Source organism: Anopheles nili, chromosome 2, assembly GCF_943737925.1.
Source record: "Anopheles nili chromosome 2, idAnoNiliSN_F5_01, whole genome shotgun sequence".
In the NCBI taxonomy this organism is placed as follows: Eukaryota; Metazoa; Arthropoda; class Insecta; order Diptera; family Culicidae; genus Anopheles; species Anopheles nili.
In genome coordinates this window covers 65486285-65614061 of record NC_071291.1, presented here as the reverse complement: position 1 = coordinate 65614061, position 127777 = coordinate 65486285, and the positions used below count along the sequence as shown (strand labels likewise).

Sequence of the window (127777 nt, the reverse complement as noted above, 5' to 3'; positions counted from 1 at the left end):
CGCCCTTCATCCTGGCTCGCCGGGGTTTCGTCCTGATTGCATCCATTAATGGCAGATTTCTTTTCACACTCCGAACCGAACGGTCCTGATGGACGGATTTGAAATTTTGTCGATAACGCTCGAAGATGGCCACGTTTTGGTTTTGCTTTTCGGTCGGAGCAGTGTCTCTTTTTTTTTTTTTTAGCTGCTGCGAGGAATGAAACGGAGATAAAACGCCCGAAAAATCCAAACGATCGGTTCCCGTGGAGTGTGCTGTGAGAAAATGTGCTTTTTGATTATTATTATGTGATGTTTTTTCCTCTCGGTTATGATGCATGATGATTCGCTCTAATCCTCCGATCTCGTTCGTCGCTGGTGGTCCGCTCGGGACGGTGAGAGGAATCAGTTGGTCAGTTGGTTTTCTCATCTGCTTCCCATGAACCGTGTGACAATGAAATTTGGATGTTTTTATTTCACCAAAAAAATGGTGCGTGTTCGAAAAAAGCTTAATAATGTTCGTAATTCATTTTAGGAAGATTGCCAAGATTTTGGTGCGAAAATTTTGTTCGAATGTTTGATCATTTTTTTATCAGTGTTTTTGTTAGATTGTTACAACAAATAAGGGTTTTCTTACCAAAATAATTTATTAAATGAATATCCAACATAGTTTATATCTCATATATCTTAGAATGAATGTTTTTTTTTAATTCCTTGTTATCCTTATCAGATCAAATGAATTCTATTGTTTGTTGGAGACCTTGATTTCAAATAACTTCTTCCAATATATACTCTAACATATTTTTATGATTTTAGGACTATAGACATTTTTTTAAATGAAATACCCTAACGCTTTTATATTCCCCCTTCATAAAGCTATATTACGCAACATGCGTGTGAATTTCCTTTGAACACCGTTCGATGGTCAAACATTTGTCCATCCTCCCACTCATGTTTCTCCGCCCCCAAACCATCATTTTCAACACCGGTAGCTGGTGCTAACACTCGCCATGATGTTCGATGAAATCACGCTGCCCAAAAGTGGCGAATTTTTGATTGCCCCTGCCCCGAACTCGGTGGACTTTTATTATCGGGCCTGATTATACGCTTCCCGGCCAGATCGGTTGGAGCTGTGTTTCACACTTCGAAGCTTGGCCCTTCCACTGGGCCTGTTTTTTCTTCCCCCACGCGTGGAAGAATGTAAATAATAATAAGCAAACGGTCACAACAAATCGGCAAGCAAAAAAAAAGTACCTTCCCGAAAATGGAAAATGATTGGCAATTGCGATCGAGCGTGCCGAGCTTCTGTCGTCCGCTAAGGTCCACGCCAAAAAGGACGGCCACCAAGGCATAAAAACGCACACACACACACACGGACCCCGGTCGTCTGAAAGAAGATGGCCGTTTTGGGGAAAACGTAAACCGACGGGGGATAAAAACATACATTCGACACCAGCCGTGACCAGCCGCGATGCCGCCGCCGTGATGATGCTGATGCGATTGTCGCGGTTGATGGATTGCTTGGCCGAGTGCCTGCTTCGCGCCATGGTTCGCAGCCGCCAGTAACGGCCATTTTGTAATGATAACGCTTTGATGTTCGCCGCTCACGCTCGGCGCTCGGTCCTGGGTGGTTTTCGCTTGGGGCGCTCCGGTGTGGCGTAAGAGCGCCACACGCACGTTGGTTTTTGAGCTTCTGCGACCGGAAACGATTGGACAAAAAAGGGGGCGCGAGGATTGATGAGTGGATCGATTTTTTTTTTTTCGTGGAAAAGTTTTGGTCTGCGCTCGTCGGCGATGGTGATCTTTAATGGATGGTGGAAGAAATTGCATGATTTCTTTTTGTTGTTGCAGTTGTTTTACCCTGACAAGTGTCGAAAAATAATTTTTCAATTCTCAGGTTCAACTTTACCGCCTTGGAATGATGAATTATGTTTGATTTGGGTGTCTGATTTAATTTATTTTTTGGGTTAGATGAAATTGATGATCGTGATCAGAACTTCTTGCTCCCGTAAGGCGGCATATGGAGGCTTTCATATGTTTGAATCCGTTTAACGAACCAGCAATGCTGCCTAATTCCACCAAGAAATTGATCAAGAAGCTTTTGTAAAAAACTTTGCACAATTAGTGGGTAAAACATTTAGCTCAGTGAACGCTTTAAGACACAAAAAGAGGGGGAAAAATACAACCCAAAAGGGAAAATAAAACCCACCGTATCATAAATGAGTAGGAATGCAGTGCGTTGTAAAACTGTTCGACCAAATCCCCTTCGAATCAGCTGGTGGTCCCGGCTGGGTGCATTTCTGGCGAAACAATAAACTCTTCTCCCCGTGGTAATGAAACACGATTCAACGGCCGGTTCCCGATATAAAGGGACCATAAAATGCCACACCGAGGTGTCGAATGGTTGCCTGTGATCGATCCTGTGGCCACACGGTGAGGCTAATCGTTAAGCAGCAGCCGTCTCCGATGCGTCCAATTTTGCATCCACAAATCGATGGAACGTTCCGAAGCACGCTCGCAAAAAAAGGTTGTAAAACAAAAAACCCCAAGACGGTGCATCGCCATGGACGGGGATGTCGAGATCGCGGTATCGACATAAAATGCGCATGTTTTCGCAAAAGGTCGACTCGCTCCGTTTCGTCCTCCCGGGCTGATTGAGCCGTTTTTGATGAAATAGCAGCAGGATGTTTATGGCCGATTGCCGATCTCGCGTGCGTTTCTCCACTGGGGTTTTCGCATTTGGGCGAAGATTTGCATTCTCAGAACGGGCCCGTTCGCGCCCGTCAGGAAATGCGTACCTCGAAAAGGTGTACCATTTGGTCGCTCCCACTCGAACCCGGGAAGGCTCGACATAATAAGAAATTAATTTATTCAAATTAACTTTTAATTGCAAACAACCGAGAAGCTTCAGCTGCTTGTGGTCAACAAACTCCTACTCCCGGAGGCTCCTGACGTTCCGCTTGCTCCGCACAAACAGTGGAAAACAAACCGAGTAAAAAGCCAAACAAGCATCTTTCCCCACCGGTAGATACAGCATTGGTTGCCATTAGGCTCCAACGATGCGTTACCCGGGAGTTGTGTTTGCTCCAACTCGGGGGCAAATATTTACAACCGGGTGAATGTGAACGAGAGAAAAAAAAAAGCACGCACACAAAGTCTGAGAAAGCATCAACGCGATGACTTCGAGAGGTTGACCTCCACGCGACAATGTTCTTACTGGAGGACTGCGAGCTCTCAGGTTCCTACATCCAGACCCACTCCTTAGCCTCCCAATCGAGTCACAACCCACAAAAGATCAATCACTTGTTCCGTATCCACCCAGACGGTGACCTTCCATGGCTCCGACCTTCAGACTCCACCCCGGAGGAGCCAGGATTTCGCACCAGACGCCCGGACTCATCTGCATACCATCATAATTTCCGCACCAACCGAGCCAACCGTCTTCACCGTCTAGACGAGCGAGCGGCCGAGCGAGCGAGCCCTAATGGATGTAAGGGTCGTGTCTCAACCCGGACCAGGGCACTCGCGCATATTACTCTATCATCGGCGCCGTTTGCCAGCTGAAATTAGCTTCCTGCGAGCGCCCTCTGGCGGTGGGACGTGAATTACGGCTTGCATGAACGAATCGTGGGGGAACTCCCGCAGGTTCGCGGTGGCAACGTGCCTGACAGTTCGATCGATCTCGCCCCCCCCCCCCTCCCCACCCACGGGAAAATGCATCCCACCCCCCGGGGGGGTGGCTCGCGGATGGGCATCTTTTTTATTAGTCGCTGTCAGCACGCCCGGAGTCGAGACACCCGGCTGTGGCATGTTGCGGTTGATTGGTGCGCGGCCCAGTTCGCGCAGGATGCCGCTTGTGCCGACCTGTCTGCGACCGGTTTGCCACCGCCGGGCAAATTGTGCATATTAATTAACGTAAACTAATTAATTGCGTATCCGAACGATAAATAAAGGGATTATTATTGTCTGGCCGCCTGGTCTGGGTTTGCTTCGTCTCGTGCGCGGCGTGTGTTTGTGTGTCCCCACCGTAAACCGGACGTGTGGGGTCCGTCCACCCCCCAGGTGGTCTTCCACCTTCTCCCTCCCCCCCCTCTCACCCCCTCCCACCATCCTTCCCGGTGGGTGGCGTATCTGTCTCCCCATTCCCGGGAGCCGGAGGCCGAAAATCAAACAAAAAATAAGCTCTTACATAAACATCCGATGAAAATGGGGATCGGCAAAACCCGGTCGGCGGTGGGACGGTGCAAAGCGCGGAAAAGGAAAACACTGGAACGAAAACAATCATAATACCGAACGCGTAATCCCGCCCCTGGGGATTGGAGCCGGTCAGTACCCGCCTGCGACGGCGTAAATCCGGTAGGCTTTGGGCGCTGTCAGCGCTACGTTCGATTCGAAAACGGGTGATCTTTTTTTTTCTGCTGGTCCCCGGTGGGGACGAGGTTGAATTGACCTGGGGTGGACGCGCAAGGGGTTGTCAACGCGTGCTGGGGAGCGACCTGGCCCCCGGAACGTTCGCGATTTCGCTTCGACTTCCTTTTGTTGCATCCTTGCTTTGCGCCTTTCCGGAGCGCCCGTGGATCGCTGGAGTCTGCTGGAGGCTTACAATTTTTCCGCCCGGGGAGAACATCCAGCAAAATGGGGCCGCTTAGGCGCGTTTGCACGCGGATGACAAGTTTATTACGCTTCGTGCCGACGCGCCCCGAGGGACGCAACATCATCTGGTTGGTTTCTGCACTTCGCGTCTCCCTGGGTTTTTGTTATAGCATTTACTCACGAGCCTTTTTAGCGGGTGAAATTTATGGTAATGGCGTTGGATATGGATTTACCTTTTAAGCGGACGTATTTTGTGCAACGCTCGAACGAGCTTTACTTGCCGATGCAGTGCGTTGGGAGTGAGACGCACTGTAGGGGCAGAATATGATTAAAAGAACTGCATTAAAGGGTGCATTAGGCTCTGGAAGGGTTTTTGTTTATTTTAGGAAATGGAGCAGGATTATGAAACTCATGGGAAAAAGTCATTTTCATCGATCTCTATCGATTATGATATAAAGGTAGATAAGAGTCTTTTTTTAATCACCCTTAAAATTCGTCCAAATAGTTGCTAATTGTTGCTAAATTACGCTAAATTAAGTTCAAAACATTAAACGTGTCGTAACCATATCAAAAAAGAATCCAAATTATATTTTTATCGAAAAATGTTTGTTTATTTCAATGATCTGTATATTGCACTAGAATGTTTTCAACCAATACAATATTTATTTTATTTTGTTCTGCTTTTTTACATTGCTTTTCCTTTCATATCGTATTCCGTGTGATTTGTTCGACTAAATGCTATCGTTGCTTTATTTTACATGCCATCAAAATCAAAAGTGCAGCTGTAAATCTTCATCCTCAGAGCTAGATCGTGCATAGTTACGTCCCAAGAACAGCTCGCTAGTTAACCTTGAAACACATTAACCTTCCCGATCACAAAAATGTTGCCTCTAAGTAACGAAACCCGCACGACTTGAACTCGTTACGCGTTTGCATAAATTCCTCCAGCACCATTTGATTTATGCCTCCTGCCCGGTCGAAGGCTCTCTCTCTCTCTCTCTCTCTGTGTCTCTCGGCAACAAGCATGGCATGCGCGCACGTGAGCCCACCACAGAAACATGGCTGCCGATCGTTAGACAATCAGGTGTTTCAATATACGTCGCACTCGACACTAATCTTATCTCGCCCCGATAGCCCATTGATTGGGTCGTAAATTTTCGCTCCACTCGCGCGGCAAATCAATAACCGTCAGATTATCGTTAGCGCTGGCTGCAGCGATTCGCTTTCGTTGCGGTCGCTGGCAACAGCTCGCGCTCGAACGGGCCGCCTTTTTCGCACGGGAAGTTAGTATTCCGACGCATGCAAGTGCCTAGGCGTGCCGTGGTGGCGTGCATTATTCGTTTTGCCACTCTTTTCCCGTGTCGGTTTGGCGATGTTACGGAATGAATTGATCGTGCCCGCCAAGTGCCGCCGAGAGTGCGCCGTAGAAGTAGACCTAGAAGGGTGCTTTGGGACCCTTCACCGTGGTGGCCGCAGGTGCAATAAAATAAACACTCGTAAGCGGGGTAAAAAAGGAACGAAAATCCTGCCACCGTCTGCAACTGGCCGGACGATATGGTTGGGGAAGCGCGAATGCAGCCACTGGAAATGGCCGGCTGGAAGTGTTTGCTTAGGTTGCTTTTCCACGCTACCGGGTTTTCGTGTGGCCGCAATCAGGCCGCACAAGCGGCAGACATAGCTACTGGATGTTTTTTTTTCCTTCTTCTTCGATTTTTTATTACATTTCGTGTGTGTGTGTGTGTATTTTTTTTTCTCTTCTTCGTTCGCTGCCTCCGAGCACCGTAATGAACGTGCTAATGTCCTGCAAACCGGACCACTCGATTTACCGGTTCCTTACAGCTTCGAAAACATTAGCTACTGGTCTTACCTCGTCGCCGGTGAAGCCTTTTCTTCTTTTGGTGTGCCATTTTTAACCCTTCGGTGCACTGAAGGAGAGATGGTTCGGTGAAAAAAATATTTTAAGTTTTCTGCATTCGGGGCAAGACCTACAATTACATATAATTTGATGAAAAAGGTATGTTTTATTTTTATAAAATGTGAACAATGCAAGAATACTAATCATATCGGAAAAATTTTCACTCATTTCCGAAAATGTCTGTTATCCTTAAAGGTTAAAGAAATGGAGATATTTCAACTCCTACCCAGGATGTTCTTGACGCTCATTTTCAAACGAAAAGGATCCTCACCTTTTCGGTTGATCACCGCTGTAATGAAAGCGCTGTAACATCTGCTTCACAGTTGGGTTGAATTAGGTAATATTTACTTTGCTTCTAGCTGGGTCTAAAAAAAACCCCTGCTCGAATGCATCCCACGTGGTGGCTCTTTTTTCTCGAGAAACGCTAACAAAAAGTGACTGCACTTGTTCAAATCATCCGTGACCATAGACAAACACGACCGAAAATCCTCGAGCCCACATGCCACAGGACTCGGGCGATCGTGCTAACTGGCACAGCAGCAGCAGTTTGAGCTGCAGAAGCAAGCGAGAGAGCTCGCGCGAAAGGCTCCGAGCGAGCGGAAACAAAATACATTAATTAATTCCCATAATCTTTCAACCATTACGACCCCGACCGAATCTTGACCGAAAGGCTCCTTGGTGGGTTGGAATAATAAAAAAAAATCCACCCTCCTCCCTATACCGCCTTGAACCCCGTTTGTAAGATCGTTTTAATGCGGGAGTGTGTGTGTGTGTGTGAATGTGTTTTTTTGGGTTCTTTCTTTCCCGCCGCAACTCAGCCACGGCTCCATAATTCCTGCGGTCACTTTATGCTCGCGGCCAAATCATTCCCGTTTGTTTTATGATGATAACGACGGCGACTACGACCCATCGTACGTAAGGGGAAAGAAAAGGCCGGCAACGATCGGCGATGATGATGTTGTTCTTCTTGTTGATGATGACGATTATCGAACATCGGGCGAGCAGCGGGCATCGGGAGATAATTTGGTTGGAATATATTAATTAAAACCAACAAATACCGGGAGCTCGCTGGAGAGCCTTCTCGTCGCTAAGAGCCACCAAAGAAAGAAAAAAAAAGGAAACAGGCTTCCAAATAAAAGAGCCGAAAGTCGGGATTCGAAGGAGAGAGAAAAAAACGTGTAGCCTCCTTAGCCTCGGCCGAGGGCTTTCCTTGCGCGGTTACTCTCGCAATGTCTCGTGCACTGGCGGCCCCCGGGATGGTCAAATGATTTGCGGTCGGGTTTGGCAAAGGTTTTTGCTTAATTTTACTGGCTTTTATGTACCTTTTATGCTTTCTTTTTTTACTTTTATTTGCATGCGAAGTGCGCTTCGCGGCCCGATACCGCTCGATTCACCTCCTTATTGGATTTGGCGCGTTGATTTGGCGCGTTTCCTTTCATGCCCCGGTTCTTCTCGTCCCTTTTTCACGGTGAGCTGGTACGAAAATTGATACGACAAACCCGTGCTTCTCTCGCCTAACAAGTGAAATCGGGAGGAAGAAAAAAATCGGCCAAACTCCCCCCCTCTTAACGACGATTTTTACGACGAGACGGGTTTAATTTTCAGACCATCAGCGATCGCGAACCGCGTCACAAATAAAAGTCTCATTAAATCGAGATTACATTTATAAGAACGTGTTGGCTGGTTGTTGTTGTTTTTTTTTTCGCAACCTTCCTTTAGCCTGCCGTGTTGCGCTGGAGGTCCTTCGCGATCGCTCTCGCAACCCGGGTGAACTTTATGCAAACATTTTTATGGCACCCTCGTAAAACGGAGGAGGTCATAGTGATTGTCGAACACTCGTCCGCTGGGTCCGTGAAGATCATGTAACTGGGGTGAAATTGTGTAATAAATAATTTGCATTTAATTTTAACACTCGCTGGGCGTTTTTTTTTCGCTATTTGGCTCTCATGGGTTGATGGGCGGTTTTGGTCGCCCGCAGTTGTTGCTGCTACTGCTAGGTTTAACGCCAATTCCTCGGTTTGAATTCGTAAGCAACATCAAGGTGGCAAACCAACAACAGGCTAGACTTGAAATTCCATTGCCGGCCGATTCTGGACAACCATTACGAAACGGCCACCAGCGTAGAATTCTAATGTACAGCCCATCACCCATCGGGTCCCCCCGATCCAAATCGAATCAGGTGATTAACGTCACTTCGTGATCACATCATCAAGACACGAATGGAGCGATCGAAGGATATCGGTTCGGTGTACGTTTCGAACCAAAAGTCGCGATTCATTGATGGATCTATCGTAGCCATGGGTGGGTGTTTAATTGTGCTCCACGATCGCCGGGTGTTAGAAGGTGTTTTGTGACTATGACTTGTTTCATGCGATCTTAGTGTGATGAATAGGATATGCGATATAGGGATAGGTTGATATCTTCATATTAAATCGATGCTAGGCGTACCTTCTTAGCGCACATATGAAAAAGCAGTTTAATATCAAACCTATAGCTGGTATAAATTGATCGTTTTGTTGCTAAATAGTGGGCACAATTCTTTATGACATGTTTTATCAAAAATATCATACTATTATCATTTATTTTGTTCTCAGAATACGCTGAAATAGTATACGCTCTATTTTTGTACATAAGACACTATCAATTATAGGAATATAGCTTGTATTGTTTTTTTTCTGAAGATGAAAAATACGATACAAAAAATCATAGCACCTATGGATTCAACGTCAATATTGACTTGGCTGTAAAAATGAGTCCTTGCTGAAAATGGCTCTGATTTTACATTATTTTATTATCTAATATTTTCTGTTAATCTCTAGACTGAATCTCTAGAAAGAATGAACATTTATAAGTAATGTTATAGTTCAAGATTAAGCCTCTTTTTTTTACTGTTTCTTAAAATAAATTTATTTCTGATTTCGTTTGGCAAGTAGCATAAAACTTTGAAAGCATCAACATTTTTATTACAATAAAAGGATTGCAATGTATTAGCTCAATCCGGAAAAGAGCCCAAGGGCTCCCTATAGTAGACGAACGTGTAGGAAACCCGTAAATCGACCGTCGCACATTGGACAGCTCCTTTCATTTACATTGTATAAACACAGCTCTCGCCTTATATGCGGGAATAGATGCGATGCGGGAAGGCGGACCTCCCTGCACCACTCCAAGTCAATCTTTCCACGCTTTGGATTCGTCCAAATCCATTCGTTTTATGCTTCCCTGATCCTCGCACCGCCCCCGTTCCCTCCTTCTCTCCTACCCTCCACGCCCTGAAGCCGCCTTGTACCGCTCCCATTCTTCGGTCGTGGTTTCTTGCCCCTTTTCCTTCCAGATGTTGTTGTTTTTTTTTTCGGCCTCTTCTCTCCAACAGTTTTACATCACATTAACTTCCTCGACGTGTGTGGTCCCGCCGGACGGTGCCGTCCTGCGCCGAGCGAGGCAATATAAATACATGCCCACACGCATGTCTTGAATCGCCCGACACGACCTTATCTAACGCACGTTCATAAAACGTGCTTAAGGACGAGCTCGGCGGCCGGGACCGGCACGGGAAAACAATCATATATTTTCGTGCAAATTTATTCAAACTGCGCGATCACGTATCCTGCGTGCTGGAGAGGCATCCTTTAGCGCAAATGCCAAGCGAAGCGATTTCGGCGCTGGCCGAGATAAAGGCAGCAGCATCCCTTCAGCGTCCCGTGACGGAACGATTTATTCCGCTCCATTTTGTGCCGTCGCGGGTCGGCTGGGAATCTGATTCGGCAAATATGAATATTTTACGGGGAGCTTAATAAAAATGAAACGATTTTTAACATTCGATAATTTTAGCTATATATATATGTGATGAGACTCAATTTTTATTGTTATTTAATCAACAATCACGAACAAATGTGGTGTGTCGTATAATTTGTCAATTAAAATGTCTATGTTGATGTTCAAATGAATGTTTATCATTTCCATCCATTTAGTGAAAATGTTTATCAAAAAATGATAATAAACCAATCAATCATCCATTAATATTATCAGCAGCAATTATTTTAAATGCGTAGTCAAAACAATGCGATGGTTTTAGCACTGATTCCTTGAAACGAATGCGTAATTGTAATTTAAATTTCGATGAGTATAATTTCCGTTAATAAATAAAAATAGTCAATTAAAAGGCTGTGGATATCTGGCCGTTTGCTTTGCGTGCATTTCAGCATAATAGCTTGAAAGCCTCCAGCGGCCGTCGCCGCCGCCATCGCTGCCACCTCGACAATCTCAGCCTAATTTCTTGCCTATTACCCCACCATTTTCTTGTGCCTTCGCTTCGCCCAGCCGTGAAACATTGCTTGCGAATGATTGATGATAGACAAATTAATTGCGGCTCTTTGCTCGGCGATGGCTTCAGCAGCGCAAATTAATTGATATAAATAACAATCATCCGGAGCTCCCTCGTCCTCGTCCACCTGGCCATGGTTTTCAATCCTTTAATATCGCCGGTTTTTCTTCTGCATTTATTTTTCTTACCTACGCGCGGATACACACGGATTCTAGTAGGCTCCCCGGTGGAGCCTTTTTTGCTGTGATCTGCATGGTGCCGCTGCGGGAGCCCATCCACGCCGCGTGTCCTTCAACAGTTTTTCTGCTCCGACATCCTTGTGGATGTCTTCTGCAGTAGATGGTGGAGTTTTAGCGTAAGGATAATTAAGTTCCACATAGTTTTTTGTCAACATTTTAACCATATTTCACTTGCTTGTTTACTTTTCTTTGTTACATACAACGGATGCTCTTTTTGTGTCTAGGAACAGATGAAGATCGTTCATGAGATGAAAACATTAATAATTCTATGCCTTGCGATGTTGAAACGCCTATCTTGCTACCGACTGTATTTTCGCATCGCCAAAAAAAACCTCCCATGCCGTTTGGCACTGGTGTGGCGCTTCGGCATGATCATTTTGTTTGTTTTGCCCGTCCTTTTCTAGCAATTTGTGAGATTTCGGTCCCCCCAACCCGTTCGGGTGCTTTGGTTTTTTTTTCTGTTCGGTCACCCCGGTGCAGTTTCGTCCGTGCACTCAAGCTTTGCTCCCGATTCGATCCCTTCTCTTTCCCGCTCTGTTATCTCGTTTCGTTTTCTTGTTCACTTGCGCTGTCGGAACGTTTTCGGTTTTATTTTTGTGTATTTTTTTTTCTCTTTTATTTGTATTATATATGTGTATTTATATTTTTCCTCCCGCGTTTTCTCCCGTTTCTCGCCGCGCCGCGTAATTTTCTTCATCTTCGCCAAGGTGAGACGTGGCGCGATTGGGGTAGGAAAAGCTTCAACCTGGCACGCTGCCGCCGTACCACGCCGCGTTCCACGGCCGGGTTCCGCAGGCAGGAGGTTTGTGTATGTGTGTGTGTGCCTCGACCGTACAAACACGCGGTCGGCGAATTTCCTTTGATCTTTGCCGAGAAAGTGAGTGAGCTGTGCCAGCAACAGCAGCAGCAGCAGCACCCGAGCGGCCAGTAGTAGCTGCCCTAGCTGCCGACGTTGCCGCCTGGCTGCCGGTTTTATAGGATGATACGGAGTTGCTAAGCGTTGCGCCAAGATTGGATGAAGTTTTCAGACGCCGCCCGGTCCAAATAACCGTTTCGAAACTGTCGAACGGTTGGACGCACGTCCCAGGAGGACGGAATGGGCGGCTTCAACAACGGCTGTGTTTATTTTCGCCTCCACTGGCAACCTCGTGGTCGGTCAGGTCGCCACGCAACATCATCAGTTTTTTTTTAAATGTTTTCGACTGTGCGTGCCTTTGACATCTTCTCGCTCGATGATGGTGCGTTTCACATTTGAAAGCAATAATACGTGATGTAATTAACACACAAAAGCCAAGTTTTGATTCTTCTAAAAGCTACGATTCTATCATCTTTTTCGTTATCATATTGCTGATGTAGCAAATGATATGATGAAATATTTTATTCTGTGTTTCCTTGCCATTGTTTAAGATTATTTTATAACTGTTATATAATTTATGTTTTCTTTAAGTTTTCTGTGCGCAAAAAAACATACAATACGCAGAAATCATAGTTGGCTTGGATCTTTTTGAAATGATTTGAATATTTTTTTTTCAAAGGAATTGTTTAGTTCCTTTTTCAACATGGGAAAAGAATCGTGAACGGTTGAAACTGATAAAAAAATCTCTTAATCGAAACCCTAATGAAATATGACCATTTAGGTTATGGTGCGGTCAATTTTCTGTCACCTAATGGTGGCCCATAAATCAATATTCGATTTTACTGAGTAAAAAAATCCGTGTGGTCGAGAATTCCAAGGAAACTGAACGGTTTTTTCCCTGTTGCATCCCACGGCAGTAGGTCAATGGAAAAGGTGTGAAAAAAAGGAATGGAGGTATCGTTTTGTTACGATAAATGAAATTAATTGAGTCCGAATAAATGAAAAGATATTTTTTCCAGAAGAAACGTTATTGCCATTGTCTTCAAAAATTTAAACATGCTTCGATCATGGCGAAATATTATATAACTAAAATCAAACATAAAGTGTTGCATAGTTGGGAGCTAGACCAAATCCCAACGGAAACCAATTCAAACTCGTGAAAGGCACGACGGAACGAACGGGACAAACGATCAGTCCGGTGAAAATAATTAAGTTGTTACTGCACCATTACCGGTGGGCAATCGAATAAAATGTAATAATTACGACCCTCTGGAGCGAAGGGCTACCCGACAGAGAGAAAAAAGAGGCACACCCCGCCCGAATCCAATGCCAACCGTGGCGGATCGGGGCAAGCTTAACGAAAGAGAAATAAAACCTCGACGAAGATGAAGCAAAAAAAAAACTGACGCAGAAACAAATTGTGAAAACCCGAAGGAGCGCCCTTTGCCGTCGTCGTTCCCTTTGATTCTCCGCCCGGGGGAGATGTAAGTTGTGGACCGTGTCCAATCGGAATTATGGCATGCGAGAGCCATCGGTCCGCTTGGTTCCGCCGGGCCGTCAAAAAACTGTCCTCCCAAATGGACGGATAGTTCGGAATCTCGGCCAGCTTGAAGGGCCGCACCCGGAATGGTTCGAATTTCGGTGGAAAAAAAAAGTCTTCATTTACTGGAACTCGATGGGGATAAGGCTACAGGGCGATGATCATTTCATCGCGGTTACGATCATGGCTCAGAAGGCGGCTCTATTCTTTTTTGAGAACTTAATTTATCGCGGTGGAAACGCAGATGAAAGGGATAAATTAGTAGTGATTGTGGTCTGCACGCTAGGTTAAGTACGTTTTGCGGTAGATTAGCGTCAATTTTTATGATCATCTGCCGATGAAGTAATACGTCTGAATCAATAAAAAAAAATTTCAACTTTTTTTACGGCTTTGGAAATCTTTTATTCAAATAAATTATTTTTTCAATTTTATATTATTTCATAAATGCTATGCTTTCACTGACATTAGAAATAAGATCGAAATAAGTACGGGCTTATGTAAAATATGCATAACGCATTGCAGTGGTGATCTGCAATTTTTCATTCCAATGTAAAACCACACGATTTATGCCAGGTCATAAATAATTGCGCAGAGCACCTCCAAAGCGTAGCCGGATACTGTATACATATTTTTTATTATGTTCTCACGAAAAAGCATTAAAAATAACGATTAATGGTGCGCCAACGGGAACGGGAATGAAGACGGCGTTCCATCTGGAATGGCATTGGGCCATTGGAAATTTGCGCACGTCATTAAACGGCGGCACTATCCGAGGCGCAGAGTGCATGTGCATGTGCAACCGAAATGCGCCTGGCGACAATCGGGGAGTCGATCAATGAAATATTTGCCGGTAAAAAAAAACAATGCTCCTACAGGAAGGGTGTGGCTGGCTTAAGGAACCCGTGCGTGGAAGTGGTGTAAAGGGGTACGTGCTGAGGATGCACAGGAACACGCGACCAGCACGCATCCCTTCTCGATCGGATACACGCTAAACAATCGCACGTTTGCGCTTCCGTTTGCCAGTGCTTACGCACGGAAGCAATTACAGTGCGTAACCGTTTGAAGCCTACGTGGCGGCAGTGGTCGTGCTTAGGATGGAGTTATAATTGAAAATTATAATAAGCTTTTTTATGGTGTTTAGTTTTTCATATTAAATAGATTACTGTAAATATTTTCATAATAGTTTAATATGAAATGATTTGGGAGCAATGCTTATGTTTTTTTTTAAATAACATATACTAGCATATAAATAACATCACAATATTTAAAATTATGCTTTTAATTATTGAGCATTCATTAAAATTGTGTGGAAAAATTTAAAGTGGGTATTTTCTGCTACAATTTCAAGCTAACCTCAAAATTCATTTAAAAATGCAAAATTTAAACTCGAATTTGAAAAAAAAAATGGCCGTTTCAACAACTGTTACTAAGTACAGATTAAAACATAAAAATTGGGCAAAACGATTAAAAAAATCATAGCAAAAAAAAACTTCTCTACTTATTATGCTAACCGAATGTGCGCATGGTGGTTGCATGTGCTTGTGCCCCGCCTGGCCCGCCGTGTGTGTGTGTGCGTGTGTGTCCGTACGTTCATCATCATCGATCAATGACAGTGATCTTGGCGGAAGCATGCGGGTGGTCCCATAACGTAGCCACTCTCTTTCCTTCGTCGGTGTGTTCCTTCTCGCTCACGACGCTTTTTCCCTCCCGCCGGGCGGTGGCCACCGGTCTCTTCGCACTCTCGTCCACCGTTCTCTTTCTCGCCCTTTTCTTTGTTTTTTTTTCATCGCTCCCTCAATTTCCTCATGCATCTTAATCTCGTCGCTCCCTTCCAGCGCGGCGGCTTCAACCCCCCGCTTGCATCGCTTTCCACCGCACGGTGCCGCACCGAAGAGAGCACCCCGCTGATGAGATCGCACACGACGTGTCTTGGATTATGGAAAGGGGAAACACGATCACGGAGGGGTGAGGATCGAGAAACGCGATCGCGTCACAACTACAACTGTAAGCGGATGCTGGGCATGGTTGTGTATGTTACATTCACTCTATCTGTCATTATTATATTTTTTGTTGCTGAGATAGATTTATCCGATGGATCGCTGAAGCTGGCTTCAATTCCACTGTGAGAAAGCCGTCTGCATTAAAGCAAATAAACTATTTACTTTTTTTTATTGCAAATGATACTTAAACGAAGCTTGAATGTCTCACCCACTAAGAATAGTTATATATTTCTCTCATAAAACTTGAGCGAATATTCGATCAAGAGATGCTCAATCTGATGTTGATCGTCAAGCACTATAATATAGACGTCATTTGATCAGCAGGGAATTGTGAGATGTGTACTATGGGATTGTGCAAATAAAATTTATTGATTTTTTATAGACAATGTAATAACGTTGATTTTAAAACACATTAAAAATTAATTTTTACTATAGCATGTGGTTGAAATGAGATGATAAATAGTCAAATATTTCTCTTTAAAAGCAGTATTTATTTTTAAGTTTTCTATGAACAATTTACGACTTTAATAGAAAAAGCAACTGAAACTTAAAGTATACTAATAGACTAATAATTTTTCGTAGATGCTGGATAAATTTTGGCCTACCGATGGAACGCGTCGAACCTGCTGGATCGCGCTGCTCAAGGCACGTGCTCTATCCCGCTCGTGAGTTTGATCGTCATCTCGCTCCAGCCGCCTCGATCGCAGCGCCACGCCGCGCTTACTCACACCAGCTCAAAGGATCGCGTACGCACACCACACGGGTCGGAGAGGGCCGGGTTAATGTTATGCTCTCGCGTGGTTTCCAACGAACAGGTCGGTGCGTTTATTTCTTCTCTCTTCCATTTCATTCGATCCGTCCGTCAAGGGTGCGAGACGGTAGGTAAGATGGCCGACTTTTATTTGATCGAAAACAATCGCGCAGTGCGGATGCAAACTTCGGCGCTCCGGTGCTGAGACAGTGGAGTGCCTTCTCGTACGATCGCCCTGCACAGCATCAAACGGTCTCTGTGTCCTTCCGGGAAGCGAGCCCAGGTTCGTGCAGGAAAGTGAAAAGCTAGCGTAGCTCGTGTTGCCGCGCTCTTGACACCAAGTGCGTGATCGCGTGAGCTCGAAAAAGTGGTCGCTGCAAAACAAAACACAAAGTTACGACCGTGAGCGGGAGATTTGTGTTTTTTTTTTTGACAGCACCCCGTCAAAAGGCGGGTCATCGCGCGCGCGTGTTGTTTTGCAAGCAAGAAGCTGCCCGTGGTGTCAGCTAGTGTCAGCGAAGTGCGGTATCTTTGGTATGCGTTTGGCCGCTCTTATCGGTTGTGTCGTGCACGATAACGCACGGAACGTCCTTAAAACGTCACCCGGTGTTAGGAAAATTGTGCGTCGGTGTGAAACGGAGTGCCTTTCGCCCGCAGGCGTCGGTAGATGAAACGAAAACACCGATCTTCACCGTCAGACAGCGAGTGAAAGGGAGGATCGTGTTGGTGCGCGGTTCCCCGTAATCAACTGTCGGCAGCTGTCAAAGCGGCGTTGCAAAAGATAAACAAATCCCGCGTGCGAATCAAGTGCACGTCACACAACGTTGTAGTGGCCGGGAGAAGTTCGTTTGTTTGCCGGCGGAATTCTTTGTCGCACGAGAAAACGCGTGTTAACGGGAACTGCACTCTGAACCAACCGGAGGTGGATGTAAATAATCGTCCCATCAGGCGTTCAAGCAGCATCCAGCGAAAGGTGTAACAAACCACACACAGCAGCTTGATTGCTCAATCGCTCGCTCCTGATCAGCGAATTAAGCACGCTTGAACCGAATAGAAGATCCGGCCTGGAAAGTGTCACAGAAAAAGGCCATACGTACGGTACGCGCACACGTGTGAACCTCTCGGAAGGTATACTTGCGTGAGGGCAGCCTCCGGCGAGTCCGTGTCCTTCCGATCGCTTATGTTTATATGCTCCACAGGTTCACTCTCCCGTGGGAGCAAAAGAGCAACGAAAAGTAAGACATAAATAACATAACTACCGGAGCGAGCGTCGTGAAAGGGCGCGCGCGTGTGCGAGAGCGAGAGCGAGCTATCAACTTCGACCTTACGGCAGACGACGGAAAAGCAATCAGCGAAAGGGAAGGCATAGGGAAGAAATAAGTTCGAAGCGAACAGAGGGACCAAAATGTCGAACACAACAAGCCGCTAGCCGCAGGAAAAGGGCGAAGATCGTCGAGCAACGGACGGGCGGGTGGGTGCGCGCGCGCGCGTTCGCAGCATACACCCCCTTTGAAGAAGGGTAAAATCGTAGAAGAGAACCCCGCACAGAACGCAACGGAGCCGGGGTTGGGTTGGTTGGGCGAAGGTGGATGGAAAGCGAGACTAAGCGAGAAGCGAAGCGGAGGCTCAAAAAAAGAAAGGAGGAACAAAAACTCACAAGCGAAAGCGGAAGAGCAGCAAACCGACGGATCTTCGTTCGAAGAAAACAAAGTCAAAACGTGGGTCCCGCGCTGGAAAACGCCAACCCTGCCGGAAAGGGACGTGAGCGCGTAGCGGGAAAATTCCCCCCCCCCCCCCAAAGGGTGCGAACGAGCGAGCGAGAGCTGGGCGAGCGTAAAGTGAACATTTTTGGGCTTGTCACGGCGTGGTGCGAGTGTGTGAGTGGTTGCTTTTTTTGGTGTTAGTCGTCCGCGGCGCGTCCAGACTCCCGAACATACGCACCCGCCAGAAAGGGCTCGTCATCGGCATCGGTCGATCGACGGAGGATCGAGGAAAAATCGCTCCATTTTCCGGAAGCACACCCACACGCCGTGTGAAGGTGGCAGCTGTTTGCGGGCGTTGTTTGTGCGAGTGTATTGTGTGTGTGTGTGTGTGCGCGCGTGTACGGGTGAGGCGCGAAAGGGCTTTGTTTCGGGTGGGGTGGCAAGTGTTCGAAAAGGAAAATACACCCTCGTCCCCACAAGTGCACCCGCGAGTGTGATGATCGGTCAACATCCGGTGGTTGCGTTGAGTTGGCCTTGAAAGTAGTCGCGCTTAGCAACGACCACAAGTCCTTAGCAACGCGCTCGGGCTGGCCATCTGGAATTTTGACCACGGATGGAAAATGAGCCCCCAGGTCGCATCCCGTTGCCGCGTGGTGTTCTTCGCTTTCGGTTCGATGATCCGCGCATCCTCGATCGTGCTGTGAAATAAGGGCCTCGTGGTTCCGGAAGTGCGCGAAAGTGCGCTTCGTGCTGGTGAAAATCGTGAAACGCGCAGTGGTGCTGCGAGTGTAAAGCGTTGTTGAATCAAAAGCACCAAGCGTCGAAAGCAAAAAGAAAAAAGTGAACGAAATTCCTCCCCGAGGAACATAGAATCCCGGCTTGCGTGCGTAAAACGATAGTGCGACGGAGGCAAAGTGCCACTTGCGTCTGGAAACAAAATGGTGGTACCAACGATGGATAGCCTGCCGCGGGTTCCGGACACCCACGGGGACACCGTGGATGAGAAGGTGTTCTCCGACCTCTACATCCGGACCAGCTGGTTCGATGCGTCGATAGCACTCGACCAAATAGAAAAGGTACGTGGATCTTAAATTCGGGGGGTTTTTTTTTCGAACATCAACTAGTGGTAGAGGGTTGTCATTTTCCGATAGATTATGATCTAGTTGGCTTAGTTGATTACGTTTCCTAAAATTATGTTGACATTTTCGAGAGTGCAGCTGCAAATGTGCATCTCGTTTCTGTACCTATTTCTGTCGTGTTTTTTAATCCAGCATCACCGCATAAAGGGAGAGCGCTGGGTGAGGCCATGTAAGGACATGTACGCTAAAAAAAAAGAAAAAGGAAACAGGACAGCTCGAGTGGACAGCACTGTCCCTCTCGAACGACATTATTCCATTAACCATTACAACTCAATCTACTACGAACGAACGAGCGGCAACCAAAGGGACGCATGGGATGGACCACCAAAGGGGTGGAATGTAGAAGGGCTTGGGTGAGCCTTGGCGGGAGAGGAAACGCACCCAAACACATGCAGAAGGCTGCAGCATAGGAGGTCCCAGTCCCAACAGCGGAGCCATATTACCCAGCGTCGAATATGGTCTTTCGGTCGTGTTCAGGGCTGGGCTTTTCCTCTCTCTCCTAGCTGCCTTCTCTCTCTCTCTCTCTTTCTCCCTCTCTGCCCCTTCCCTTAGCCCCTGCGATTGATTTGCCGTTGTCGGCCCTCTAGCGTTCGGTTGTCGAAATTCGGTCGCAGCCGTTGTGTGGTACGCGGTGAAACAGAGAGAAGGAGAGAGAGAGAGAAAAAAAACAGACAGCAAAACCGAACGACACAACGGTCTGGCGGTCCCAACCGACACCCGCCGCGGGTCAGGCTTTACGGACATGGGATGAAGGGAAAATAAGACATTAAAAGAAATAATCTATCCCAGCTTCTCTCTCCTGCCCTTCGCACCGCCCCGTGGTGCGATCACACACATATGGCGTGTGTGTGTGTGTATGTCTGAATTCCCTACGGAGAGAAGGGCCTCAGTAGGGTCTTTTTTAGGGTTCAATCTCGGGGACCGAGATTGAGCTTCGACTTCTTAGGCCGTCTGGACCTCTGAAATTCGATGAGATCGATCCGAGGATAGAAGGACAGTATGGTGATTTCCTCCCCAAGTTCTAGCCCTTTGGAGGCCGGCTCCGGAAGACCGTATCTCAGGATTAGACAATTTATGACCTCCAAAAACTCCTCCAAAAAGGAGCGCAACCCAACCGAACGATCCAGCTTTTGTTGGAGTCTATCACGAGCTCCAACTATGTCACGGCACTATTGCCTAGGCGCTGGAATTCCGGACCCTGACATACGCACGCAACTCGTTGTCGTCTATACGTGCGTGGATTTGAATCAGACGCTAAACGCTTGACAATCCGTGAATGAACATCGCAATTGAATGAAACGTACGCCACACCCCCCCAAACGTACGCCCACCACTCCGTAATAGGTTCCTTGACTGTTTGGCTTGTCTCTCGGGCACGCTTTTGCTCCGGCGACTGATAAGCCTGATCGCGGGACACCACAACAAAAGCGCACTGAATTTACAAACAATTCCGATCGCGCTTCCCGACGCACGGAATACGTGCCTAGAGTTGCCGATGACTGCAAAGTCACAGCCTGAGCCGCCCCCCCTTTGGGGACTGACGATCGTCGATCATCGGTGCTAGACAAAACCGCAAAACCCGGTGCCCTTTTGGTGTGGGACGTGTGAAACGTGCCGCCAGCCATCGATCCAGATCCATTGGGTGTTTTACGGGCGGGTCTTTCTTGTGCAAAGGCCTGTGTGGCGGCAAGATGCCCTCGTTATAAATCATTGCCCATTGGCGGCTGGGTGAGCAGAACAACCGTTCTGGTAGATTGCGGGTGATCTACAAAACGATCTTCAGCCATCAAGAGTGGTAACGAGAGTTACTCGCGTTGCTGGAGCTATCAGAGTGATCCATTCTCGTTGGTTTCACGCCGGTTGATTGAACGCAGACGACGCTGTTAATCAATGTCATATTGGGCCCGAAAAAGTCAAGAGTTCAGAATCAACCTCTCAATTGCGAGGTCTCGAGTTGTTCTAGCCGAGGTACGTGTCCATTGAACTAGCCCGTGATCGGCTGCAAGCCCCGGAACACCTCGTTCATGTTACATTTCTCAAACCCAAGTCTCGTTATTTTTTTGGTGCGTCAAAAGTAAAACGCGATCAGTCGGGACATGATACCATAACGAGACTCTCTAGGCGTTCGCTGGTGAAGTGACACCAGTTTTGCATTAGGGAACGATTTTTTTTCCCAACTTCTCGCACCATGCCAGTGATTTGTGTCTCGATCCTGCGTGTGTTTTTCTTTTCCCCTTGCTTGGGGTGGAGTTGGGTTTTTTCTTCTTCGTTCAACCCCCATTTGGAGTGGCCGCGTCGTGTGCCAAGCGAGACCCCGTCGATGTCGCGTTAAATGTGCCTTTAAAGCTAGACGAAAGTGTCCCTATTAGCTTCAAAAGGGGATTATTAATCGTTTTTCGTATGCGCAGTGTCAGCTGGGGGCGATGTCGCGGTCCTAACAAAAAGTATTTCACAGCTCCGTCTAGTTCGTTTCGAAATCGAAAGCTACGATTCGCTAACTTTAGTGGGTAGCACAGAAAAATAATTAAAAAAAATCCCAACATAATAAGTTCATCCTTTTTTTAGCATTTGTTTAATTCCCCTTATATGCCGTGAGTTTCCTCAAAAGCTCCCATGACTCATGCCATTGGATCGTGCCTGTACGGAACTGTATCGTTCCTAACCTTTAAACCCTTCTTTTCGTGGTTCTGCTTTAGGTTCGATAACTCCGGCAACCAGTTTCAAACCGGTGGAGGTCAAAGATGGAGGTCAGTTACTAATGAACTTGTTTCGGTAGGCTTTGGATTGCTCGTTCGAGCGATGGAGCTTTAAAAGAATTAGAAGTGTCTTTTACCAGTTTGCTTTATTTGTTTCCTATTGAATTGTTACGATACCTTTAAAGGTATAAGAAATAATTGGAGTCTTGTAATTGTATAACAGAGAGAACCAACTAAATTTATTTAAGAGCTCTCTGCTCTAAGCGAGGATGTCTTTTTTCCGACATAATTTTGAAATTGCATGGACCTTAAACGATGCTTCGAACTGCATCGATACTGCTTCATAAGCAATTCTTTCTGAATGAAAGTACGGTCACATGCAAATGGCCGCTGATCGTAAATATCCTGCCAGTAAAACATGCCACTCACGGGCAACGATCACTTTTAATCTTTGAGGAATGCTTTGTTTTGTTGTATGTCTCTCGCTTAAATGCTTTGTAAGAAGAAATAAAGAAGCAAATCACAAGCCGTTGTATTCTGTATGGGATTTGCAGAAATAAACACCGGGAAGTAGGATATTTATGTTTACTTTACCCAACCGCTGGTGATGTTTTGATTTCCTTGCCGACTACCATCTTCTCGGGGCGGCTTCCATTCGGTGGCATTTTGCGCAACGGGTTGACTTTTCTGTTGACTAATTATTTAAAATGTTTAGTGCGGTCGAAAACGATCGCTGGCCGGGAAAATCGAGCCAAAGGGTGCTACTGTTTAAAAGGAGGGCACAATTTGTGTGTGTCTCCTCTTGGTGGGCAATTTTCCTTTCGCTGTTTGTTTATTTGCCTTCATTTTGAGAGTATAATTTAATGTTGCATCTTGCGCGGGAATGACAGAAAGAGCGCAAGCAATAAACGCTCTGTCTCTCTCTTCGACTGATCTTGTCTGATAAAAGATTCGGAGCAGATTGCGAAATGCAAAAAAAAGGCTGCGAAAAGACGGCCAACAAAAAAACGCACAAAAATCTGCCACTCGGTAGCTGCAGCAGCCAAAGTTAAATGAGCGAAATAATTAATCGCCGGCTTTGTGCTCGCAAAATTTAACCTCAAGTGCAGCGGAAACGTGGCAGCGAGCCAAAATACGGCGGGGCAAGAGACCAAAAACCCAAGAGCAAAAAAAAAGTGAAGTTGGCAACAAGAAATCAAAAAAAGGAGCGCTCAACGCGCGTGCCAGCAGCCTGCAACGGTGCATTGTAACTCCTTCACCACTTCGTCGGCAGCTGTGGGGGATTTGATTCGCGTTGTAAAGATTTTACGATCCCCCGTGTGAGCTGAGATGGGGGAAAAAAGCGGGGTTTGGTGAAAACAGTTGGACAAATTTCTGGCAATTACGCTTTCTAGACGTCTTCTAGTGTTCTCGCTTGGGTGAAGGCACACGACCACACAAACTGCATGCCGCCTGTCTCTCCTGCAAGTGGCTGTGTGTGGCGCCTCGTCTGTGGTACCCAATCGTACCCGAAGAGAAAGTATTTTCGCCGTTCGTAGCTAATTTGAAACCCACTCTGGGTGGCGATCGAGCAGAGAAGGCACCCTTTGGGGGTAAGGTCGGCGAACTCTCCTAGCCGTGGTGGACCGGAAGATGCACTCCCTTTGCCATTTCAAAACCGTGTCCGTAGAATAGGCCTTCCTCCCTGGGGCGATAGATGAGCTTTAAAAATTGCTAATGCACGCGATGCAGTGGGATGGCCGTTAAAATGCATATTTACTGTGCAATTATTTTCCACCCTCAATACCCTTTTTTCGCAATAGCGGACTCGATCAAGCGTATTTTGATCAAGAAAGGTCTTCGTAATCAAGGGAAAAAAATGCGAGAGAAATGGCAATATCATCTTGCAGCATTCCTAGAGTATGGGGATAGTGTCTTGTGGGGATGTTTTTAATTAAAGAAGAAAAAAACGCATCTCTCAATGCAACTCTTTGGCGGCGCGCACATTAGGTTGCGATGTTTATGAATATTGGTTCCAGTAAAGGCAGCGCGCATATTTCGTCTATCAAATGTGTCTATCCAAGTAGGCTAGCGACAATAATGTTCGTTGCTCAATTGCCCATTCCTGTCGTCGGGATATGCGTATCATTCTACTTAATGTGCTAAACCTTAGCCACGGTGCATAATGCACCCCCCCAGCACACACTTGATTAATGTAATGTGTCTTGTGTTTTAGGATCGTAGGCTCGTGGGATGCCACGGCTCGAAGAAATTCCATTTCCATACATAATTTGCTTCGTTTAATGTACCTTGGAATTGCGCGTAAATCATGCCAAGGCGTCGGTGCTTGGCGAGTGATGAAGTCCGAAGTTCTCTCGCTTTATGACGCGCGTATCCGGCGCGATTATTTGCACGCGCCCGGGCAAGCAGAAGCTGCCTGTGGGCATTCGGAAGGTGCAACCACATCAAAAGGAACGGTTTATTTTTATCACCGTGTTTTGGGTACAAAAAGAACAAAAAAAGGCCAATGTCGGCTTTTGACAGCTGTTGAAGAGCAGCTTTTGACCGGGCGAAACGCGTTTGGGGATGAAAAGTGATGACGTTTGCGGTTGTTGTTGGTGTTGGACGATTGGCCACATTCATTCGACTCTCTCTCTCTCTCACCCCGCGTAGGTCAGTGTCGTACGCCCCCGGGATGTCGGCTCCGAAGCGGGACAGGGTGAATGAGAAAAAAAAGAAGGATCGCCGCTTGGGTGGGTAATCAAGAGAAATGGTGATGACGGTTTCGCGATTTCCCATTCACACACCGGGCGGTTTTTCTCGCTGGCTGGCGAACGAACGAAGGAACGAGACAGCACGGGAACGTGTCCTTAAAACGTGTGCATTGAACAAGGACGGCTTCTCGAAGCTGCCCTTTTTGGGTGCGCTTGTATGCGTGCGCCTTGCACCTTGAGACATTTGCATCTCGAGACCGCGTCACAATTGGCCGTGTCGCGTGGTTGAGGTGAGAGTTGATAAAGGGCAGAAAAACAACACACCCCAATGCAAAGGGTGAAGGATGCGGCGCAGTTTCGGTACCATATTTGGCCATACACACATCGTCACGAGACACGCACACACCATTGCGAAGCAGACGTTATGACGATGGTGGGGTGCTGCTGGAGCTACTATTGGTATTGTTTGCTGCTATTGTTACGTGCGCTGGGGTGTTGCGGGACCACCCGGCACGCGGTCTTGCTTCGCGGGAAGTGCGTCTGAGTGAGACCGAACGATGGCGGCACCCCTGTCGCATCACTCGTCTCTTTCGCTCTCCCTCTTTCTCGCGCTCTTGGGAGCACATTTCCAGCAGCCGCCCGAGGGCAAATTCAACCCCACGAGACGATCTCGCGTTGTTTGTGCGTCTTTTGAGCAAGTTTGGCTTTTTTCTTCACTTGATCCTGCATCGTTTTGGCTGTCAGTTTTCCCCAGGGATGGTACGAGAGTTAAATATGGAGTCAATGATCGTTAGATTAAACCCTCCATTAGAAGCGTTTTTTCAAAGCTGGAGGATGAATTTTGGATGACATTTTCGAACACGGCACGATGAAACCACATGAATCTCGTGCTTCTCGTGGTGCGTGTACGCACGTCCATCTACGCAACACACGCGCACGCATTTTACGAGTGTGTGAGCGCGCGCGCGCGCGCGATCGCGATCCTCGCCGCCACCGCCGTTACGATCAATTACAGCGCGTGTTAGCGCTGGTGCGTAGATAGAAAGAGAGCGAGAGAGCGCGCAAGATCCCTTCAAGAGCAAGCGAGAACGATCGACAGGGGACTCGATCGTGCCAGAAAAGCACCACCGAACGCGATCGCGCTCTGGTTTGTTCACGTTTTTCCTTCAGCTCCGATCGACCGTCTCGCTTACTCCTACACGATCTTCGCGCGCGCAATCGACCTTTCCACGCGGTTTTGTTGTCGCGTTGTGTGCGTGTTGTGTTGCAGGGGGATTCCCGGGGTGGGTGGTGAGTGGGGTGTGGAGGGGGGGGGGGGGAGGAGGGCACAAGAGCTGTGCTGCGGGTCCGATGCGGTAGGTCCAAATATCAGATTAAACAATTCCCTCCATTCCATCCATCCTCCCTGCCGGCGTTTCGTCCACATCCCCGACGGTGCGGCGCTTCTCTCGATCCTTCTCGCTCTCTCTCTCTCTCTCTCTCTCTCGCTTTCGTCGTTCCTGCTCTCTCTCTCACGCGTGCGTTTGTGCGTATCGAAGCCCCTGGGGGAGAAGGGAACCATCGGAGAGTGGCGGTGGACCGCATTTTTCGAATCGCCGTCTTTTCGGTTCGTCATCCTGGCCGTCGTCGCCATCGTGAAACGAAGGGATGCGTGGAAATGGGAGGAAAAACGGAGGGGGGGGGGGTTCGTTCCGCCCCAGACACACACGCGGAAATGGCTGTCGCCTGGTCCGGATATCTTCGCCGTAGCTTTTGGGATGTGTTTTGTTCACCTGCCCTGCCCGGCATCACACACGCACGCGCACGTCGCCAGCTTCCATTCTCTCAGCTCTTCTGCTCCACCGAGTGGGATTTCATTGAGCGTTCAATTTTTGTGAGTTTTTTTTTGTGGCTTTTGGGTGTTGCATCTCTGAGACATTCTCTGAAGGCAAAAACGATGCAAAAATAAACCCCTCTCTCACCGATTGGGGGGGTGGTTTTTATCTCAATCGATCACGCTACCAGGCCCTCTGGGAAATGGTGCAGGACTTCCTTTTTGGAGATCAAATCGTTTCGAAGCGAATAAATCATGCGCTATATTTGGGTCGTTCTAACTGTGGAGTGTTGGTGAGGAGAGGGGGAGGGGGGAGGAAGGGTGGTCCGAAAAATTCCACCCTTCCCCAGAACCCTCCCCCCACCCACTGGAACCGTGCCGGTCCAGCTCGTTCGTCAATTAACGACCAATTTACAGTTCTGCTCAATTTATCGCCACCGGGAAAGTGTGAAAAGTAAATAACGTTCGCCTTCTCGGCTGTGTGTGTGTGTGTGTGTGTGTGTCCATGTGTGCATTTCTGGAGGGTTAGATTTTTCTAGTTCCCCGAAAATAGGCAGCCCTCCCCCCGAACACACATGCACCTCCACCCACCCTCGGGTTGGGTGGGAGCTTCTGTTCTTTCTGTTCGCATTCCTCTTCAACACACCGAAACCGACGACGACGACGACGACGACGATGGGGGCATCCAATCGACCCCACACGCGCGCGAGCCGGTTTTTTTTTCCTCTTATTCTACGATTGGTGAGACCTCCGGAACGTGTCAATCGTGGAAATGGGAACGAAAACACGCGCGTGGGGTGACGTGGTTTTTTTTTATTATTTCGTCAGCTTTCTCGCCACCAAAACACCTCTCTCTCGCTCCTCTCTCTTCGATCGGCGGTGGCACAGTCGGTTAAATATTCACGGGGGTTGATTTTTGGTTTATGTGTGTTTTTTTTTCTTCTTTTTCTCGAGTGGGTGGAAACACACCTACGCTCGCTCATCCTTCGGTGAAGTCTCGTTTGCGGCCCTTAATTGAGGTGCGGAAAAAAAACCGCCTCAATCACCCACGCACGCACACACACACACACACAATGGGCAGAATTATCTGGCTCACGAGCGCCCATCTTTAGGTGGTCGGGAAAGCCCCGTGGGGGAGAAAAAAAAACACAACCTGTCAAAACGCCACAATTAGCCGCCGCCAAGGAACAGAGTGTAACTGGCAGAAGGTGGGTGGGTGGGATTGTAAATAAGCACACACACACACATCCCACCAAAGCACACACAGACAAAACTCCCAACAATCATCCTCGATGGCTTCGGCGGCGTCGGCGGCTGTAAATAGTGAGCAATTCCCTGGGCGGCTATTACCGGTGTGCCGGTTTTTTTGATGGCTTCATCTTTGGCTTCAACCTTTTTACGTGCCGCCGGGGCACCACCATCGTTGCGGTCGGTGATTGTTGTTGTTCTACTAAATAAGTCATTACCGATTCGCCGTGTGGCTCACATGGCGGGGTGGGAGGCTGTGTTGTGGTTGTTGTTTTTCGTTATTTTCCCCATGCTTTTTCATCGTCCTCTTCCTCGAATCCCCGTCATTCGCTTCGATCCACGAGGGTGACTCGGAAGATGCGGCCATGAAGGACGCGCGAAGAATAACTACGACTTTTTAATGTAAGTGAACGAATCTCTAAACTCCGGTGGTGACGGGGGAAGAAAATGCGCAAGAGGGATTGGGATGAAAATGGGGCTTCCATTCTCCACGCTCCTGGTTCTCGCTGGTTGCAGGCTTCTCTTTGTCGGTGTCTCTTTCTCTCTCTCTCTCTCTTGCTTTCTTCTTCGTTGCCTCCGGGAGGACCACGCTGCCGTTGATGATGATGATGATGATGATGTTTTCTCCCATTCTCATTGAGACTCCTCCTCCACCACCCCCCAACCCCCCCAGCCCTTCCATCATGCCATCTCGCTCACTTTTGAGCGCACCTTGGGCGGTCTCGATCGCGATCTTCAACTCCGACCACACCACCGGTGGACGAACTAGTAACAGCAGATTTATTGTTATTCATTCTTTTCGGCTCACTCACTATGTGTGTGTTTATTCCTCTCTCTCTCTTTCTCTCTCACTCACCATCTCCCTTTTTTTGCATCCCCATCGTACACCCGTTCAGGGCGCTATTACTAGTCACAACCGTAATTATCCTTCTCACGGTGTACCAGGGGTGGTTGGGTGGCCCTAAGCCCTCTCTCTCTCTCTCTTCTACCCCCGGCGAACGGAGCCGGCGCAGAATAAACGTCTTAATTATATTTTATTTCTTCATCGACCGGAACCGCGTTTCGATCAAGCCTAAAAGGAAGCACGCCCTCCGTGGGTTGGGAGAGAGCGCCAACAGCGCGCGACAACCGGCCATTATGCAGTCGGTGGGGAGAGAGGGGGTGGGGGGGGGGTGGTTCTTTCTCTCCCTTTTGTGATCGGTCTTCGTCTCGCTTGACTCCCGCGTCTCATTACGATGCGCGCCCACCACCACGATCAAGTGCGTGTGGCGCTTCGATGCTGCAGAACGGAAGAGATCAAGCTCAATTTCTGATCAATTGATCGTCGGCCGATCGGTGCTTTGTCCCACGGGCTTGTGTGCATGTGCGTATTTTTGCTCCACTCTTTTCTTTTTTGAGTTTGTTACATTCACCCCGGCGTGTGTTTTTTTTTCCTTCTCGAGTTTTCCCTCCCAGATTCGTCATCGTCGATCGGACGACGATCAGCAGCTGCTGCTCTGGCGGGCGAATCTGTAACGAATTTGCGTTCCAGCGCACGCACACAGACACACGCACGCACGCATTCATCCCCTTTCGTGTGGCGTTTCAAAGAAAGGAGGGGGTTGGGGAAAATTTACGAAATCAAAAATCGATTAATGTTTACGATCGATTTTTCGACGACGACCGGGGGCCGGTTTGTTCATTGTGCGGTTTTTCGTGGTTGTTTTGTCTCATTTTTTTTCAAAAAAAACAACCAGAAAGGATGTTCGGAACGCGCACGGCCCCAGTGGTTTTAACCCCGAGGTCGGTGCGTGTCTTCGGTGTTTTTTTTTCTCTCTCCCGTTTCCCTTTTGCATTTTTTTGTTGTTGCTTCGAAACTGTGAGGAAATTTCACATGCGTTCCTTTGGGGCGCCCGGCGATTAAATGTATGCTAACTATATTATCATTCGAATAAAACGTGGCGCGTGGTGTGAAATTTTTAGCAGCTCGCTTGACGTCAATTTTGTGAGCTCAAATACTACGCATTTGGAATGCGTTAAACAGCGCCTCGGTGGGTTTAAGTTTAAAGCACAAAAATCCCACCACACTTTGCTCCTTCACGTGGCTTAATATTATGTGTCGTTTTTTTTTGCTCTCATCCAGCAAACGATCGTTGGTTTCGCGAGTGTTGCATTGTTGCCCGCCAATTTATGGCTCCTTCGCCCGTGTCCCCCCCCCCTCCTCCCCCTCTCATCCCCTCCACCCGGTTGAAGGGAATCGAGCAATCGATGAAAAGCGGTCGGCCCTCCACCACGAAGGTGGGCCTGTCTGATGGATAGTTTATGCTTTTGCGATTGAGACATAAGACCGAAACCACCCAGCGCCCTAAGTGGCGTGCTCGGCCGGGTCTGGCAGGCTCTAAGGGACTCACGACAACGACGACGGGATTATTGTGTGGCGAATGCCTCGCCGGGCACGATCTTGCGCGATGTTGAGCGAGATGTAAGAATTAACCCTTAAATGCGCTAGTAAATTGTGTCCCTAAATTGGATCACCTTTACGAGCAGTTGGTGGGCAATTTTTATTGTGAAAAATGCACTCTTCTGCTAACGGATTTTTTCGTTATTTAAATTTGGAAAATAGCGTCGATCCTTTTCACGCCACCCTCTGGTGTAATGGGGTTTAAATGCGCCTCCGATCGAGCGAAATGGCGCAATCGCGAAGCTTCCAATAAACAAAAAAAAAAGAAGCACCCCCGGCGGGGATCAGTCGGTCAGAGGAGCTATCTTTTTTCTCTTCTTCATCGCCACCATTCTCCTTTTCCCTGCGTCTGTGTGTTGTTCGTTTCCGCATCCGCCGGCCCAACCCACCACCACCACCCTGTCTCTCGGCTCGTGTTTCGGTGCGAAGAAAATGCAATCGCGGGCTTTTGTGTTGTTGTTTCTGCCTTCTCCTCGCACATCCTCTGAGCTTTTCGCCGCCATTCCGGAGGGGTGTCCTTTCTTATCGGCGGTCCATCCTCGAATGGAGTCATCAGGGGAGGAGGCTGCAACTCAGAGCCCAAAGAATGACGCCGATGACGCTGAAGACGACGTTCACGGATTGCACATTCCTTCTCGTGGCCCCACCACGAGAGAGGGTTGGTTCGTGGAATGTGCCCGGGAAATCGGTTTTGGTGGATCGCGCGGTACTCTCGGTCGGGACTTTCGTTATTTACGCCATTTCCCGTTGTCTGCAACGTCCGGGCGTCAGCGTGCCCGGGTTCGTTTGGCAGCAAAAGGCGATCGTACCTTGCGGTGTTTTATGCCGTCGCTGATGAATCGTGGAGATGAATCGTGGATGGTGCAGTAAGCGAATGCAATTGCTCGTAAAAATAGAGCTTTTTCTATTCATTGAAGTATAAAAATAATGCGTTATAATTTCAATATCATGCACTTTCTACACATAACGATTTTTTTTACCTCAACATGATCGTTTAAATATCATAATCATTTAAAGGACTTATGGGAAAATCTGGATTCGTGGCCTAGAAATTGGCGGCTGCCTACTTTTTGCTCAAGAAATACGATCTTTCTGGTGTTATTTCACCCATCTTTCTCTGAACCGATTATGTAACCAATATGTTAAAGCATCACAAATTTGTCCACTTTTTTGAGCTTCCATTATGAAACATTTAAATAAATTAATGTTAATTTGCTTTAACCTAATTATGAATCGGTTAAAATAAAAAAAAACTTCACCCCTCACTCACGGCCACCGGGTCTCCAGGGAGATTTGCCTTCATCTCGCCCCTCAACTGGTGCTGCCCTTTTCGTCGTGGCCTCCTCCGTTTTACGGTTAACCAACTCGCCATCCTCCAGCGGTTGCTTTTCTCTTTCATTTCGCGTTTCGTCCCGCAAAGGGGGCTCTCGACTGGACTGCCCTTCCACGACATCCACCCTTTCATCCCCCTGAGTGCAGCGTGTGAGCCTGGACTGGTATTTATGCAGATACCGGGACATCCCCTGGGTGGTTTTGGCCGTGTGTCCAGCCAAGCAAGCCTCCTGTTGAGCGCACTCAAAAGCTGCATTTACCTGCGGGGGGAATCGCGAGACAGCTGGAGCGAGTTCTCTTGCTCTCTCTCTCTCTCTTTCTCGCTCACGCTAGCCGCCCGTCAGCTGTGTGTGTGTGTTTCAATTTTTCTTTCGCTTTTCCGGCAACGACTGCTCCACGGGCAACGATCGGTCTGAACGAGAACCGGGCCGACGACCACCAACCGTTTCGCGCTGATTGTTGCCCTCCTGCCCTCACGTCCAGCCCCCTCTTTCTCCCCTTTCTCCTCTTTCCCACCACGTGATTTTAATGTCTCAATTCAATCCGTAGCAAACGGGGTGACCCGCTCTGGCCGCGCGATCGCGGCATGAAGTGAGTTGATGAAGTTGTTTTTATTTTCCACAGCTTCTACCAACCCAGAGAGGTGGGAGAGGTGGGTAGGGAGATCCAGCCCGAAGGGGGGGAGGTCGCGCACAGCTGGCTCGTGTGCCGTTCGTGCCGCGTGACCGGCTGGTGGACGATTTTTCATCGTCGCGCCACAGCGCAAGAAAAACCATCCCACCACCCTTCGGCAGATCATTACAGATCGTGGGGTGGACGGATCGTTTTTTTTTCGTTTTTCTGCTTCTTCTTCCCTTCTTCTTTTCTCGCCCTGCATTCTGCTCCCGTTGTTGTTTGATGTGCGGTCTCCGGCTACCGTGGAAATCAAGCAAACAAACCGAGTGAAAAAGGCACACAAAATAAACGCCAGCAAATCAAAACCTCCTTCTCTCCTGCGATCGCCACAGCCCATCCTTGGGGTGTGCTTTTCTTCATCGTCATCTTTTTTTTTTTTGCTTCTCAGCCGCCCCCTCGACCACACACCGGATGCTGGCTGGCGTCAGCTGGCCCGACCCGGAATCCCCGACACAAATTGTGTACGCAGCTTCAATCAATCCGCACGAGCTCTCGAGCGCGATTCCGCAGCTTTCGTTCGCAGCTGCCGCCGCCAAGGGCACCGTGGGACCGGTTGGCGTTCGCTACGTCGGCGGTATTTGATTGCTTTTCCTAACGCGCGCGAGAGCGCGCGCGCGCTTGACCGTTTGTTTCGGGTGGGTGGCGTCACGGGAATGTGGAAAATAAAATGAGCTCTGTTTTTCTTGCAGTTTCCAACCCCCTTCCCAAACGCCGCGTGTGACCATTCGCATGCTATCTGTTTGCGTTCAATTGCTTCTCGGCACGAATCGAATCGCCCCTTTTATTTATCTGTGTGTATGTGTGTGTGGGTGTGTTTGTGCTGGGCTGCCACATTCCAGCTAGGATTGGCTTTTCTTTCTCCTACGGTGGCCGCGTGACAGCTTCATCAGCGGGAAATGAGGCCTCAAGCGTGCCTTGTAAGGTAGCGTTTATTAAGCGACCGCAAAGAGCCGTTCATTTCGACGTTGAATCGGTTGCGCAAACGTTAAAATGCATCCTGCCGTGCTCGATGCGCCCACTAAACCGTGAAGAGGATGAAGCATCGTGACACGAATGGCACGATTTTGACCACAAATCATTGCTCCAAAATGTCATAACGGTGGGAGAGGTGTTCTTTTTTTTTTTGTCTCGCCCCCAAACACCGGGGTGACGAATTTGCGTTTCCCACTCACGCGAGGTGCTTCTCTCTCTCTCTTTCTCTCTCTTTCTCCCACGATCATAAGTCGATCCTGTCAAAAGTGCGCTCATTAGCGATTCATAAATTAAAAAAATTGCGACAGCGCGCGCCGCCCGCCCCACGAAAGTTGCATCGAGGTGTGACAGTGGGAATTGGTTCACACACACGCACACACACACATGGGCCTGCGGTAGAGGAGGTGGTGCCCAAGGCAGTGAGAGGGTTGTAAGGAAGCCAATAAAAGAAAAAAAAAACGTTATGACACACTGCCGCACGATCGCCGGAGTTCGCTAGTCGGCGACGATTTGCATAAATTTTGCATGGCAAAAATAAAAACAAATCCCCCGCCCCCCCCCCGCTCGGTTTCGCGGCCCTCGTCTCTTTTTCACCAAGCCTGGCGGGTGATGAGAGAAAAAGGAAGCCCGCGAAATGCGCCCAGCGAGTTCGCTTAATGAGTGACCATCAGCGTGTGGCGTCTTCATCATCATCAAGCAATCATCAGGCTGAGGTTGCTTCGTCAGAAGGACATGGTCGTTGACAGTGGATCGACGCAAATCGCGATCGATTGGGTTTTATTTGCACTGCCCCATTTGCCGTTGTCATGCAACGGGGGGGGACTCGACGGTGGCAACTCGTCAGTGGCCATTATTCTTCTCTTTTCGCTTCATACAGCTCCCGACAGAGCCATCGTAGGCGTAAACGAATGAGTTTGTGTGTGGGGGGGGAATCTCAGAACAAACACCCCCCCCCCTTTCGGGTTGCCATCAAAACTGTCACAGAAACGTCAGAAAAAAGGGGGGGGGGAGAACGTCGTCTGGCCGAGCCACGAGATGACAGCTGAAGAGTACGACACAAACAAAGCTCGAGTACGCGAGCCAGACGAAAGCAAACATCACGAGTCCATGGGGGTCGCATCTCTTCTGTCATACGGTTGGGGAGGCCTTTTGGATGGACTTTTCGATCGCTTACGCTTGCGAATTTATTGCTATTTGCGCTTGTCTGCACACGCGGCTCGGGCCTGTAGGGGCTGGCTTTTTTTTGCTCCTTGCCTTGCGTGCTTTTAAGGCAAACCGGCTGACTGGCGCCGTACGCCGGCGTGAAGGATGCTAATGTAAATTCCAATCTTTATGGAATAATTTAATTAGAAACTAGTTCCCACCGGCCGAGTGAGCACGGTTCGAGGAGTAAGTGGAGGATTTATTGGTTTGTCCATCATTTGCGCGGGCTAGATTTATGCCCCCGCAAGGTTGGTAATGAATATTTGAATAGAAACGTGTTCGCAATTGACGACAAACGGGCGTCGTTACATAAACGCGCGGCTCCGGAGAGCTCACTTCGGTGGCCTCTAACCTTTTTGGGAAATAAATATTGATGAAAAGGGTTTCACTTGAACGCGGGTTGCCCTGGAATGCATCCCTGATTTATCGGCGGTTTCCTGCTTCTTGGCGATCTGCTCGCTGTTGTGACTTACCCGAGGGTGTGAGCGCATTTGGCCACCAAACCACCAAAACGCCCTTTTCTCCCCGTAGCATCGGCCAATAAATAACCACTCACTGATGGGTAAAAGATTAAATGTGTCATAATTTATGGTCACTCGCGGCGCGTTCCCTAGACCGAGGCGTGTTGTCGCGCGTGTGGCCAACCACAACCCGCCCCGGATGGGACCGGAAATTGGAATGAAAAGGCTCCGGGTGGGTCCCAGGCCCACAGGGGACGCGACAGATAATCCGCCCATTCAATGAGGTTCGGGCTCCGGAATGGGACCGCGAGTGGGCCGAAATGGGTGAGCTTCGATGTTTTGCTCGATCGCTGACGAAACTTTATATCCTTCTCTACCCTCTGGGGGCCGTGGGCTTTCCTTCGCTTTTAACCATCGCCTTTTGCCGTTGTCATCCGATCGGTGGAAGATCGATCGCCACCGAGCCCCCTGGTGGTGGCCACGTTGGGTGGTTGCGACGTGGTTCAAAGTATGGCGGGCTTTTTTTTACCTTTTCCCGAGCCGCCAGGAATACATTGTATGGGCCCGCGCTGGAGCCCCCGTAAAGGTGGACAACTGTTGGTTTCCGTCCTGTTTCACGTTCGTTTTACTTTTTTTGGGCATGTTTTGTTGCCGCCCATGCCGCCATTGGGTGAGCTTTTTTTTCTCTCCTATCTCTCCCACCGCTGATCTAATAAAATGTATACTCCGATTTTCTAATCCCACCGGGCCATTATAATGCGTGGTGCGAGGAACCGAACCTAACCTAGAAGTAAGTCATCTCGCTAGACAACGACACCTAAATGCGCGAGCCCGTGCGCGCTGTGGTGCGTTTTGGGGACGATAAATCTCTCACCCACCTCCCGAAAGGAGATTGGAGGGAAAAAGGCGAAAAAACGAGCCCGAAAAAAAACCCCTTTGGCGCGGGTTTGGCAGCAACATGCCACATAATCCCACACACGCGTAAAGGAGCCTGAGCTGAGCGCGACGAGCACAGGGAAGTATGCTAACATTGTCATGTGGCACATGTTTGGCAGCCCACACACGCACGCGCACGCGGTGAGATGGGGTGTACGGTTTATCATCAGGCTTTTTTTCTGTTGCTTTTTCCCTTGTTGAGGGTAGCTTTTTTTTCTTTTTCTCCACGAGTTCTAAATGAACGCCACGATGCTCTGCTCCAGGAACACGACTCCACAAACATGGAGTGGAGGTTTGCTCTCCATTCAACAGAACCCCTTTTTTTAACGGTTTCCACCCTGGGGTGGTGAGGGCTGTCCCGTGAGCAAAGGGTTTGACTGACGGGTTCGCCCTGTGGCCCTCGAGCGCGTGTTGCTTGGCAAAGAGAGTCGCGCATGATCGTGTTCCTCGAGCGATACTTTGTAGCAAATCGCGTGCTCTCCTTCACCACTGATGGCACCCGTCGGGCTTCCATCGGACTCGCTTTTCCACCCAAATCACGAGATACGGCGGATCGGATGATGGAGGGGAATGAAAAAATGAGCTCAGCACAAACAAGACCCAATTTCGTCTCCACTTCCCGGCAAAAGCCCGTAGCTTAATTGCACCGACTGAGCGACCGTAGGAAGGAAGTGGAGATAAAAAATATATATATTTCTTTTGAATGCACAATCCCAAAACCCGCATGGAAAACGGCTTATTCTTCCTCCGACGGAGATGATGCATCGTACCACGTGTGTGCGCTTGGTTCCTTAGCGTTTTGTTGTGAAAACGATCCGCTCAGGATGTTTATGCACACAGGAAGGAAGAAAAACTATCGGGTTTGGGTTTTTGGTCCGCGTGGGGTTTTTCGTTGTCGTGCCGCTCCGGGGAAACGTGACGATGGGCTGGGACACAACGATTGAGCTTGATTTATTTTCCTCCGAGCTCGGCACCTTTTTTTTCTTCTTCCTTCATTTTCGGTTGCTATCGATTTCATCACGAGCATTTCGTGCTGTTGGGAGGGCGGCCATATTGCTCGCTGCGCGCAGACCAGGAGAAATGTGAGAGTCTTCATCAATCTCGATGACATATTAATTAGTCTTCTCGTGAGGGGGCGCGATCAGCGGCGTGGAGTTTGTTAGAAAATGGCGTGGTTTTTTATGCACGAGCGTTTTTAGACTAACTTAAAATATAATTTATTCAACTTTTTTGAAGGGATTTGATGATTATTCGGTAAACTTTCTATCAGCGTAAAATGTTTTTCCTAATGATCCTAGCGCTTGCAATTAATATAATCACTTCCCGGATGCTTGGACGTGATATACGACCGTTGAAGAATGCAACCAGTGCGATCCTTCTGTCACGTTAGACAACTCCAACTGTCAATTAAACCGCGCCTGTCAGTGGTGTTTGGTTGGGCGCATTAACAGGTATTAATTTTCGTCGCATCCGGTACGGTGTCGAGCCAGGATCGGAGAGAACAACACGCCACACGGTGGTACATGCCGCGATCAGCACTTCCGACATGAAACCATCCGCAAATAAAAAAAACACCCATGCAACGCGATACCTGACACGACAGCGCGCACACACACACACACACACGGCTTTGACAGCTAACATACGTTCGAGTGTCGGTTATTAGGCAGCGTTTTGTGGTTCGTTCCCGGATGAAAATAGATTCAACGTTGTGATCCGAGAGGATCTGTGCGATAGTTTTTATTTCATATGCCAAGCAAGAGCTGTGGTTTTTGCCGCCCCCTCGATTTCTCAAAACGCTCGCTGGTGTGGAAGGATTTGTCCACGAGCGAGAAACCGCACGTTTTCCTCGTCAGCTGGTCGTCATTAACCATCCGGATGTGTGATGCTGTTGCGGATGACGAGGTTGATCTCTCGAGTTGGTGCGCATGTTCATCAGCTGGTTTGGTAGGCGAGTAAACATGCGTACATAAATAAACTTTCTTTTCCTTTGGACACAACCCTAACGCGAAAAGGGGTGAAAATGCGAATGATGAGTCGTCGTGTTGTACAGTCGTTACAATACTCAGCAGAGATCAAAGGACGAATGATCTCTGATCGTTTGTTGTGGACGGTTGTTAGAAAAAACAAGCCTTTATCTGCGCTTTTTCATGTCTCTAATTGCTAGTTCTATCACAAAACACAACTCTTTGACTGTTTGAGCTGGATTATTTCTTTGAACTGCTATGATACTATTTCCACTATGGCTGCCACTTAAGCTGCTTGTTCTGGGACCGTAAATTTGGTGAATCTTCCACGCAGGAACCTAATAGAGACATCATTATTCCTACAGCAACGTGGGACGTGAACTGCCCCACCTTTGCTTTTGCGGTCGAAAATTTGTGGCTTTAGTTGTTGTTAAGGTTTTTTTTTCTACATTTTGCCCGCGAACACGACACACACGCAGCAAACGCTGGCGGAGCAGAGCCGGAGCAACCCAAATTTGGGCGACCGCATAATTATCCGTGGTCCGAAAATTATGAGACGCCAGGATGAATGATGTTCGTCTGGGTTTTTGGGCCGCGGTTGGGTGGTTCTTTTTTCTGTCCCACCTTCCTGTGCCACCCTTCTGTATCGTTCGTGCTCTAGGTTTCCAGAAGAAGGCCAACAAAAAAAAGCCTGAAGAAAAACACCCGAAATAAGCATCTCCCTCGATGAGCCACGCACACGCAAAAGCACCGCGGCCACGCACCGGTGTGGTGTATCTCGGCGTGTCGACCCTCGTACCTGTGGCCCTGGCCGGAATTATGATACCGCGCTTCGGGGTCCTGTGCCTTGCGCAGCTGCCGGAAAATGCCAGCGACGGCCAGGCGGGCGACCAACCGCAAAGGCATTCGCACAAAACAACCAGCCCCGTGCGCACGAACGCGCGGGCATGGCAGGGAATGAAAGAAAATTATATTAAGAAATTATCGGAACATAATTTAAAGGCGGCCAAGAGAGTTCGGCGTGGACCTCCTGCGTTTGGCGCCAAAGAACGGACGGAGAGAAAGAGAGAGAGACAGAGAGAAAAAAGAACATAATACCCTAGTCTCCGGTTCGTGCGCGCATTAGTTATGACGATCGGTTCTCGCGGCGCTTGGGAACGCGCCGAGGATGAATGGCCCACCGTAGACTACCGGGAAGATCAGAGAAGATGGCCGCGTGTTTAGGAAGCCTCCGTAGCCAGGATGTGGGCCTAACGAAAGGCCGTTGAGGGCGGAGAGCGAACCTTGAACGATTAGGGCGTGAGTGAGTCGCAACAGCTTCTAATGTCTATGTTGATGGTTCATCTGGGTGGTTTCAGGATTACATCATGATGATCATCGGCACAACCTCCCCGGAAGGTTCCCGAGGTTCTGACGAAGGGTCGACCAAATGTAGTCATCAAACCAGCAAAAATATTACGTCGGACGGGCTCTCGGGAAAAACGCTCTGTTCTGTGGAAATGAACGATCTTTTGCCAAACAGCTGCTGCAGTTTGCGGCTTCTGCCTTTGACCCATTTGCGAGTCGAGTATCTGGAGCAGAAACTGGCCGGCCGGGAATGTGTTTTCTATTTCGTTTTCTTTCAGTCCGCATCTCCCTAATGTGATGAAGTCGATGCAACATGTGTGTATTTTAGAAAAAAGACGCTTACACGACGTCCGAGGGAAGCCTTTGCATTAGTTCTGGCTATCGTCCTTTTTTTTCTCTGTCCCCTGGTGTCCCTGAGGGCTTTTGAGGTCGGCATTCGGATGAGGCACCCGTGGAAGGCAAGCAATGCGTAAGGATTTGGGACGGTACAGGGCAGGGTAACGATATTTCAGCACGGTTCAGGATTGGTTTGGGTTTTTTTGTTCTTTTTGTTTTTCATAGGAATTCCTCCCCGTTTTCTCGGAGCGTCCGACCCCGGGGGAGGTCCTTTTTCCGAGAGTTTGTCCCTGGTTGCACGCAGAGGGGTTCGTTCCTTTTTTTCCGGAACCCTTGGGTGGCTGGTCAGCTTTCAATTGACGTTGAGGGAAACCCGGGTTTGCGAGATCGCTTCATTTTCGCTATTGTATAGAGAGAACATTTTTGCTTACCCGGGTCCGGGCCCAGGACACATGCGTGAATACGAGCAACGTGTGTTTGGAGAGGATCAAGTGTCGTGCAGAAGCGGGTCAGTTTCTAGCGAAAATTTTTAAGGTCAAAAAGTGACCGACATCGCGTCTGACTCGCAAGAGGACACGGCCATTTTTTTGACATTTGGTTTTTGCAATCACATCGCCTCAGAATCGCCCGGTCAAGTTTCGCTCAGTGATGACGCGGATGATTGCTTGCTGCTGCAAGAATAAACTGCGCTCTCGGGCAGAGGATATTCGTGCGTAAAATAATAATGCTGTGGACGACAAAACAAACCCAACTCACACGATGAGCTGGCTGTCCGATGATACGTGCGCGATAAGATCGATACGTGATCATACAGGGAATGACGAGACATGTATATGGGGGGGCCTCAAAGATCCTTCTATCTTTCTCTCTCTCACTCTCTCTCTGCCTGCACCTCCACCAATGCCAAGGGCGAAAGGGATGGGAGGAAACACGGTAGGGATGGCTAATTGCTAGGTAAGAAGCATAAATTTCCTTAATTTCCTAGAATTTGACACAATTTCCAGGAACCGGAGGCGCGCAGGTTATCCCTTTTGCGTAGCTCGCCTTCTATAGAGCAATTGATTCCACGTCGAGCGAGAACGGGTGAAGATGAAACAGATAAAATTCGAAAGAGGGAGAGAGAGAGAGAGAGAGAATTAAAACAAAAAAAAAGACATCCACAACCCACAGCCACACGCCGGGCACGCACGCGGCCATGTCCACACGGCGTTGGGAATGGAGCAGAAAAAGAAAGAAAAAAAAAGCCACCCCTCAAGCAGTGTTCTTCTCCCGCACCCCCACAGCCTCAGCCACCATTGACTGAGGCGACGGCACACCTGACGACGTCTTATTTACCCCGTGATCCCCGTGCCCGTGGGTCCCGCAACCCGCACGCAGAGGAGAAGCCTTAACAACCGGTTCACTATAATTTTCCCAAACCAAATCAACTTTCCTTCGCGCAGCGGCGGCAGACCTCGACCGCCACCGGCGAAGACGACGCCGGGGCCGCCCTGAACCTTGCGGGAGAAGCGGGGTGGCGATGGCGATGAGAGGGCCCACCACCTCGATATGGGAAGATCACGACACGGGTCTGATGTTGATGAAGTTGTCCAGACTGTTGTGAGCTTGCGGCGGGGGAACTGTGTGTGTAGTGTGGACCCAAAACCGAGCGCGGTCTTGCCCCGTGGCGTATTTGGGCGTGCGATGAAGTGGAGGAGATGAAAGGAAGCGAAGATACACACAAGAAAAAAAAATGAAGAGAAGATCGTGCGTACGATCTCGAGTGAAATAAATCCGTTACGCTCCGCGAGGATCACACGCCGCGCATGTTTAGAGTGCTCACGTAGTACCGCGAGCAGCCGGTAGAGGGCGCGATTTTTTTTTTAGATTCTGGTTGGGATGGGAACCTACCTAACCGCGCGTTGGTGGGCCTCCGTCGTACTCGGAAGGACTTAATCCAACCACTAGCTCAGGTTTGAGCGGTGGTTGGCCTGAAAATGGACGCGATGGCGCAATCGGAAAACGAACCTCGAACGACGTAGAGATGCGTATCATCAGGCGCGCGCGAGCGCGGCGTTCTCGCAACCCCCGGAGGGCGATGAAATCGAGAGCTTCGCGATCGTAAATATTAACATGCTTAATCAATTAACATAAAAATGCTCGTCCATCGCCGGGGTGGGTGACGGGGGATGAGCATAATTTAATATCCACCCGGTCGTCCCGCGACCTGTTGGGATCAACTCGCTTCGACGTGCGAGTGTGTGGGATTCTCCTTTTTTTTGGTGTGTGCTGTTGCTATCACAAGGGGGTTCTTTTTAGTCTTTCAATGTGTGTGCACACGCGCACCCATTGGAAAAGGATTTACATTAATGAAGACGTACTCTCGAGCCGCTAGGCTACAGGTTCATTAGTGCGTGAGGTCTCTGGAATGCGACTGAAACACATGATTTCGTATTCTTCAACAACAAAAAAACCGTCCAGAAGTAATCGAGCATTGTGTCTCATCCGCTAAGCTTCGATCGTCAATCGACGGGGGGAGTTTTATTAGAAAGATAGAGGCGAAAAAATGTGCCCTTTTCTGTTGTACATTCCGGCAGCTCCGGCGTTCACCTGGATTCGTTGCTCCAGCCGGTCGGGATTATCGGGACGATCGGCTGGAAAAAAAATGGATCGGAATGTTCCGTGTAAAACCGCGCTTCCGGGCTTTCACAACCAACCGACGGCTCTTGGAGCTCGTTTGCAGAATCCGGTTCGACCTCGAATAAAAAAAAAAGCCCCGTGGGTTGGTCTTAAACCGTGCGCACTCTCGCGAGCTCAACAGCTGCCCTCACTAATTGTGCGATTTCGTGGAAAAAAACGACAAGAAATGCAGCGCAGACTGGAGAGGCGCATAAAAAAAACACAAGAACACACCCCACAGCTTTACAAAAAAATTGGCCCCAGCTGAAGGAGCTGCGAGGCACCAATTCTAAACACCAAAAATTCCAAATGCCGCCATTTTCCGCTCCGTCGGGAGTCGATCCTTTTTTATTGCCCCTCGAAAGCGAACGTCCGCGAGACTGACTGCCCCCGGCTGCTGTCGCGGGTAGATTGGATTTCCTCCGCACTGGGTTTGCCAATAATTTCGCAATAAATCATCTCCACTCGGCCGTGCGCGCGTGCGTGTATGTGCACATCGTCTGTGGGTCGAGCAGGTTGCGGTTTTGGTCGTCTAATTTTCGACAATCGGAAGGACCTACACATGCCGGGTGGGACAAGGGCGCGCACTACACGCTCGCGGAATAGCTGGCAAATTATATGGCAGAAAACGTCCTGGCGTGGGTCGGACATGGCGGGCAAAAAAAAAGGCATGATTTGTGTCTCCTTCCTGAGCTCTTCGCAGGAGGACGAATCAATTTATTGGGAGGCGCAAACCGAAGCGAACGGGTTGCATTAATTAGCAGTAAAAGATCGGGTAATACCTTTCCGAGCGCGTTTTGGAACCGCGTTCCGGGAACCACCAAACGCCGATGGTAGTAAAAATGCCTTCCTTGTGACGCCGGGAACAAGCAATGCGTGCTCAGGGACACACGGACAGGCATTTGTTCGTGTCTTAGGATCCGCTTTTGTTTGTTTCGTTCCTTGCCAACGCATGCCTGGGTTGCATTTTATGCTGCCCCAAGGATAGAGCCGAGGTATAATCGGATTTACGATGGGATTTTACCGTTCAATCCTGTCCCAAGGACTCGCCCGGCACCGAGGATAACCATACCACCGGTGTGTCTGTTGGTGCTCACACAGGTCTTTTCGGGTGCGTATGTAAAGTGCACCTGAATGCGGGACCTTGCGCACTCGTAAAAGGCTTTTGTTTCCGTGTTTTCTTTTTTGCACTTGCCATGGGACGCAAGGACACAGAGTGCAATTGGCACATGGAACCCATCGTCCACAAGTGTATAGGCTATTTGGGAGAGTTTGGCGAAAGTATGTCAGTAAACGGGGAAGTAATGGGATGTTTCTCGGTTTATGTTCCTCAGGCAAGTCCATCTAGCATCGATCAGTTCTCTTCTTCTATCCCAACGGGGGCTCTATCCTTTGAGCGAGCGTACTATGCAGAACAGCAAAGCCCCACTTTATGGCGGTTCGATTGGAGTGCGGCCAAAAAAGGGCCCGTCGAAAGAGATTTACGACACTCCTGAGAGTGGGCTTCTTCTTTTTTTTTGTTTGGGGTGATGGAATTCATCCGTCAATTAGCTCCGGTGTTGAAATTTCGACCCACTCTCAAGCTCACTCAGCTGGAGGTCGGTTGGAATTTTGTTCAGCCCACCGGTACGGAAATTGAAGGTGCCGTAAAGGCGCAAGCGTTTGCAAAAAGGGCGTCCGGTGTTGATGAAGATCCTGATTCCGGGAAGTCGCCCACGAAGCAAGACACACTGGGTAGCGAGTTGGTGCAATATAATCATACAACAATGCTCGTTGTATGGCAAACAACTCAGCCTGGTATACCAAACCAAAACTGAGCTGTGTGGTCTTGTGGATGTAGCGTGGAACATTTTATTGGGGAGAAAGGTCGTGTAGACAACCGAATATCGGGCTCATTACCATTACCGTGCAGCCTCGAGGTCCAAAGGCCCGGGACCGCTAAGTGGTCCATTCCGAGATTGGTGTCCGGATGTGCCCATCTTTTCGTTTCCCAGGGTGGGCCGATTTTTGGGATGGTCGACCTAATGGTTTTACATGTTGCCGATAGGTACTCAGTGGGCTTTGAGAGGGCTTCGGCATCGAACCACTAAGATATGCCGCGCCTGTTATGGCTTATCTAAGGCTGAGCCAGTGTAGGGTGGGAATCGTGGTGGGTAGGAAAAATCTACATCTTTCTCTCTCAACTAAGGTGGTCGCCTTAATAGCCAGGAGGCTGGTGAAGGTCGTTTCCAGGGCCGCCTTCTCCTGCGCGCACACACACGTGCTCTAAGATGCACACAGCGGAAGGTGCGGAAGACCTCAAGGAAGAAGGCTCCTCGGCTCCACATCCACAACCTGCCTTGGTCTAGTTCGATCCACCCAGCCGACGATTCTCCGCCTGACCGGGACGGACCTCCCGCTGATGCTGACGTTTCAAGCTCATAAAAGAGTTGTAAGCGCTCCGTCTTATGGCTGTTGGCGGCCGCTCGCGATCGAGAAGCGGTGGATGTAGTAACATGCAAAGGTGGAAAAAAAAATAAAGAACATTGAAGACCAGCGAGCATTATTATAGACCCCGGGTGGATGGATCGCTTTGGGTGGTTTTATTCAACCATATCGAAGTCTAATACCAAGCGTAAACGAACGGGATAGAGCAGGCACAGAGAGTGAGATATAAGTCTTTGCTGACGATGGATAACGTTTAGAGGCCACAGAGCAGAAGATCCAGTCGCTGCTGGTGAACGTTGCTTCACGCGATCACTGATGGGAAAATTGCTTTCGAAGGTCTGACAGATCAGCAGTAGATTCAGATTCACCACGCTGGAATGAGCGCAAGGCTAAACCTCGCTCGCTAAGCTAGCTCACCGGCGTATCGGTTTCAATGTCTCTATCTATGGGAAGGTGTGGCGTTTGGCTTCACCCGCGAATTGGTAGCGATCGCGAAGATGAACACGAAACGGTTTCCCGGATACCACCGGGTTGCCTAAAAAACCCGTGGTAAATGAGAAAGCGAGAATCACAAAGATCATTTATTATCGCAGCAGGTTGCGGTATCGGTCCGCGAATTCTCGCTCGACGCTCGCACGGTGGTACCATTAGCCCCCGCGGGATATTCAGAAGCAAACATCGAGCGAGATTGCCATGCAAGTGTTGCCGAAGAAACGCAGAAATGTTACCATAAAATGGAAATGCCACCGGTCCGGAACATTCAGGGACAAACCCAGCAGGACTTCGGGAGATCCTACGGTGCTAGATCCAATATCGGGTGTGTTGGTTTGGAATTTGGCTGGCTTTTTCATTTTTGGGCGGAACAAACTAGCGCGATCCATCACAGGAGACCATGACCACGGGTGCCTAACGACGGGGAGCGATAACGGAGCTGGGCGTGCAAGCAAACCATTAAGGGACGACGGTAACTTCCTGGAAGGAAGGAAGTCATTAGGGCGGCTTTGAGTGAAAGACAGGAAGAAGATGGTGAAAGAAAAAAAAAACGCACACAAAATCTGGGGATTCAAAAACGTTCTCGGGTTACGGGTGCAGCTGAGCAGAAGCTTGTGGAGAGGGATTAACGTTTGCTTTTGCGATCGTTTTACGCTTGGTTCCTTGTTTGAGTCAGCTTGCAAAGTCTTTCGGCAACAACGAAAAAAAAAACAACCCCGCTAGAGCCGCTAGAGTGCAACATCAAACGGAACCTCGCTCAAACGCCCTTCTCGACGGCCTAAAGAGAAGGTTGTTCTGTTGCAGAAAATAAGTGCACATATGCGTCACATCGGTCGGTCGTTTGGCGAGACCGGAAAGTTGCCAGTTTCGCCCCGAGATCATCCCGAGGGGTTGTTGAAAGATGTGAATGAAGATGAATGTACACAGCCCGTGATGCTCTGAGAGGGTGGTTTTATGTTCCGCCTGTGAAGTGGCCGCAATTAAACGGTCCACCGGCGTTGTCTGCAGCATCAGAGAGATAGAAACCCGTACGTGCCGGACCAAATGCATCCCGTTCACCCCCGACAGGCCACATCCGGATCATCCGGAGCGTCGCTGAAAAGCGTTGAAACGTGGCTGGTAACGATGGCACGATTTATGGCCGCAGCGGCAAAATGCGGCCCAAATAGAAGCGGATGTTATTTTTACGAATTCTTCGAATGTGCACACGCCGGTCGTGCGGTGACTGATGGTGGTGCAATCTTTCGACTTGCTGGCAGATGCCGCCTGTTTTTTTGGTGGGATTTAACAGGGGACCTACGAGGTCTATGATGTCGTCGATGACGTAGATCGTCACTAGAGCTCTATCTCAAAAAATGCTCTGAAACAATCGGATATCTACCGGATGTCTTCTTTCTGTCTCGTTTTCTTCTAGGTAAGGAATCTTAGGGACCTCACAGTGCCACCAACGACGTCGGGTGCTCGTTAACATGGATAATGCTTCCATATGCAGCACAGTGGAGTAATGCCTCCCATCAGCAACCATCGATATCCATCTGTCACGTTGAACTTTGGGACGCGGAAACTCCGGGGAACACACCACCAACAGCAGCAGCAGTTGAGAGGAAACCCCCTTCCAGTCAGCACCAATGCGCAATCGCATAAACGACAATGTTAATGAGCCTTGAGTACATACTACATTGTTGGTAATTAATGTCCATTACCCGACCCGGGAGAGAGACAAACCCCAGCGGCACACCCTGAAGCGGTCGCTTGCTGTGTTTCCGCTCGTGGCCGTGAGGTTCTCCAGGGGTGGTTTTGGAAACCGGATTGAAGGCGTCAAAGCCTCTGGAGGGAGAAAGGCAAGGCGGTGACGGCCACAAACCGGCATATATGACAGTGACTTGGGATTGGAATCGGACTCAACAAGCAATTATGCGTTTGTACAACACAAATCAACATGGCGGAATGTTTTGTGCGTGTGCTGGAGCAGAGTGAGGCACTTCAGCCAGTTCCCGGAGTTTGTCACGTTTGTTTCCCCGGGGGGGTCTCCTGTGGGAACGGAAATGAAGCTATTGGAGCTGAGGAAAAGGCCACGAAACACTCTTCAGAAAAGCCCCAATGGGAAACCGGTACCATTATTTCGCTTGGTGTGGTGTGGCCCGGGAATGATCAGTTCCGATTCCAACGAAGTTCCTCCATTTCCTGTGGCGTGACATAGCGCTTGAGGGGTTGGGTGATAATCTGTGATTTATATCGGTGGCCAGTTCGGGCGCCTGAAGCACTTCGAGAGGCGAAGGAAATGGTGATACACGCGGGAAAAAAAACAACGAGTCTGCAATTCTGACTAACGATCACCACACCTAACCTCACCGGGAGTTGGTTTCATTCATCTCACGTCCGATCGGCAACAGGTCAGCAACAATAGCCCTTGCGAGGATCGTGTTCCAGAGCGAAACGCGCTTTGATACGCTTGGTGCCGTATCGATTCCCGGAGATCAACTGCCTTCGGGGTGGGGACTTGGCTATGTCCGGAATTGGACATACTTTCGGCTTTCCTTTTTCCAGACCCAAAGCATGCTCAAGCGATCGGATGCGCCTTCCCTACGTTGAGCAGGAAAAGGCCATCTTCTTCTTCTATTTTCACGTTTCCTTCCTGCTGCGGGCGGTACCCTTTCGGGTTGTGCGGCACAGTCCCTTATCTGTGCCGCTTCCATTCACTTGCTTTCACCTAAACCTCCACCGATCGTTCCGAAAAGCGACATCTCGCGGCGACGTCGACGACGACGATCACCGTCTCTGCCGTTAGGCCGCGATGTTCGATTAATCTTCCCCATTCCGTTGCCGGGGTACGTTGGTGCGCTGGAATGTCACGGGAAGAAAGGGTTACCCCATAGCGGGTCAGGGTGGGGTTTTTCCTCCTCAGTAATTCATTGCGCCCAACCTTCGAGTGGGGCCTCCGGGCGAGCTTAACCTAGAGAAGAGACCCGTGTGTGTTCCCAACGAGGTGAAAGAGAACCGCCACGGTCTCTCGGCGGCCGGTCGTGATTGATCGCTAACCGCGGCTCACGGGATTGGGTTCCGCTTGGTGCCGAGAAACCCGAAGCAATCACATCCGCGCCGCAGCGCCAGCACGGATGATTAAGACGTAAACATTTGTTTTAATTAAGATGTTCCCAGGTTTGGTTGGGGTTTTCGCTTTCTGCTCGCTATCCGCGGAACAGCCAGACCTAGCCGCGGTCCCCTTTTCCCGGGGGAATTGGTCGTTACGAATGGATTTTAATGGCGCGAACGCGGCCTGCCAGGGTGGCAACGGTTTCGACGTAACCGTGTAACCTCACCGGGGCAACATTGATGCGAAACGCTTCTTCATTTGGTGTGCCAGGCGAAGGTTTTGACGAGCCAGAGTGGCTTGTCCCTCGGGAGGCGAACCGTGTGAATCTTGGCCCCTGTGTTTGAAGGGCCACGGAACACCGGAGTGAAAAGTATGCGCGGAATGTAGGACAGAGACTGGAGCCTTAGTGTTTTGGCATTTGCTTTGCGTTGTAAGGGTGACTGGATTATGTCCTCCCAGGGGGTGTCCCTTGACGATCGTTAATTGAGTTATCATGCTGAAGTAATGCAAGCGGACGTATGGGTTGCAATTTGTGACCCGAACTCAGATAGCTTAAAAGGCAAACCTCCCAAACAACTTGACCCCCATTTGTTGTGGAGAAAAGCGAACAAACAAAAAAAAATGGTATAAACCGATACCCTGAAACTTGATCTCGCGGTGGGTCGTTTTTTTCTTTCTCTCTCAAAACGTTTTTTTTAACAAAATCCCAACCAACCCAGCGTGAGAAAGGAAACCTTCAGTGCGGAATCGACAACCGAATTACGCACCCAACCAACGTTGTTGGTGGAGGTTTGCGAATCGTACAGAAGCACTTCTTGCAAAAATTACGGAAGCTGTCGTCCCGAGGGATGCAAAATAAGGGACGGAATCGAACCGGGTTCGTTCATCCGTGACGAGCACAAATCGCACGCCTTCCAGATGTCCGTTCGATGGTGGAGCTTATGGTACTCAGCTTCCAGGCTCCAGAGATTCCTTAGGCACGTTGGCACGTCAACGGACGCCTGACAGCCGGCAGTGGCAACCTTCCCTTGGGTGGTCGCGAACGCAAATTCCCGATAGTAATCCAATACACACTGAGCCTGCGCCTGGCGACGAAGCTGGGAGACCTTAACCGAAGGCTTTACCCACTGGTGAAGAGGCTTTTGGGCTTGTATTCAAATCACTCGCCAGCCAAAAGGTTCTCCTGCCAGCACTTGGAAGCGATGGGACAGACCCGAGCCGTAATCCCGCCCCATTACACACGGATGAGACAGGATAAGAAAGGTACAGCTGCGCGATGGAACGCTGCTGTTGGTCCTGGGGATTTGTTGTTTGAGAAACCTGATATCGCACCTCTCCCCGAGATGCCAGGTGGTGTGGTGGTATTTGTATGTGTGCGGAAGGGTGGAAAAGGTGAGACCAAAGATGGATGGTCAGTTGTGGTATGATTTTCCAGTTGAGTAACCAAAATCACGGTTCGGTGCAATTTGAAACCAACCACCGCATGACGACGACGGCAGCTATAGTAGGGGGTTGACGATGATCAAGATGATGCCTCCAGAGGGGGTGCGGTGGTGGGATGGGGGGGTGGAAATGTCCCTACCCACCACCAAAACCCGATGGCCCGTAGGAGAAACCCCTCACAAACGTGGGCAGGGTTTCGGCTGTGGCCCCGCGTTGCGGTTTACGGCTCGTCGTGACGTATGAGATCGCCGTGTGCGGTAGTTCAGTTTTAACGCTCAATTACACTTCTCACTCAAGTGTGTGAGAAGTCAATTAACCCCCGGTGACCGGGGGCGCCCTTAAATGGCGTCCGGTAGTGGAACTTGCGGGCTTCCGTGGGGCCATAATCCGTGTATGGCTTTTCTTGTGGTTTTTGTTTTTGTTTTTTGGAGGGCTGGGAAATGTAAACCCTGGTGTGAAAGTGTCATCTGGCGCTATTGGTCATGGCACTTACAGAGTCTCAAGAGGCGAATGTAGCCACGCTGGTTCAAAATCTCTTATAAAAATAATTTAAAAAAATCTTACAGAGTCTACTTGTAGTAGCCCTAGATCGTGACATTTCGCTTATGTCAAATGTCAAACTTAAAGCGAGACGATCAATTTAGTGTTTGTTTATTGTTCCAAGAACATATGGCTTTTAGTTGCCGGTCCTAGAAATAACTAAGGTTTGGGAAGAGTAAAACCGAATACGGAGTAGCACAAGAGGGCCCAGGATGCTGGACTTTTATATCGTACCGTGTAAACACTTTAGTTAAAAAAAGAAGAAGTTTATTGTTCCACAATAATAGTGTCATATTTCTTTTTGTTTTTCCCCTCACAGGGCAAAGCCCGGGGGAGACGGTCATCGGTGTACATGCGGTCGTTGTTCCAGTCCTATTTGTTCAACCTCGGCTGCTCGATACAGAAGCACGCGGGCAAGGTGTTATTCGTAGCGATATTAGTGTTGAGTACGTTCTGCGTTGGACTGAAATCCGCGACCGTGCACTCGAAGGTACACCAGCTGTGGATACAGGAAGGTGGTTCGCTCGAGCATGAGCTCGCCTACACGCAGAAGTCCCTCGGCGAGATGGACTCGTCAACGCATCAGATGCTGATACAGACACCAAAGGACATGGACGCCTCGATACTGCACGCGAACGCGCTGCTAACGCACCTGGACGTGGTGAAAAAGGCGATCTCGGTAACGGTGCACATGTACGACATAACGTGGAGCTTAAAGGACATGTGCTACTCGCCGAGCATACCCAGCTTCGACACGCACTTCATCGAGCAGATCTTCGAGAACATCATTCCGTGCGCGATCATAACGCCACTCGACTGCTTCTGGGAGGGCAGCAAGCTGCTCGGTCCGAAGTATCCCGTACACATACCGTAAGTGTTTTGGTAGCCGCCGGGCAAGCAGTTTGATGATTGACGTCCTAATTGTAGTCATGCAACGCTTCTCTCCCTTTGCAGTGGCCAAGCGAACAAGGTGCAGTGGACGTCGCTGAATCCGCAGACGCTGCTGAAGGACATCAAGGCGCAGAATTATCAGTTTCCCTTCGACACCCTCGAGCAGTACATGAAGCGGGCGGGCATCAGCACGGGCTACACGGAGAAACCGTGCCTCAACCCGAAGGATAAGCAGTGTCCGGATACGGCACCGAACAAAAAATCCGGTCAGGTGCCGGACATTGGTGCGAGTTTGACGGGCGGATGTTACGGTTTCGCGGCAAAGTACATGCACTGGCCAGAAGAGCTGGTGGTGGGAGGAGCTGTCCGGAACCGCACGCATCATCTCAGGTCAGCAAAGGCGCTGCAGACGGTGATCCAGCTGATGGGTGAACGGGAACTGTACGACTACTGGAACAACCACTACAAGGTGCACCACATCGGTTGGAACCCGGAGAAAGCGGCTGAGGTGTTGAACGCGTGGCAGAAGAAGTTTTCCGCCGAGGTGAACAAGATCATGCAGACCGACGTGAAGCCGCTGTCGTTTTACGGAGTGTACGCGTTTTCTTCCGCCACGCTGGATGACATCCTGGGAAAGCATTCGAACCCGAATCCGCTCAGTCTTGGCATCGGTATCGCGATCATCCTGCTGTACACGGCTTGCACGCTGTTGCGCTGGAAGGACGGCATCAATGGACAGAGTGGAGTTGGTGTGGCCGGTGTTCTGTTGATCGCGGTGACGACTGCAGCTGGGTTGGGCTTTTGCGCTTTACTCGGGATCGCATTTAACGCCGCCACGACGCAGGTGATCCCGTTCTTGGCACTAGGGCTCGGCGTAGATCACATCTTCGTCTTGACGCATGCGTACGCCGAACGGGACACGAGCGAACAAACTGGCCAGGTGCTGAAAAAAGCCGGCCTAAGCGTGCTGTTCGCGGGAGCATCAACTGCGGGATCGTTCTTCGCGGCCACACTCATCCCGGTGCCAGCGTTGCGCGTGTTCTGCTTCCAGGGCGCTATCCTGACGGTGTTCAACCTGGCCGCCGTGTTGCTCGTATTTCCGGCGATGATTTCATTGGATCTACGCCGGCGACGGTCAGGTCGGGCGGATGTGTTTTGTTGTTGCCTCCCAGCGCTTCCTAGCACCACGCATGATATGAACAAACAGCGCTACCATTACCACCAGCAGCCACAGCAGCAGTTACAATCACAGCCTGGTAGCCAAGGACAGGCTCAATCCAACACGGAAGCTCAGCGTCAGGAAGAGGACTCCCTAATTGACTGCCCGTCGAAAGCGTGTTTCAGCTTTTCCCTATCACGGTTCGCGATCAAACACTACGCTCCGTTTATAGCACGCAGCTCGGTGAAGGTGTTCGCGATGTTGCTACTGTCGGGCATCGTCGGTGTATCGATGTTTGCCTCCATGAAGCTACCGGACGGGCTGGAGCTGACGGATCTCGTACCCCAGAACACCAACGAGCATCGGTTCCTGAGCGTACAAGGCAAGTTGTTCGGGTTCTACAGCATGTTTGCGGTAACGCAGGGTGACTTTGAGTATCCAAACAATCAGAAGCTGCTGCATGAGTACCACGAGGCGTACGTGCGAGTGTCGCACGTGATCAAGAATGATAACGGCGGGTTGCCGGACTTCTGGTTGAGTTTGTTCCGCGATTGGTTGCTCAATTTGCAACGGGCGTTTGATCGCGATTATCGAGAGGGTCGAATCACGCAAGAACGATGGTATTCGAATGCGAGCAATGATGCGATCCTGGCATACAAGCTGTTGGTGCAAACCGGACACGTTGATAACCCGATCGACAAGAGTCTAGTGACGCAGGTGCGACTCGTCGATTCGGAGGGTGTCATCAACCCGGAAGCGTTCTACAACTACCTATCCGCTTGGGCGTGGAATGACGTGCTAGCTTACGGTGCCTCGCAGGTAGGTCGGAAAAGATAAAAGGATGTTCCCGCATTTTGATACACTTTACTAACGTCACGATTGTATATTTTCCCACAGGGTAACCTGCGACCGGAACCACGCGAATGGTTACACACACCATCCGACTTCGAGCTGAAGATTCCGAAGAGCGCACCGCTCACGTACACCCAGCTACCGTTCTACCTGCACGGGCTGAGCGATACGGCCGATATCAAGACGATGATCAGCCAGATTCGCGAGCTGTGCTCAAAGTTCGAATCGCGCGGTCTGCCAAACTATCCCTCAGGTAGGTCCCGCGAGGCAACATCCTTTGTCTGTGTGCAGTTTACTTATAATGTTGCTTTTCCTTTTTTCCCACAGGCATTCCGTTCATCTTCTGGGAGCAGTACATGAACCTACGACCGGGTCTGTTGAAAGCGATCGGATGTGCCCTGCTAGCGGTGATCGTTTTCGTTTCATTGCTACTCCTGTCCGTGTGGGCTGCCCTGCTGATCGTGTTCAACGTCGTAACGATGCTTATCCAGCTGCTAGGTGTGATGATACTGCTTGGGATCAAACTGTCCGCCATACCAGCCGTCATACTAATCGCCAGCATCGGGCTGGGAGTAGGACTAACCGTACACGTGTCACTGGTAAGTGTTCAGCACGTTTTTCGTGTCCTTTTTTTGGGGTAGATGTCTAATATATTCCGTTTGTTTGCTCTCGAACCTTACAGGGTTTCATCACATCGATCGGGAATCGCGATAGGCGTGTGAAGCTCGCTCTCGAGCACTCATTTGCACCGGTTGTGCACGGTGTCGTGACGTCCACACTCGCCATCTTCATGCTATCGACGTCATCGTTCGAGTTTGTCGTGCGGCACTTCTTCTGGTTGCTGTTGTCCGCGGTTCTGATCGGTGCACTCAACGGGCTGTTCTTTTTCCCGATCCTGCTGAGCCTAGTAGGTCCGGGAGCGGAGATCATACCGTTGCAGTACGCTAATCGCATCTCAACACCTTCACCACCACCGAAACGCATCAACAAACTGTCCACCGGCAAGCCGATCGTGCTGAACAACAAACGATCGTCGTGTTCGCGCAGCTGCTCCAAGGTGCACCATCATCACAAGCACAACAACGTTAATCTCAGCAACGAACCATCGCTGACGACGATCACGGAGGAACCACAATCGTGGAAGAGTTCTGCTTCATCTATCCCGTCGATGCACGAGAAAGCGGCCGGATCGGTTGGTGGACATCATCGAACGTCCGGATCCGCTGGGATGATGAGTGGAGCAGCTTCCCTTGGACCTTCTGCTGGTATGATGGGAGAACCCGGATTGGTAGGTGGCATTGGGGGCGTATATAGCCATCCACATGCCCACCACTACCATCACCATCATCACCAGCAAGCACCGGAGTTGCAGAGTATCGTCCTGCAACCGGAAGTGACGGTGGAAACACACCACCACGGAGGAGATCACCAAAACACGAAGGTTACGGCAACGGCCAACATCAAGGTGGAGCTGGTGACGCCGGGTCGTGCCGCACGGATGATGCACACCACCGCAAGCAGCAGTTCCGCCGGTAGCACCACGAGCAGTAGTTCCGGAAACTCGAGCAGCTAACAACGCACGTACGCTTCCGGTCGGCCGAATAGTACCACCAACGAATATTAAACCCAATTCCCACTTAGGCTATAAGTAGAAACGATACGAGAGAGCAAACGCGCACAACTAAGTTAGGAGCTAGACCAATCTCTACCAATCGAACGAACCAACAAACGCATTAATCAAACCATTCGCCTAGTTTTTTGTTTGTGTCAGATAGATTCATATACACTTAGACTGCATACTACCTCTCCCCCATGTCCCTTTTTTTCTGGACGATTCCCGAGGAATGCGTGTAAATAGGACACATCTTGTGGAAGTATGTGTGTTTTTTATATAAATCATTATTTATTTTTACCCTCCCAACAACGGGACATGCGACCGTGTGATTTCTGCTCCAGACAGTAGAGTCACACGTGTTTCACCTTCACGTAAGATCCCCATCCCACCCACGCATATGTTTCACACCTCCCCTCCCCCCGGGAGCAAGAATAGGCCGTGTACAGAAGAAGGCTTGTAGTAGGGATGTAGGCGCGAGAAAGTATTACATGACTCACGGTAATAGTGTAATTAGCGAGCAGTATTTGCAGCGTTGTATAGGACTGGACCAGGTGTAGGTAGGTGTAGGAAACGAGTGTGTAGTCCTTAAGACGACGAACTGTAAGGCGCCACGGGACCAGAACTAGATAGGACCATTTTGGACTGATCGTAGCAGCTATGCATAGTTCCATTTCATTCATTCCTTCTCGCTCCGTTGGTTGCATTTTGTATCATAGAGGGCTGAATTTCGGCTTCCCTTGGATACGGTTGCGCTCTCATCCAAGGAGGCTTGTTTTCAAATGGCGTCGCCAACTGATGGAAAGGCATTTTAACTGAAACAAAAGAAGGGGCTATAACACTTATTGTGTCGAAAACCGCATGAAAGTCAGCAGAAACCAATCAGTACTTACAGGTTGTAGGTTTATACGTATGCAAATAGGACATAGGAGGTAACGCAAAAAAAACACCTACACGCCAGCCACAAACATCCCTCCTGTGCGAGCGAAAAGAGGGCAAAAGACAGCCAAACAGAGCGACGCAAGCGAAGAAATGTCGAAAATCATATCCGAGAAAGAGGAGAAAAAAAAGCAAGAAATGAAAGCACCGAAAGGATAATCGATCGCGCATACATGCACCACGGGGGCACACAGCGTTAGACACACCATGTTTTCATGTATACCGCAAAAGTATCAAAGACACAAACCAAACCGATCTTAAGAGAAAGTTGAAAGCGAGCGAGGAAGTATAGAGAAAATGTAGAGCGATCATACTATACTGGCCCTCCGGGAAATGGCTGGCTGAAAAATGGGAGAGAAAAGAAGGACGAAAAAGAAAACACGCAAAGAGAAAACGAGAGGCGAGAGACAGGCACACATAGTAATAAATCGTAAACGCGCGTATGGAACGGTTAGAAATCAATGACGCGCGCGCGCGTCCGCGGAAACTAACGCACACAAAAACTTCCCACCTTTATTGCAGCAAGCAGCAAAGCATAAAAACGCATTTAGCATTTAGTCAAGCGAAAGCGAGCGAGAACACACATTATGAGATAGAGAGCGTATCTGATTCTGTATAGTATGTTAGGGACGAGAGTTAAGGGGACGAAAGTGGCGCATCTCCAGGGAGTAGGAAAGTTGGTAGTATAAACGGCGCTGGTGTCCCGAAACGCACGTGTGTGCGCCAGGGTTACCATGGTTACCAGGGATCGACACAGGTGCGCAAACAAAAAGCGAGTAGAAAAGTACGAATTCCGATCAACAGAGTGTAGGTGAAGCTTTCGGAAGGCCTAGTAGAAGATTTAGGAAGCCTTTTTACGCCCCATATTACGCTGACTGACGCTGAGATATTTATTTATTACGCTCCGGGGTCTAAATAGTGAGCCCGTGGCAGATTTTCCCCGATTGAGGTTTCATCCATCGGATCGGACTCCTGCTGCACGGCAAATCACTCAACTACCTGGCAGTCGTTTTGTTATAAATTATTATTTCCGTTTTTGTGTTTTTAAAATGCGTTGCGAATTGAGGAGAAGGAGGAGAAGGTTTCTTTTATGTTAGGGGAAACAACCGACCTATGCTAGCTAGGGCAAGGTATTAGGAAGGCGGACAGACAGGCGTATCCTCTCTCTCTCCCAGGAAAACGAAACGAGTCTAGTAGATTTTAAATATGACGCGAGATTTAAAGGCGAGGCAGGGGTTTAGGTATTAGGACAAATGCGGGTACGCAAAGGAAAAGCGAGAGTAAATATTCATATACTTGTGTGTGAGAGCGCGCGCGCGCGTGCGTGTGTATGTGTATGACGAGCGATAAAGTAAAGCGTGTACAGAGTAGCGGAAGTAATAGCGGTAAACCTTTATAAATTATATCCATCGTGTTCGATGTACTTTTATTACGGTAGGCGCGGTAGCGGAAAGCATATATGTATGTGTACATGTGGTGCTCAGCGAGCGTGGGAGGAACGTAGGAGAAATGCGGAAAAATAAATATACAACAATTGAGAATCATACTCCATAAAACACGGTGTTTTTATTTCATTTTAAACAAGCTGGTTCACAGACTTTCCGAAACATCGTTGTTCGTTCGATTCGCGCTTCAAAACAACAAACATCTGAGAAATCTGAGATTTTTAGCCGAGACACACTGAGATGTGATAGTACAAACTTTCACTCATAGATGGCGCTCGCAAAAAAACCGGTTCATTTTTGGTCCCCAAAAATCGAAGTTGAAAAATGATTTGTACCAGGAGAGCAGGATTCCGAAGAGGTGGATTTGAAAATCTCAGAAATCTGAGATTTCTCAGATTTAGCCGAGACACACTTGAGATGTGATAGTACCAATTTTCACTCATAGATGGCGCTCGCAAAAAACCGGTTCATTTTTGGAGCCCGAAAATCGGAGTTGAAAAATGATTTGTAACAGGAGAGCAGGATTCCGAAGAGGTGGATTTGAAAATTTTAAAAATCTCAGATTTTTGCCAAAACACTCTGAGATTCGCTAATGGTAATTTTCACTCCTGGATGATGCTCGCGTCACCGAAAAGATTTTTTTAGACACATTTCAAGCGCTCGTTTTTTTCTTTCTTTCCAAATGTTGCCGAATTTCTTTCAAGGAAAAAAACGCAAAACAAGTTTTTTGATTAATAACTGTTGTTTCGTCTTTATTAATTTTTTAGAACAAATCCATTCTTGGCATTTCTGTACTCTCTCTCTCTCTCGCTTTCATGCATCGCATATTTTTTCTCTCTCTCTCTCTCTTTCCTACTACGAATGTGTAGGATGTCGCGGAATTAATCGCATGTTTGTGTTTATCTTTCCCGCGTCTTGCGAACGCTCCTATTCCTGTCCCTTTTAACAGCTGCCCTATCGAGCTATTGCTACGCGGTCGCGCGTCCTATCGGTATTCCTCCTACCCGCGCCTAACACTCCCTTCCCTTATACTGATATTAATTTGTTACAATTACAAATAAGCTAGAGTTAATCGATTTATTATTATTATTATCTCCCAATCTCCCCCCCCCGCCACCGACGGCGCGTACGTGTCCCACCCTGGCGAAGATCGGCCACGACAACGCGGACCGAGGGGAGGAGAGCCAGGCGCGCGTGTGTGTGTGTGTGTTTCCATTTTTTTGTAACATTTTTTTCGCTTTTTCCTAAAAAAACCTTCCTATCTTGTTTACACCGCACGCGTAAACGAGATTATTCGCGATTGGTATCCTTTCTCTTCCTCTCTTTCTCTCTCTAGCGCTTTTCCTTTTCGTGTTTACTTCTTAAACGTCGCTTTTAGGTGTAGTTATATGTATAATAATTACATTTTGGGGCATAGTTAAGCGGGAGAGCTGGGGGGAATTGTAAAAAGCGAGAACACGATCCCGTTTCTTTTCCCCGGTTTTTGCTGGGTGGTTGTGTTTAGTCTAGCGAAAGGGAATTATTGTATTAAAGAAACGTTAACACGGCGCATTGCCGACGAAAAGCGTCAACCAGCGAGGGGGATGGGGGGGGGGGGGAGCGGTTTGTGCGGGCAATAAAACATGTAATATGCATCTAATAATAAAACAAAAACCATTTCGACCCGCACACGCGGGAAACAAGAAAAAAACCGCCGCGCGACCTTTTTTCTTCTCTTTAACGCAAAAGGCGCGATCGGTACGCGATCACTTCCTACACACGCGCCCACGCCCACGCCCACACCCGCTTCCTTCGGTTTGCGCATCCCGCCGCTACCGCCACCGCAGCTGTTCGCTTAGATACTAAATGACTTTTTTGTTTTGCTCCGCTTTCGCGCTAACGCTTGCGGGAGGGATTTGCGTTTTTTATTATCGTCTGCTTCCGTCCGCGAAAGTGCGTTGTTAAAACCAACAACGACAAACAAAAAAAATGGAGAGGAAAAATTCCTAACAAACGCAAAACTGTCAAGCGGTTTCGATTGGAGATTCCGTCGCGCTCGATCGCCCTTCGGTGTCACGGGAAGTGCGAAAAAGGGTGCGGGAAAACTGGCGATTTTTCCCACAAGCCACATAAACCCCCACCCCCCCCCCCCCCCCCCCTGAAAGGCGACCAGCGAAAGAGAATCTTCTCGTTTCATGCGGCAAAACAACCAAATCCGCCGGTGGAAAACGAAAGCTGGCGATCTTTCGCTTGCACGCCCGACGGATCCACAGCTCGGCGTACGTTTCGTGAACGTTCTGACGGATACGTTTTTAAATTGCAAAACGAAAAAAAAAACTAACCAAAAACAAAATGAAGGATAATAAAAAAAAAAGAAAGTAATCCACCATCGTAATGGGTGACAATAAATAAGTCGTTCCTTTGCGTAAAAGGGGGTGTTTTTAAAAATTAACGAAACGTTTATCTCGACGTTGAAAGGTAATCGCAGCGAGAGCGATACGATAACGAAAGTTTTGTTTTTTTTTGCATGGTAATATTAATAATATAACAACGAAAAGGAAAGAAAAAAAAAGAACTTGTTGGAACATCCAAAAGGGCAAGCAAAAGAATCCTAAATGATGGCTCTCTCTCTCTCTCTCTCGCTTTCTCTAGCTTTTGTTGACCGAGGGAAGGGCCGCTAGTTGTAACATCCCTACAGGGAGGCTTTGGGAATGGATGGGGGGTGGTAAAACTGGCGATTTTTACCTCCCCACTAGCTCCCATTTATCTCCCTCTCCCCCCCTCCACGTAGGACACGCGCGCACGATATTCGAGGGTTTTTCTTTATGTTCACTTTTCCTATGTATATATATATTTGCGCTCAAAAAAAGCGTGCTCCTCCCGATAGGTGATCGTACCTAATGAACTTTCGCGACCGGGCTATCGTAAACCCGTTTGGTGATGCTAAAAGAAACCCCACTCGCAAAAACTGGTTGGAGTTAGTATCGTAAGCTCACGCGCGTCGTGGCTTATCATACCCGCTGATCCTGGGTATCCTTCTCTCACGTGAGAAAAAGGATATGAGCTTCCCCTCGGTTTGTGGATGATCGTGTCCTCTTGCATGCGCATGCTCGAGGCGCCAATTAGACGGATTAGTGCGTGTTGCACGGTTTCGTTTCGTTTCTTCGTTCGTTCCGACTCCGGGACAGCGTACACTAAAATCGCACAAAACACACCGCCCGGTGTTCCTGGGTGTTTTCTGGCAAACGATCGATCCGGTGTCCCTGCTACGAGAGGAACCGAAACTAGTCTTCTTTTGCTTTCTCCTTTGTTCCCTTGTTCGCTTCCTCACTTGGGAATGTCCTTGTGCTCGACATCCTTGCTTTCTGTCATTCTCTCTTCTCTGGCACTAGAGTTTTGCTCGCTCGCGGGAATTGGTTTCACGTACGTGGGTGTATGTTTGTGTGTTTCATCCTTCCACTCCTCACGGGGTATATCACGGCAATGGGGTCTGCTTCCTGCTACGGTTCTGCGCTTACAGCCGGAAAGGTGCCCGCTTTTCGCTGGGGGTTGTGCCGCGGGAATTTCTGCTATCGGGCCGGGCTGGGCCCATCGTGCTGCCGGGTGTGCCCGGTTCTACCGACGTTCGGCGTGGTGTCTGCATGCCGGACGGTGTCGAGGCACCGCTCGTTTTCCTGCGTGTAGCGTAGAAGACAGAGAGGACAAACAATTAATATGTGAACATGGCAGTAAATCGCACACGGCACGGCAAACAAACGGTGAAGCGCAGCAAACGAAAAGAACACATCGTGCCATAAAACCAGGCACTGCTTGGAGACAGCAATAACCTGTACACCTGTGGATGTATCTTGGTGTAGAAGTTATTACTTGCTGATAGTGCAAATGTTTATCCACGGTATTAAAAAGCAAACGATTGTGCAGCAAGAGGTTAAAACCAAAATTTCCATGCAAATAACGGGAAATAATATTAGAAGCGAAAGCACTACATGTTACAAACAAAGACGGATCGTTAAATAAGGATAAATAATGCAAATTTTCGTTTAGGTTTAGTTGGCAAGCATATCTATCAACAGTACTAGCAAACATACGATTCGTATTGGACAAAAACACGTGCAACTTTAGAGTTTTCAACTGATGATTAGAATTGTGAATATTTTTAATACAATATTGGGAAATTTGACTGGCATTTAAATTTGAAAAATAACATCATGATTACATGATGAGGGAAAATAACCAAATGATTTATGATTGAGTGAACCTTAAATTTGCTAGGGAAATTATACGAATCAAAAGTTACACAAAGCTCAGAAGGAGAGCAACAAAACAGCACAGGGTTGGCAAACGAAACGAATTACTACAACATCAGCTCTACTGAGAAGGTTTTCCATCTTCAGGGATCTATGCTAAGCAACGATTTAACAAAAAAAAAGCACATCAACAGGGAACAGGAACTAGTTTCCTGTCTTGTTTTTTTTTCTTCCTATGCTTTCATTTACCCCGTCGCCGATGAAGAGTTTGATACATTGGACGTTTGGCGGACCGGGATCCGCGACCGAGGTTGGCTAGTAGTAGTAGTAGTAGTGGTAATAGTAGTTGTTGAAGCAGTAGAAGTGGTTGCAGTTTTATTCGTGGTTCGGGATTAAAGTTGAGCGTTCCCCATCGAACAATAAGAACATTACAGAGCGTTAGTTTTTCCGTGATAGATTGCCCACCCGAGGCAGAGAATACAGTGTGCGGGTGAATTCTACAACCTCACCCACTCACCCGAGTGTGGTAGTTTTCCCTTATTAAACATCCCAACCCCCTCCCTCCCACTGGCCACGTGCAATAATTACCTGCTATTTGGTAGTCCGATTAGTGTCGGTATGCTGGATGATCGACTCATGCCACCGTTTCTGCTCATTCAACCCCCGCATTCCACACGAAAGCCGAATTAGGTGTTAGAGTGGTTGTTTTGGTGGTTCGTATGCGCGGTCACAGATTTGTTTTGCCGGAGCAATTTACGAAAGCAGATGCAGATGCAGTAGTTTGGTTGGTTGGTTGGTTAGGGAGATTGCATTTATCGAGCGGGGGAGTTTTGTTTTTTTTTTATGCGTATGATGCAAGGTTGGAGTTAGGAATGAGTTGGGGAGAGTTATTATGAAGGTTTAATTTTTTGTTGCAATTGTTGTAGTTGTTGTTGGGTGTTTTATAGCATTTGTGAGAGAATAAAAAAAGAAGAATATTAATATATTCCTATTATCATATCCTCCGCAACACGATCGGTGCGCGGTTGTTTGGAAAGCGTTACGTCCTGCAGAGGATTAGCGGATTAGAAGGAAAGAACCTTGTGCTTACCTCGTAGGGGCGGGTGATGCAGCTCCGGATGCCGTCCTCGACGAGACACCGTTGGTGGTTGTGCTGGTGGTTCCGGTTCGACCCGTAACGGACCCCACCGACAACCGGGATGGCCGCGGAGTGGACGTTGTTTGCGTTAGGCGACGCGTGGGAATGCGCGATGGCGTCGCATCGTCCGTGCTGTCGAGGGACAGCGTCGATCCGTGGCGTGATGGTGGTTTCGAACCGGCGCGACTAGCCGGCCGGGAACTGGGGCGAGAGTTCGCCCTCGAACCGCCCGGTGTCATCTGAGATCTGCTGAAAGAGGGCAATAGAGCCGCCGTTAGCGAAAGGGCGTTCAGTTCAGCGAGTTTCACAAACAGTTCAACAAAACTCACCTAACTGGCACTGATGATTTCCGACTTGGTGTTTGGAAACGTCCCGGCGTTCCGATGCCGCTCTCGTTGTCGCTGAGGGAATCCGGTGTCGACGCGGACAGCGAGGAACGTGACGGGCGTGACATGGAAATCGACTTTGCCGAACGTTCACGCACCTAGATCGATTGGGAAGGGATTAGCGCGTAGCAATGGGAAGAAACAATGAATTATTGTACGCTCCACATTCACTTTTACACAGCGACTTCTGTTCACGGCGATACAAAGAAGGAAAGAAGGGAGAATCTGATGTCCACCTGACAGGCATCAAACGCACACCCACAGGGTGTAATTCAAGTACACAAACCACAGCGGCAAAGAACGGGCGACCCTTGACTGATCTAGATCACTTGCGTGGATAGAACGACGATGGTATATAACGTACGTTTCACATGTAGATGGCGCTAGCGAGCCACCACGAATAAAAAGGGAACCAGCGGCTAGAACGGAACCAGCCAACGGGAAGAGATGAAATGGAAACCGATCCTCCAGATGGCGGCAACTTTGGGGAGGCTGGATTCGCCTAGGCACACGGAACTACTTTCACGGAAACGGCACACTTACCCAGTGAGTCGACGGATGGCAGTGGGGGGCGTGCGGACTGAGCGGCGTCGAACGGGCACCGCCGCGGATAAAAGCGGTCCCACTGGAAGAGACGTGTAACGGGTAGGTGCAGGGCAGATTGCCCTGCGCACGCAATTGCTCGAAGATTGGCATCAGTTCGGCCAAATGTTCGTCGGCTGGAAAAAGGGCGTGGGGTCGAGTATAAAGTATCGCGCGCGCATTTCGTACCGAAAAGAATAAACCTTGCTATGTTTTTTTGTACCCCGTCTACTTATCGTTCATTAGCTGTGTATGTGTGTGTCTTCGACGGACTCCCGTTCGAGAGGCCTACCACTGTTTGCATTTCACTCCAAAACCCTCTTTTAGTGGGTACAGAACACTAGGAAGTTTCCCTAACCGCGATTGGATATCGTTGAGGCGAAATTTTAACCCCTACACTGTAATAGTTTTGCCACAAGCTACCATCGAGCACAGCATCTCACGGGAACACTCTGTTTCTGTTTATCTACGATCAACTGGCTTGACGTTTCTTGATAACGATTGACGTTTCTTGATATTGATGATTGATCAACAATAAGCAAAATCTGAAGGCTGATGTTTTGATCGAGATCAACAAATCGATCAAATAATCGAAGAGAGCTTTCGCTTTTCAGGCGCTGCACGCTATATGAATGAGCTTTAATTTAGGTTTTAGTATAGAATGTGTTGCGAACCCGACTGTTGATGGTATCGAGTATGAGAGAGTGAAAAGCACACGTAAGTAGTTGCGGAGCGCAAAAACCTCGGAGCGCATGGTGATGCACATGGTGGCAGAAGAAAATGATGCATTTGCAGTTGTTGGTTGCTGCGACGCGCAATGTTAGAATTGTGCCGAAATGGCGAAACCCTCATAAAAACAATGAAACACAAAAAAAAAAACAAAACGACATACAACACCCCGGTGAAAGAGAAATAAAAGTCGTTTTTGTTTGAGAGTAGCAATGAAGGATGCATGAAGAATAAAAAAAACATTCACATGAAAATAAAAAAATAAAATAGACATGCAGATGACAAAAACTCAATCAAACCAAATCAAAAACATACGCTTGAAATTCAAATAATATAAAAAAGAGAATAAGAAACATTCCAACATATTTATATGCCATATTGAGAACATTCTTAAAGCTATGCAAATCGTGGTTGCAATGTAATAATGGTAACATATCAAAACGAAGGTTGCAGGGAGAAATAACCAAAACGAAAGTGTTGCAATCGAGACTATCAAATGCCACACAGCCACAAATCCACAGCTCGTCAACATACGGCACTAAACACAAACAACTACTTAAAATGTGGACAAACAAAGAAGAAAGAAAACACATCAAGTAACTCAACGCTATTTCGACAATCTGTGTGTACACATCGATCAACATTTCTCTACGGCATTCATAGTACGATCAAGCACATGTAGCACTCACATACGTACCTTTCGGGTTATAACTACATGGAAAACGATTCGGAGGAGATGGCAAGTGGAATGGGATATACCACGGGAGAAAAACGAGAGGAAGGAGCTGGAAGAAAATGGATTTTCAGCCCTAACGACGAATTTTTTACAGGATCTTTTAAATCATAAACTTGTGCCACTTGATTGAACAAGAATTTCGCAATTGAACAAGACGTTGCCGTTTGCCGGCGTGTAGATTGATAAGAAAAACGTAGTAACCACTCGGGAAAAGTTGGAAAAGATATAAGAGACCGATAGCAAAGATTGTACGCTACGCCGGAATTTGTATAGAAATAATAATGGTAATGATATTTACACTATCCCACCTAGAGCAACACATGGAGCGGTGTTGTGTGGTTCTTATTTTTGTAGGATTTCTTATAACATAAAATAGGAAGAGAGAAAAAATAAACCAATACCCCACACCAATTCGAGATCGAGTGTTGCGGTGGTGCAGTCGCTAAACGGCACGTTATATGTATACTATTGCACACAAGTGATCGTGATCTAGTCGTTCTATTGCCTTTTAACACAAACAAAAAATCTCCCACTACTTTAAAATATATATGACTTTACAAGTGGGTAATGAGAGAGGTAAAGACAGCGAGAGAAGATAAGAAATAAACAAACACAGTTTTCTCAGGAAAATGCATTAAAAAAGGGTTGATCGATCAAGGAAAAAATATAAGACCGATTAGACAACTCATTAGGGAAATGATCAGAAAAAAAAAATAAAACAAGAGTACATGAAGAAAGGAAGAAGACGAGATAAGAAAGAAACAAAGAAGAAGAAGAAGAAGGTAATTTAATCCAATATACATATGTGATTAGAAAAAAAAAAACAAGGAAGCACTCAGATCTTCACATGAAAAACGTACATTTGACGTTAGAAGAGGGGAATAGAAACAAGAAAAAACAAAATAGTAGAGTACATTTTTCCTTTCGATACACTTGAGAGAACGATAGAAGAATATTGATTCATCAAGGAACAGCAGGGTTCAGCCTGAGAGGTGGTAGCAGATACGGGAGAAGGAAGAGAAACAGAAGCGGTTGATAGAGATAGAGGGAAATATTTACCTTCACAATAGGACCTTGTGTTGGTATCGGCGAGCTGGTTTGATTCGATCCGGAACCGGCCGAGCCAGACATACGCGGCTTAAAGGCGGCCATCGACTGCGACACACCGTCGGCCAGTATGAACTGCTCACGTAGTTCGATGTTTGTGCGTCCCTTGGCTAATATTTTTTTGCGGTGGTTTGAATTTGCGGTTTTGTTTTAAATTTTTTTAAATTCATTATTACGAGACAGATGAATTAATGCAATGCGTGAGAGAGGGGGAGGATTCGTATAGGTGGTTCAGTTATGTGCGTTGATTGAAAAAAAACAAAATGTTTACGGAAATTATAATTGGTTCGCATCACGCAACACGCGCAAGTTCAATGTTTGAAGATATTCAAGAGTCCGTCAGAATGGGCGAGTTTTTGGTTTCGTTTAGCGAGTGTCGATAAAGAGCAAATGATTGAGTCACATGAAGAAGTACATGAATTTTCCAATTATATTGAGTACATGTCAATATTTGAAAGTCGAACGCATATTGAACGGTCCAATAGTAGGTAGTAGTAGTAGTAGTTGGTACAGTAATGACATGAAAGAAAGTAAAGAGGAGTGTTTTTCATTTTGGTGGTGGATTTGAGAAAGAAAACAAAGGAAGAAGAAAAGAAATTTCGATTGTGAAAGATTTAAAAAAGTGACATTAAATTTTGAATATTAAAAATAAAATTACACCGAATATGATTCCCAAACAATTGGACCGAAACGGATTAATAATAACCCATCACCAAAAATCAACAATTTAATACAGATAAGGGTGAATGAACGGTAGGTGAAACCATCGTCGAGGAAACATGGAAGGGTGGATTAAAGAAAGCAGTGGAAAAAGGAATGATGGATTTGGTAGAAAAAGGATTGAAATCAAAATGTAATATTTGAAAGAAAAAAAAAACAAACAAACAAACAAATATAAAATGAAATATGTAAACCAAACATACAAAATAACGAACTAAATAACTAAAGCAACACTAAATAACTAACACTTAAAAATAAACTATAAAAGAAAAACACATCGTTTTGCTAGTTAGTGAATAGAAATTCTAGCGATTGATATGTATTTCTTGCATAGTGGATACCTAATGTAATATCAAACAAACCTAAAGATAAACTAAAATTAGTTGAACAAAAAATTCACACACTCTGTGTTTGTTAATAAATTAAAAATTATGTGCTTTCCATTGGTAAAACTGAACCAAACCCATTGCGGCGTGTGTATTTGATGAGCTGATGAGGGATAATTAACCGAAAGCAACTGATAAGTGCACAATGCTGATTTGAATGTTTTTATATGATTGTTGTCTTGACTTTGTTTGAGTCACAGTCAAAATTAAAATGCGAACGAGTGTGTTGAAATGCTACCCATCTTGGCAATGCGATGCAATGTGGATGGAGGAATGAAATTTCACGTTCGCTTTTCCATGTCGGCTGGCCGTTTATTTGCATAACCTCTGTTTCGTTTTTTTTCCAATTTTGTGTACGAGCCGAAGCTAATTGAAGAAGCTAAATAAAAAGCTCTCAAAAAAGCTAGAACTAAGAGTGATTGAACTTTGAACATAAAAGTAAATAACGAAGCACATAATTTTCATTTGCATGAACGAAAAAAAAAAACAAATATTACAGCTTAATTTTTGCAAAACAATTTTATAACAAACACGTTCTCTACAGGAAAAATAAACACAATCGCTAAATAACAAAGAAATTACGACTTACGTTCGACAAATTACATCTACAAAAGATTATCGATGAAAAAAAATCAAACAACATAAACAAAGAAAACATAAAAATTTTAGCTCAAAAAAGCTTGTTAAACGAGATTAGTAAAACAAAACAGAAAGGCAAATCTTGTTTAATACGATAGCAAACAGAATAGCAGTGTTACGACAATTTCCATGGACAAACTGGGACGTAAACGTTGACGTATTATGCGGTTCGTAGGATCGATATTGAGGTGAACGGAAATGATCAATGGTGCGATGTGACATATAATGTGTGTTAAAGTTAAAGTGAAGAGTAGAATAATGACACACGTGAAAAAACAGTGAATCGGTGAACGATTATGATAATAGTGCAAAAAAAAATGCTTTGTTTGTGTTTCTGTGCCAGTGGTCATTGCTCAAAGTAATCATTGAGAAAAGCAGAAGTTGCTAGTATTGTAAAAGCCTACACACGTTGACAGCATTGATCATTGTTGAAAAGATTGAATATTTGAATATATGTATCAAAATTGTTGAAATGTCTACTATTAAATTGAGTTCGAACTATAATGTAGAATAAGAAACGACAAGACTCTAAGCAAAAGAGCAATTTAAAGAGATTTATTCAAGAAGAGCTACAGCAGTTAATATTTCATTCATCACAAGAAAATCGCAGTCAACATTCACATTACGGTATTATAATTTAAAAAAATCGAAAAAAAAACTTTATCAAACATAATCATATACGGTACGAAAAAAAAATTCGTAACATCAACCAAAAGTAAAAACAAAGAGCAATGTTTGAAAACCATCATATATTCAACCAAAACAATCAACAGTGTATAAGCCAATTCAATGAACATAACGAAATGCCATACGGCACAAGAGAACAAGAATAAAAAGACGCACACAAAACAAAGACGCACACGGAACGCACACATTGACATTGAGAATGTTCGGCCCGTCCACAAAATTTTGGAAACAGAAAAGCAGCCCCCGTGCTGTTCAGTGGCCCTTTTCGTTGAGGAAAATGTAGCGCGGTCCACCGCCATGGTCGGCGAACTGAAATTTCTTCCTCTGCCACAGCAACAGTTGCCGAAGGCTAAGTAATTCTGGCTGCTTACACAATGGACAGCACGCCTCGTGCTGGCGTGGATCGTTCGGGTTCGGTAGCGGTAGGACTAAGGCCACTGCGAATCGTCAAGGGTGGACGTTTTGGTCCGCAAGATCGGATTGCATTTTGCAGTAAATTGAAAGCAACCGTATAGCAACCGAAGAAAAAGGATGGCATAAATGAGGATCAACCCAAAATGAAAACCAATGGCAAACAGAGGAAGAGATAGAGAGAGCGTTCAATGATTCAATGTTGAAATTGAGTAATGGAAACGCGCAATTTGACAAACCGGTGGAATTCCACGTTGCGCGCAATAGAAGCGCGATTTGTCGGTGGGAAATTTAGAATCCCCCCACAACGATGAAATCGGAATGGCATAATGACGAGTGAAATATACATAGGATGAGATGATCGAGTTTTGTAGTGATGATGGTTGGTGTGTTTGTGGTGATTGTATGCGGCACAAATGATCAACGGTTGTGGTGTGGCGATGGATGACGCGATGCGTTATTTCGTTATTGGTGGGTATATGCATCACAACACGTTTACGATACGCAATGGAACGGAGTTTTGTGGTTCGATATGTGTTAACAATTATCATATATGTTAGCGTTAAAAGAAAGAAAAGAAGAAGGAAGAAATTGGTTGATTAGTTGATTAGAATCACCACGGCACAAGTGTGGACAGAAAGCACGGCACGCACACAATAGGCACACAATCGTAAGCGAATGGGAACGGGTTGGCCACTGATAGGCCACAAACAAACCCATCTCCCGGTGTGAGGGTTGAGAACACTGCAGCAAAGCAATAGAAGAACGGGAAAGACAAATGCCGTATGATACTTTGTCCTTTCAGGATGCGTTAGTTGGCACACGATTGATGTGGAAAAGCAACACAGCGTTGACCGGGTGCATTTTGCTTAACCCGGTTTGCAAGCAACATCGAGGGCCCTGAGCAACACCAAGCGTTGCAATTTGGTGGCATTCTAAGGCAAAAGCAGCTACCTGACGTTTGTTAGTAGGTTTGCACCGATGTATAAAGCAGATGTTTATAATCACCGAAAATGTATTAAAGCGCCCTTAATTTGAACGAGCAAAGAGTTCGACAAAAGAATCTCGATAGAGGCGCGAATTAGCTTTTGTGTGGAATGTAAAAATTCCATCCATGTGCTCGCTATAAACGAGTTGCAAAAAAGCACTTATGTTCAGATTGTTTTCGCGTTGTTATAAATATAGGGTCGTACATGCAAGTGTAAAATGTGCTCAGCAAAGGCTGGCTGCTCTCACAACTGTTCGAAGGGTAAAGTGGTAGTGTTAATAAACAGAAATTAGCAGAGTTTCGGGATCGGAATTGTATGCAGTTTAATGCTTAGTGGCAAAATATTAAGGTGGCTCCTGTATTAAAACTTCGCCCGTTTATCCGAAATCCAGACGGCGTTATTATTGGGGTAGCTTTTATGCTATTATTATTCGACCAGACCGTGTTAGCTATTGCACACATGGTCTTTGTACCTTAAAGAGGGTTTTGGCAATTTGTGTAGTCTAACGTGAGGTATATAACTTAGTCTTTTTTAAAAGGCGCTAGTAAGAATTATTTCACATCACCATTATCGACTCCAGCACAATACCCAATTTGAGTAGGGTGGCGGGAATTAAGTTAGAATAGGAGCATTAAAATGTGAGAGCGTCAGTTGAACAAGGATAACCGTTATTGGTATCTTTCGATGTTTAAAGGCTATATGCTCATTTATCAGCTTAATCATCCTAATGTTATCTTTGGCCTTGGGAAAGCCTTGAAAGCTCTGTATGCAAAGGAGTTGTTGAATGATTCATTTGTTTACGATTTATCTTGACTAATCTTACTATCGCTACGCCTAAAGCTATCCTAACGAACGATAATGTAACGTATAGTAAGTAAAAATATAGCCAATGAAAAAACAGATGGATAGTACGTACCTCTGCAAGGATCGTTCTTGACTAGGAATTCGTCAAGTGCAACCCATCCACCTCCGACACGCACCATGACTGTGCTTCTCAGAATACGCACCAAACGAAGTTTTTGAGAGTCACCAAACTGTGCGAGAAAAAAGATTAGATCAGTACCAAAACATGTTTAACGGGTTCAGGCGAATAATGATCTCGGTATAGCACGTACCCGATATTTTCCTTCACCAACTTGGAATACGCGGAACTTCTGACGACACGTACACAGCATCACCAACCGCTTGACTTCGTCGTGAATCTTGTCCGCTTCAGTCTTCGGCTTACGTTCCTGCCAGTCAGGCCGCAGAGCCGCAATGAATTCTTGCCAATCGATCAGTCCCTCTCCGTTGCGATCGAACAGATCAGCTACGGCTCCCATTTCCAGTTTGGACGTGTCGAACTCTACGATACAAATAAGCAAACAAATGGCCGTTAGGGAAAGTAGCTGGGAGAATAATCTTGCCAAAGCTCGCGTACTTGTGCCGATGATTCCATCGATGAACACATCCCGTGGTATCAAGCCGTTGTTATCCTTGTCCATCTTACGGAACAGATCTGTCAGGCGCGATTTCTTATGGTTCATGAACTTCAGGAATCGTTTACGCCATTCCTCCCAGCTGAATTGCCGGACACGCTCGACATCCTGTAGGTAGAGCATGTGATCGTGCAGACGGCGCTGTCGTTCCCACGCCAGCATCCACACGTAGCGCCACTTCTCCCACAGCAGCTTCGCGCGTGGCGATCTCAGTTCCGTGTCCGCTTGATTGCTACAAATGAAGGCGAGATAGAATTTCCGTAAGATATCGTTCGAAACATGCATACAAAGATCCCAACGAGCAGCTGTTGAATGTTGCAGTGGACAAATGTATGAGATATGGATGGAATAAATGATATCAGTGTGAGCTACATTCGAAATTTCTCTACACTATTTTCACATTTGAATATGACATCTCGATGAAATCAATGGGGGATGATTATGTCTACATGAACTGTTGTGCCAGGATGTTAGTGTACCAGTACCGATACGATGTCTGTGACGATGTCTTATGACATAAGGACCAATCTACAATACCTTGGCGAAAACCGTGGACCGTAATGGGGCAATCGATCTCGTTCTGGTGTTTGCGTTTCGCGTCCAGGACTCACGCGGCTGTTGGTTGCGGTTGTAGTAGTAGTAGTAGTGCGGATATCATGAGTATACGGACGTGCGCGTGAAGCAATGGAGAGCAATGGATAACGTTTCACACAATGGAAATTTTATGAATCGATTTTCGATTTACATATTTCAGATTGAGATTGAGTGTGGCAGCAATTTTTTTTATCCAATTGACGTATTATGACACCGGAACAATACGATACGATGATGATAATGCAGGATAATGTACACGAAGAATATACAAATATAGACACACAGCCGCACGACGAACATCACAGTACAGTGGATGATGAAACATATTCAAACAGATGATACCGTTGCGCAAAGGCATAAATACAACAATACAGCACAGAGCACAGCGAGACCGGAATACATAAGGAAAAGAAAAAAAAATAGAACAACCAAACAAAAATATATGTAAAACAACAAGCATGCAGAGCCAAATACAAATGATACAATCGTAATAATAGCTATGATATATGCAACATTTTCCGATAACCCATAACCGATTCATAACATCGTGCAATAGAACATAAATACTGTTGATACCATGCTTTTACAATGAGCATTGTTTTGATATTTGTAAGATGAATTGAATTTATTGTCAAATTTTAAACTTTTTCAACCATTGAAGAAGATTGAGCATTCTAATTGAAAAGTGAACTTCCAAAACTAAAAGTGTTCGTTTAACCATGACTAACTCCAAGTGAACAAGTATACTATATTTTCAATTTTACATCTTAAGGATAGGAAGTATTACGATGTGCCACATTTGATAAATAAGGATATTGACTTTATAAATAAAAAGATGGAAATGATAAAAACCAATGACCCATACACACCTTGTACGACGTGAATTAAGACCATGATCACGTGATCCCTTGAAGCTGCACGAAATGAGCACAGTGAAACAATAGGAAGCAAGAAAGAAAGATAACACACGAAACGATGAACAGAAAGTAAATTATGACTTCCGTGAATGGATGGATTTTTTTACAGAAATATGAGATTTTTGTTCTGTTATTAAATAATGTTTGTCGATATCAATCCATTAAAACAAACTCAGAAACACATATATCAGTAATTTTATTATTCTACAAACATGAAAAAACAACCAAATTGATGTGTTTGTAAACTATGTAGTTTACAAACAGCATTTTGCCAATCGGTTGTTCCTTAATTTTGAGTTTGCAGAGAATAACAGAATGTTGTTAAATGCACACAAAACAAGACAAAACAAATTATGTAAAAATGCAACCAAACAAACAAAAAAACAAACCTCTGCTTGCGTCCTAAGGTGCCGTAGTCGGGTGAATGCTCTCGAAGATCGGCCTGAGATCCTTTGCTGTTATATTGTTATGAGAATGTTTGTAAACGGCGGCCAACATAAACGTGAAACAATAAAATGGGTGAACGGCAAAAATATGAAACAAAAGTTAGCTACGCTATAAACAATAATGTATAAAACAAACACAAACTGTATGTGCGTGGTTATCTGATGGGGTAAGTAGATTTTAATTCGCAGTTACTTAAAATGCAATCAAACTGAACAAAATATTAAAAACGAATGGCAAAACAATTGGTTGTAAAGCAAACAAACAAAAATGTACGCTTTAAAGGAATCGCTAATAAACTAGAATAAAAGGCTATAAAACACGCACACGCACGCTTTCGATTCCTTTAAAAATCTGTTGAAATGTTTTGTAATAAACTTATCTTCGACAATACTTACATCGGGGCCTTTAGTACACCGCGGGATGGTTTGCGCGTCTCCTTCAGACCTGGTGGTGGTTGTCGAGGTTTGCATGCGCGATCGACTTCGCCCTGTCGGCGGGCGGTATTTTCCATGAATTCCTTATGATCCGCAATTAGCACCTCCAGTGGTGGAATCTCATCTGGGAGTGGTTCCGTTTCGAGATCTACAAGAAAAATCATTGATTGAGTACAAAGCCAAATTCATCCATGAAAGGTTTGCTCTTACTTAGCAACGTTGCTTCAAGTCCCGCCAACCATGCGAGCAGCTCTTCAATCGATTCGTCCAAATCCTGCAGATCCTTCAGATGCTGTTCCAGCTTAGTCTGCCGGCTGATCGCCCATTGCGAGATTTCGTCCCATCGCGACTGGATGATGGAGATCCAGTTTTTGATAATTGGAATCGCATCTGGGTGAGCCTTTCCAAGAATGCTGTTGGCCAATCCGATCGTGTCTTCCTTGTCGTATTCCTTTTCACGCAATTCCTTCATGAACTTCGCGTGAATATCGAGCAAATCCTTGGCTTGAGCCTCATCGTCCGGAGAGGCGGCCGCAAAGCGAAGCTTCTGCTCCGCCTCCGATAGCCATTCGAGAAGCATGTGCACAGATTTGTGCAGCCGCTCTGCTTCTTTCAGTGCTACATCTAGCCGGCTCTTGCGACGACTGCTCAAATCCTGCACATCGTCCCACAATCGTTGCATCTCCTTCAAGTTCTTGCTCGTTTCACGGGACTCATCGGACCGTTCCAACTCGAGGCCAGTCTTCATGACGCTTTGCATTTGTGCCGATCGCTTGTCCAGATCAGACTCTAGCTGACGGTGATGTTCGACGAGTGTCGTCACCGTGTCCAAATCACCGTGCACCGGTCCGTCCTCTGCCAGACGAGCCTTCGTTTTGCGCAGCCAATCCAGCAGAGCCTGCAGCGCATCGGCAAACTGTCCAGAGAGCAGCAGTGCTTCTTCGAACTTACGCTGCCTTTCGACGCTCTTGTGACAGACGCGCTTCCACGAGTCCTTCAGCTCACTCATCATCTTCGACAATACTGGTTCGTCGGATTTCGGCGCACGGTCCATCAAACCCTTGCCGTTACGCATCGTGCTATCGTAGAAGCTTTCCTTTGATTGCAGATTGCGCTGGATTTCTCGGAGCTTCTCTAGATGCTTCTTGATTTTCACCGCATCGTTGCTCGTTTCCTCGGCCAACGTATCCAGAGTTTTCTCCGTCTCCTTCAACCAGCTCGTCAACTGCACCCAAGCGTCATGGAATTCACGGGCCTCTTTGTAACCGTGATCAAGGGCACGCGTTCTTTCGGCGGCCTTGGCCACCACGCGTTCCCAACGGTGTTGCACCGACACAAGCAAATTCTTGATCAGAATGACATCCTGTTTCTGGCTGAAGTACTTCAGATGCGTGCCCTTTTTGTCTAAGAGCAGCATCGATTCACGATGGATCGACACGTCCTTCTGCAGCACCTTATGTTCTTCCATTTGCTGCTGAATCATTTCCAGCACGCGCGATACAGCAGACGCACTCGATAGTTGCTTTTCAGCCTGCGTTAGCCACTCGACAAACGCTTGGAGCGCATCGTGGAATTCGGTCGCTTCTTTGAGCGCAATCTCCAGCTTGATCTTCTTGTCCGAAGCGCGCGACACAACCGCATCCCAGCGTTGCTTCAACGTTCGCAGCGTGTGTTGTAGATTGCTTGCCGACACATGCAACTGCGTTTGCTTACGCACGTACTCTTGACCCTGTGCAATCAACGTTTCTACCTTGGCACGATTCTCCTCCAACTCGTTGTACACCTCCATGAACCGCTCGAGCTGTTCAGAAGCCGTCTCAGGCAGACCACCGACGGGTTTGCTCGCACTGATCACAGCATCAACGTCGCCAAGCCATCCAAGCAGGTCCTGAATTTCGGCTGTGAATCCTTGCGCATCACGCAGCGCCTCTTCCAGCTCGTGTTGACGATCGGCTGCCTTCTGCAGCAAATCACGCCATTGCTTATTCAGTTGCTGCAGCTTGTCTTGCGTTGTCGAGGCCTCCAGTGAACCGCGATCGTTTTCGATCAGCTTCCGACCAGCATCGTTCAACGTGTCGACGGAGCTCTGGTGAGCATGGATATCGTTCGCCAACACCTTCAGCTTGGCCAACTCGACCTCCAGCAATTGTGGATCACCAGGAATTGGTTTCAGCTCATCCAGATTCGCATCTGTCTTGTTGATCCATACGAGCAGCTCGTTCAGGGCATGCTGGAATTGGCCGAGATGAAGCAGCGCATGCTCCAATTGCTTCTGACGATCCACCATTCCACGCAGAAGGTTCTCCCAACGCCGATTGACGGCATTTAGAGGCTCGCGGATGGCTCCTGCCTGCTCAGCCGATGTACGCTCCGTAAGCTCTACCGCTTGCCTGAAAGGGCACAAATAGTCGATTAGAAATTTTTAATTCGCAAACAAACGACGTGACGAAGAAAGCTTTCGACATGCAATCAGCAAGCGTATTTTTCAAGGCTTTAAAAATCTATCGAGATGAAATATGTTGATATAATGTTCGAATTCTTATTTTTGTCCGCTTCAACGGTATGACCAAGTATCTAACAGAAATATAGTGAACATTTTTCATCTCATCTTGCGACACGTTTGCCAATAGTTTTCTCCGGAAATTCATTCCCCACCCACAACTCCGGAATAAAGCGATAAGCTACATTGACGGTGCTTATATGTTGTGTTTCAACAATATTTAAATGCTTGTTCATTTCTTGCCTGTTCAGAGCTCTAAAACACATCCAATATGTCAGCATGAAAACGAGAGAGAAAGAATTAATCAATGAAACATCATATGTGTCATCAATTATGCAAAACGTCATAATGCGTTGATATCAGGATCCTAAAAAGGTGTGTGTGTGTTGTTTAAAACGACAAAAGTACTTACCGGTTCAATGCTTCCACCTCCACCATGTGAGGATCGACGTCATCCTTGAAGTGCTTCAGCTGTTCGATCTGTTTCTTCACAGCCTCGATGTCCGAGCCGAGTGGTCCCAGCTTCTGGAAACGATCCTCCGCACGTGACAGGAAGTTTAGCAAGTTCTGCAGTGTCTCGTGGAACTCCATCGCCTTCTCCATGGCATCGATGAGATTTTCTTCCCGTTTCGCATACAGCGCCGTGATGTTATCCCAAGCGTTATCCAGATCTTCGATGTGTTTCTTCACCTCCGGCTTGTCCGGTTCGCCGCAGAGCGACATCAAATTGCTGCCGGTACGACGCACTTGCTCCACTTCTGGCTTCGTTTGGTCGATCTCCTGACGAATCTCCTGCAGCGCGACCTGTTGCTTCTGGATGGCTTGTGGCTGAGCCGCAGGAGGTTCTTGCGTTTGAAGAGCTTCTTGCAGCTCCTTCAAAGTCTCCATGACCGCCTGCATTTCCTTCCAGAACTTCTCCGCCACCGAAAGCGTATCGTTCAGCGCGGCACCTCGCTTCGAAGTCGTCTTCTGCAGATCGCCCCAAAGTGCGTTGAGTTTGTCCAGCTTCTTCTTGATGTCTCGCACAGCAGGGTCGGACTGGTTTGTTGCCTTCGAAATCACATCACTGGCAGCGCGTTGCACTGCTGCAAACGCTTCTCCGCGTTTATCGATGTCCTGTACCAGCGCCACGTTTTCGTCAATCTGATCACGAATTTTAGGTGGATGCGCAGAAATCGGATCCGCCTGGTTGGCCTGATCGGCAGTGTTCTGCAGAGCGCGCAACATTCCTTCCAGCTTATCCGAGAACTGGCTGGATTCCTGTAGCGCCTGATCGAGAGCGTTTTGGCGATCACGCAGCTCAGTACGTAGTGCCGCGTATCTCGCATTATCCGAATCCAGAATCTCTCCAATCTTTGCCGCATCGTCATCGGCCACCAGTGCCATCAACGCTTCACCGGTTTTGTTGAGCTTATCGAGCAGTGGCTTATGTTCAGCGATCGATTGAGTCAACCGTTCGTTCTTGTCCTGCTGAATTGCGATCTGGTCCGGACGCAACGCCGGCATCGAGAGCATCGAAATTTGGTGTTCCATGTCGTTCAGCCAGCTTGCGAGACCAGTGTGCGAATCAGCGAAGTGCTCCGACAGCGGCAACGCCTGTTCTAACACCGATAGTCGGTTCGAGCAGAGAGCAGCCACAGTTTCGACCACCTCCTTCAGATCTTCCAGTTTCTCGCGCAGCGCGATCGTGTTGTCGTTCGGTTGGGACTCGCGCAGTACCTTTTTGGCAGCTGCAGTTACGTCACGCACGCGACCCTTCTGGCTGGAAATATCGTCGTTGATGGAACGATGTTCCTGCAATTGCGTGCGCACCAACTTCGGTGTCATCGCTGGTGGATCTGCATCGCGCAGAGTGGCATCCATATCACGGAACCACTCCAACAACTCGTCAATATCAGCAGTGACCTCGTTCGATCGTTGCTTGCTCAAATGCAGACGTTCAGCCTTGCGTTGGATCTGTTCGACGATTGCCTCAAACCGCCGGTTGTCTCGTGTGACAATGCCTTCGATCGTCGATGCTCCTTCTCCGGGCGAGATCTGGCACAACTGGGGACCGATTGAGTTCACTTGCTCCAACAATGGACGAATCTCACTCAGTTCAGCCTCCAGACGCGCGATGTCGTTCTCGTTGGCATCTCCCGTCGCGAGAGACGATTCTGCCGCCTGCATCCAATTGACCAAACGCAAATGGCAATCGTGGAACTGTTGCACCAATGGTAGCGCATCCTGGGCGTGCTTCAACAGATCGCCACCCTTTGTCGTCAGTTCACCGTAACGACGCTGGAGCGAATCGAGCTTATCCTTCAATTGAAGCGCTTCATCGGAGGAAATGTGCTTCATCAGCTCCGAGCCAACGTCCACCGTTGATTCAACATTTGGCGAGCGGCTAGCAATCTCCTCGTTGAGCACAACCAGCGCGTTCATCTGCTCGAGCAGCTTCTCTGTGTGCACCGGAATGATCTTGAAGCGTTGCAGCTTGTTCTCCGTCTTTTCCATCCATGACACTAGGTCCTGGTAGGTGAGCACCAAATGACGCAGTCCCTGTCGAGATTCGTTCAGCACATGGCCGATATTCTCGCTGGCAACCACTAAATCTGTGTAACGATCTGTAGTGTTCTTGACCTTTTCACTTAGGGTCACCGCTTCATCGTCACCGACCAGCTCCATCAACTGAGCTGCGATATCGGCAAGCTCGGTGAAATCTGGTTTCTTCGACAGGATTTCATCGTGTAGTTGTTCATGCTCGCGAATGCGTGCCTGGATCTTCTCTTCGTCTGTTGGCACAAGCTCCATAGCTTTAACAGCACGCTCTGCTCCGTCCAGCCACTTGGTAAGCGGGATGAGTTGATCCTGGAACTGTTTCGCCACATGCATAGCCTGTTCGAGATCGTGCGTGCGACGCTGCGCGGCATCAGTCAGATCGTCCAGACGTCGCATCAGCTCCTTCAGTTGTCGTTCAATGGCGGCCTTCTCCGATGCGTCACATCCGGCAGCAACTTCCTGTCCGAGTTCGAACATCGATGCCATCGTTTCTTGTCGATCCGACAGCATCTTCATGAGGAACGGCTGATCGGCCAGCTGCGCCTTCACGACCTTGTAGTCGGCGGATGGTGGTTTCTGGTTAGCCACCATCTCCTCCGTTACCTTCAACCATTCGGAAAGGCCATCGAGAGCTTCTTGGAACTTTCCAGATTGCAACAGTCCAACATCCAACCGGCGTTCGCGTTCGTTCATCTTTTCCTTGAGTTCGTTCCAGCGGTCGTTGATCTTTTCCAGATCCTTTTCAAGAAGCGCCGTAGGCACTCCTCCTTGCGCTGAACGAATCAGATCCTGTCCAAGGCGGTTCAGTTCGTCAATCTTTCCGGTTAGCGGTTCTACTACGCGCTGACGGAATCGACGGAAATCATCCTGTTGGTGGCGAATCTGCTCCAGCTCTGAGCTGACCGGTTTCATCTTCTTTAGCTGGTCGCTCACTTCGCCAACATCCTCCAGCGTGTGCTGGTGCAGATCGTAGAACTTCTCCAGCGCCTTCAAGGCACGCTGCAAGGCATCGTCGTGATCGCGAGTGCGATTCTCCAGTCGTCCCAACTGTTTGCGCAATGTTCCGATTTGGTCACGCGTCTGGGCAGTATCGGGAGCAAATCCACTGTCTACCAGTTGCTCACCGGCACGCTCCACTTCGCTGACGTGAGCGGCCACGCGATCAATCTTGTTCAGGATACCAGCGACCTCGTCCAGCTGGTTCAGAACGACCTTGATTTCACGTGCCGGTGGGTGTAGTGAATCGACCTGGTGTTCCAAATCGTTCAAATCCACGCCAAGCAGCTTCACCTTATCGTTGAACTGCGACACTGCCGTGGCAGCAGATTGCAGCTCACCACAACGATCATCCAAGCGAGCATGAAGATCCTCGATACGATCGGAAATACCATCAACCTCCGTCTTAAGATGATCGGCATCACCACCGGCGGCTCGTGCTTCTCCTGCGATTTCACCAGCCAACTTGCGCACCGACTGCAAAGGCTTACGCAAGGCAGCTGCGTCGTCCTTGATCGCACGAACTCGTTCCAGCAGCTTCGGATCCTTGGCTGCTCCACCCAGCGCATCGTGCGCGGCGAGACGATCTTCACAGCGACCAACTGCGTGATCAAGATCACGAAGCTCTTCGTTGAAATCACCCAACCGTTTGGCACACGTCTCCAGGGTTTGCGCTCGGGCCAGCAGCTCGTTGTTCAAACGCTCCCAGCGATCTTTCATGTCCTGCAGCTCTGCCTTGATCGCTTCCTTGTCGACATCGCAGGCACCAATGAATGTTTCGCCAAGGCTACGGCACGTTTCGTATTCTCCGGAACGTTTCCACACGTCGCTGCGAATCGTCTGGAGATCGCGTAGCTGCTGATCGAGCTGCTGCTTTTTCAGCAGACCTGGCTTGAGCATTGCCAGCTTATCTTCGGCACCGCGTAGCCACGACAGGAATGCTTCGGATGCGGCAGCGTGCTTCTTGCAGTGCTCCATACATGTCTGCAGTCGTGAATGTCGATCGACGGCAGCCGAGCGAAGACGATCCCACTGCTGCGCAATCTTCTCCAGATCACGTTGCATAGCCCGATCGGTGTTTTGACCAGGCTTGTCTTGCAAGTCACGTCCCTTGTTCAACAGCATGATTACTTCGTGCTCCCGACCCATCACTTCGCGATAGACGGGCTCGTGCGTATCGATCTGATGCTGTAGAGTGGGTCTGTGAGCAGATACAAGCAGACGATCGGTTAGATTGCCCAACTCGCCTGACAGCCATCCCAATGTCTTCGCACACGTCTCAGCAAACTGACGTCCATCGCGCAATGCGGCATCGGTCTCAGCCTTGCGCATGTCAAGTTTCTTCTGCAGCGTCTGATACTGCTTTCCGACAGCGGCAACACGTGCATTAACGTCCGCACGTGATACCGGATCACTCAATACACGACACAGAGTCTCAGCTGCGGCTTCGGAATCGGCCAAAAGCGGACGTTGTCCTTCCAGCTGGCGTTCGAGATTTTCAATCTTGCGCAACGTTTCCTGGTGATCGCGATCGGTTGGCAGTGAGTCGAGGTTGTCACTTATCGTCTGCAGTGCCTCGCGCAATCGGTTCAAACCAGCATCGAACTCCTTCGAACTATCTGCGGCAGCTCCCAGACTTTGGGCTCGCTCATCCAAACGGGCCACCAGCTCGTCCCATTTCTTCTGCACGTTGCGCAGTTTAGATGAGACAGCCTGTCCTTCTGGTGAGGATTCGCGTAAATGTTCCAGCACCGCATTTCCTACCTCCTGCAGATGGTTCAGCTGGGGTTGTTGACCACGGAATTCTTCACGCAGCACTTGCACCTGTTGCACTTGGCTTTGCACCATACGCGGATCCGACGAAATCGGTCCAAGCACAGTTAGCATGCGTTCCTTTGCAGTCAACCAGGAATTCAAATTGTCATGGGTATCAAGGAAGTCACGCAAATGCTCCGAGAAAGTAATGCGATCCTTGCACTGATCGTTCAGGCTCTTCCAACGTTCGGCGACAGCATCCAACTCAGAACGCAGTCGTTCCGCACCTTGAACATCTGGTTTGCGCTTCAGCAGATCTTTCACTTGAGCCTTCGTCGAGTCAAGTAGGCTTTGTCGTTCGTACATTTCCTCAAGGATTTTACGAGCCTGCTTGTTGCAACGATCGGCTTCTTCTTTGTTGCCGATAACATCGCGAGGCACTTGGCGATGGATTTTGTCAAGGAAACTTGCCAGAGTCTTCAGATTATCCTGGTGCTTGCGTACTTCATCACGTACCGAGTCCAATTCGTTCTGACGATCGTTCAACCGAGCTCCAACTAAGCTGTAGCGATTGTTGATTTCGGTAAGCTGTTGTTGGATCGGAGTCAGATCGGTAAGCTGGAAGCCGTCTTGCGATGAGCGTCGGCCACTTGCGGGTGATGGACCACCCTTGGTTGGGCTGGGTGATCGTGCATCTCCCGAAAGACGTCGCATGGGGCTAACTGTCGATCGTTTTATAGGACTGTATACCGACCGCTTGCGCGTTGGACTGTCCGGACGAATTAGAGCGTCATACTGGGCACCAAGATCATTCACACGGTCGATCGTCACACCGTAGTCACGATGTTCCTTCACGAGCGGACGAACTTCTTCAATCTGGAACTTGATAGCATCCACATCAACCGCAACTGGAGCGAGATTGTTCGTTCTCGTCTCAATGCTGGAAAGCCATACGAGCACTTGGTCCTTGAGGTCTTCGTAGGCATGCAGCTGTTCAGCCTTCTGCTTCGATAGTTTCAGCTTCTCATCCAGAGTTGTATCCATGGTCTTCCAGAGGTTCTCCAAGACTTTGACCAAATCACGAACCACTCCTGTATCGGTAACGTCTCGCTTCGCAACAAGATCCTTACCCAATCGTACAGTGGCCTCGTACTGTGGGCGTAGCTCTTCCTTTAGTCGTGACAGCTCTACCATACGGTGTGCAAGCACCTCCGCTGGAAGCGACATAAGTTCACGACCTTCCAATGCCTCGTTCAATGCCGTCAATTCATGTTCCAGATTCGAAGAATCGTTCAGGAATTTACTTAGCTGTGACAGAGTATCTTCTAGGAACTCGCCTCGCTTCAATGCCTTGTCAAGTAACTTCTCGAAGCGACCAGTTACGTCACTAAGGTTGCTTTCGATGCGCTTAGCAAGACGCGTGTTCGATGGTGTTGCCATCAACTCTTGCGCAGAAAGCGTCACACTTTCCAGACTCGTACGGTGCGATTCCAAATCGTTCAAAAGTCCCCGATGTTCGCGCACCTGTTCATTCAAGCGGTCCTTGATGAGCGATGCCGGACGGTTTTGCAGCTTGAACTTCTCCTCCGATTGGTTGATCCATACAGCGAGGCCATCCAATGCGTCCTGCACGCCTTGCGACTGCACCAAAGCTGTATCAAGCAGCTTCGAACGATCGCTCAACGCTTCTAACAATTGGCTGTACTTATCCTTCACTTCTTCTACTGGAATCTCCAGAGCGGACACTTCTGATGGGCTCAAGCGACCGGCAAGAGATTTCAACAGGGCATCCAAAGAGTGCTGCACATTGTCGAGCAGACGGCCCTGTGAGAGGAATTCGCTCTGCAGTGCCTTTGTTTGATTCATCTGATCCTGTACCGACTGGGGATCGGCAGCGATCGGATCCGAAAGCACACTGCTGACGCGCGGCTGTACATCGCGTAACCAGATGCGCACCTTCTCCAGCGATTCTTGATAGTCTCGTTGACGATTGCCAAGTCCGGCTAGGCGATCCAATAATGCGTTGGCACGATTCAGCAAATCACGGTACTGAGCCGTCACGAGTGACACTTCCTGACGAATCGGGCTGTCGGAGCTCGAAATCTGCTCGATGTGTGGTAAACGATTCGGTAGCGTGGTGCGGAAATCGTTCAGGACTCCCAAATAATCCTTGCACTCATCGACGAACTTCTGTGCGGACATGGTAATGAAGCGCAGGTCAGCCTGATGCGCAATAACGTCACTGTGGAATTCTTTCACCGAGTCAGATTGCGATGGTAGGTTGTTCAGATCAGAGAGGGTGGTTTCCTTATCCTCTAAAATGCGTCGAGAAGTCTGCAGCCAGCTTGAGAACGTATCCAATTCCGAACGCAGTTTTCCCAATTCGTCACGAGCGGCTCCCAAACGGCGCAGCAGTTTGCCGGTGCGATCCTGTGCCTTATCGACACGTGATCGAAGTTCACGACCCGACGTTTCAAGGGCTGCTACTTCGGGAGCGCTCAGAACGTCTCCTCCCGTTAGAACAAGCTGGCGTACTTGATCCAAGCATGAGGCAACGGGACGGCTCTGTCCATCGATGTCTTCCTTGATTTGCTGTAATAGTAACAGTTCCAGAAATTTAGTAAATCATATGCCCGATTGTTCACACCACATTATAGTTTCACTCACCTTCAGCGAGTTGATCTGATTACGAAGATCATCGACCCGTTCTTTGGGTCCGCCGACAGCGGCTATGTCCTGTTCGACACGCGTAATCCATTCCAGGAGCTTGGCCAGGTGGTCCTCACAGAGAGCGAATTTCTCGATCACTGCTTGCTGTTTTAGGTTCGTTTAATTAACGGCATAAGTATGAGACAGGAGGTTGAGACAGAAAATAAGATTGATTAATATTTTTGTGAAGCATACTCGGCTCTTTCCTAAAGATAAAACTCCATCGTTTATACACGAGGTTACCAGTAATGTACACAAATGTGTGTTTTGTTTCTTTTTTTTAGGTATGGTACATAAAAAGGAATCAGGCCATGAAATAAAAGCTAATAAAACATGATAATTTTCAATGGCTGCAATAATTAATGATGATGACAATACACACGATTCTAGAAAACAAGAAACATACAGAAAGAGAGAAAGTGAGAGAGTTTTTAAAAATACATACAAACAAACCAAAGTGAAGAAGTAAACGATCAAACAAACAACCAAAGACACAATACAAAACAAGAAGAGCATACACGGGATAGAACGAAAGAGGATAAATCGAAACGAAAAAAACACCGGCGAATACAGTCATATGCTGAAAGAAGGCGCGTACTTGGGAGTATAAAACATGGCAAAATATATGAACATAACAGTATGAATTGTACAGACAGGAATGTAAACACCACAGGCAGAGCACTCATGTAAGAAGATATTAGAGAAAAACAAAATAAAACTGATCACAATCACACGCAAAAAACACAATTAATCGATAAACACACAAACGCATCCATGAAACGGATAAAGATATAAGCGCATTCAGGCAGTCAGGGTCAAACCATGTTTAACAAAGCTATTATAAAAGCTATTTTTCGTCAATTCGCCCATTCTTAATAGCGAGAAGATTTCGACATTCTGTTCACCCATTTCCTTTGCAGGTTGGCCAGGGTACAGGTAATGCAAAAATCACAAAAAGCGTCAAATAGTGCCAGCAGTTCTGACGCTTGCTTTAGCTGAAGACATAGTATTAGTTCTATCTACGGTGGCGTACATTTAGACATTTAGTGAACTGTGTTAGTGGGGTTAATTTAATCTTTCGTGCCAGGGTGATTACGGTGTGTGTTAGTACGTTTTGCAATCAGTGTTTTCTCCACAATATATTAAACTCTTTTGCTGTCATTGCTAAATAAATAATAAATATTTACAGTCCTGAAAAGAATTAAAGGATAAAGTTTGTTGTTTAACTTATTCTATAACGGAAAAGAACTACGATCCAATTATACGATAGTAAAGAGTCGTATCTACGAGAAAGTTTGTCTTAAACTGCCTTAATAAACTGTACAATATTGGAAGAAAAAGTATTGAAGATTTTTATCACATTTCTGAGCATCGTAACGGTTTGGTATCTGAACTGAAAATTATACTAAACCCTCAAATATACCAATAGCAAAATGATTCGACTCTATGTCTGTCCAATGGATAGGGCAACTACTCATTTGATGTAGTAACATCAAACATTTTGATGCCTTTTCCAGTACATAAATTAGCTTTTCCTTATTCAAGTGTTCCTGTGCTAAGCCTATTTAAATAAAATTGATTTCCTTTAATACACTAATATTTCATACACACAGAAGCACACGCACGCGCACACACACACAACGGATGTAGTGTTGATTGTTTGGTGTTTTATCAGCAGCTTCCCCAGGCACATTCGCATTTCAATTTTGATTTTGTATCGCATGCAAATGCTTTGTTGTTGGTGTCATCACTCGGCGAAAACATTGCATGTGGTAGATGTGATTCAATCGTCTTTTGTTACACCAGCAGGATGAATGAAGTGAAAAATCAATCCAATGATGGAGAAAAAATGGCAACACTATGAGGTACAGGCTAGCTCACACTAGGCTTGTCGTTTCTCCAGCGCATTGAAAGTAATAGAAGAAAATCCTTAGTGCCCGATGAAAAGAATTTGCATGACGGGTTCATTAGACTGATGAGCAAGTTGCGACGTGTAGTGACCAAAATCAGCAGAATTGTTTTATGATAAACAACATGGGTCAAAAAAGCATCCCGTGATTTATCAAGCGCGTTCACACACGTGAATGAATTGAACTAAATGATCCTTAAGAAAGAATCACTGCCAGTTTTGAAATGTGTAAGCAAACAAATAATTTATATGTAGACAGCAGAAGCCTAAAGAAGGCAAGCATGTTTGGGAAACAAAACCAAGAAAAATCTATTTCGTAGGCATCTCATTTTACAGGCAGTAAGTGAGAATATCATTCAAACCACTCCACGGTTTATAGGATGTGTACGAACATAACCAGTAGTTAATTTGATACCAAACTCTATCAAACAGCAAGAAAGTATAGAGAAAATATTGAAAACATTAATAAACAAATTATGTAAAACAATCAGAATACTTGAAATGGATAGAAAAGCACCAGAAAATGTTATTTCTGACACCAAGAAGTAGGCTATGATTGTTTATTAAATCAAAAACATGTATTTTTAGAAACCATACTTCAGCAATTGGAGCAATTGGAAAATTGATTACTTTTAAATGATTTGGATACATAGTTCTACTGAGTTCTAAAACAAAAACAGAGAACAACAATACCAATGGAATGGAACGTATAGACAAATAAATATTGTTTGCTGTCTAAGCTGTTTAGAAATGGCTCATTCGGGTTTGCATGTAAAAATATAGATTTGCAAACAAATATAAGTAAAGAACAAGAAACCCAACGCTCAACCATTATACAAGAACTAATGCAATTAAAAAAAAAAGAACCACTATGCAAATAGAACGGATGTTTACGTCTTGCTATGCGAAGTGTTTGTATGAAGCATCCAATTCTAAAACATTTTCCATACTCCTCTAACTATCTGGTTCTGCTAGAAGTATCAGAAAGTCTATTGGTACACGACACAAAAGAATCAAACGAAATAGATAAGTTACATGAAATCGAGAAAAATGCGTCGCAAACTGGATAGTGATGATTTTTTGTTTGGTTAACATTAGCAAAACAATAGAAACGAATAAGCGAGAATTGCTGTTAGACTCTTGATAAATTCGAAAGTCACAATGGAAGTATAGATGCATGAATGAATCCGAGGATAAAAACACAAAAAAACTGGAAGTCCCATCGCAGGTTGGTTTTTATCATGGCATGAGGCGAGAGAGAAAAAAACAACAACTAAAACAGAAAACACAAAAACGCCCCAATGAAAACACAAGGGGCGTGAGAGAGGGAGAGCGCAGGAGCTCGAGGAACGGGTTGACGAGTGTATGAAAAAAAAAAACAGAGGTACGTGCAGCACGGCCACTTACCCGTTGCTCCGCTCGCAAGAGATATCCTTTCTCGCGGGCTTTCACCAGATCGATTGGTTCGCAATCGTCGTCCCCGTGGTACCGGCCGCGGTTGGCGTCGACCAACCCGCTGGCGATGGCGGACGCGAGCGGCACTATCGCACTACCTTTACCGACACTGTCGCGAACCACCGTAGTCGAGGGATCGAGCAGTCCGGCCTCGATGGTGGCCGAAAGCGTCCGGGCCGGGGCCGCATGATGGAACGGATCGCGGAACGAGCCCTCGGCCGGTACGTACAGCTGGTAGTCGAGCGCTTCAAGCAACCCGAACGAACGACGTGGTGTCGTGAGCAGACCGGATTCGACGGCCGCCTGTAAGGGGACCAGCTTTGAGCTGGCCGTGTCGAGTACGTTCGACTTTTCTGGCTCGATCAGACCCTTGCGGAAGGCTTCCGGTAGGTGCAGCAGCTTGCACTTCGCACCGTCCTTTAGCAGTACGGATTCCGGGTCGATCAGACCCTGCACGATGGCGTCGCGGAGGGTGATGGCTGGCGGTTGGTGGTCCGGTTCGAGTTGGGTGGCTGACGATGGAGGCAACGATCGGTTTTGGAACCGGCCGGTCGACAGATCTAACAGCTGGCACTCGACGGCACGATCGAAGCTGAGCGGTTCGCGCACGTACACTACACAATCATTGTCGAAGGTGAAGAACAGCAGTTTCGGATCGACGGTGGCACGGGCGCTTTCTTGCAGGACACCATCTTGTAACGCTTGACGTAACGGCACAAACAACCCTGTGCGTGGATCACGCACCACAGACCCATCGAGTGACAGGACATCGTATCGTAACGCATCCTGTAGGCTCATCTCCTTCGGACCCTTACCGATCGGAGACTCTTGCAGCAAGTTATCGATCGATTCTTTACGCTCCAGGATCTTACCCGTGATCGGTCGATGAACTGTCACTAATAGACCCTTGCCGAAGGCAACGTCAAAGTTGTACGCGCGATCGTTCTTACGATCAAGCACTTTCCCTTTTTCCACATCGATATCGGCGTGATCCATGGCCGCACGAAGTGGCTTATCTTGTCCGGTGACCGCGTCCTTGTACACGGTCGTCTCAAAATCGAGCAAACCGGCATCGAGGGATTCCTGCAGGTTCAATAGATCACCCGAGCAGGGCTCAACAAATGCCCCATCGTCCGCACGGTAAAGACCCATTTTGATGGCTTTTTCTAGCGAGAGCAGCTTTTGATTCGTGACTATCAAACCCCTTCGGCGTGCTTCCTGTAAGTCGATCTTCCCATCCGATAGCTTGTACACGCCGCTCTGTGCGTCTATAACCCCTTGCTTAATAGCTTCGTCCAACCGGACGTAGCGTCCCGAGTCCGCAATCTTGACGATGGATGCTGCCGGACTAACGATGTCCTCCGAACAGGCATCCTCGAGCGTTATTTCTCGACCCGTGATCGGATGTACGATCTGACCCGTTTGGGGCCGATAGAAGCCCATTGCGAGCGTTTCATAAAGCCCGAAACCTGCACTCTCAATGTCCACGATCAGCCCTAACGCGAGCGCTTCACTCAAGGGAATAAACACCTCGCTGCCAGGCTCACGGAACACGCCCTCACGGCGATCGATCAGCTTAGCCCGGCATGCCTCAAAGAGGTTAAGCATGGTTTCATCACGCTCATTGAAATAACACGGTAGCTGCGGATTGATAACGAATTTGCGCATTGCTTCCTGCAGCGTGATCTTACGTCCCGTGGTTGGTTCGACGAATTTGCCGGTTTTATCCTCGTAGATACCCTGATGGATGGCTCGCTGAAGACTAACCGGTGCCTTTCGATCGTACAACAATCCGATGTCGAACGCATGCTTCAGCGTAATCACTCCATCACCATGTTGTACCTTCGAATTGTCCCCATCGATGAACCGCGTCGTAATAGCATCGTTGAGATCTAAATCCCTATAGTACCCGGTGGTAGGGTCACGCACCTGCACCGAGTACGGATCGATCAGTTTGCCCGCGATCGCTTGCTCGAGCGTAAGTTTCTTGCCTGTTTTTGGATCGACAAACATTCCATTTCCCTCCCGATAGATACCCTTGAGAACGGCTTCGCTCAATCCGATAGGTTTGCGCACTTCAACTAGCAAGCCTCGATCGAACGCTTCACGGAAATCAACCCGTACGCCATCATCATCGCGAATCGTACCACGACGTACGTCCACGGTACCATTCTCGATAGCTAGCTCGAACGGGACTATCTTTCCACCCACGGTTACGATGGTGGATTCCGGATCCAGCATACCACGTCGGATGGCTCGCTCGGTAGACATGCGTTCTGGTGTGGTCGTACTGCTAAACTGACCCGATTTGGGATCGTACAGGCCACGGTACACGGCATCGGGGAGACTCAAACGTCGCTTGGACGCAACGATCAACCCGCGATCCATAGCTTCTCCGAGACCCATGCTCAGACCGGAAGCGGAATCAACCACTAGACCCGCGCGAGGATCTACCAGTTCACCACGTATCGCTTCAGCGAGGCTGATGACGGTACCACTCTTGGGATCACGCACGATCAAATCGTTCGTGGAGATTTCTCCCTCCGCAATCGCTTGTTCGAGTGTGATGGCGGTAGGGGCATCTTCAAGTAATAGTTTGCCCGTTGCTGGATCATAAAACCCACGCAGCAAGGCGTCAGCGAGTGAAATCGGTTTCTTGTTGCTCAGCACGTAACCCTTCTGGTAAGCACGATCGAGCGTGAGTTCTGGGCGCGTTAGAACACCCCTTACATCGTCAACGAGACCACTGGCAATGGCATCGCGGCATTTGACCACACTTTCCTTTGCCTCATCGCGGATTAACACACTATCGATTTCCACCAGCTTGGCACCAATCGCGTCCTTCAAGTTACTCTCATCTCCATTCGCTGGATCGAGAATTTTTCCCGTTGCCGGGTTATAGAACTCACGGCTGAGTACGTCGATCAAACTGTGGGTCACGTGTTTGGTGTCCATCAGATTCTTCTCGAGCGCTACATCCAGTGGTACGAGCTCGTCACTGGCCGTATCCTTTAGCTTACCCGACTCTGCGTCGATCAGCTTCTTGTCCAGTGCATCCTGAAGCGGCACAAGGGTGTTCTCCTTGGTGTCCTTCACGTTGGAGATCTTAGGATCAACGATACCTTTGTCAACGGACTGTTGCACGTCGACCATCTCCTCCGTGATCGTATCGAGAATGAGACCCGATTCCGGATTGTATAGTCCCTTGAGCACAGCAGCTTCGAGAGAAATTGGCTTTCGTTTGCCTTCCAGCATGTATCCCCGCACGTACGCATCATTCAAATCGATCTCTTCTTGAGTGTCCTTGTTGAACAAAACGCCAAGCTTGAGATCAATGATACCCTTCTCAATGGCCACCGCCAGCGGTACAACCTGTCCGTCTGTCGGATCCCGTACGGAGAGCGAATCATTGTTAATCAACCCAGCCCGTAACGCCTCGGCGATCGGAACACTCTCGTTGTTCTGTATAAACTCACCCGTCTGCGGGTTGATCTGGCCCGCATCAATGACCTCGGCAAGTGTCGGGGAAAGATCTTCATCACCGGAAGGCTCGCGTTGCACAATCCAACCGCGACGGCAACATTCGACGAACTTTACCTTCTTGCCCGTCTTATTGTCCAGCATATGACCCGTGTGCTTATCGATCAGATGCTTCTTTAACGCAGCATCCAGCCGCTCGAAGCGGTTCCGACCGAGATCCTTCACAAAAATGGTGTTAGGATCAATCAACGAACCAGCGTTGTAGATAAGATCACGGAAAGACACACGCTCTCCGGTACTCGGATCGAGGAAACAGCCTTTCTCTACGTCATACACACCCAATTCACCCAGGCGCTGCTCGCTCAGGGCCGTGTCCAGCACGAGGGTGTCGTCACCTTCTTCGCCTTCTACAAATGAAATAAGCTCCTTCGAGAGCACGTCGACGACATCGTAGATGCGGACGTTGCGATTGTTCAAACCCTCTTCGACTGTATACGGCATCTGTTTGTCATCTACCATGATGCGGCAGTATTTGGGATCAATCTTACCCTGAGAGATGGCTTCTCCCAGAGTCATACGCTCGGGACGTTCCAAAGATCGCTCAACGAACGTTACATGTCGCTCTGAAACTTCTGCTGGAGCTCCTACACTCACAGAAGATTGCTTATCGGATTTTAGAGCATCTACAACTGCTTTTCCTGCTAATATAGGTGCTCCCACTACGGCCATTAGCCCTAGTTTAGCTGCATCCATCAGCTTACTACCGGCTCCATTACTCGATGAAGCGTTAAGAGTGACAGGAGCTTCTTTAAACAGCCCATCTGCGGATGTACCCCGGATCGTTTCAGGTGCGGACTTCTCGGACATTTGATCACTCTTTTGCATGCTTAAGTTTGTATCTTGGGGAAGTTCATCGGCTGAGTAACTCTTTAAAGGATCTGATGTTTTGATCAAGTTTTGTTCTACATCCAAAGAAGCTGCGACAGGTGTCGTTACTAAACTAGTCATATCGAATTGCGATGCTGTTGGATCAGCAATCAAATTATTGCCGGTACTCGATACATCTTTCGCGGGTGTGTCGTTGCCAGTGGTAGCAACAGAAGAAATGTCTTTCGGTTCAGAACCAGTAACAGCATCTTTGGATGTTTTCAGAACAGAAGAATCGTCCATCGGTTCAGAAGCACTAACAGCGGCTTTGGGTGATTCTTTGTGGTCAACTTTCTCACCATGATGCTCTGGGCTTCGTTCAACAAAACGCTCTGGAAGCTCTGATTTGGCTTCCACTCCCGAGAACTTGCCCGATTGTTCCTGTACTTCTGCAACAGGATGATCAAGGCTACTTTCAACAAGACGCTCGGGATGCGCTGATTGGACCTCCATTTCAGATAACTTACCCGATTGTTCTTGTGTTAGAGCAACAGGTACTCCAGCGAGAGTTTGTTTCACCGAATCCTCGGTTGAAATCTGTTGTTTAGCTAATACGTTTACGCTATCTAATGAGGCATCTGATTTCAAGCTCAATTCTGTTGGTACTGGTTGTGGAGTTATTTTGGAGCTATCTTTTTCCGCTTCCAAGAATGCATCTAAACTATTCTTATCCGGCTTTTCTTTTTTCATTTCAAGGAGTTGATCTTCCCTACCAGATGTTCCCGCATTGTCTGCCAATTGTTTCTGATTTTCCACGACAGAATCATTTTCAGAGTGAGTATGTTTGTCAACAGGTGTTACATTACTAGCATTAATAACATCGTTAGCTTTATCATTTGGTTTCAATCCTTCCATCATTTGTTCAGCGATGATGCCATGATCTAAAGGTTGTTCTCCAGAATTAGGAATTGTGCTATCTTTGGGCAATTGCGCGATTCCTCTTGATACGGACTCATTTATGGGGTCCGATGCAAGATTAACGAACGGCATGGTTGGTCCTTCCACATTGCCAACCACTTCAAAATCAACCGCACTAGTCGTATTATCTTTCTTTTCGAAAGCTTTCTTTACTGCACCAGCAATGGCCATTCCGCCAAGCACCGGGGCACCCACAACAGCCATAAGACCCAATTTAGCGGCATCTTTAATGTTAGCTCCAATATTACTACCACTACTACCCGAGGCTATCGACTCATTACGATCCACAGCTTTACCAACAGGCATAGCAGTTGGTTGTGGTCCTGATCTCATGGGTTGGGTAGCTTCTCCTGGTATTAGTTTGCTGGTAGAATCTGTAGGTATACCCTCTGATGTCGGTAAACCACCGGAACTGATAGCTCTGTGGGACATTTCTGGAGAACGATTGAGAGTTTCCTCGCTGGACGAATGTGAACCAATGAAACCGCGATCAACCGCGACGGAGATCGACATGACTTCTCCATTGTCTGGATGAGTAAATGTGCCCTTCGTTACATCAAGTAATCCTCGTTGAAGGGCGTCGTTAAAGCCAATGCTCACTTCTTGCTGTACAAGATTTTGTTTGGATTCTTCTGGATTCGAAATTATACCCTGTTTGTACGCATCATCAATGGACATGATTGCGCCGGTTTGCAAATCTTGCACCTCATTAGCCGAAATTAATGCGTAACCGGATTGGATTTCGACCGTCTTTGTCGTGATTGCATGAAGGGCAGATACGGTTTCTTTAACTGACGTCACCGTACGATTGGCCTGTAGATTTTGGATCAACTTAGGCAAAGGCTTCACTATCAATTGACCCGCATCGATAGCCTCACGTAAAGGCACATCTCGGACGTCTGTGGTTCCTTTTAGAGCGGCCTTAAACGTACCCTTTTCGGTGTCTATTCGCCCCTGATCAATGGCTTCTAACAATGTCACACCATCTAAGTTGGGAGTGTATGGTGTAGCCATTACAAAATCATTCTTCAGCGCCTGCTCTAAAGGCATTGGCACACGGGATATAGGATGTGTTATTTCTTTTTTCTTGATATCGAGCAAACCTCGTTCAACGATCACCGGCAGTGTCATCCCAATCGGAGGTATTTTAGATTCGTAGTTTGAAGAGTGGCAAAGTCCTCGGTCAATGGCGTCCGCAATGGTAACATCACCCGAGAGCGTACAGCGATCTTCATCAACAACACCGGCACTTATTGCTTGCTCCAGTGGCATCGATTGCCCATCGATGGTAATCACAGCCAAGGGGTCAACTATTTCACACAACAGTGCTTCCCGAAGGGTTAGCAGTTGTCCTGATTCGGGATGGTAAATTCGCGAATCCGAAGGATTCAACAGACCCTGAGTCTCCAACGCGTCAAGACTTAAACAGCGAGCGATGGGGATGAAAATTTTATTCGTCCCCCGCAAATCGAGAATACCTCTGTGGGCCGCCTGATTCAGATTCAATACATGACCCCGTTGAGGATCGATAACTTTACCACTTTCACCGTTAAGTTGGCCGCTCTTCAGCACATCGGAGAGTGTAAGACGTGTATTCGCAAACAAAGTTGGATCTTCCAGCTTGTTCGCTGTCTCACTATCGATGATACCTTTTTCGGCAGCATCCGCCGGGCGGAGAACACATTTGCGCGTCTTTTGAAGTTGTTTCGGTTCCGAACCATAATTCTTCAAGTCACCCTTGACGATCACGGTTGCTATCCCATCAGACGAGCGTCTGCTGTCTACGCTGGGTTTTTTCTTCAACAGCGCAGCCCGCTCCGGACTTGGCAGCTGGCTTTGCGTGATCAGACCTCGTTCATAGGCCAATTCAATCGGAATCTCCTCACCGGTCGTTGGATCGGTGAAAAGTTTCAAGGAATCGATTGCACCGGCTGCGGCCACTAGTGGCGCTCCCACAACCAACAGAATACCCTTCTGGATGGCTTCGATCATGCTAATCGGTCCGTTGGAGGTGCGAATTTCACCAGTCTTTAAATCGATAAGGCCACGCTCGATCGCTTCCGCAATCGATAGTTTTTCTTTTCGCGAGCTACTAGGATCGACCATTTGCACTAGGTTGGGATCAATTTTGCCACTTGCGGCCGCATTTACTATGCTATCCGAGCGTCCCGTTTCAGCAAATATCACAAGCGCCGTACTAGGATCATAGATAACACCAGGAGCGAGCTGCAAAGGCTCCGGGCTCATCAGCTCGGGTGTCGGGATACTCTTCACCTCTACCATCGCGGCATCCTTGGTAGAAACTTCCACACGATCCGGGAAACCTGGTCGCTTTAGGATCTGTATCGTACGGTTCTTCGAACCATCGGATACCATGCGAGATCCCGGAAGACTCTGCTCAAAGATGATGTACTCCTGATCGATGGCTTCTCGCATTGTAAGAGGGTTGGCGCCTCCTTTGCGTAAAGCATATCGCCCCACGGGATCGAGTATTTTCTTTTCCAGCGCCCTATCGATTGTAACCCGACGTTCTGGGTTTCTTGGGTCGGACACGAATGCAGACTGCCGATCAACGATCTGCAAGTTGATACATTCCTCGAAGCTTACCAGTCGATCGGTTCCCGGGATTACTAGCAATCCAGTGTCGGGATTAAGCAGCTGCCGATCAATGGCTTCATTCATCGGCCAACCGTTCGGTGGAATCTCTAGCGTTTGCAATTCAGAGTCCGCCCGTTCAAGGTATTCCGTCGTAATGTTAAGACTTCGATTATTCACCTCCTTTACCACATGTGTTTTGAAATTGTATAATGGAATGTTACTCGCAGTAGTAACTCCCGATGGGCCATCACCAGCACCCGCTTCGTTTGAAGGAAGAGCTTCCGTATCCGGTAATAGCAGGCCATGATTAAGTGCTTGTTGAACGGAGTAAAGATTACCCGTCGCAGGATCCCGATAGGTACGGGTCTGCTCATCGATTAAACCCTGCCGGACGGCTTCGGTAAATGATATCAACACCTGGGGTTGCGTTTCAGGCGTCTCCCCGACGTGTGTTATCGTAACATATCTTACGATAGACTTGCTTACCGTTTCCGAGGTGATTTTAATGTTGAGCAAACTGAGCAGCAGCAGAGCACCTTCCGGGGTGATGAACTTCTGCTCGATTGCCGGTTCTAGCGGCAGAACACGACGGGAACTATCAAGCAAAAATCCGGTCTTCGGATCGATATGATCACGATACACCAGCTCGATTAGCGTCAATTCCTGTCCACTGGTTTCATCCGTCACACCCATCGGACTCGTAAACATTTTGTACACTTCCGGTTTCACCAAGCCAAGTGCTTCCGCTTCACCCAACGGCATTAGCACACCCTTCCCGCTATCCAGCAAAAACTGGCCGTCGCGCTTGCGTAGAATGTTCTTCGCGAGAGCCGTGTTGAAAGACACGAACTTCCCGCTGTGCGGATCTTTGAATCCGGTGAGGTCAAAAATCGAAAATATCGAAACGGAAGATATCAAGCCCCGAGCAACCGCATCCGGAATCGTCATCAGCTCACCGGTTTCGTGATGCCGGTACCGATTCTCGAATGGCAGTATCACACCCTGATCCATTGCTTCTGCCAGCGTGAGCAGCTTGGCACCCTTGGTTTTGAAGACCGACCGTACCGTCTCGCTATCCAGCACACCCAAACTGATCGCCCCAGGAATGTTTACGCGATCGCGTCGTGTCGGTGAAGCGATGCGCTCATTTTTATCGTACAACTCTAGATCACACACGTCCTTCAGCGTGAGCGGTTTTCCGATCAACTGCCGCTGCCGGGCCTCGGCAAACGTCAGCTTTTCCTTAGTCTGCGAGTTCATGTAGCGACCCGTTCGCGCATTGATGATGCCCTGTTCCAGCGCCTGCGCCACCGTGATCTTCGTATCGTGCCTCGTATCGACCACCTCGCGCGTGTGCGAATCGATCAGCCGCCGCTCGATGGCCGAATCCAGCCGGAACGTATCGCCAGTGTTACGGTCCGTCACCCAGCCACCGGTGTCGACCAGACCCTGCGCCAGCGCATCGGCCAGACAGAGTGTGTGTGGTCCTATCTTGATTGCTTCGCTCCTAACCAAAACCCCGCGCTCGTATGCTTCGGCCAGTGAGAGGTCCCGGCCGGACGGTGTCCGGTGGATCCCGGCACCGCCGGCCGTCGCATCCACGCGGCCCTGCTTGATTTCATCGACAATACTTTTTGCTTCCTTAGTGCTATACTTTACAGCTTGCTGCGAGGATGATGAGGCCACTGCAGCGCCACCACTACCACCACTGCCGCTGCTACGCCGCTGGCTGGTGCTTTCGGTCGTTACCTTGATGCGCTTTTCCGTGCTCTCGTACGAACCGCCGTTTTCCGCCTCGAGGATCTCCTTTTGGATCACCTCCAGCAAGCTCATCGGGCGGCCGTCCCGATCGACGGCAGCTCCCGGTCGCAGCAGCTTTTCTGCTAGCTCCGGATCGATCAGCTTCCTTAGTGCGGCTTCCTCCAAGCTAATGCGCTCACCGGTGGTGCCAACATTTAGCAGCCCGCTGCGTACGTCTAGCACGCGCAACCGGATAGCCTCGCCGACGGTCAGCGACCGGCCGGTGGCCGGATCGATAATGCCGGGCGTGTTCAGTATATTCTCGCCCATCATCACGCCGGCCTCGTCGGCACCATTACTCGTTCCGACGGCTTCGTTTGTGCGCTGGATTCGCTTTAGGCTGCGAATTTCCGTGAACTGCACCGAGGAGGCACCGTTTGTCGGTGCGCCTCCATCGGTGGGTTTTCCTTTCGTCGGCGAGCCGTTGTCGCGCGCTAGAGACACAGTCGTCGGCATGCTCGTGCCATTGCTATCGTGGGCATCGTATATTAGCTTGCTGTTCGTGACCTTCGTGATCCTTGAAGAATAGAGAGAAGAACCGTATCGATATTATGCAAGTGTTTCAAGGGAATAATGCATCTTTTCTCGACAGGCGGACACTTACTGCGATGTGCTGTACGTCGTGGTGTAGATGTCCTCTTCGACCTCATGGTGGCTATCGCCACCATTATTCGATGGCCGACCGACATTAAACTCGACCCGATAAGTTCGAAGCGGCTTTTGTAGACTTTCTGCGTAGCGCTGTAATCGTTTACAGTTGGAAAAAGGAAAATAGAAAAACATTAATTGTTGATGGAATAGCACGAAAAAAAAGCATAAGATTTGTATGTTGTGATGAACAATCTCTCTTTTCAATAGGAGTGTATAAAACATATTTAAATTTACCCGAAATTCGTACGAAAAGTCATACTCGTACACGATTTCATCGATCTCTTTAAGACGCTTGGTTAAGGTGGATGACGATGACGCTGATGACGTGGTGGTAGTGGTGGCGGAAACTGTAGAGGCATTGCCAAAAAGGTTGCCTTTGCTGTTGCTGCTGTTGATGTTGGGTGTACCGGAATCTTTGCGCTTGTTTCGTGGCTTTGATTTTTTCGCCGTTTTGTGCTCGTGGTGGCTCATTTTGCTTTCATTTACGGCAGTGCGACGCCTGGTGCCGTTTGTTTACCAGTTGTTGCGCTGCGCAAACTCTATTCCGTGTGGATTCACCAACGTTGCAGTAACTGCCGTAGATATATCGGGGTATTATTGAATGCGAAATCAATTCCTTTCTCTCGGTAACTTGGTAAATCGAAGTGACAATCTACCACTATTCCGAGGGAGTGGATTATATTTCATCCCATCGGTTGAATGTTCCATGGTATATCGCAATTAGAAAAACAAAATCCACATTGCAAGTATCCTAAAATGCTACCGTTCGTGCAGAGCAGCTTGCTACTATTTATCGCGAGAAAATCAAACACGCTAACATTTGAATGGCATGTAAACACGCCAACATCTGTGCCCCGGGAAGCCTTTCGGTGTAAATAGAAATGGCATATCTAATTGAGAGCCCAACTATCTCTGACACTGATGCATGAACGCTTAAAGAGCAGTTAACGTTTAATTGAATAATTTCCCTCAGCCCACCTCGAATGGCTTTAAAAGGATTTTCTATTCTACCGAGGCCATATCATTTCCGTTTATTTGTAAAGTAAAATTTGTTTGAGTTATTACACGTTGCAGTTCAGCATTACCAACAAAATATGATATTACAACGTATGAATCATCAGGATAATATCCTCAAAACCACATGCCAACTGACTTTGCTTATTCACCGGTTTACTCTCACCGTATGTGAAATAAACACGAATGAAAAGAAGATAAAAACACTCCGCACAAAACACATCATGCGATGCAAATAAAAATACGACACAAGCCGACCCAATCCGTTCTCGGTCGCACTTTTTTAGGCCGTTATTTTAGGGGAGATACGATGCAAACGAAAGTGAAAATACGCTAACACAAACACGCCGCACGGGGCCCATGAAGCTATGAAAAACCATTTTCGCAACCATTACATAATCGTGACGAAAATATTAAACGTGCAAAACACGCTAATAAATAAACTACCCGGCACGCCTTTGCTTCTGCATGCCATTCGGGGAGTGTTGCGTGGCATTGCAGGAAAATTTGCGTCAACGACTGGGCGTCTCCATTCTTTGTTTTTTCGCCGAACGATTATTTATTTCCATGTGGGTCATCGTCCCATTTAGATACAAGACAGATGGCCACCAATAAGCTGTTTCGCAGCATTTGCACTTGCATAGAAAGGAATTTTTCCACATGCATATAATATCGAGTCCACTTTAACCATCCTTTCGAAAAGCTTCTTCCTGACTAATGGAGTGCATAAATCACGTATCCTACGATGCAGGTGCTTTCTGGAACATTTCACTGCAAAAACCTACGGCACACTGCAGCAAGTGTGCACTTACTGCACGTCGATACTTCCGTACACTAGGATTGTACCACTTGAAATACCGACGGATAGATTGCGAATCGGTGCATGTGCCCTGTCTTCATTTTTTCACCTTCCCCACCAGACGGGCTCGAACAATGATGACTTGCTCGAATTGCTCCGGTTCCAGAAGGACGGCGTGCGAATGTGACATGTGGCACATTCCGCCGGCAAAAACAGACCACATTGCCCGTCGTTTGACAGTTCAACACACCAACACTCGAACAACCCGAGAGCTCGTGAAACAGCTGTTACGACGGAGATGAGATTTGTCTACTCCACGTTTTCACGACTCGTTTCTCTTTTACGCTCGCTCTTTTTCCACTAATGATTTGCTTTATTTTTCCCCTATATCAATGCTCCCTACGATAGAAAGGCTGTTTGAGATGCACTTGTAAATCCTTATCAAGAGGATCAACGAATTTTCCGGGAGCAAAAGGAAAAGCGTGAGAAAAAGTGTCTCGCGTTAGAGGTAATTATGAGTCACTGGTGTATGAGAGATGAGAGCAAAATAATGCGTATGTTTCGGAGCATTAAAATATTCTCTTTCTTATATTTGAAGAGCACCGATAAGAGGGCTGCTCACGATTAGTACAATGCGGGACGAAAAATAAGCTGATAAAACATAGCTTCGTGTTGAGCTAAACAATATTTCGAATTTGACATGAACAATTTAAAGACATAGTAAGTTTCAAAACAATTTTAAGACAGTTCTAGATTTACGCTTTTGTTGTTATTGTTATTTATTTCAAAACAGTCTGGCCTTATTTAGATTCGAATAATTTTTTGTGAGCTGAAAGGCATTTCCTCCCAACAGCCGCAGATAGCCTTATCCCGGGCTGACTCGGTTAATTTATGCTTTTGGTTTTTTTTTCACAATGAGTATGAAAAGTATGAAATTTGAGAATAGCGTGCATCAAGCTGTCCAAAAATGAATCTATCAGCTTCATTTTCGCGCTCAATTCGTCATGTGGGGTTTTCATATCCTAGCAAAACGGACTTTAATCACAACACAACTCTACTCGCGTTCTGATCTACCCCATGTGGCGTCACCTGGCGGTAGAAACTATTTTTCAAGCGAACTCGATTCGATCACCCCATGGGAAGGGTTTCATCGGTCAACGACAAAGCAAGCATTCGCGCTACCTTTGGTATTTGGCAACGATCGTTCGTGAAAAAGTACCCAACGCCAATGTGCATACATGGCGCCAATGTACATTATCTTCGTGAATTCCATACTGCGATACTGTGATTTCTACATGCATTTTTGTGCAATGGTATGTTATGTTGTATTTTTTTTTTTTGAGAATGTATTGCATTTTCCCACAAGATCGCGAAGAGATCATAAACGATGCTTAAGTATATTTACTCGTGGAAAAAATAAATAAATAAAGAACACAGTCACCTGGCCCCGGTGTCGAAACATAAGACGATCTCGTGAGAATGCGTTGATGTTATACGGTTAGACGCGTTTTCTGACCTCCCCGAAGGGCATCCATAACAACCGTGTCCGATCGTAGACATTACACGGTGCTCGGAGAGTCAGAAACCGGCGGCAAATGTACACCATGACGCCACATACAACAGGGCGCGTCGTCACTTTGGGGGTCAACCGAAATGAAACCACCACAGCGCGCTGGTCTCGTGGCGATCGTAGCTGGCGCAAAATTCACGCAACCAGAACCGCGCCACTCGGAACCGACGGAGAACTCGAAATGTGATACCACAACGCCGGAACGGAAGAGTAACTTCAGCCTGCAAAAAGCAAGTCTCTTCGAAGTAAGCGAACGTTTTCCTCAAGCATACGTAGCTGTACGCACGTACGAGGAGAAAAGTGCCGCCATGTAGAAGCAGCAAGCAGCAAAACGACCAGACGGAACCGAGAACAAGTCGTAATTGTTTCCCGAGCAACGAAACATCAGGTCCGCCCCGTCGCCATCGGCTAGTGATAATTGAAATAGCATACAGTCGAGTTTGGCTGCCTATTTTGAGGATCACCGGACTGTGGAATGGGCATCATGGGGGAAGACACGCAGCGCCATATCGGCATTAAGCACGAAGTTAATCCAATTTGTTCTTACGCTTGGCTGACAGTTTTGCCAGCCGGACCCGTCTGTCGAACAGGCCGGCGCTGTTTAGGCGCTAACCAAAACAAGGGCTCTCCAACGAGTGTCAGTCAGTCTCTCGTATGCTTGCTTGAATTATGCAATGGGTTTTAGCATGGCGACAAACAACCGGAACTACATCCAGTAAAAGGTAACGTACAAGGTATCTCGTGACCATAACCTCAAAAGGCACAGAATTGAAAAACGGGAAATCCAACGATACCCACCTACCTACACGGTAAGGGACAATTGACAATGGGCAACTTGGGTGAAGGAAACACCTTGATGTTAATGGTTCGTACGTTGTTTGCTTTTATGATACTCTGCCATTTCGCAAAATAATAAATCCTGACGGCCGCGCACGTAGCACTCAATGCCAGATCAATCTTGCATATGGTTCAAGATCAAAAAAAAATGAAAGAAATAAGACTCAAGAGGGACTTTTGATGTCCATCTCGCTAATAAACTTGCACCATCGATTGTATCCAGCAGGAACAACTGCGTTATCAAGGAATGCCAAAGTGTTTACGGACGTTAAAAAATGAAAAGTAGAAAGCCCATTCTTCTCCATTGATCGCACGTTCATTAAGATTATGGATGCTAATTGTTTACCACAGATTCGCCTTGAACTCGCTTTTTGCCTGTAAAAGCATTTCATTTCCATTATCATTTAGCCGCGCTAAATCTCTGCTCGTGTTGTTACGTGCATCTAAATTGAGCGCTACACCCATTCCGTCAAGATGAGCTCATCCTCCATCGATGACACATACAGCAATGGAATAATGACCAGGTTCAAGCTACTCCGGTCCACTTTAGATGGTTTTGTTTACATTTTGTCGATTGCTTGAGAAGATAATGGCTGAGAAGCATTCGCTTACACTGTCATACGAAACAAGAGAGCATCGGTCTTATCACCGAAAGCAGGTTTGTTTCCCTTCATTGCACAGACTGGCTAGCAGTTTGACATGATTTCATTTAGATTAAAACAAAAAAAAACAAGTATATTACACGTTATCTCGAAATGAATGATACCGACAAACAATAAATTTTTGGTTGATGCAAGATAAGCCTATTGCAAGTATAAATAACACCAAACCTGATCCAATCGTTATCTCTAAATCAAGGGAACGAAATGTTCTCGTATGATGCAATTTCATTTTGTGAAGACCAACACGAGTGTTACCAGTTATGGACTTAGCTTGAAAGAACCTCCCGCTTAGAGACTTGAAGTGTTTGTTTTAGGATAAGTTATGCTCAAAGACGCGTGTGGTCGTTTTGGTCGCGACAAAAAAATGTACATTTTACGATGTAGCAAACATCAACAAAAAGCACGTATACGACAGTTGAGAGTGGTGAAATGCCCCTCGATGAATTTCATTCAATATATTAACAACAAGTGTGAACTTATCGAGGTAAATCGATTCCCATGCTTCAATGCTACTTGAAACACTTTTAAGGTTACATGTGGTTTTGGAAAGAAACACGATAATTTAAAAACATGTTTTTCCCAAAAGTTCGCTCTTTTCAACCATGACCGTTTTCGACACGATCGAATAACGAATGGTTTCTCATACGGGTAGAATTTCAATTTTGATGTATTTTCTCACCAACGCGATGCGTTTCTATCACTTAAAAAACACCCAAACGACGAACCATGAAGTCATTGACGAAGGATAAAAAAAGGTTGCTCTCTCCGTCGCTATCCTTGAATTAAATTTTGTCGGCTTCGAAAATTGTCCGGCTTATAGACCTTTAGCGTTATTTCTTTCGCTCCCCTTGCTACAAGTGGCTGCTTGCCAATGGTATAAGAGGCGCGCGAAAGACGGCATCATAAATGCTCGGACCTCCGTCGCGCGCACGGCTTTATGCAGATGTTTCAGACTTGATTAATTTATGATCATTCTTCTGCTGCTCCCTCTTGCTGCTTCTTCGTCGCTATTGTTCGAAAGATCGTCTCGGGAGAACGACGGGGCAAAGACTGATTGGGTAGTAGTATCAGTGTATAAAAAAAAACCAAAACGAAGCATTCAAACCTGAAGATTAGTTTCAATAAAAATGTTCTCATCAAAATTCGGTCCTACTTGGCAATCGGCATCGTGCAGTTTCTCACATTTCAAGTCACCGGAAACAGTCGAGGTTAAAATACACGTTCTACATTCACCATCAGGACAAACTCAAGGATGTAGAAAAAATATCTATCGATTGGAAATGCAAGGGAAACTTGCAAAAATGTAACATAACAAACTGTCAGCCTTGTTGCCAACTAAAATCCGAAACGAACACTACACAACATGCAGAAGATGATCGATCCTCGTGCTCATGACGCAAATCAAACGCGACCCGAAATAGCGTTTTCTCACCGGTTTAAGAGATCTTGACGCTGACATTAATAAAGTGGCGAGGCATTAAATGAGCCGTTGCCTTAAAATATCTTCCCTCAGTTGTGATCTGATATCCGTTTCGTCACGGTTTGCGTTCCTTCTGCGAAAGGTGGCACGAATGAGCTTAAAATATATATATATTCCTCTCCACACCTGTAGAGCAGAACAGTTTATTCAAGGTGGAAGAAGCTTATAAATATTATAAACTTCCCTTTTTTTTTTGCTCTCGAAAACGTTTGTGACCTTGCGTCCGTACCCCTACCGAGTGGGGAGAATGGAGACCATCGCCGGGAAACATGTCTAGCAGCGAACACGAACAAAGTTCAGTGGCGTCTTCCGAGAATAACTCAATCTAGGGCGCGAGTTCGAACGTGACATACAAAAATGGCGTTCGTTCGAAGGTCGTCCGTCTGCCGTAGCGATAATGAGTGAAATATTCAAATATTCCCTTCAGCTATCTGAAAATGTTCGATTTCGACGGTATATTCAATGAACGCACCGCGATGAGGTTATTAAAGCCACACTGCATGTTCGTGCCAAACTCAACATTTATTTCAACCGTTACAATCAGCTGGAGTGCGTCACTCGAAATCCTGCGTCTACTTGAGCTAGCTTCACGTTATCGGAAGTTTTCCATGTGCTGTGCAAGCGCAGCAAGTTCTCGAGCTGCACAAGTTGCTCTCTTGGTCTTGGTTGGAATAAATCTTGGCCTTGATCACGATTCGTTTCTCGTTTCATTTGTAATGACTTTGCGTATACATTCAGCGATAACCGCTCGTGGGTACCATTTTACAGGGCTTTAGAAGCGCATACAACCTTGTAGACGTTCGTTAATATTTGCCTGAAATTCTGATTCGACAACTGGCGATGGGTTTGAGCTCAACACGCAAACAATACCGCTGAATACGAGCTCTTTCGCTGAAGGAACAAATTGCCAGAGTTTCTAAATATTTTGGCCATAATAAATTAGTAAGTCTGAGCCATTAAACAAAAAAAACCATGCGTGCATTTTCAAACACACAGTTCTGCTAAGTTCACCGTTGCGAACAAATTTTTTGCAAACAAAATACAATGTTTTTTTCTCTTTTTGAAACTCTCTCGTAACGAACGAGAATCGCATAGAGCTGAGGGAAACGAAACTTTGTTTACATTTTACCATCACGAATGCAGGAAGCGTGCAGCCTTTGGTGTTCCGCCACCGCTAATTCCCTTTAGTGCATCGCAATGGCAACGCTGCAATAACTGCACTTCTATAAGCTGCTTGATGATGCCGAATGAAAGGAAAATTTCAGTGCGAAGCAAGGAACTATTTTTGCCCCAATTATTTCTACACCACCCGTGCGCGTTGCCTGGCAAACGTTGCATGGGTTTTGCTCCTATACAGCCATTCAACGTGTGTACATTACACTACTGGTGGTTGTTTTCAGATAACTTTTCCTACGAATGAATCATTTGACGCGAGTTACGCGCGGAGGAACGTGGCGTAAAATCGGCCCCAACAATATTGATTAGATTTCAGGGACAAACGGTGGATATATGCACTCGATATAGTATTTCTGCTTCATCTCTTTCGCCTTTTGCTTTCGTTTCGACCATTCTGTGTCGTTGTCTGTGGGGAGTTCGCGTTCAAACAGGGATTAAATTTAAAACAGTGGGATCGATTTTTGTGGCTTAACAAGGGGATTTTGTTGTTGTTGATTTTCTTTTTTTGCGGTATTACGTTGAGGAACATTCTACCGATGGTTTGATAACGTCGTCGTTGATCGATTTTTGCTATTAGGAAAGGATGCCTGTTTTGGCTGCAGCAAGATCTGAAAACGGTGCTTAAATTCACTTGCGCTATTGCTTCAATCAAAATCACGTTTCGTTGATTTCAAAAAAATAAAACACGAACAATCACACGTGCTTGGCCAATAATCACCATTTGCGATGCATTTGCAACGCCAAAGCAAACGCGCACACAACACACCATGTGCAACACAAACGCTTCGTGTGACAATTGAGAATATTTTAGGCCGTCAGCTAAATTCAAACTTCCACCGCCCGGCAATGCGATGAGAATCTCACTTTTCTTGTCGCACTGGCTACGTTAGATCTAACATTTTGTGCCTTCAACAACCTGCCGCTTGTTGTTCGCCTCGCGAAGCGACCTTCACCGAAAATATATTCCGTTTGGAAGAACTTCGCACCACTCGTCCGCTAGAGAGCTGCACCACCGGTATATCAGCGTCGTTAGCCCGTTGCTCCTCGGAACACGCGAGAGACCCCATTTACTGACGACACCTTGATATATGAATATTCCCTTGCCTGATAAACTATTCTTGCCTGTAGGCCACAGCGGACAATTGCACACTTTTTGGTATAAATATATTTTCGAGCTTGATACCTTTTATTTTATACAATCGCTCGTATTTTCTACACCCCCAGCAATTGAATACTTTTCTCCACTATCGCTTCAAACACGAAACATACAATAAAACCCCTCTACACGCGCGTTCAATTTCATTAAACAACGAAATGAAGAGACTACGATCACTCGACGCGCACGTTTTATACGTTTTTTTATCTCGCGTGACACTGTTACGCTGGGAAGTACTAAATTGAAATAATTCCGCGGGCGAACGAGCGCGCGCGCGTATTTGCTCGATCTGTTTCACTATCCCGTCAAAAATTGAATGAACGAGCCCGAACACCCAAGGGTGATGGTCAGTGTCCACAACAGTGCCGCGTGAGAGAACACACCGGCATCATGCATAGGATGCTCTCTCGGGAGCGAAAAATAACACCGTAAAAGTGCGAGCTGGCATACTAATCGTACTATGAGAAGCTCAATGTACTAACGTTGAGAGAAGCGAGAAGTGAGCTGTCTACTCTCCAAGTTTGAATTTTGCTCACCATCCTTGTACTATGACATCACGCTTCTCACGGGCCTTCTCCTCAGAAACAGTGGCTACCACAAAAATCGCTAACTCGCAACCTTAAACCTTAAGCCCACGTTTTATTTATTTTCCTACAACGATCGTTTCGATGCCTTCTGGCAAATTTATTTAAATTGCTTTTTTTTTCTTCTGCCTACTATACGAAGAAGAAACTCACGAAAAAAGAGGACCAGCATTTTATGAATCGCAAAACCGATCGCGGCAAGAATGCGCCGGGTAAACACAGATGCCCCACCAGGGAAGAGAGTGCTTAAGATTCCGAATGGTGGTGGTTCCAAAAGATTTGCAAGCTCCTTGGCGTCGATCGAATGACCGGTGGCCTCGTGAGCCGAGCCTCAACGTGATGTCATCCACTATAAATACGTTTACGCTTCGGCGCGCTTTTGAGCAGCCCGGTTGAACCGGTGCTGCGAAGGCGAGAGCTTTTGCGGGCGCGGGTTGCAATTAAGCTGCGTTTTTCCTTTCCATTTCGTACCGCCCATTAGCAGGTTGGGTGGATTTTTTTTGTTGGAAGAGGAAACGCGTGCGTACCATTTAGAGATCTACTCCGGTCGGTGCGCAGTTACGGAGCGTTAGGTTTGGGTTTTACGATGAATCAGATAAGCCGACACGCAGTGGGACTGTTCTTGAGACAGCAGAATTACAGAAGCGCGTCTTTGCATGATAACGAAACTTTTATCATCCACCGATGACACGTAGAGGTCAAGATCGTTTGTACAATCTTGCAACTTCAGTTCTGACTTCAAGCATTGCTACGTTAGTCAGGAAAATCATGAAGACCTCGCACGTAGTTACGTCGTCCGAGAGGTAACGTGAACTAGCATTGAACTAGGCGCCTACGCAGGCCAGCGTACGACGTGAGATGTCATAAAGTTTACAGTGCCGACTGGTGGAGGTGAAATTGGAATGATATTGGGCTCGTTTGCCGCTGTTTCAAGGGTTGTCGTTGGGATGCTTGCTTATAACGTCATACTTTATTATAACTCCCACCCAGCATGATGACTGCTCTACGGTGACCCACCGATTTCATGGACAGCAGGTGATGACGCAAAACTCCATAAAAAACGCAATGGTACACCACAATCCAACCTCAGACGATGAGCAAAGTGCAATCGACAATAAATGTCTTACTACTTTGTTTCGATTTCATTTACCCACCTTGCAATACGTATTGGCAACATTTTAAGATCAACTCAAAATATTTCCCTTATATATCCATTGAGAAAAGGAATACAATATTTCTTCAAAGCCGTTTTGGTATTCAACATCAAACCCATTCAATGTCAAAGAATACGAAAAACAATTTAAAATTAGGCATGCAAAAGTCCACTCGATCAGAGCAAACATAATGCTAATGAGAGCCCAAACGCAGATTCATTGAAAACCACAAACGGAAGAAGTGGAAAAGTAGAGCTGTACATCGCCAGCTACTCTCGGTTATTGATGTTGATCTTTTGCAGGTGAATATTGACAGCGAAAAATAAACTTAAGTGTTGCCGTGACAATTGCAAAATCAAACATTCCGAGTACACTGCTATATTCGACAGTTAGAAGACGCCATCAACATACCGTTTTTACACTTCATTGACGGCATGCGCATGGCTCACATACGACGACAGGCGTCATTCAAAAAATCATCCTAATTATGATCCCTCCGAAGGAGACGAAACTAAACAAACTGTCAACAAAAGTGCCTTCACCATCATCCTGGTGAGTACAACAGTAGTCATCGATCGAGCTTCTACGATGGTGATGGCATTTAGAAATAGAAAATGACGGTGATCGCGTTTTTTTTCTCGCAAATCAACGCGCACCGAAACCAAAACAACCATAGCTGACGATGATGTCAGCAGATCGAAACATGCACCAAGTCTTCCGGTAGAGCACCCAATCTGGAGCCATAAAAGAACCAGATGGAACAGGATTTGTTATTCGAGTTTGCGGGTTCGCCTCATCGACCAACAAGGTGACACTTTTGTCAAATTAGTTTCTCTCCGAATTTCTAGCGCCTGAATCGTTCGTTTAAATAAAAACCGGTTTTACCGGCAAGTTTCTACTCTTTCTTCAGGAATTGCTGAAGAGCAAAGTTTGGCAAGATCGTCAAACAAAACCAGGATTCTATCAAAAGAAGAAACTAAAACTTGTAGTTACGCATCAAACAACAATATTGTATGAACACTAGCGCCATTTATAAGAGATATCAGTTGACTTTTCGTACGAATTTTCGGTATAAATTTTAATACTAAGACATATTGCAAAACATACAAAACGCATATCCTTAATTAACTGTTCTACTTACCAATCCATCCGCGCCATTCACCTCGATAGCCGTCTTCAGTCTTTGGGTCAGCTGTTCAATGAGCGTCTCAAAACGGCCGTTTAGCGTATCGAGCCGTTTTGAGTACACTTCGGTAGCACCAGGATCGGCACTGGCCGGTCGGAGGTCCTGACGAGGAGGCGAAAAGCTAGGTCGCACCTCGCTCAGATAGTCGATATAATGTACGCATTTACCATCGTAGATCTGCACATGCGCGTCGATCACGAACAGATATTGTTACGGGCACGTTGGTTTTCGAGGTGAGTTTCGTTGAGTTTGCCGCGAAGGTGGTGTGTGGAGAACAGGATCATTTGCAGAGATACATTTAAGCGAATAGGAGGACGCAACCAATGCCGAAGACAAATTCGCCCGTCGATTCGTTTCGACATTCAGATGACACACGATACAGTTGAAGTTAAAGTTTCGCCCACACGTTGACCGCCATTGCATAGGTTGGTGTGCGATGTTAGGATTTATTGGTAGGCACGGATTAAGGTGCGTAATAAGGTTGTGTAAACAATGGTGGGTTTATGTTGCGTCGAATGATGTTTCGTTTTATAGGAGTTGAAAGAGTGTTTCGAACACCATTGGAATCGGAGTTATTATAGAGATTAGTATTTGCGGTAAGTCGATACTTATTATAGTTCGGGAACGAAGGACGGGGTTTGGTTGCAGCTGATAAGTGGCGAGAATACCAACGATGATCGCGCAAGGAGAAGTAATTCGAGAGTGATGTTTGATCAAAAAATAAATTTTCGAGCTCACCACTTATCAACGGGACGGTACAATGACTTCATGACTAAATCATCAAAAATGTAAGATCGCAACAGCGGGGGTTTTGCAACTAGGTGATTTTGCCGCACGTGATGCGGCAGAAGCGATAAAGTAACTGTATGCGCTCTAGTACATTGAAATGGCGAATATTGTTTGCCTACAGTTAGTTAGTGTTGTTTGTAATTAATTAAATTTTCGCAGTGCACTAATTTTAGATTCGTGCAAATTTTGATATTAATCACAGCTACTGTATTTGTTAAGTTCTGTAAAGTTCACAGAAACTTGATCTTTTCCTTTTGATCGTCTTCTCATTACACCAGGCAATGGTGGGACAAGTAAACAAGCTGAGACTAGTTAGCCTAACGCCATTACGAGAATTTGACTGATCGAAACTTTAACAGCAATAATATCAATATCACAGTGTTTGTGAGAAAAAAAAGAGCAAACGTACCAACACCGAGCGTGGTAAGGGCGGGCAAGCAGATAAACACTTGCTACAAAGCATTGCAAAATCAATAGATTTGTATACATCCTTAAGCTTTCTTACGACTTAGGTGGTAACCATTCACCAGAGAAAAGCCTGCTTTTTTGCATCGACAGCACGATGTACATCCACGTCCATCACATACGCACTCATACACATTCGAACGGACATTTTCACACATCAAACATCAGACATCAGACATAATTGAAAGCTTTAATAACAGCGGAAAGGATGAAGTGCTCTTCGTATGGACAACCATCCACTAAACCAGTTGAAACCAGTTAAAACTAACATTGTAATCTTCAAACGTGTCAGGAGCATTCTACAGCGCTTTTGACAGGACAAACAGACAACAGCACACGGAGATTCTTATACTGCGGGACAAGCAGTACAAGTAAAAGTCCCTTTACCAGCAGAATAGAAAAGATCGCAACGGAACTACCGGAATACCAACGAACAAAAACAAACCGAAATGTGGGAACATTCGCTCCTATTTGTACGCAATCGAGCGAAACACAACAATCCTTTTGGCAAATTTTACACAGCACGTACAAAAACAGGTAGCTTTTCTTACACTTTTGTAGATTGCAAAAAAAAAGGAACATGGAAGGATACAAACATGGCGACAGTTCTGTTCGGGACATAGGGGGACGAAGAAAGAACCGCCGCCCAAGTGTCTACGTACCTTAGCTTCCCGGATCAAGCGGCCACCGGTGAGGTTAACCTGTTCAACCTTCGGAACGCGCTCCACCGTTTCGCCGAGCATCGACTGCGTTAACAACCAACCGACAACACACCGGGATACGGACGAATGGGATACGACACCGGACCGAGAAAACACAAGGGAAGCGATTCCATTCGGCGAGAGAGTAGGACGATCGTTGTGTAGATAGGTTGTGTATTGGTTGCATGTGGTAATTGTTGTTGTAGGTGGTGGTGGTGGTGTTGTTGTTGATATTGTGGTTGGTGGATTCGCAGTAATTGGTGATTCATTGTTCATTGTTTTGGTTGTGAAAAATTACGAAGGAACAAATTGGAGGGGAGGAAAAAGATAAATAAATTGTTGCATTAGTAGGTGGGTTATACATGGAAGGCTTGCGATTTTACGTTTGCTAGCCTTCGTAGAGTGGATTAAGGAGACTACATAGTGACATACTACGATTATATCTAAATACGAGATAAACACTACGTTGTACTACACTAGAGTTAATCTACATATCCTGATGGTTGCAACCTGGTGTACTGTAATGTCCTGTGTATCTTTTATGTTGTCCACACCATACCACAACCTCTCTAGCTAAACATAAACCAAAAGAATAGTGATCGTTAACCTGCAATTTTCCATTTTCTGATAAATTACCTCAACTACGGGCATAAGTTGATAAGTTGTATCATGAAAGCATTTCAATGTAGAATGTGCTTGACGGAATTTTTACTTTTCCTTATCCATACGCATGCAACACGTCGTTGGATGTTAGGCTAGATTATATGTTCTTGATTCTAGGTTGGTTTTACAAAAATATTCCCTCTGCTTTCTTAGCTCTTCTTATCCCTACCATGTCCAAAAAGTGTGCAGTTAGTCAATAGTTTTTTAATGTCCACGTATTGCCTGTGCCTTTTGGTATTCGCCTTACTCTAAATATACTTTATTTTGGCTATTAGTTTATTTTTCTCTTTAAAGGTGTGTGTTTTGGTTTGCTTTGTATGTGGATAGGGTTTGCTACTTTTCTCGTTCGATTTTTGGTACTCAACGAAACGCTGATTGTCCAGATCAAGGTGAAACAAAAACATCCTAGAATTTCATCATAACCATCTTCACCTGCTTGAATGTCTCTCTCACTTTTCTGCTCCATCAACATTATCATCATCATTACTGAAAACGTTTCTGCTAAACACTGCAATTTAAGCGGATGGTTACAACATTTAGTACTTACATCGAGCTCCCGTGCGGATGTTGCTGTCGGAAGCGCCTGCAGCTTCTCCGTTTGTTTTTCCACCCAAGTCTCCTCCACGACAATGCTGGTTTGTAAGTTTTTCATCAATCCAATTGCCGTTTCAACGCTGCGCATGCTGTAGAAGTTTCAACAAAATGTTAGTCGTAAGAAATTCAGTTTTACTTAGTTGAATATTGCGCTTACCGTTCTGCGAGCTGTGCACAAATGTTATTCCACCGCGAGTTCAGCCGTTCTACATTGGAATGTAGGCGTTTCAGATCGCCAAGCACCTTGGTTGGGACGCCCATGCGACCAAGCTGATCTGCCGAATCATTCATCTTGTCCATTTCGGGCTGCTGGCTTGAGATTGTCTCCTGGATTGCCGTCAACCGCTTGTACACTTCGTAGAGTCCTTCCTGCGACGACGGAAGTTCTAGCTGGCGGGACAGTTTGCCCTCTAAATCGGAGATAACCTGTTCATTGTCCTCTAGACCAGCTAGGGCGCCCTCGAGAAGCTTCAAACGATCGCCATGCAGACCGGCTTGCGTGTTCAGTTCTTTCCACAGGTCCATCAGGTTGTCAAGGCTCTTCTTCAGCGCTGGTGTCTTCAGCGTGATCGTGCGGAACGTTTCCTGCAGATGCTTTAGATCGGGTTCCAAGCCACCAAGGCGGCGCTTGTAATCCTCTAGTATCTGGACCGTGTGCTCCAACGAATCCAGATCGCGCGGCATCGGCGACAGGATGATGTGATCCAACTCTCGCGCCATCTCCTCAAGACGCGTCTTCAGAGAAATGCATTGCTCGGTAAATATACGGCTCGCTTGCTTACTTTCCTCTGATTAAAGAGAAAACAATAAAAAAATATTAACATTTAAGATACATAACTGTTTTAAATATGCTGTTATGCTATCACTATTGTTAATTCCAACAAAAACGTGAAACCGTACCACGGAAAGACCGAAAGCGAAAGACACCTTTCATTGTGAATTAGATTTTGTTCAGCTTGCGAATGAGTGCAGTTGATAGATAATTGCAATTCGCAAAAACTCGATTCTAAACAAAAATATTTTCACAATCTCTCGAACCACTTCGAACCACGGCACAATATCAACTGACCGGTCAAGCGTCTGTTTCTTTTCGCAGGATGACTCAATGCCAGACTCTGATCAATTTGGAGCTGCAACAAAAAAAACCTTGGTGATAGAGCAACACCTACTAACTATTGCCATATCAAACGTCACCTTCTTTGGAAAAACAATTGGAAAATTAATAGCCCACTGATAGACAATCGAAAAAATATCTACCAGCTGGTTGATGACTTCCAAGACCACGTACAACCACACATGGAAACAATAAATATTTGAAAACTAACTTAAAAAACAAACAGTAACGTTCTTTTGACCATTCTGTTTTGGTCAAATGAATGAAACGATGCTTAACGCGAGGGCGATAATAGCGGCACCCATTATTCTTGACCTTCGCGATGCTCCAAATCGGGTTATTCTTTGGTTCGCGGGAATGGACCAATCGAAAGTGATCACCCAATTATCCAATTATTTTGCCTCCACTACGGGGAAACCTATACTGTCACTGTTCGTTTAGGTTAAGTGAAACTGCTCTTTGATCGTCATGTGAGAATAGCTTCATTTCTCATTTCCTATAATAGGTCTTTTCATAGCGACAGCGAATTTCGAGAGATGAAACGACATGATGAAGTACTATATCCAAAAAGGCATACCTTCTGCTCTGGCACGTTTCTCGAATTCATCAAACAGCCGATTGACTTCGTCCATTTCCCGGCGAAGTCGTCGAAGCTGTGGATCAGCTGGATCACCTTCCGCAAGCAGCTTGTCAGCATCGTCATTCAGCGCCCGACGGATGGCGGTTCGCTGTTCAGCACCCATCGCTAGGAACTGTTCAAAGTCCCAGCCCTTCACCACCTTGATCGTAGCGAAGATCATGTTTTGTCGTAGGCGAAGCTGCTTCTTCTGCCACAGCGCCACGGAACGATCGAACAATCGTTTCAATCGATCAGCCGCCTCAATGGCTTCCTGATCTGGTGGGGGCAGCAGAAGACACACACCATGGACGGAACCTTCGACGCCCTTCGACGTCTTAACGCGCCACTTGACTCGTCCGGATGTGTCGAGAAGGGTGCATGTTTCGTTCTTGTCGAGCGAAATATTGCCCTGTTTGTACGAGCATATCGACTGTACGGTGCACTGGCGGTTTACGGGTTGCTTACGCTGTTTTAGTGGTACTACAGCGGTCGCTTGGTGTTGCAGCTGTGCGATCGTTTCACCGAATGCGTTCAGCTCCTCCCGAATGTCCTGCATGCCGCGTAGTAGCGATTCACCTTGATCGAGAGTGAATTCCGATTGCGAGTACTTGCTGTTCAGGATTTCGTCTCGCTTCGTTAGCCAATTTTCCGCCTCACGCACCTCATCGAAGAACGAGTGGTAATCAGTGGCATGCTTCAGATGCACCTCAAGACACAAAGTTAACTGTAACAGCCAGGACCACTGCGATTGAAGCGCTTGCAGGTGACCCTCGATACACTTCGAGGCAGGATGCGATTGAACAAGCAAAGCTTCGCCACGATCAAGGATGGTAGCAAAGTGCATTTCTCGCTTCTCAAGCTCGGACATGAGATTCTGTTAGAAAGGTAGAAGATAAAATAAACATATTAATATTTGTATGGTATGTACATATAATTTAATGCAGCAATATGAACAAAACACAATTTAGTAGTCTATGATGTTTTTGGTAAATTAATATAGACTTTTCAAAATAAAAAAATAAATTGTAACATTATTTTTTCAAGCAGAAATTCATTTTTTTTTGCTACAGAAATATTGTACACTTTCACTTTAAACATAACATTTTTAAAATACCACACGTTCAACAAATCAATAATAGAAATAGTAAAAAATTTCAATTCTGAAATTTCTACGGAGAAAACAAATGCTACCAAGTGAGTTATCATATGTTTAAAATCAGAAGAGTTGTATAAATAATAGTTAACATATTTCTAAGAACTGTGAGCAATTATTTTTTGCAAATAAAACGATGTTCATATTTTACAAAGAAACAAAAAAAACAAAACGAAAAAAGATACAAATCATAAGAGATTCATACACCAGACGAAGGATACAAAAACAAAATACACCCCAACACTGAATCACAGGAAGAATTGATTGTGTGTTACTTACTTCCTCACCATTTCCGTAAGTACGCTTGTGAGTAGACTTTTATGATTAGTATTTTGGCGTAACAACGGTTAAGAGTATAATAACGGGTTGAGACGAATTTAAACCAAACAAACGATCGAAAAAAAGAAAAAAAAATAACGAAATATAGGGGCCGAAAGTTTTCGATAATCGGAGGATGAAGGATTAGGAAACAAAAAAACGAACATTTGAAGTGGAAAAAAGTTTTTCTTCTGGTATCCTTCAAGAAAGTCAATTAAACACATACCTCATAGTATCGATGTACAGCAGATAAGTCTAGATTTTTATCTGCCCAGTCTCGACTGACTTCGATCTGCTCGCGATCGTTTAGCCAGCTTAGCTCTGCCGTTGCGGTTGCCAAAAAGTCGACAAGTGCGTCCAAATCAGACAGCCGCTTGGTCGAGGTGCTGAGAAGCTCTGCATATATTTTCTGCAATTGACTCAGCCGCTGACGGTACAGCTGCTGCTCCTCTCCCGTGAAGTTTGCGGCATGTCGTTCGCACTGGGCAATTTTAGAGTGGAACTGATCGATCACTTTGTGTTCGTGCTGATGGCGCTCCAGTTCCACTTTAGCGGACGGAAGGTCAGAACCGTAGTCGGAGGTATGCAGTTGTTTCTAAAGGTGGTGAAAATCACGTTAGTCTTGAAGCAGTTGAACAAAATAGAATTCCAACTCTTACCAGTTTCGATTGGCACCATTCGGTATATTCTTGCACATCCCGGAAGTAAGGATTGGTACCGATCTGTCGCGTCTCCGTGACAACGCGCGTTTGCTTCGTTATCGTCGTCTCCTGCACCGGATAGCTCAGACCGGACAATTTTTGTACTAGGCTAGTATGGAATGTAGTCCTAAGCTGCGACCAGCGTTGGTGTAGTTTGGTGACCCTGAAAGATACAAAACATGATATCAATCGACCATTTTGAGCGCCAATAATTCGTAATATACTTACTTCTTGTGAAGATCGCTGGCCTGCGGATAGCGACCGTCTTTCAGGTTGTGACAATCGTCGTTCATCTCCTGCAACGGCTGTTCTAAGTGGCGAATATCGCCATCGAGTCCTTCGACGATGTTTTTCGCCTCGGCCGGATGCAAACGCTCGATGCGACGACTTTCCTCTGAGATTCGCGATTCGATCTTCGTGATGATCGTTTCCGTGTGCTTGTACTCGCGCTGTACCTTTTCGGCGAGCTTTTGAAGCCGCTCAAGGCGCTGCACCTCCTGTTGCAGGATCATGTCGCGATCGGCTAGCGCGGACATTAGTCGGTGCCATGCTTTTTCGAGCGCTTCGGGGCGCAGGTCGGTTTCCACGTCCACCTCACCGATCGACTCGAAATACTTTTCCAATTCTTTGTAGGTCGAGAACAGATGCTGCTTATCACGCTGACGTGGTGGCACCTCTTCGGTACGGAAACGATTAAGATCGGATAGCAATCGCTTCAGTTCGATCAGTGTCGTAGGGAAGGCCCGCTCTTGAAGAAGCGAAGTCTTTTCCCGGCACCAGTACAGTAGCTGTTGTGCTTGTTCACGGTACTCCTGCACGCGGCGCTGTGAGTCCATATCGAACAATGGATGCATCTGTGGTGGCTCCGGGAATACATCGTACAAGGAGCTTAGATAAGTGATCATCGATTTCTCATCGGGTTCGTTCGTGTCGACATCTGAGGAAGATGAGAAAAATATTTGTATATATTAGAAAGAGGTCATTGAGTGGAAAAGTAATAATTTCTCTTTTTCGCGTTCAACGTTTCTCTTGCCACACACAGACCATTTACAAATTAATGGCACGAGTTTTATTATTTTAATTTCCTTTTATGGCATGGTCCAGTGTATGCAAAATATTTTTTGTCAAATCATAAAAAGATACACCATCTATCTGACATTAAAAACACTCTTTGCGGGGAAAGGCTCCAACATATGAAAGGCATGATGGTGGATACGAGCAATTTAACATCTTCATGCTTCGCTAGCAAAAGAAGGAGACAATTTGACAGAAAGTTCATATGGAGCTTGTTGATCTCATGCAGGAAAAAAATCATCAGTTAACGAAGCTTTCTTATGGTCACACAGACAATGCAAATGTCAAGAGGTTACGGAGATTAAATTTATGGCTGAAAATGAAAAAAAATATACAAAATCGGAGCAAAATATGTAACTACTATTTTTGCCATATGTTTGCCAAAAGTAGTTGACTTGATAAAGTTGTTTGATTCAACTTATGCTAACATATGCTGCATTGGAAGGAAATTCATCGTAGAAAATGTTTTTGGTGGTCAGACGACGTTAACCTCGCTATGCAATCTTTACGATGTAAATGTTTGGACCATAATATGTGTTACACCGAAGCGTGCTGACATTCAAACTTAAAACATTCCACAACCTAAGGGACGAACCACATTCACAGATAAAGCGTGAAATATTGCCCTAAGGGCACACGTTAACGATGACATTTCGTTACATAGCATCTGGAAGGGGCACGTTCCTTCGAAGCTATCCATTTTTGGAATGGATCAGCCGCAATGGCATCTGGCAAATCGCGTGACGCGTGTGTGTTTTTCAATCCTTTTCAGCCCTTTGATGTGACCGCTTGTGTTCTGTATCGCTCCCAAAACAGACAGACGTTTTTTGTAACGACTAAGGAACTGGCCACGATTTTTTGCTTCTGTTGATGTACTCTCTGCCATCCTTAACTTCAGTGATGTAACTGAATCAGGCGTTGAAAAGGGGCTACCACTAGGCTGGCTGTGTCTTATTTCTTGTCGTCTCGTTTATGTTGATGGCAAACCGTCATCAGGCTCTTGTGAACGACTTAATCAATCATCAGCTATCGGGCCATAGCAAGTAGCAGCCAAAGCAAGCGCTTACCTTCCGGATCCAGCAGCCGCGTTACACCGTACTCCTTCTCGACCACGTGGAATGCCATCTCTAGCCGCTCCCTCGGTCGGCGCGATCGTGATTCTCGCCAGTCGATCAGATCGGGCCGATTCCGGTGGATGAGCGCGGAGAACGCCAAACCATCGCGCCAGGAGCTGGTGAAGTCGTTTACCCGTACGCCCGGGTACTTGGCCGTTGAACGGCGGGCCCATCGGAGCAGCGCCTCCCGGGCCGTAAGATTGTCCTCTTGCCCAACGACAATGTCGGAAATCTGAAAGTAGAAGGGAAAATGAGTACGATATAAGGATATAAACAAAACTAAACAAACAAAAAATTGATCTTCTATTAGTTTTGCAACCGGTTGAGAGTTTCGGATAAGATGGCACAAATAAAAGGCAAAAGTGAAAAGCAAAGGAAAGCCCGCATCTCGTTCTCATTTGGGAAAATAAAGACACAACAAAGATCAATATTTTAAACACTTAACAATTCTAGGTCAGTGAGCAATAAAAAGTCATACAATTTTACCACTCGAAATGAACCTACTGCCTCTTGTGCATATTCGACAACAGAATTCGTTTTAAAACTCATTTCCCACGCACCCAAATGGCTTTTAAATTAAGCTTGACAGGAAATAACGTCACGATGCAGCAGCGAGAACGCAGCCACCTGTAACACAGTGTTGCAGAAAAATGGCACTGTTCGCTTTCGCCAAACAGTGCGCAAACGCACGAGAAGTAAAACGACGGACGCGAAGAGCCACCCTTACCCATCCGGATGAAGCTGGACAATATCCGCGCGCCCCAACAATGAGCCCGCAGGCCATCGGTGGCATTGTTACTTGATTTGACTATGGCGTGACATTCTGCGTTCCAATGTCAACCGGCGCACAAAAATGGTTCATTTGTGCAGCGCAAAACGTCAAACATCACCGCTGCCCTGCACTGATTGAAGGGTGAGGGAGCATGAACACCGTCATTGCCGATTGACTTCAATTATATCTTCCGTACTGATGCTACCCGCGGTTCTATTTTTACTCCGATCGATTGATAGACCGCTAAATACGTTGGCGGCACGTAAGGCATACCACATATGGGTAACCCCAGGCTAAATCGGCATGTTGCTTGTCTCTCTACCGAGACTTGTATAAACCGATATATTCTGCATAAAACGCACCAATTGCCTGCCCCGTCCGGTTTGACGGCTTTTAATTGAATTAGGGAAAACTAATTAATTCTTTTTACTGTCAATCTTACGTATCCCCACTTCGAATGCTCCACCGTTATTGTGCATATGGTCCGTGTCGAGATGACGGCAGAGAGTTTCGTTAATCGTTCTTGTACATGATTAATTCTCCTTCTTCGGGCAGATCGATGTCTAGTCTAAGGGTTTCCATGTCACGTTCACGAACCGCTCGACGTCCTTCTCACGGAGACGGACAAGAAAATGCCACATCATGATCGTTTAATACCGGTCAGGTTCATCCAGTACGCCAACCGACTGCAGGCGGTAGATTTATTGCCGCACCCCAACCGAAGATAGTGAACAAACTATTACAACCGTGGTTCGATTAATAATACACGATTGACCATTGGATAATCGCGGCAAAATATCAGAAATGTATCATTACAGCTCATTTGAGCTTTTTTAAATTTATTACATCACAAAATCAATAAGCCACCCGATGGAATCGTATCATGCAATTATCATGTAGCAAAGGTTAACATTTTATTTCGCAACAACCTCAGAGAGAGAGAGAGACAGTGTCTCTCGCTCAAACGCGATGGTAATCACTCAAAGCAACCACATCTGGCATCGACGGGGGGGCCTTGTCCATTAATGTAACGGGCGGGCTAGCCTTGCAGACACAGCTCGTGGCCCCCAGCTTCCCGCACTTCCAGCGTTTCCTGAGTTTCAAACACAGTTTCGCACCAAAACGGGCCAAACACGAACAGAAGTAAACAAACAAACGAAGAAATAATCAACGATCTACGACCGGTAACCCCTATCGCACCGGGTCAGATGTAATGAAAACCTCAAAAAGTTGGTAAGTCCTGCCATCGTTTGCGTCCCTTCTAACACGCGTGCGATTGATGAAATTGTCGATCAGCATGCAGCCGCGTGTCGGACGAAGCTTTGATCGAGCGGTGTTTGTTCCGCCGTCTGTCGATTCACTTCTTAGCCAAGGATACGGTTATGATTGACAACATAACTCCGTCAAATTTCTTCCCCCGTTGCTTGCTGTCTATCGGGCTGCAGGATAATTTATATTACATGCACGGTGTGTGGCGCTAAACAGGCCTCAGCTTGGCGCCTCGCGTGATACACATCACCTCGTCGGCCAGCGTTTAACGTCCGTGAGCATTTATGATGATGGATTAGCCGCACCGATGGGGATGATTTTTTTCTCTCTCTCTTTTTCCAAATCAACACATGACAGGCGCCGGTGCTTCGAACGAAAGAGACATCTTAATTCACAGGATAAGCTTCGAACAGCTGTCGCGGAAGGCTATGCGTGCTTTGGTTACCCTTAATATATGCGAGCCCTAAAGCTACGCCTAAATATGGCACGTCGGTAATCTTGCACAGGCCACAAAACGAGTCGGATCATCTGTTTTTGTTTATTTTTGTTGGATTGCTTCGAAAATAGTATGGAGATGAGGTTGGCATTTTTCTCCCCTTTGCGACCGCATCTAAAAAGCTCCCTACTATAAACCCTACGGAAGAGGAAACCCGTAAAGCCAGCTTTGAGCTCAAAGGCAACGACGCGGGAGTCAATAACGAAGCACAAGATTAAATAAAACCATATAAACACATGCCCTCCCTAAAAGCCAATCATCTGCATGGGGTGGTGGAAATGAAATACACTTCTCGCTCGGTGGCATTTAGCACCATTTTATAAAGTCGTTCCATATTCGGCACCCCAATCGTGGGCGCCGCCGGATTACCTTTTGGTGCTTGTTGACTTACGCCTTTGGATGGAGGAAAAGCCAAACAAACGCAAGACGTTTCTTTTTGGGACCAAAAATTAAGATGTTCTAAAAAAAGGTTAAATTAATATAAATATATCTTCCGAGAACTTCTATGAACCCGGCCTCCTCTTAATGGTGGTGCGCGCTTAAGGACCATCCTGTAGAAAGGAATGTGAAGCCAATGGGTTATAATAAAAATCTTCTATAAGATTTTTCTTCAAAAGTACATAATTTTGATGTCCCTTCTATCGGTTGCAAGCGCATCTGGCGCAGAAATATACTAATTTCCCAGAGAAAATACACATTCTTCTAACAGCTGTTCACCCGTTTGAGACACTTTGTAGTTCCCACCGACATCGTTGTTCGATTGAATCACCAAACACTAACAATCAAACGGCTGGGGAAGCATAGCTCGAGCGAAGAGGGGCGCGTCATAAGTAAATTATCCACTACCGAGCGCATACCAAGCCCTTCTGAAGCCAAATTGCTGATCGAAGATCCCTAGGCGGTTAATAGTGATCGTGTCGATGAAGGAGCGAGAGATGGAGTGCTCAGCATCACCAGAGAAGCGAACAACTTCACACCAACATACACCCAACCGGGCTTATGGAAAGATCAACATGCATTGATGATAATGCCCCCCGGGGGGGGACAAAATCGCGACTAGATCGTACACCGGCGCTCGCGACGTTTTGGTAGATGTTCAAAACCAACCTCCAACAGCAAATATCCTACCCTTTTACGAGCAATCCAAACACACCACATCGTCGCGTTCACATGAGCCACGCCAAAAAGCGACCCACCGAACAAGCCTCATAGGATCATGTAATATAGCTTGTAAACATTGAACGGTACACCACCATCGCCAATGCGCTACCGACTGTTCACGATAAAACTACTTGTCACTCTACTAACACAACGCACCGGTTTCCATTCATACGGGCTAGCCAGCCGGCGACGAGTTTACGGTGACGTTCGTCGCTTGTCGCGCGGCGTTGAAGTCTTTCGTTTAAGTGAGACTTTTGTGGTGGAAGACTCGAGGCGTCAAGCGACGAATTTTTTGACGACTTTTCACGTTTTGTAAGCAGTATTTAAGCAGGTTTTAAACATTCCTTTTGATATTGCACACGATGAACCGTGAAGAGCACACCCGTGTGGAAGGAAATATTGATGTCAATGAAATTCATCCTCGCAAAAGGGGGGGTGCAATTGTTTTATTGCACTTCCCGAGGTGAGTGGCTCAATTATTATTTGGCATGAGGTGAGCGGCACGACCAGTTGTGTTGATTGTTTCCTGTGCCATCAAACAGCAGTTCGAACTTGTTCAAAAAACCTTGCTCTTGCAAATAAAACGGATGAGAATTTTAGATGCTTATAGCTGTGTAACGACGAAAAGCCTTCAATCGTAGGCCGGCAAGTGAAACGAGTTTATCAATGTTTCAAAAAACACTGAAACGATCCTAAATGACCATCTCCCCAAATGTACTACCTTCGCCCGCTTGCTGTCCAGCCGGCCGGTGCGCATATAACCGATCTCGGTCGTCTTCACGTCCCGGTTCTGGCGAATCATGTTGTCCGCCTGGGCCTGCTCCTCAGCCCGCGTCAGCGTCGTTATCTTCCGGACAATGTGGGTCGTCATCCGCCGATGACCATCCGCTGCCCGTTGCGAGCTTTTCGTCGTCTCAACCGTGCTGCCGAGCACCTCGGTCGAGAGGCGCTTGTTGCGGGTCACTTCCGTAAGGGCCGTACCACCCGGATCCGGATGATGGCCAGCTCGGGGCGTAGCCACCACTAGTTCGTTGCCGTACGAGAGCGATGACGGCAGGGCTCGCCAGTGGTCCCTGTTGATGCCATCGATCACGTCCGGCAGCTCGGTGACGGTTGCCTCGATCACCTTCTCGTTGAGGATCTCGTGTCGGAAGCGCAAGTTACTGTCGTCTAAGTTGGTGGTGATGGCAGGTCCTCGGCCACCGCCACCTCCACTCGAACGCGAACTTGACCGACTTACGACCGCGTACGAGCTACCGGCGCTTCCACTGGCACCGGGATGATTTTCACGCTGTGCCTTCATGAACACCCGGCCGCGGGGTCGAAATTCGTCGTCGATTTTGTACATCGCACTTTCTTCTTTTAAATGGGAGACGTCGGCAAACTTTCTTACGCGTTCTGTTCGTCCTCAAATCAGTGCCGAGGAAGCACTCGAAGTTGTTAAGCAGTTCAATTGCAACAAAACGATCACACGGTTGCATACACTTGAAGCATGGGGAAACGTTTTTTTGTGCGAAAATTCGGCAACATTCGGTGGGATAGAGAGTAACGTCTAATAGTTCACTAGATAACTTTTTCTGGATTAGCGCAACACAAACATAAAAACAATTTTCAGGTAATTAAAACGTACTAATATGCAAATTCATATAACATTCAGGAAGCAAAAACCGGACAGGAAACACTCGACTCTGTTACTTATCCTCCTTTTTAAGCCTGACAATATTTGTGTTCATATTTTGAAAAACAAAATATGACGAATAATCAGAGAAGAGAACTCAGAACAAGCAGCACTAATTATTGAAAACGCATCAAATTACGGAAGAACATTGCAAATGAACGGAAACACTACCAGAACGTTACGACATTCTGGTAACCACTTAAGCTCTACGCTTATTTTAAACACCCGAAACTACGCCGCAAAGGCAACGACCGTCCACCCATCGGTAAGGTGCCTTCTCGGTCGGTTTCAAACGCAGGTGATGAAATCGCCTTTAGCTTTCCACCATTGTGTAAAAGCGGAGGTGAAACATTCTTCTTCGGCATTACGACGAGCCAGAACAAACTTTTGAAGCGAAGCAAAGCTTTAAAAATCCGGTCGTTCACGCTTACGTGAACGTAGCAATAGGTACACGAATTGAGCATGGTTCTGCAGCACTTGGCCTGATGGAACCTTCTCCGGATGTAACGGAACCACGGCGTGGCCCTTGACGGGAAGTCAGGTTGGTGTTTGTCTCAAACAATGCACAGAAATAGACTTGAATCGAAAGAATGGCACCAAACAATTCAGCTATTTAAGCTTCAAATGATGATGATTAAGCTTAAAATAACTTTAATGTTCTTGTCAAGGTCATGACAAATTTTACATACAATTTTAAATATTTTTTTTTGCATCTACATCGACCATTAACACGGTCATAAAATAAAATAATTGTCATAAAAAGAACGTTCATAAACATCCATTGGTTGAAACATTTCACTTTTGATAATTCAACGCATCATCAATTTTCATACCTTAACTTTGAGTAATTTCAAAAATGTAATAAATGATGGCATCATAAATCTAAATTACACACTAACATATACTCATGTAATGACTGTAGATCAACCTTGATGTATGCTTGTTCAATATGTACATGATGGCTTAACACAGCTGATAAAACCACATTCCTAAACTTATCTTTAGATAATTATAAAGCCATTTCGATACATTTCGTTCTTTTTTCGAAGCAACATGCTTATGACGGAATTGATAACAAGCTTTTTTGTATTATCAATGATCCGCTAAATTCATATTTCATCAACGATCATCAAAATTGATTTAATTAACCCATGTCAAACGTGTGGGCGTGACATTCCGATATGGAAGAGCATTCCGATAGTTCAAAGCAAAGCGATAAGAGCTATGAGCTAAAATCGTGAACATTCTTTTAAATTAAAAAGATGCGTAACAAAATGCCATCTCGATCCACCACAACCTACGTTTCGCACCCATCGTTCTCTTTACATCGATTCTTCCATGTTCGATGTGATGTATAGTCGATCACCGCAATATTCAGAATGGGCGTTAATTTTGGTCACCGTCATTGGGTTTGGAGTCAGCAGCACACAAATCTGCCACAAGCTGCTTGCCAACAAACGTCAAATATACTACAAAAACTACAAAAAAACTACCCCGTACCATCGAATGTGTGGGAGAACGAACCCAACCCCAACCACTTCGACCGGAACCAACCGTAGGAGCGAGCGATGATAGTCTGTTTTTGGGCAGCGAATCCGCAGCAAGTTGCAATAAATTGATCCGCGAACGGGACATCGGATTGGCGGGGGCTACGGATGCGCTCCATAAACATATTTAAATTGCAATATTCACGCCGATCGCCAATCCAATCCGGTGCCATTAAATCAGTTCCGCTGTGCTGTCGTTTTGGCTTTTGCGCCACGTTTCGAATGCGTTCGATTTTAATGATGATAAAAATGACGGTAGTTAGCTTGTTGGCATTTCGTATGCGTGGGTACGAACATTCCAAACAATCGCATCAAGTGATTGAATGTTGTAACTGCCAATTTGATTTATAAACCTAATATATTTTGCGAACAATTTTTTCTATTGATTTTTGAATTCGATTATTGAATTCAAATATCCATCAAAACCATATCGTTATAAACGATCAAGAGGCTTCATTTTAAGAATATAAAGATGTTAAAATATCAATTAAAATGTTCGAAGATCCGCCCCAACACTTTGGAATGGTGTAGGCGCTAAATAAAAGAACGCAACTTTAAGCACCATTTCTGGCCGGACCTACGCCACCACCCCCTCATTGGCGTCGCTGGAGTCGGGGTGTAATTCCGAGTCTACGCACCAGCCAAACCAACCGGCGACCCTATTCTAGCCTGCCGCAACATTCCTATTTCGAAGCAACACGAACCAAGCCGATGCCCAATTACGTCCGGGTGTGTGTTCCTCCCGAGGTTTGCCGTCCACGTAATTTAATTCAATTAGCAACCGATCCCCGCCGAGGCGGTGCCCAAAACGCAGCAGAGACAACAGTGACGGCTTCAATGCGAATGACACGAGCTACAAATGCATGTCACTAGCACAAACGCAAGGCAAATAGCAGCCTAACGAATACGAGAACCATCGAATAGTGTAAGGTAAAAACCACGTACTACAGCTGATGCGACAGGTCTATGGTTTATGCAAATTACTATTACAGTGTGGCACGCAACTTTTGCACATATTCCGAGCAGCAACGTTCGAACGGCCTGAACGGCTGAAAATGTTACTAAAAAGCATTGCAAACCACTCCGCACAGCACAAATATGTGCCTTAAAAAATCAAATCCATAATCGATTGTTTTCCAAGCGCATCAACGGTTGCACTTGAGGCGGAAAACCAGTCGTCATCATTCAAAGCACCCGCTCCTCCTCTGTAATCGTATTGTCAACAAACAACAATCGCAGATGGATGGAGATTGCTACTCCCCTGGTTTTGCGCGTGTGCGCGTAGGAGCTGTTAGTTTTGATCTTCAAACCGCCCGCGTGCCGACGCAACGTAGAAGCACGAACCTTTCGTGGGTGCCCACAGCCAGAATGTGGATCATGGCGTGGGTTTTCTTTTTGCGGGTGGTGTGGACCCCATGTGGGTGGCTTGATGGACCCTGATGGCATTAAAAAAGCAAAACAACACCAACAAAAAAAAACTACACAACCGCCCTCTCTCCGCGCATTGCTACTGCCGCTTGCTTCTAGCAGCCGCGCCTAGCAGTGCACCCACCAACCGATCGATGATTCAAGTGCCCACAACAATGCCGTCCACATTAGCGCTGATGAAGGTGTCAATGCTGAACAAATCACCACCATCTAGGGAGCGAGGGTGGCCCCCCGGATCTGACAGTGCGACCTCCTTCACAACACAAAACGTGCTCCCCCCGTGTGTCTTATCGATAACAAATCGGTCGATCGGTCTCTCGGGGGTGGGTGATAAGACCGAGCCCAGACGTACAGGAGCACACACACCATTCGCACCTATTGCCACACCGTCAACGCGTTGCTGCATCATCGTCTATTGTGGGTAAACTTTGGAGCGAAAGCAACGGGACGCGAAGTGAATAAATTGGTGATGACATCTTGACACTACAGCCCCAAATTTCGAGGTCAAAAATTTTGGACAACCACAGCGCTGCTGTTCGTTTCGTTCTCTTTTCTTTTCTCCTTTCCAGCTGACAACCTGATCTCAGTCTGCCGCCACGAAGTAACTTGCACTACATTTCGAGACAGTAAAAAAAAAGATTATCATCAAGACAGATCACCGTAATTGACTTTACAAAAGGGGGACAATGCACTTTAGTTTGGGAGCACCGATCTCGAGGGGGGCAAACGAACGTGCACTAGATTTTACATCCACAACAGCTGCATGGGATCAGCTGCATCCAAAACGTAAAGGAATGGCTTTTGCTTGTGTATGCAGGCACGCAAAACTCCAGTAAACTTGTCGGCACCGGCGCAAACAGTAGCCGCAGTGGTGGCGGCGGCAAACGTTATTGATATCAAATTTCACCACGTTGGAAGAGGGCACACGCATTTTCGTTCACCACACACACACA

General features: G+C 47.0%; 2 protein-coding genes across 2 annotated transcripts; one reads left to right on the top strand and one right to left on the bottom strand.

Annotated features, from left to right (window-relative positions):
- Nucleotides 1-18832: 18832 nt before the first annotated feature.
- On the top strand, nucleotides 18833-54281 carry LOC128720112 (protein patched). Its single transcript, XM_053813758.1, has 6 exons — nucleotides 18833-18970; nucleotides 50126-50676; nucleotides 50761-52675; nucleotides 52754-52961; nucleotides 53036-53307; nucleotides 53391-54281. Exons 1-6 carry the CDS (start codon nucleotides 18833-18835, stop codon nucleotides 54279-54281), a joined length of 3975 nt encoding a protein of 1324 aa, XP_053669733.1.
- A 5486-nt stretch (nucleotides 54282-59767) lies between these two features.
- On the bottom strand, nucleotides 59768-123057 carry LOC128728448 (uncharacterized). Its single transcript, XM_053822078.1, has 28 exons — nucleotides 122893-123057; nucleotides 118426-118705; nucleotides 116513-117221; nucleotides 116243-116447; nucleotides 115810-116178; nucleotides 114071-114986; nucleotides 112537-113167; nucleotides 112333-112468; nucleotides 111084-111167; nucleotides 109123-109344; nucleotides 97503-97639; nucleotides 96802-97415; nucleotides 94286-96735; nucleotides 87128-94225; nucleotides 83770-83916; nucleotides 76223-83694; nucleotides 73521-75700; nucleotides 73272-73458; nucleotides 72382-72426; nucleotides 71456-71533; nucleotides 70861-71150; nucleotides 70556-70785; nucleotides 70357-70474; nucleotides 65561-65718; nucleotides 62398-62552; nucleotides 62021-62314; nucleotides 61519-61578; nucleotides 59768-60357 (listed from the first exon to the last, which is right to left on the bottom strand). Exons 1-28 carry the CDS (start codon nucleotides 123040-123042, stop codon nucleotides 60198-60200), a joined length of 25575 nt encoding a protein of 8524 aa, XP_053678053.1. The 5' UTR covers nucleotides 123043-123057; the 3' UTR covers nucleotides 59768-60197.
- Nucleotides 123058-127777: the final 4720 nt, after the last annotated feature.

What these genes read in the sequence shown, in the direction of transcription:
- LOC128720112 (XM_053813758.1), top strand. Translation starts at nt 18,833, where the DNA reads ATGGTGGTACCAACGATGGATAGCCTGCCGCGGGTTCCGGACACCCAC. An exon ending in CACTCGACCAAATAGAAAAG is followed by an intron (nt 18,971 to 50,125) that starts GTACGTGGATCT and finishes TTCCCCTCACAG; the next exon opens with GGCAAAGCCCGGGGGAGACG. An exon ending in TAGCTTACGGTGCCTCGCAG is followed by an intron (nt 52,676 to 52,753) that starts GTAGGTCGGAAA and finishes ATTTTCCCACAG; the next exon opens with GGTAACCTGCGACCGGAACC.
- LOC128728448 (XM_053822078.1), bottom strand. Translation starts at nt 123,042, where the DNA reads ATGACGACCCACATTGTCCGGAAGATAACGACGCTGACGCGGGCTGAG. An exon ending in TGAATGGCGCGGATGGATTG is followed by an intron (nt 97,640 to 109,122) that starts GTAAGTAGAACA and finishes AAACGATTACAG; the next exon opens with CGCTACGCAGAAAGTCTACA. An exon ending in ATCGGACTACCAAATAGCAG is followed by an intron (nt 60,358 to 61,518) that starts GTAATTATTGCA and finishes CGCTACACGCAG; the next exon opens with GAAAACGAGCGGTGCCTCGA.